Raw genomic sequence first — 144,179 nt, forward strand, 5'->3', positions numbered from 1 at the left:
ATCTTCAATCTCTTCGAAAAAAAGTAATTTATTCGAAGGAAAATTTTCAAAACCCGAGGTATTTAGACACAAAATATTTAACATCCCAAATGAAATATTATGGGATTTTAAATAATATAGAAAGGATGAACAAAGCAACTCACATCACGTAGTACTCAAACTGTGCGAAGAATCTATCATACAATGTCTGTATAAAAAGTATCGGTAATGACTTTTTCCTGACGTGCGCGTGAAGTGCTGAATTCAAATCTTCGGTTAAGGGTTCGCATGATCACATATCGTACATTGGCATTGTGGAGATGACAGTGCATATAATTATTAATGAAACTTTGGTGACCCGAAAGATGTACGCTAAACTCGTCCCGAAGACATAAAGCACCTGCTCCAAAGTAACTGACAACCTGATAAAAAACGTCATCGCAACGATTACCCAACCCCCTTACAATGCTGAATAGGCGCCAGCAAACTATTTCCTATTCTCTATAAAAGTGAAATCCTCCCTCAAACGACACCACTATTGGACATTAAGTGCCGTCAAAGAAACTTACATGCGTACCCTTAAGGACCTTCCGGAATCCGTCTGCCATAGAGCCTTCGAGTCACGGAAAAGCCTCTGGAAAAACGGTGTCGCCGCTCTTAAGGGATGTACTTTGAAGAATTTTGAGGCATTGTAGCAATATCTGAAATAAATCTATTTTTACGAAACTTTCAACTCTTACAAAATGTTTCAGTACGTTAAAGTGTTAAAACGTTTTCAACATTTAACGTTAACATGGTCCCACCCCAAGAAATATTGGCATGTATTAATATATTTTTGATTTGCCAATTTTTAAAGCTTAGGAAAATTGAAAAAAAATATTGAGAGAATAATAAACCATTTGGCAGTCCCATGACCGTCAATGTTTAAAATAATATGAAAATATGAATGAGCAACAAAACACTCCCTTTTGATAAATGCTATAGTGTCTCCATTTTATCATCTCTCCCACCCTCTGACCCCTATTCAAACTCGGAACAATAGAGCAGGTATTTATCTGACTCATTGATTCCTGGAATGAACCAGGTATTAATATTAGACATATATTACCCATAAAGTTGCATTAAGCATTGCAGATCTCCGTGACAATTACGTTTCCTGGATAGCTCAAGTGGGTGAGAGCATCCGCCCGGCAAGTGTAAAGATCCGGATTTCAAGTCCCGGCCTAGGAAATATTTTTACACTTGTGATTTGCCTGATTCCGCCTTCCCCACCTCCAATGTGTTCGTCCTTTATAGTTGTTCCTATCCCTTTCCTAATATCTATTTCTATGTGAATGAGTATTTGTTTGTCGTTTGGCGGGATTTTGTGTTTGAATGTGTATATCTTTGTGTGTGTATATATATATATATATGTATATATGTGTGTATATGTTTATATATATATATATATATATATATATATATATATATATATATATATATATATATATATATATAAACATATACATATATATATACTTTTTTAACATAAGTTTTCTAAACGATGCAAACCTCTGTTGAAGTGGGATATTTCAACAGGCTGTTTGCAATCACTGAAATAAGAATTCATCCAGTCATGGGCCACATCAGTTATTATATATTTACCCAGCTTTCCAAGGAGATTATCGTAGTCAAAAATGTCAAGAGGTTTGGTTAGATCCAAGAATACCTTCATTGCCAAATTGTTGTCGTTATCTACTATATGTAGGGTTTTTGTTAAATAATTATTAACCCCTCAGCACAGTTCTCAGTACGTGATATGGCGCTGTCAGCAAGCCGTATCCGAGGATCAACGTACGCCATACTCGTCGCTTTGCTCCCTCGGTTTTGAATTTTTTTCTGCATTTTAGGTAATGATTCTTCCAAATCGCTCTGTTTCGGCTGCATGAAAAGGCACTCCAAAAGGAAGATTAATCCATCAAGTCCGTCGTTATGAGATATGCGAGTTCTTTGCATTTACCCTTTGACCTCACCTTCTGTTCGTCTTCATTGCTTGATATGAACTCCCTTGCTAATTTCTCTGGAACCATTCGTGTATCATTCTTTCTTTTTGTTTCCTCATGACATTTGCAAGGGCAAAAGTCCTCACCACCTGCTATAGCCTCAGGTGTTAGATTTCTTTCTTGAGAAAGAGACGTAAAAAAGCTTGGTATATAACCCCCGTAATGGATTCCAAGAGGGATAAGCTTTTTTTGAGTGAAGATTAAGTAGAACGTGTAGAGAGTCCGAATTGAAGAGAATAAAGTAGAATGCCTGGACGGAGAAAGGGAAGTGAGTATTGGGCGTTATAGTGCAAGTTCAAGTGATGAAGTGTTGGTCGTTGAATAGATACGGCCGACCGGGAAGAAGTCCAGGCCTCTAAGATGATGTCCGGTGTGCTCTGCACGAGGTGAAAAGAGGGATACAGGGTACTAGTGCCCCGATTGCAATGCAAGCCTATATTGAGATGATTGTTTCAAATTTTATCAACAAAACTGAACTTTTAGAATGGAGGTTCGAAACTTAAAGGCAAACAAAGAAGTGAAAATAAGAAACATAACCTGCATACATTTTTACTAAATAGAATAAGCAATTTAACTTAAGGTAATTTTTTTTTAAATTTTAGGATAAATATTTAAAAAGATAAATTATTTTCAACAATGTTTCAACAGGGAGAGATTTTAGAAAAATCAAATACCGCGACTGGGGCCCAAGCATTTAAATACCTATACTGGCTTCAGGGGTTAAGTGAGGTAGATTCAAATTGTTTTACTGAACCCTTATAGATTTGGAAGAATAATAGAACTAATATTTAAAAACCAAAGCAATCGTTTATGAATAATTTTTTCAAAGATCTTTGAAAATCCGGTAAGCAAGGTAATAGGTCCATAATTATTGACCACTTTTATATCTCCCTTTTTGGGAATGGTCTTGATCCTTCTAATTTTTAATTTATCAGCAAAAATATCTTCTCTAAGGGATAAGTTACATAAATAAACCATTACATTAACAATAGATGGATGAGATGCTTTATTGACCTTGTCTGGAATTCAATGAAATCCTGCTGACAGATTATTACCAAGAGACAGACCAATTTCTATTAAAATCCTTGCTTGTCACTGGATATAATTGTAATTGGCTTAATAGTGGTGGACCTACTTCATTTGTCTCAAAGGATTTGGGGTCTTTGTTTGCACCAACAGTTAACTGGCAGCTATATTTTCTGGAGCATTCACAAAGTAGTTATCTACAATATTGCTGCCATTTAAGGGAGTTTCCTCCAGGATGCCATTATGGGTAGTAGCAATACTAGCTTGAACTGACAGTTTCTTTCCATTTCATATTCTATAGATAATGGACGATTTGGTTTTTATGACATTGCTGGAAGTGGATGTATCAGTATCATGTTATTTTGATTTGCCTTCTTTTCCGATTTTTTAAAATTAAATTTAAGTCAAATAATTAAAAAATATTTTTAAATTCCTCACCTCCATTCTTTAAAAATTAGCTGAACAATTCCCTCTTTTTTCTACTCAATTCAATTGTTAGAATCTGTCCAATGCATTTTACTTTTTGGAAGCCTAGAGGCTTTGCATTACTTTAACGAGACATTTATCTCAAAATAATGTATGAATTTATTTACAAAGGCATTTAATTTATCATTATAATTTGAGGCTAAATAACGTTCCTTCGACAACTCATTATCTAACTGTAGGCAAAATAATTTGATAGAGTCATTTTGAAAGTATCTCTTACAGACACATTAAACTGACTTCCTTGTGATAATCAAAAGCAGTAGCTATTATAACTGCTTTGTGGTTAGAGAACCCTGGGTTTAAGATCCTTGTGGTAAAAATATCATCAGAAATATTTGTAAATAGTCAGTCAAGGAAGCTTGCATTACGATTACCACTCCTAACTGTGGATGAAAAATTTTAATTATTTTCCAGAATATTTAATTGTTTGCATCAAGAAAATTTATGCTGAAATCACCACAGACGATCATATTAGAGTGGTTACACAATAATAAATCTAACATCAAAATAAGTTTGTCCAAGAAGCTATTAAAATCACGATTTGGAGATCTGCAGAGGTATACAATAGTTCACCAGTGGTTAACCATTCCAACGGCACAATATTCAAAGTGCTTATCAATGCTTTGTACACTCACTACATTAATTACCTTGACATTGATACCATCCCAGATAAAAATGCCTCCGCCACCATTTTTGTAAATAGATTTGCAGGAGGCTGCAGAAAACCTAGCTATATTCACACAATCTAGCTCACTTTCTTTCATCCAATGTTCAACAAAATAGAACACACTAACATTTTTGTGCACTTCACTAATTAATATTTCAGTATCAAAGAGTTTATTTCTTAAACTTTGCACACAATGATAGCATAAGGTTAAAGAGCCAACACTGGAACATTTAAGTCTCAAACTGCTTCGCTGCTAACCTTGAAGAGGTTTCTGATTATATGATGAAATCAGGTTCAAGTTCAATCCAGGTGAGGTAACAGTCTGATCACATTTAAAACCTTGTGGAATTATGTGATTCACATTGGCAGTGGAGTGTCCGTCTGTGTCTCGTCAGGATTCATAGTTTGGGCTTTAATCCAGATAAGAGGAATATTCATAGAAACTGGGATGTTTGTCATTAATCAAGTCTAGAAGTTTGTGACTAAACCAATCTTTCCCCTTTACATTTAAATGGAGCCCATGGGTGATATGGAGATTTCGATCAACATTACCAGCTCTTACCACTGTTAAATTTCTTGTGCAAATGCCACAACTCATCAAGTTTGCCATTACCAATTTTAATCTCCATATGCACAACTGAAGAAATGAGTTGGTTAACATGCCTTGAAATGGTAGGAATGACTACATTAGCATGCTCAAGTTTCAGTAAGATCATGGTCAGGGTTTGCAATATATTTCTGGAGTCATTTGGATATACATCATTAGTACCACCAAGAATTACAATGAAATCATTTTTATTAATTAACAAGTGGCAATTTTTCACAAAATAAAATAATTTATAAATGAGACCGGTTTCAGTGTAACCACATCATCGTCAGGTCAAGTGGACCTGACGATGAATTAAAGGTCGTCTTGATGACCTTTAACTAATTATGATATTCCACCATATCACGCCTGAAACATATTTTTTTATAAAATCATTTTTAGTTAAAGTCTAATCCATGCAGCTTTTCACAACTTCCCGCAGTGAAGCATACAGATTCACGATACCACGGATGGTTAGTTTATCCCTGTTCCATTTCTCTTATGCAAAAGGCCTCTGCCATGGCAGTCAGAGTGAAGTGATTTTGTATTCCCTGGGGGCATGAATGACGATTTTGTATTTATCCGGTGCACTCTATAAGGATTGCACTCCACAGATGACCAGGGAGTGTTAGGAAGAGATATACTCATCCAAAACACCAGTCAAGAACTTCAAAGAGTGCAAGTTATCACAGGGGATGAATCATTGACTGCACTGAAAGAAGATCACTTACTTTCGAGTTCACCAGACCTGCATGAAGTTCTATTTCTTTTGCACATAATTGGTTATCATGAAAGAGAACTTTGAGTGAGTACAACATCCGTCGGATGGGACGTCAAGCTGTGGACCCCTTGGCACCTTTTGTAAAGAGCAGGCTAATGGCAACACCGGGTTTCTCTCCACCCTTCATCCTTTCCTGTCCATCCCTAATGGTGCAAATGACCTCAGCTGTTGGTTGCCTACCCTAAATACTACTACTTCTCATGAAAGAGAGCTTCATTTGATAATTTTACTGTTGAAATTTCTTCTCTGAGAGAAGAAACTAATGCGCAGAGTTGATTTCATGACTTAAAATTAATTACACTACTTTTAGTTTCAACAAAACACCTGGCACGGCATACCTAGGATAGGTCACGTACATTTTATTTGTTAACCCCAGTGCAACCATAATGAGACAATTTATCACAGAAGTTACATTTGACCCCATTCACAATTCCTTTGTTACTCTTAATGCATTTAGAATTAGATATAATAGTGTTTTGGGTAAAGCAACAGAGTAAACTTTTAGGGTCCATATTAAATGAGTTTGTAATTTTCCACAGACTTTATTTCCCATACAATATATTTCACCGACTTGTGGCATCATCAAGTGCAAGTTACTCACACAGCTGTTGAATATATAGTCATCAGACAGAGGAGAGGGGGAAGTTGAAGGTTGGGGGAGGAGGCTGGTTTTCTGGGACTTGAAAGTCGGTGGTCATGACTTTTTTGGTTAACGGAAGAAGAAGTGATCTTTCAATATCAGCGTTTCCTGACATAGTATATTCACCACATAGTCCTTCAATGTATTATTACTGTCTCTCTTAAGTCTTTCCTGGTTACATTTATAATTTTCCTGATGTATCTAAAATACGGTGCATGGCTTTCCCATTCTTACTTCCTGATAATTCTATCATTTTCTTTTAAGGCACACCAATGTCGCTCTACCCTTGTAAACTTTCCCCATCCTTGCACTGAGTCTTCCACCATGTTTCTTTTGCCATACAGTTTCCCTGCCTCAGCTTGTTATTTATCTCTTTGATATTTCCTCTACCTAACTCCGTCTTTACATTGTTCCATTTCCTTCTCCCATCTATCGTCCAAATCATCTGGTCTGAAATCCATTTATTCCTTATCGTTGTCCAATATAACTCTTTCTATAGTTTCATTTAAGACTTTCAACATTTTTTTTTAAGGTTCCCATTTTTCTTATTGTGTACCCATATCCGTGCCCTTGCTCATAATTTTCTTTATTTCCTTCTGGTCCTTCTTTCTTTTCATCCCAGTAAACGCTTCTGTATCAATTTTCTTCATCTTAATTTCCTATTCATCATTTTGCATCTGATGGTACACTTCAACAGTTATAAATTATTTTATAAATTTGCATCTGTTCTTGAGAAACTGTGTGGACTAATCACACTGTTCCTACAGGGCCGCACCCAAAAGTGGTAGGACTGATTTTTTTACAAGAATTTTATTGACGATATACTTACATCGACTTAATTATCTTCAAAGTATGCTCCTTGAGCTGCTACACACTTAGCTCCCATTCCCCGTACGCCCGCTGAAAATTTTCTTTGGGGATGCCGTTGATGACCCTCGTCGAAGCCTCTTGAACGGCCTTTATCGAGTCAAAACGTCGTCCCTTGAGCTGTCTTTTCATCAGGGAGAAGAAGAAGAAGTCTGGTGGTGCCAGATCGGGAGAATAGGGCGGGTGCGTCAACGTGGCAACGCCGTATTTGGCCAGGAGCTGTCGGTCGACACTCAGAATTTTCGGCACCATCTTGGCGCACACCTTACGCATGGCCAAATCCTGTGAAATAATGCGTAGGACGTTGGATGCAGACGGACCCAACTGGTCTGCAATTTCTACACTGGTTAAGGGTCGGTCTGTGTTCAGCAGTGCCCTCACTCTGTCCACATTCGTGTCGGTCCTTGCCGTCGACGGCCGTCCGGAGCGATGGTCGTCTTCAACGAGCTCCCTACCCTCTTTAAACAACTTGTGCCACTCGAATACTGTGGAACGGCTTAAGGCAGTGTCCCCATAAGCCTGCTTGATCATATCGAGGGTCTCAGTTGCCGTCTTCCCGAGTTTCGCACAAAACTTCACGGAATAACGTTGCTCTAAATTCAGATTCATTATGTTTTTCGACGCGGAGAAAAAACTTGCTTCACTAATAACGGTGTCCTCACTCAACGACAGCCCGCAGGCGACTGAGGTTGGTGTTGGTCTGTTGCTAAGAGCCCCCTCCACCTTACCCTGCCAGGCAGACCCCCCTCCACCGCTCCGTTCGCGCCAGAGAAAAACAGTCCCACCACTTTTGGGTGCGACCCTGTAATTCTAAGCCTAACTGTGATACAGTCTCCCTGGATCCCCTGCATTTTTCCATGATTCCACACTTCCTATATCAAAAACCATGATTCCTTTGTACAAAATTCAGAGTTCCATAATTACAACAGAAGATCATACTAACTTATCCATTTAAATGTCCATAGAACATCGCAAAGCTTCAACAGAATCAAACACTGAGGATTCAAACTCTGCAACAAATTGCCCTCCGCAATCAAATACCTGGAGCACAGAAAACTGTTCTGAAACTGAAATTCAAACTGTATGTAAAATATATCCCAGAAAAAACTTATTTTATCTTATGAGTAAATATATGGAATTGTAATAACTTTTAATTACTTTGCGCATTGTATTTCATACAGGTATATACTTTAATAGTGCTATTTTCTGTAATGTACCTTTTTTTTGTTTTCCGTTGATAACTCTATGCAAATGTATTTTGCCTATTGATGAATAAAGCTGCTGCCACTACTATGCTTTTTGTGGTGTTTGAACCAAGTATTTGTGATGATTAAACCCTGTCTCCTGCAGAACTGTGGCTTCCTCCCTTCAGTCTTTCCCTATCTCTAAGCCGCAGTCCACCTCTTCACTCCTTTCTCTACCTTCACCAAATATCGCATTAAAATCCCCATCACTAGAATAAGTTTCCTTCAGGGGGAACCTGACTTTATTTTCTCACCCTGCCTTATCTTATTTACCTCCAATTGCTTTTCAGAAATCAGACCTGAGCAATGAACAAGTTTGTTGGCTCAGCTTTAACTTTTACTGCATAATTATATTCGATCATTCAGCTACTTCATGTTAGCTCTGCTTCTCCATATCTTTTTTTCCAAATAATTACCAATCCTTGCTAACTCTCTTTCCCTCTGCTGGATATCACTCTACATCTAGCACTCCAGTAATACCCACTATCTTTCCATCCAACCTCACACAGTCCTAAAATATTTATATATTTTCTCTCCATCTCCTGCTCTGCCTTTTCTAATATCCCACATTCAGCATCATCTTAATATCCCAACTCTCTTTCCAAACTGATTTATTCCTCATATATCTCTTCTGTTCTGCCATTTTTAATATCCCTTAGTAAGGATATCGTGAGATGGCTGTCTTGGAAGCCTTGCCTTTTCCACTGCTAGCAAAATACAGCCCACAAACACAGCCCACTGGGCTGAGTCCTGTATTTGTAAGGACTCATACTAAGATCTATTATTGTTTAACGGTATAATTAATTGAGGCAGTTTTCCATTACTTTCTTCAATTGTGTTTTTAAATAATACAATCACCCAAATGGCCTCTATACAGGGGTCAGATACATATGCAGCCGCCTCACTGGGGGACAGACTCTGTGTGGATGAACTCTGGACTCTCTTTCGTCTGGATCTTACCGTTTGGCCAGTCTGCTATGGATGGCCCTACCAGGAGCAATTATCATTGGTCCCAAAAGTGCAGCTCCAGGGATCATCACAACAAAGATGCCCTTCCACCATGTCAGGGTCGTAGTCCATGGGAAGGGGGCTTCATAAAGTCATTGTTAGTAGCATACCTTACCTTTTCATAAACAATGCCCACAGGAAACGATTGGTATATTTGGGGGAGGAGAGGTCAACCAGAACCAGGGCCTATTATTTCCCATAGTCATGAATGATTCTCACACCCATAAAATGTCTCAGGTATTGAACTGACTTCTGCAATTGGACTGCAACTTCTTCCAGGAAGCGGAATCGCTTAGAGGGGCCGGGTGGGATGGGGTGAGTGGAAATGAAAACGAACGCTTAAATACAAATTTAAAGAATTTATTCATCATCTCAATAAATTATATATAACACAGTGAAGAACTATACAGAATTTTTCATCATGGGAGAATCATAAAACAAACAACGATAAAACATAGCATCGAACGGAGAGAACCGAAATACAAGGAAAATGCACATAAAATCCCCATTTTGCGTGTTGTCATCTGGGGACGGAAAGAGAGACAAAAATGAAAAAGGTATGAAAGTTGGGCATTGGTCACGGCGGAGGAGGAAACAAGGCGGGGGGTGAGGGGGCAGGGAGGGTGGAGGGAGTCGGAACGGGGGCCGACCGTCGCCAATGCCGAACAAAAATACAAGTCTACTGAAAGAGGAGGTCATTCCTCCGAGCGAGCCGCTCTCCGCTACACGCGCTGTCACGTGTGTGTGTGTGTGTGTACGTGTATTCAAGACGGAGGAGCGGATGATGGAGGGGAGGGGGCGCACGGCCGCCTTCGGGGGACACCGCCCCCCCACCCAAATAGGAGTGGGGGGGCGCGGCAATGAGGTCAGGCGTGTCAGGTCGTTATCTAGAGAGTGCGCGTCCGATTGCGTGTGTTCCCGTGAGTGCGTGCGTGCGTCCCGTGGGCCTCCATTCGCCGCCCTCGGTCCCAGGGGGGGGGGGTGTTGGGGGGGGGGACACACCAGTGCGTGTGTCGTGTCTCTCCTCCTCGGGTCGCCCCAAAGAGGGAGAAAGACGGGGGGTCGGTCCCCTTCCGTTCGGGGCGAGGGCCCTTTGGTGGACGCGTAAATCCTCCACGACGCCCACAGATTTGGGAAAATCCACTAGTGCCATTTCTAATCATCGATCCCATTATTTCACAAGAAATATAAAGATATGTATATTTTAATGTATATATTTATGTATCCATGTATATATATAATATATCACTGTTTTTGACACATACGTTAGCCTGTTGCTCCACCGATCGGCGGAGTTATTTACTCTCAATTTCACATTTTTCAAACCTCAGGGAAAAGTCTTGATTTTAGGTCCCAATCACGTTTCATTCGAAAGAGCCCTTTCGGGGAGTCCCTTCCCATCTCGAGCGCTATAGAGCCACGTATCTCGCACAAATACATCCGTCTCGAAATTGGAACCGCGCGATGCGTGAGGGTCGGACCCTTCGCACACCCCCAGGGTGCGCCCCCTGTGGTGCTCGCCTCTCCGAACCCACCCCCCGCTGTGCATGGTGGGCCACGTGCGTGTGTGTTTGTATAAGATCGTTCGTTGTTCTTTCAGGGGGAAGATTACCACAACACGTGCGCTGGGCAGGAAGGGGTTCGGAGGGACGACACGAGGGTCCCGCCCGCCACCTGGTGTCGGGAAGTGCCCCGTCGCCGCGGGGCGGGAACCCTAAGCTCTCTGTGGGTCATTGTCACTCAAGAGACAAGCTCAGATACGTAGCATCATAGTAAGCGCTCTTAGCATTGCCATGGGACTGTTAGTAGCAAGGACATGTATGCATGCCAGACAAACACCCATATATATGTGTATATATATAAATATATATATGCACAACACACATACATATATATATATATATATATATATATATATATATATATATATACATATATACATGTGTATGTATATATATATGTATATATATATATATATATATATATATATATATATATATATATATATATATATATATATATATATATATATATATATATGTATGTATATGTGTGTGTATGTGTCTGTTTATATGTCAAGCATTCATTTGGTTTTTAAAGAGACCATACTTTTTTCGAGTGTGATATGAGCGTATTCCCTTGAAATTTACATATTTTGTAAATATGCAAATTACTTTCAATTAGTAACAAAGAGCAAATATATACATTGGCATTATAGTGATACTAAAAAAGAGATTTGATATGTATACATATATTATATATATATAATATATTTCATTTTTTCGTCACATGATATATAAGAATAGCACATTTGGGAAATATAAACATGATATTGACATTAATACAAGGTATTAGCAGCACACAGAGTGATTTCTCTATGTGACCAAGGACTGAGTGGCCACTGGACTCGTGAAATGCAATGTAGAAATTGTTTCGGCTCCCGCGTGCGTTACATGTGGGGCACGAGGGAATGGCTCGTGACGTGAATCTTTCAAATGCAATTCTCTTGCGTCGCTGAAACGACGGGACGCGGCAGGCCTCATGGAAATACGCCGCCGGCCATCGAAGGCGTCAGGGCCGAGGGCCTGTCTCTTCCTCGGACCCCGTCTGGGACTCCTCTTTCGGTCACCTTCAATTTGGTCAACATCTTCCTCGGCCACCAGTATGTTTCACCTCAACGAGTGTATAATAAATGGAGCTCGCATGGCTTCAGCGCATTCTCGGTCTAATACCATATTGATATGTTTACACAGTGATATGTTTACAAAGTGATATGTTTACACAATGATATGTTTACAAAGTGATATGTTTACTCAGTGATATGTTTACCCAGTGATATGTTCACTCGGTGATATGTGTACGCAATTACACGCCGGGGTTTCATACCGCCATTCAGCCGACCCAGGCACGTTTCGTTTCCCGTGGCGAATGAGGCGCGTGGGTCGCCAAGAGCAGCTCGCCAATCCCCTCTCTCCAAATCTCGCCCCTAGGAAAACAACCTTCGCCCACCCCAGAGAAGAAAGCAATGCCTCGAATCATGTCCTCACACGGGGGCAAATTAGTTTATTTCTATTCATCCTTATTAATTAATTTCAACCAATGTTTCCCATAATATTACCTCTTAAGCGTAATGCGTTGTACAAAGGTACTCACAGGCGCGCTTTCACATTACTTCAAATGAATTAACCATTAATATTTTTAAAAGGAACTTGGAGAAGGGAAAGTTCGTCGACCATGCATCCAGGGGTGCGTCAATTGACAGAGCAAGGTGTGGCCTCGATTCATGTGTGTGCATTATAGCATTATATATATATATATATATATATATATATATATATATATATATATATATATATATACATATTCACAAACGCCTGCTTAGCTTCCGCAAGGACGATTCCAGATAAGCTCAGTTTTTTTGAATAAAATTCTTCTTCATCCCCCTCTACAGGGCGGAGGTTGAATAGCCTCCAGGAGTCCCCATTGGTTGCATCTTACAAAATACGTCCATTGACGTAAAAAGTGTTTGATCTTTGGAAGGCCACGAGGTGAGGGTTAGGTGCAAGACATTCAGTAATTTTATATTGCTTTTGAAAATTATTGTGACGACTTCCGCATTGTATGTACCTGAAGCCATGATATCATGGCCGAATATTTGTTGTGCTTCTAATGAAAACCCAATGGTGGCAGCTTGAGCTACAGGGGGGATATAGGCGCCATGGGCCGTGGATTGGACCGAATCGTCGGCCTCCGACTTCCGTCGAAACTCGGGCGCGGAAGCATCCGGGCACTCGGGGCCGATGCTGGTGGGGAAGGCAAGGGCATATTCACGAGAGTGGTAAGGAGCAAGTGGCATCGAAAATGACACGCAACGACGGTCCACGGGCATTGCCTCCGAGAGCGCGGACGGGGGAGGGGGGAAGGCATTAGTCCCCGGTTTTAGGAACGCTCTCCGCGCGTGGCAACCCTCCCCTCCCAAAGCTCCCATCGAGGCCCCATCGAACACCACGCCCTGCTCTCAACACCACTCAACAAACGCCACCGATGACCCGACCTATCAAAAAACACAAAAGATGAGTGGTAAGCCTTTTGACGTGAATGCCAAATGAGGGAAAATGTGTATACATGTGTGTGTATATATATATATATATATATATATATATATATATATATATATATATATATATATATATATGCTTGTATATATGCAGACGTAACACGGAAGTGCCGAATAGTACATTACACAGTAACAAACAATATAGAAACACAAAAAAAGGAACACTCACACGTTATTTCTTGATAATTTCGACGGAATTCTCAAGAAATAACGTGTGATTTTTACTTTTTTTGTGTTTCTATATTCTTTGTTACTGTATAATGTACTATATGTATATATACAAATATATATACATACCGACTCCGTGTCGAAATAAATAGAACCCTGACGACGGATGGCAACCCGAGTCGTCCGAGCGGTCACTCGGCGAGGGATAGGGAGGGAAGGGATCGCGAGGAGCAGTCCCCCACACTGAAGATGCCCTCACCGAATATCCTTGCGATTCGAACGATACTCGCGACCATGGACAGCATATAGATCTAATTATTGATATGTTTATTTCACGTGCCAAATGGAAATAAATGAATAATCACCTTAAACGCTATTTCAATGCACATTGTAGAGATTGCCGCACTGATATGTAATTAAGTGCGCCCAGCCAAAAAGCTCAAAGAATTTAAAGTTTGAGTATGCCCTATATATATATATATATATAATCACATGATTAATACATACATATACACACACGCAGTCAAGACGCATTAGAGTATAGGTGATACTCTACTTCATAAGAAAATAACAGCCGAGAGAGGAGATAGGTAGAAAGAAAGAAAGAAAGAAAGAAGTGAAGGAAGGAGGAGGAGGAGGAGAGAGGCATGGGGGGGAGAGGGGGGAGAGAGTCCTTTCGTCTCATTCTCACCGGCAGCGTTGCCTTCGAAGACGCGCCGTGGACCTAACACCAAGCATTCCGTAAATCATCACTCACACAATCAAAAACCCTCATTCACACGTGTTGCCATTAAATACAAATCCACCAAGGGCAACGGAAGGCCGTAACTGGCGGCGCAGAGAGATGGGGGCGGCGGCGGACGGAGCCCCCTCTACTAACCCCACCTCCTGCTCTCCTCTGGGCCAACCACTCCTCCTCGCCTCTCGATCATGCCGACTTGTGGTCAGCGGGGACGGCGATTTAGTGTGTCTGTGCGCTTGTGCGCCTGCGCGCGCGCGTGTGTCATTGTGTGTGTGTGTGTGTGTGTGTGTCCGTGCGTGTGTTCGTTGTGTGAGTGTGATGTCGCCAGCGGGAGCAGCGGCGTCAGAGGTCTCGGTGAAGGGGGGCGAAAGGGTTGGGGTTTGGGGTTGGGAGGTGGTTGGGTTTCACTGTCGCTTAATCGAGGAACCCCGTGTTGACCAGTTTCTCGAGGAAGAATTTGACGTCGCCCAGCTCGGAGTCCTTGATGCCCAGGGACTTGAGCATGCCCAGGTCGCCGTTCTCCACGGCCATGAACACGCTGCGCAGGTGCTCCAGGTCGGATCGCATCAAGTGCAGCGCCGCTCCAAAGTCCTCGATCGTCTGAGACTCTGTGTGTGAGAGAGAGGAGGGGTGGGGGTGAGTCAGTGAGCGCGGGGACAGGGAGGGGCGCGACACCCTGTGGAACGCGGACCTCGCACAAGCGGCGACGCGAAACGAGGATGTCGCCACTCCTTGAAATACCCCGCACCGAACATAATTAGAGCTAGACAAAAACATGAGCAACAAAATGTTGACATTGTAAGCGAAATACATTACGTCAAATCGGTTGCCATGAGGTTCATCTACATAATACCCCGCAAGCCGCCGCAAGGGTGTGTGGCGGGGGTTGTTAGGTCACCACCCGTATTTTACCGAGAGAAATAAATTTAGAATGTAACTAATCAGAATGACTCGAGGAGGATATCAACTTTTTATCTTGGAAAAAAGGCAAAGACGAAAGGAAGGAAGGAGAAAGAGACGAGAGATAACTGGAAGAATCACGAGTATACTGCAGAGAAAGAGGGCTTGTGGGAAGGCTGAATGTGAATCAGACAGCACTAGTAGAGGCGGGAGAGCCTGAATGGGCATTGATATTGCAGAACAGGGTTGCCGGTGATGTAATTACGTTTTGAACGTGAAGACTTGGGCTCGCGGACGACCGCGGATGAACGCATGGTTGGCAATGCTATGCAATTGCAGAGTGCATTTCAGGAGGAATGTGCGGAAATGAACCAAAAGAAAAGGGAGCGTGATCATTAGGCATCGTGATGGTCGAGACATCCTTTGCACATTTTGCAAGAAACTTTGCTTTTCCAAAGATATTTTTTTTATTTTTTACTTATTTTTAAAAGTATTTTTTATTGTTACTAAAAAACTTCGATGTGAAAAACTAAACTGTCTTCTTTCATCATGAAGGATTCCCACCACGTTACGCCTGAAACTGTGTTATTTTTAATAAGACTGAACATTATGATTAAGTGCTGTACTATTGCTTTAATTTGCAATAGACATTTAAGATTTAAGAATTAAATATTCTAATTCTATACTACAAAGCATATTAAATGTAAAACACACAATGATATAAATATATCGTCAGCTGGTGGGGCATAGGTTAATTGGCCCTCAGGTTAATAAAAGCGCTTTGCTGACCGAGGTTACTCACATTATGCTTCATCGTACAGTCCACCAAATAGCTTATAACTACTCCAAATGGGGTGAAAAACAGATTAGCGAGTACAAGCCTGCGGAGGATCGCCCGCTATATGCCCTAACGGAGGTTTGCAAGATCTCGCGCACACCGGGTAGTACAAAAAGTATCGCGAATTTTTAATTTTCGCGGGTTAAGAGTATTTGATTTTCGATTTTTTTGTGGCGTTATGTTGGTACTTATGTCTCTCACTTATGCCGAAAGGTTCGGCCATTTTGAATACTCAGTAAATGGTTGACAGCTGTTTTGCTTGGACGTGTTTTGGCTCGTCTTCGATTTTTTCCTGTTCCAAAAAATGGATCAAAGAATTTGTATCAAATTTTGCGTGAAAATCGAAATTAAGTGCGCGGACGCATTCCAAATGTTCACTGTGGGATATGGAGAAGCTACCTTGGATCGAAGTAACGTTTATCGGTGGTACAAAATGTTCCCAGAGGGCCGAGAAGATGTGAACGATGAAGAGCGTGCCGGACACCCAAGCACGTCAAAAACATACGAAAACATTGATGACGTGAAGAAAATAGTATTGGCCAATCGTCGAGTCACCGTGCGAAGCATTCCGCCTCAAATGCCCGGATTTGTGGAAGAACAAAAATTGGCTTTTACACCATGACAACGCCCCTGCTCACACATCGTTACTTGTGCGCGAATTTTTGGCCAAAAACAATACACTAATAATGCGGAAGCCACCGTATTCCCCAGATCTAGCCCCCAGTGACGTTTACTTGTTCCCGAAACTGAAGAGGCCCATGAAAGGACGACGCGACGCTATGATTGACGAGATAAAGACTGCATCGAAGGAGGAGCTGAACAAGATCAGAAAAATGATTTTTTGACGTGCTTCGAGGATTGGAAAAAACGTTGCCACAAGTGTATAATATCTAATGGGGATTACTTTTACGGGGACAAAGTAGATATTCATGGATATATAAATAATTTTTGAAAAAACACAAAAGTCGTGATACTCTTTGAACAGATCTCGTATCTTGCCAAGCAAAAGTAAAATTAGCGGAGAATTTTACGTCGAAAAACATTGATACACGTAACTAGAATAATTTATTCTGTGACTTGGAAATAGTTCAATACCGATACTCACCATGATACGGTAGTATCTATTATGTTAACCCTAAATTTTACTGCATCATGGAAGTCAAAATTTTAACTGATATCAATATCAGGTGAAATTAAATTAATCAAATTTTACAAAATCATATCGTTCGCTGAAACATATTCTTTTTAATTCCAGTATCAAAGCCATTCCTCCGATATTTCAGGAGTAGATAAAAATTGTACTGTATTTCAATATTTTAAGCAGATCTAGAATGTTTTCAATGAAATTTTGTCCCGGGGGTTTTGAATAATGTTTCCTGTTGGCGCAGCCATTGTGAAAAACTTGAGACTGACGATGACTAAGGAGAAAATTCCCAAGCATACGGCATTGACAGAAACGTCGAAACTTTTGGTATTCTAATTTGAGTTTAATATTCACATTATATTTTTATCATAATATTGGAGAGGAATCATAAAATAGACGTATTTTCGAGGCGAAAGGTAATTCCACATTTTAGGGAATTATATATATGAATTTGGTAGTCTTGATAGACACCAGAATTTGACGCGTAGTTTCCACAGCCGTCTGTTTTCTTAAACTTTCAAAGTTTCATAATTAATCACCAAAAAGCCAACATCAATTACGCACGCAACCGGAGAGTCAGAGAATCAATAGCATTGAGAAAGATGGGAATCCCAGAACAAGTTTCGCAAGCGGTGTCGAGGGCCGGCGCCGGGGAAGACAAGCCACCCGTCGAGCGGGAGTGCCCTCGCGGGTGGTCCGCCCCTCAGGATGAGGGGAGGGGCCGGCGTGCTGAAGCTGAAGATGCTGAAGACGCCGATCGTTCAGTACGCCCTTCGACCTCAAAAAGTGACGAAAATCTTGCATTATTGAAAGCTTTGTTGGACGGGGATCGCAGATTAAGTGATGGCACGGTTTCTTATTCACTCGGCATCCCTAAAAATGATGTACATCGACTTGTGAGCGAAAACATGGGCAAGAGAGAGGTGTGCGAGGGAAGTTGGTGCCGCGAGTGCTCTCGGACGAAAAAAGGAAATACGCAAGCGGATCTTCCAAGAGCTTCTTCACCCTGCCCCAGTTACTCTGCAGCCATGACATTGCCCCACCCGACTTCTTCCTCTTTCCCCGCCTCAAATCTGTGCTGAAGGCACTTAACCAAGGCTCGATATATGCGTTACAAGAGGCTGTGACAAGGGAGCTTAGCAGCATTCTGGGCTCCACCTTCCAGAAGGCGTACGAGGCGTGGAAAACCCGCTGGCACAGCGCTGTGTGTGGACGCACGAGGGTGGTATACTTGGAAGAATTTTGAGTGAATATATCCATTCTGGCAATATATGTTTTTTAATGCTCTCATTCCCAACGCCTTTGAGAAAGACCCCGTATTCTGTGGGATCTCTCAGTGAATCATGTTTTACATCTGTAAATAATCATTTTCGGACTGACACCATAACGATAGTCCACACATCTCTTTGGCCGTTAGAAATAAGGAGTCACGCAACAGGCATATTGATAGGGACAGTTGCCTTAACCTATGAGAGGCAGTCAAATGAAAGCCAAACACTTGGACACGCAGTGTTCACCGTGCGTAGCAGACATGCGGCGATGAATTTCTTGTCATCCCAACACCCTCAGCCACCAGAAAACGAACCACACCTCTCTGCTCTGCTTTGCTTGCCTCCATTTCTACAGCTGAAAGAACACAATAGACACCTGTCCGCGCACCAATGAGAGTATAGCAACCCAACAACAACTTCGAGCGACTGTGAGTTCTCGCTATGTAGTTCTCCTACCGCAGTGATGGCAGCATCGATACGTTAAAAGCTAGCTTATAGCATTTAGCGGATTGTGCGATATGGCAGGCGTTTGGTTTCTATTTGACTAACATTGCAGGAATGGGGAAAAATATTTTCTCTCATGACGACAACGAATTCTCCGCATCAAAAAATGCACATCTGGGAGCTTCGTTTAGGAAGAAGCTTTTAAAAATGTTCAGAGAATTGTCTTCGTGGCATTTTTTACCAGTCATCTTTAGCAGTCGGTCAATAGCCTTGTATTATTTAATATAACTACATCAACATCAGGTCCGATGATGATGTAGTTACATTGAAATAGACCTGACGATGATATAGTTACATTGAAACCGGTCGCATCAAATTTTATTTTGTGGAAAATTGCCAATTTTTAATTAATTATGATATTCCACGATATCACGCCTGAAACGTCTCTTTTAAATGGTGATGTGCCCTAGGAAAGAGGAAGGACCTCGGTGGAAGTCGGCCGTGCGTGCATTTGGATCCTGCGTACAAACGGCAGGTCCTGATCTGATCAGAGTGAGGCTGCTGACGAGGAAGTCCCTTCGCGGGTCGCCCTGCTTGAAGTTGGCTCTCCTCAGCTCTCCATCGGGGAGGCCCGAACGATCGAACGGACAGCCGTCGCTTCCAACGAAATGCGTCCCCCGCACTCCTTCCCGCACCCATCCTGACCCACTGCCACAAAATACGTTTCGACGGCCTCTTTGACTGTCTCCATCTTCCCCCGCCCCCATGGCGACCGCACTCGCATCTGGCTGATGAAGGCGCTCCAAAGCCGCGAGTCGAATTGCGCCCACTGCCCTGCCATTCCAGCCGCCCGGCCCCGACGGAAAAGGGACCGGGTCGGGCTCCAAAGGCGTCCTCTGTACTTCGGATGGCCCGTCCCATCCACGTCAATGTTCTCCAACGTCTGAGAGGTCTATGTTTTTATGATGGCCGCGTCTGTTGCAGGCTTGCACGGGGAGACCTTGAAAAGACAAGACGAACGGTTGAGCGCTGCAGAAGAGTGTAATAAACTGCCAAGATGGAAGAAAGTGCATTCAGCCCGCATTCTAAGAAGTGCAAACGGCAGTTAAGTTGATCGATTCAGAAGAGATGAAGAGGGTCATTCGAACAATTATACGGAAAATATATCAGAGTAGGGAGATTGTAGTAAATAGAAAGATAATATGAAGTCGATGAAGATAGCTTCGGTCCTTGATGGTGAGATGAAAGAGGAAACACAAGTAATGCAATCGATCAAGACTATGGGGGTATATGACATCCTCAAGTAATTACAGAAGGTTTTCCCAAAAATATGGAAGGACAAACTCGTGCGGCACGAATAAAGGGAGAAAGTTGCCATTTAAATGAGAATGGCAGGACATTCGTCCGGAAAGTGAGAGGTTCAAGGGCTCGAGTCCCGGTGGTGTCAAATTTTTCAATGGACAGTTACTTTTCCTTTGTCTTCGTGCATAATTTGTGCATACTCTGTGTGCTTTCCTGGCCTGTTTTCTTTTACCGAACACTGAAAATTCTTTAAATCGCCCAGTGCAACTCTGTATGATTACCATATGCCATCTTGCACATTCCTCGTTGCCCTCATGTGTGAATCCATTTTTGAGAGCGTGTCCAATGGTAGGAGTGAGCTGATTCATCGTCCACTTCTCCTCCTCCCTCCGAACGATACCACGAAAGAGTGTGGATGCCACGAAAGAGTGTCGATGCCACGAAAGAGCGTCGATGCCACGAAAGAGTGACGATGCCACTCAGGCGAGTGCCGGCCACTAACATAGGCGATACCAATTCAACCGGAGCATGCCCACGCACAATCACGCACGCACGTTAGCTCAGTTGGCAAAGTGTTTGGCTAGTAGGAGGTCGCGGGTTTGAATCCAGGAGACGTCACAATGCTCCCTTGGAAACTTATACTGTTGCGAGACTTTCACTGCGGGAAATGGAGGTACACAGCGAAGAGATCACTTCCACGGGAGCCACAATGTCATGCATTGCATAGCGACTGCGAAGTCTGTCTCTCCAAAGTGAAACGGATGGAGGGAGTGCGGAGATAAGGGCTTGCAGGTGGAGATCAATATAAGCATAAATGCATCCAGTGGGTGGGTGGGTGGATTGATATTGCATGCGGTTTTCCGGCGGCACGGCTTGTTTGAGCAGTTTATTTTGGGAAGCAAGTGGAATCGGGGAGTTCCCCGAGGTTATCGTGAGCAACAATGGCGTCAGCGGATTTAGTCCTCTTAGGTCCTTAGGCTGTAAAGATACTTTCGATTGGATCCAAGAATTGGGAAAGGGGTTGATGCAATGAAGGAGCTATTTCATCCGGCGGAGGACTTCCGCGACCTAGACATCGCCTGGAACGAAAAGTATATGCAACGGTTTTTCCCGGAAATGTGTGCGTGAAGTGGTGAATTCAGAGCGTCGTCGGCGGTCAAATGTGCGCATGGTCGCAGATTGGCGTTGATAAGACAATGACAGTGCACATACCGTTGAATCACTGAAAATTTGGTGATGCGAAAGATCTGCGCTAAACTCGTCCTCCCGAAGGTCTTTGGACAGAAGATCAAAGGAGCAGGGTCGAGTGTCTGCTTGTAATCTTTAACGACATCGCAACGATTTCCCAACCCCCTTACAGTCCCGACTTGGCACCATCAGACTAATTCCTATTCCATAGAAAAGTAAATTTTACCATCCAGCAAAGGACGCCATTATGGGACTCTCTAAGTGCCGTCAAAGAAGCTTGCACACGTATCATTGAGGACCTTCCGGAATCCACCCACCAGGGAGCATTCGATTCGGGGAAAAGCCGCTCTCGCAAGAGTGCGACGACGCTCTCAAGAGATGCATTTTGAACTATTTGAGGCGTTGTAGCAATATCAAACGAAATTAATCTATTTACCCCAAACTTTTCCCGATACTATTTATACACTAAATGTACAGTGCACATCGGAGAAATGGTGATTCTAAACCCAGATCTTAAGCTTTTGCATATCCGCTACTTCTAGAGTGGAGAGACAATGACGAGGGATAAGCGGAGAGAAGATGTCACCCCATGGTGCCTCCCTCCACCCCCCGGAGCCACCAGGGGAGGTGCGCAAACGCGAGACGAGGAGAGCCTTACCAGAGAGGGCGATGGCCACCTTCTCGACGCCGCCGAGAGGCGCCAGCGCGTCCCTCGCCTTGCTGCCGAACAGCTTCTCCAGGTAGTTGGGGCCGTGGGAGGCGAGCAGGGACTGCAGGAAACTCGCCGTCTCTTCGACTGGGGGGCGCTTCGCTATAGGGAAGAGAGAGAGAGAAAGAGATAGATAGATAGGTAGGCTAGGGGGTGATAAGAAAAGTCGTGACTCCACCACCGTGCACACATCAAGGCCATAGTGCAAAATACAAGCAGAAGGCACTATAAAAGGGCACTTGATGCCAATGGACGGGCGGTGAAAAATAAAATTTCCCCTGGAGTTGGTGCTGGCATTCTTTTGTTCCAACTCGGGGAGATTGTTCCGGGACGTCATCACAGGTCACTGCACTCCCCCCCCCTCCCACCCCTTGGAAAGTTCCGGGTAGGGCGGTGGGGGGGGGGGAAGGAACGGACGCAAAGCGATTTTGCAGTCTCCAGTGTGACGTCATTCCGGATCCACCCGGAGAGGTTTCTCGCTGTGAAGAAAACCTTGATGATGGAAAAATCGATGCTTTTGAACATTGCACGCTTACAGCCAAAGTTACATTCCTATTTTGAATATGTTTTGAAAAGGATGTCAAATTAGTGTAAATAGGAAAACGCAGTTGGAATGAGCTGAGAGGTGATGTAATATGTTTTCACCGCGCCCTATCGCGCCCTCTTCATGTAAAGTGCTACATTTTACAGGGTAAAATTTCTGAGCCGTACCTGTTAAGATTATTTAAATTCCAAAAATTCGATTTAATCCCATGATGGGTCGAATTTAAATAGCTAATTTTTCACTAGTTCCCCAAATTTACCAAAGTTTTTCAGGAATTTTCAACTTTGTCGAGAGATAACGATGTCTACTCTTACACATTCATATTTTCCCTGGCAACAAAGAAGGCGAAGTGGCCTGCAAGGTCTATTGACGCTCAATGGCTACGAAAGAAAAACATATGCATTTTTAATATTTCATGGATTCAAATTAAGTAGCGATATCATATGAACATCTTCCGTTCCACTGTCTCATTAATGATTACCGCTATTACACATGGTGCGTATATCGTTTGAATTAATTCATCACCAAAAACTAAAGACAGTGCCTCGTCACAGTCGCCACCCCTCTCTCTCTTCACTGCTATTACCTTCGGGTCAGCATACGCATGAGGTCTGGGACACGTCCTCTTGGTTTCTTCCCTGCAACTTTTCCTTTGAATGTGTTCATAAGGAATTGGTTATACCTTAGTAAATGTCCGATTGTTCTCTAGAGTTAGCCCTTCTCTTTCACTTCTATTAAATAGTTTTCATTACTTTTTCTTCAGCTTGTTTTTATTAGTTACCCTTTCCAAGTTCTAATTTCCATTGCCTCAAGCTTTTTTCTTTCCCATTAAGAATATGTTATGAAAAGCATATCAAATTATTGTGTCCATGTGTTCAATATAACATTATACACCAATTGAACGTTTTGATGAACTTTTCTCTGGTTTCTATGGTTAATGACCAGTAAATTCTTCTTGTTTTGCCAAGGCTATTCTTCTCTTAATCTCAGTCTCACGTGCACACATGTTGTCGTCAGCAAACATTTTCGACCTGATCCAAGATAGTGTTGTCTATTTTGTGTCAGTTTTGACAGTTTCTTTTTTTTCTTTTCTATCACCATCATCTTGACCTTCTTCTTGTTTATTTGCAATTTAATACTTCTAGGCCTCTGGATAGTATTTTGAGAATCTTATTCACGTCCTTTTCAGAGTCTGCAATTATTGCAGTATATCATCAGCGAAGTGGATACTGTTGATTCTTCTTTCCTTCACTTTAGTAAATTTGGTCCTTTTTTCATTTCTTTAATTGCTTCCTCGGCGAATAAATTAAATAGAGGACAACCTTCTCTCGCGCCTCTTTTTATTTTTGCTACTTCTCTGCATCCATTTATATCAATTTCGGTTTTCCGTGTCTTGAAAAAATTAACTTATATCTTTCCAATCAATTTCGATTTTCGTCAGTATTTGGAATCAAAGTCTCCGATCACCTTTGTTGAATGCCTTTTATAAATCTATCAAGGTCACATATGCCTTTCAAATAATCTTCCGATTAGCCGAACACAATCTTCATCGGTCGGAAACCCACGGGAGGGGGCTTCTGGGACGAACCCTGATCCACCACGAGGGGTCTCGACTCGGCCTTGGGCCCCTCCACTTCGTCCCACGACTCCGCGATCATAATCTGCTCTATGTTTTCCGGAAAAGCAATTTCAACATATTTGAGTCACAAACATACCGCACAATTGGGCACACTCCTTAGCTGTTTTAATATGCAGATGAAAAGTTCTTCTGGAAAAGAGGAAATGTATCACATTCACTTTTATTCAAAGTATTCTTAAAGGTAATTTTTGGGCGGTTTATAACGACTATTTATTTGTACGTATTGCGCGAACGTCCTCTTCCTTTGGTCCATTATATTTCTCCCTCCGTTTCTTCGTGGCGCCTTCTCTCCCGTGTGCTGCTGCCCACATCTCTTGTCTCGTCTCCGCTTCCCCTCTTGTCCGACGTGCTCCCTTTTACCTCGACCTTCTGCAAATGCACCGCTGCCTCACAATACTTCCCCTATTCTTTTTCTCAGCCTTTTTCTGATCCCCCCGACCATTTCCTCTCCTGCTCCGCCCCATTTAAATCCCAGCCATTCGTCATCCTCTCTTCCCAACTTATTATTGCTAGAATATTAAAGGAATTAGCTGAAGACATTGCCCAATTTTTACATATTGTTTTTCTAATCGATAGAAGAAGGCTCAGTGCCTCGCGACTGGAAGCTAGCCAATATTTTTTTTTATTTAATTTATTTTTTTATTTTTTTTTATTTTTTTTTTTTTTTTTATTTTTTTTTTTTTTTTTTTTTTATTATTTATATTTTTTTATTTTATTTTTTTTCTTTTTTTTTTTATTTTTTTTTTTTTTATTTTTATTATTTTTTTTTATTTTTTTTTTTTTTTTTTTTTTTTTTTTTTTTTTTTTTTTTTTTTTTTTCTTTTTTTTTTTATTTTTTTATTATAATTTTTTTATTTTTTTTTTTATTTTTTTTTTTTTTTTTTGCCTTCGAGGATTAAGGATTAACACTTAATATAGAAATATGCGCAGTTTTGAAATTTTGGAACAAAGGAAGCGAGGAACAGGATATAAACTTTCCGTGTTGTAGGATGGCTTTCGTGCTGCATCCTGGGGTGCAGTTTTTTGTTTGTTTGCGGTATATGTGTTTGCATGAGTATTGGATGAAGGGATTTTTGCATGAGTGTGTGCGCTGCTGTGGGTGTTATTTTCCGTGTTGTTTTTTTTACAGTTTACAGTATCCTACTTTAACGTTAGGTTTTAGCTAACGAAACAATTTAGCTTTCGTACTTATCGAGAATGTCAGAACTTCTCTTTTCTAGTGTTTTATTACCATGTCAAACCCCTCGCATTGAATCTGTGGAGCACTCTATAATAACCGCCATCCCTTGGTTAAGTGACTTGCTTGATCATCTGCAAATCTAACTGACCCAAAATCCCAAAATATGACTTTCCGTGCTACCTTTATCAACTTGAAATATTTTCTCAGCATGACCGTTGAAAAGCACCGGTGATAGTGGACACCCTTAGCCCTCTCATCCGCCAATCGTCTCCCTATGCTACCCGTGCCACCCGAGTTCTGGGAAAGTTTCGAATGAGAAGCCTCTTCCTCATTTCTACTTGTACAATCCACAATGTCTCCGCTAACTTTGACCTCACCTCACGGTCGAGCGCCTGCTCGCAATCCAAAAGGCAAGCAAAGACGACTGGCTGATACCATTCGATACTCCTTTCTACATCACTCCTGTTCCTCTCATCTCTCTAAACCATGACTGAACTTAGCCTCGGTAGCTGATTGCACCATTTTGTAACTTTTGAGATTCTCAGGACTACATGCGCTAAATGTGAAATTATATTTAATAAATAAATAAATAAATAAATATATATATATATATATATATATATATATATATATATAAATGTGGGTCGCGGTAGTCCAGTGGGTAGAGCGTTGGACTGCTGACCGGAGGGTCCCGGGTTGGATTCCCGGGCAAGGCACTCTGGGCACCTGCAGCTCCACCCAACCTTAAGTGATTTTTCGGGTACCAGGTCTTCCTGGGAAACCATAACCGACACAGGGAAAGGAACTGACCCCCCTACCCTGATGTGTAAATTTTCACACGCCGTATAGGGCTTAGTTCTGGGTGATCTCTACCATCACCTACTAAACCGACTTGATTACTGTGTTATTATATATATAAATATAAATATATATATATAAATATATATATATAAATATATATATATATTTATATATATTTTACATATGTTATATATATATATATATATATATATATATATATACTACCTTGATCAAAAATTTCCCGGAATTTATTCAGAAAATTAAAAATACAAGTTTATTCATCTAAATCTATATTGTCCCCTTCAAAGTAATCCCCATCGACTGCAACACACTTATGCCAGCGCTTGATCCAATCCTCGAAACATTTTTTATATTCGGTTTTCGGTATGTCCATCAGTGCTTCCTGCGATTTTTCCATTACTTCCTCTCGGCTGCTAAAACGCGTTCCCCGTAATGGTTTTTTAACTCGATTGAACAGAAAGAAGTCACAGGGAGCCAAATCAGGTGAATTCGGTGGCTGTTGGATGGTATTTGTTGCATTTTTCGTCAAAAAATTACGAATAATGATAGCACTGTGCGACGGTGCGTTATCATGGTGCAAAATCCACGAGTTTTCTGCCCACATTTCTGGTCTCTTTCGGCGAATTGCTTCACGCAAACGTCTCATAACGCCCAAATAATACTCTTTGTTTACTGTCTGGCCTTCTGGCAAAAATTCATGATGCACTACACCGTTGTAATCCATGAAAACCGTCAGCATTGCCTTCTTTTTTGACTGAAAACGACGTGGTTTTTTTGGTCTCGGCTCATTTGGTGAACGCCATTCACTTGCCTGATGTCTGGATTGCGTGTCGTACTCATAAACCCACGTCTCGTCTCCAGTAATTATCCTTTTGATGAATGTGGGATCGGATTCAGCCTCGCAAATCATGTCTTTTGCGACGTCAACACGGTCTCTTTTTTGCATGAAATTGAGGTCTTTTGGCACCAACTTTGCTGCTACACGACGGAAACCCAAATCATTAACCACAATGTCTTGGGCGGATCCATAGGCAATGTTCAAGTCCTCCGCTATTTCTCTGATGGTTAATTTGCGGTTATTGACCAACATTTCTTTTACTTTATCAATTTTTTCACCGACTTTCGATGTCGATGGTCTGCCACTGCGTTCATCATCTTCGATTGACTCACGACCACTTCTGAACCGCTCGTGCCACTGGTAAACGACCGTTTTTTTTAGAGAATCGTTGCCGAAACACTTTTCCAACATTTCCAACGTCCGTGCGCCACTAAATCCGTTTTTTACGCAAAATTTAATACAAGTTCGTTGTTGCAAATTTAAATCCATTTCTGAAATTGTAAAAAATCGCCAACACACACAGAGATAGATGTACTCTTGGCTACGTAACTTTTGAAAATGTCAAGTTATGACACTAAGATTTAAAGGGAATATCAAAAACAGATGTACCAATTTAACAAAAAAAACAGAACTCAAATCGGAACGATGGGAGCGCTACACGGTGGTTATTCCGGGAACTTTTTGATCAAGGTAGTATATATATATCCCTCCCCGGACTAAAACCTTGACGTGGTGGAAGGGCTTGTGCGTTCCGATGACCCCTAGAGCTGTGCTGGCGGGAGTAATAATAATTGCTCCTGGTAGGGTCACCCATGCCAGATAGGTCGAAGGCTAGGAGCCAGACGAAAGGTAGTCCACGCAGCGTCTGTTCCTCAGTGAGGCGGCTGCAATGGCGTCTGACCCCAGTGGGGCGGCCAGTAAGTGATGGTGTCACGTTAAAAACACTATTGAGGAAGGCAACGGGAAACCACCTCAATTATCATTCCCAAGATTAACATGATGGACAAAATAGAGATTTTGAGTCCTGGCAACTACGGCGCTCGGCCCAATCGGCCGTGTGTCGTGCCAGGCAGCGGGGGAGGCAAGGCTTCCGCGGTCGTCATCCCACGAAACCCTTGCAAGGGAAAAACAGCAGCAGCAGGACAGAAGACGCAGGAGAAGAAGACAACATTAGTTAGAATAGGAACGTGGAATGTAAGGACGTGGAAATTGGAGAATGTTAAGCGAGAGATGGAAAGGGGAAAAATAGATAGTTTAGGTCTATGCGAGGTGAGATGGAAGGATAGCGGGGATTACTGGAGTGATAATTATAGAATAATGTACAACGGCGGGGACGAGAGCCAACGAGGGGTTGCCATAGTATTAAATGAAGAGGTAGGAAGAAGCGTAGTCAACATAGAGCAGCTAACAGATAGATTATTACTAGTAGAGATAAAAGCAGAGCCGACGAACCTTGATATTAATCAGGTATACATGCCACCGAGGAACCATGAGGAAGAAGAGGTCGATAGTATATACGATCAGTTAGAGGACATAATCGCGTGTGTTCCTTCAGAGAAATATCTGATAGTGATGGGGGATTGGAATGCGACGGTAGGCGAAGGAAGAGATGGTGACGAGGTCGGGGACTACGGTTTAGGCACGAGGAATGACCGCGGGGAGAAAGCAGTAGAGTTCTGCAGGAGACAGGGGTTAGTCATCACCAACACTTGGTTTAGACACCACAAAAGACGCAGATATACATGGAAAATGCCAGGTGACTCAGAAAGGTATCAGCTAGATTATGTTCTGGTTAGACACAGGTTTAGGAACAGTGTGATAAATTCGCACAGCTTCCCGGGAGCGGATGAGGACTCTGACCACAATTTAGTTGTTATGAAATGTAGCGTCCGTTTCAAAAATTTAAGGCAGGGGCGGCGAGTTAGAAAATGAAATGTTGAAGCATTAAATGGTTTGAAAAGGAAGGAATACAAACAGGCGATAGAGGAAATCATGAAGGATGGTAAAGAGATAACTACTATCGAAGAAAAATGGGAAAGTATCAAGAAAGGGTTGTCTAAAGCCGCAAAAGACACTATTGGAACCGTTAACGCTAAAAGGACTAACGCTAAAAGGCATGGATCACGGATGAGATGATTACAAAGATGGATGAGAGGAGAAAATGGAAGAATGACCACACGGAGTTAGGCAAAATTAAGTACAAAGCGTTAAACAATAATTTGATGCGGGCAACAAATAAAGCAAAAGAAGCATTGTGGAAACGCCCTGGGAGGATATGGAAAGTTTGCAGAGGAAGGGTGAAATTGGTGCGCTGACTAGAAACGTTGAATCTTTATCGGGAAGTAAGAAAGGAAAATCTATGCTAACAGTTAGAGATAAGGTGGGTAATAGTTGACGCAGGAAAGATCCAAGAGAGATGGAAGGAATATATAGAAGAACTCTATAGTAAAAAGCTTAGACCAACAAAGTTAGACATAGAAAAGGAACATGACGTAGAGGAAGATAGCTTAGGTCCAGGCATACTAGACAATGAGATAGAAAGGGCATTAAGGGAGATGAAACTAAATAAGGCCGTGGGGGTGGATAATATTCCCGCGGAACTTTTAAAAGGCTTAGGAAAATGTGGGAGGAAGAGGCCATATGGGCTCATCCGTAGTATTTATGAGGAAGGGATCTGGCCGGAAGACTTTGGGAGATCAGTTTTAGTTCCTATTCCGGAAAAGGTAAAGGCTACATCATGTGAGGACTACAGGACGATAAGTTTGATATCCCACGCAGCTAAAGTTGTTCTCAGGATCATAAACAAAAGGATAGGGAGTAGGGCAAATGATTACTTGGGGATGATCAGTTTGGGTTTAGGAAAGGGAGAGGTACGCGTGATGCCATTGCAGTAATGAATTTATTAATCGAGAGGAATATAGAACACAACCAGGAGGTCTTTGCCTGTTTCGTAGATTTCGAAAAAGCGTTTGATAGAGTGAATTGGGAAAAACTAATGAGTATATTACAGAAAATAGGAATAGATTGGAGGGAAAGGAGGCTAATCCGCAACCTGAACATGTCTCAGACTGCTCAGGTGCGGGTGGTGAACGGGGAGTCCGGTTGGGTAGTGTTAGGAAGAGGTGTAAAGCAGGGTTGCCCATCATCACCGTCGCTGTTCAACCTGTATGCAGAGGAAATGATTAAAGAGGTATGGGAAGAACTTGAGGTAGGAATGAAGGTGGGTGGGGAATTTGTAAAATCAGTTAGGTTTGCTGATTACCAAGCTTTAGTTTGTCAGTCAGCCAAGGGGTTGCAAGCATTGCTTAGTGAATTGGAAATTCAGTGCGACAGGTATGGGATGAGAATCAATATTAATAATGCAAAGGTTATGCGATTTTCTAGAAGGAAAAAGGCTAAGCTAAACATTAAAATAGGAGGGCAAAAACTAGAGCAGGTAGAACAGTTTACGTACCTCGGAAGTGTTTTGGACCAACACGGTCGAAGTAGTAGGGGAGTAAGGAGAAGAATTGCGCTAACCAGGGTGTGAAATGTGGGTGTAAAGAAGAATGGAGAAGGTGAAATGGGCAGAGAAGAAAACAAATGAGTAAGTACTTGGAATGGTGGGTGAAGAGAGGGATTTGTTGGGAAAAATCATATGGAGGCAGGAAAAATGGACGAGGGGCGTATGACCGGCAGTGGGATGTTGAAGGCTGTAATAGAGGGGAGAATGTTGGGCAAGGGAAGGAACATGATAGGGATTTTGGACGGGATGAAGGGAGGAAGAAAGTACTCAGAGATGAAGAGGGACCTGATATAGAGTAGGATGCTGGATTTGTTTTGCTAGGAGTCACAAAATATTTATTTATTTATTAGCTGTGTCCATCAAAAAACCTACCTTAATCAGTAGATTACCTTAATATATATTATGTAAGTGTATGTATATATATACATATATATATATATATATATATATATATATATATATATATATGTATATATATACAGTATATGTATATATATATATATATATATATATATATGTATATATATATATATAACCATAATCACAGTAATCACCCCGAAGGTTGGTTTAGTAGGTGATGGTAGAGTTCACCCAGTACTAAGCTCTATACGGTATGTGACATTCACACATCAGGGTAGGGTGGCCAGTTCCTTTCGCTGTGCCGGTTATGGTTTCCCAGAAAGACCTGGTACCTGAAAAATCACATAGCTTGGGTGGAGCTGCGGGTGCCCAGAGTGCCTAGCCCGGGAATCGAACCCGGGGCCCTCCGGTCAGCAGTCCAACGCTCTACCCCCAGGACTACCGCGACCTATATATACTATATATATATATATATATATATATATATATATATATATATATATATATATATATATATATATATATCACACTTTACTCATTCCCTCTGCACACGAAACATAATAAATTTCGGGATGGGGAACATTACTAACCTAAGGAAATCATTTCCTATTAATTTATAAGTTCAAAAAGTCTCTTCCTTCATTTTTTCATAAATTATTTCGTAATTCTGAAGGAATATTATCTCTAGGTCTTGTTGGGTCGTCTTCATATCCTTTTTTCATATCTTTATCCATTTATATTGAACAAAGACTATCCTCACCTAAGGCACTCGTCATTTCTATTTCTATGTTTGCTGGCATAATGCGTGTATTTCACCATAAAGCTTTTTACGTACTCTTTCCATCCTCCCTACTTCTATTCCGAGTCCAATAATTACTGACCTGACTTACGTGTTGTAGTAGACATAGCCTTTACCTTGAGACATGCTGTCGATTCTTTCACTTTATAACCAACCGTTTCTAGTTTTCCTTGTTCCTGAAATGTCTCCATGCCCTCTCACTGATCTTTCCAGTACATTTACTCGGCCCATTTGTTTTCTTCACTATGTTTATTAAGCTCCCGGTAAATTATTTTCCACATTTCCATGTCTACGTTCTTCCATTTTCTTCTTTCATTCATACTCGTATCTCCCGTAATTCGTGTTTGTTTAATCCTCTAGATCTTACCTTACCATTCCCATCGTGAACTTTGCTGCATTTTTCTATCTCTTCGTATCCCAATATTCTTGAGTACTTTTCCCGTCTTTGCTGGCATTAAACTTACAAAATTCCACCAGTCCTGTCAATCCTAATGAATAACTGATCGTAGCACTTTTCCATTTGATATTATTATTATTATTTATTTTATTTTTTATTTATTATTTTTGATTCACGCTATCATCATCACCACCTGATGGTGATGTTATCAGTTATTCATTATGCTCGACTTCCACCTCATCACCCCTGAAGCTACTCAATTTTTTCTGCCAATCCTAACCCTTTTCGAAATTTGAATTGCATTAAATGACAGTTAAATTATGACCTTAATCCGCACCCGAGAATATGTGAGATGACGCTGCTCTTTAATCTGCGACACATAACATTTTCACTCCACGCCTCACTAATCAAAACCCTCCCCTTAATGAAAGCCCGCCCGAGATATACATCTGTTTCGCTGGGGCATTTATATGTGTGTCTACGCCAGTTATGATGTTTTGCCCAGGTGTGAAAGAGTTTTCAACGAGCACTTAATCCTATTGAATCAGATTACTTGTAATCTCTGCGAACATCCTAAGCAGGAATATGCCACCCCCGTTCCATCCCGCCACAAGTGCATATACCCGCCAGTCTTATTCTCGTCCCTATGGCTGAGCGAGAAATACGGAACGAAGACGAGACATTTCTTCAACAGTCCCTGCCGATGTCTGTGGATTGAAGTTTTTGACTAGCTTCGATTGGAAAACCGGCAGGAATCATTGTCAAGCTCAGTGCTCCACAGTAATCGACCTGACGTCTGTAAACCTCTCAACTCGGAATGTGCCGAACTAAATCCGAGGACATATCCGAACACGGCAACTCTTGCGTGGCGTCGCAAATACGTCGGACAGACAAGCGACGGCCGCGCCGAGCAGTGGCGTGGCGGCCATTGTGGTGCTCACCGGCGGTGCACAGCCTCGAGTCTTCGTCATAGCCGTCTGGGCAGTCGGGAGCTCCGTCGCACAGGTACTGGATGCTGATGCAGATGCCGTCCCCAGGGCACTTGAAGGGCTCGTAGGGGTGACAGGAGAGACCGCCGGCGCCACCCACCCCGAGACCGTAGTCCCCTGCGAGAGAGAAGGGGAGAAGTTAGGAGTGTCTGCTCGCCACGAAGAAAGGTCGTGCAGCCCCGACGCGCGTGCATCGCGGGCCGCAGCAAATGATAAAATGGAAACACATGTGATGGGATTTAAGACAAGAAAACTAATCCGCTCAACGATGGAAACACACGAAGAAAACAGGCTCGCATTAGAGAATGGTCGGTGGCTCTGACCGCCGTCAGGACGAGAGGCATTGGTCCTCCCACTGCTCCTCAAGGGGTAAGGCAAATGACTCAAATCGTCATGATCATAATCTCAAAAATATCTTTTACCAATAGATGAATGAATTACTAACACTATTGGAATTTTTTTTTCATTTTAATCCATTTTTAGGCATGGAATAGACTTTCGCATACCCCAGAGTGAAATAAGTCCGAGCGTTTCACTTTTAATTCGCACCAAGTCTTGGAAAACATACATGTGTACAATCTCATAAAGTTAAATGCAAGTCTCAATGGGAATGAGAAAGCAACATTTTGAGAGAGTTAAAGCATATTCAATCTTAAGCCAACGCATCGTTTTGATGGTGTGACATGAAGGAGTTTTCGAGACAGCTGATCATCTACTCCTCATTGTCTATTCCCTTCATTTTAACCCGCTTACCAACTTCAAGCGCCAATATCCTCGTATGAATTTATGTATATGGTTTAAAAAAGATAGTTGATATGACAGAGAAGACAATGGATCGGCGTGAAACTACCCCTAGTCATAGCACATTCAATCAAATTTTTAATCTACAAACTAAAGGTGGCACCGTCATTGGCACACGCATGTCACCACCTCACGCCAACCTGTATGTACAGGGTCGCACCCAAAAGTGGTAGGACTGATTTTCTCTGGCGCGAACGGAGCGGTGGAGGGGGGTCTGCCTGGCAGGGTAAGGTGGAGGGGGCTCTTAGCAACAGACCAACACCAACCTCAGTCGCCTGCGGGCTGTCGTTGAGTGAGGACACCGTTATTAGTGAAGCAAGTTTTTTCTCCGCGTCGAAAAACATAATGAATCTGAATTTAGAGAAACGTTATTCCGTGAAGTTTTGTGCGAAACTCGGGAAGACGGCAACTGAGACCCTCGATATGATCAAGCAGGCTTATGGGGACACTGCCTTAAGCCGTTCCACAGTATTCGAGTGGCACAAGTTGTTTAAAGAGGGTAGGGAGCTCGTTGAAGACGACCATCGCTCCGGACGGCCGTCGACGGCAAGAACCGACACGAATGTGGACAGAGTGAGGACACTGCTGAACACAGACCGACGCTTAACCAGTGAAGAAATTGCAGACCAGTTGGGTCTGTCTGCATCCAACGTCCAACGCATTATTTCACAGGATTTGGCCATGCGCAAGGTGTGCGCCAAGATGGTGCCGAAAATTCTGAGTGTCGACCGACAGCTCCTGGCCAAATACGGTGTTGCCACGTTGACGCACCCGCCCTATTCTCCCGATCTGGCACCACCAGACTTCTTCTGCTTCTCCCTGATGAAAAGACAGCTCAAGGGACGACGTTTTGACTCGATAAAGGCCGTTCAAGAGGCTTCAACGAGGGTCATCAACGGCATCCCCAAAGAAAATTTCCAGCGGGCCAACGGGGAATGGGAGCAACGTTATACTAAGTGTGTAGCAGCTCAAGGAGCATACTTTGAAGATTATTAAGTCGATGTAAGTATATCTTCAATAAAATTCTTGTAAAAAAATCAGTCCTACCACTTTTGGATGCGACCCTGTATGTACACTTGGGCCACAACTTACCGCAGCACCAAACCCTCCAAACTCTCGATACGTCTCCTACTCCTCGATCTCCTTCAATCGTAGTTCTGACTCCACTATCACCTTCTTTGTTGTTCAACTTCCCCAACAAAGCAACCAAAACCACATTGAACCAACCAGCAATGCCTCCACTTCAACCGCACAGGCACCCGTTAGGCACCAAACTGGCGCGTTACAGGTGGCAGATGTGGCCTTTGAAATGCCTTTCCCCAAAAACACTAATCCACAAAATATTCGCATCACACTCCAAGACACAAAGCAAAAGAAAATTTCAATCTAAGTATCCCGGGGCAAACACAATCCATCAGATTAGAGAAGAGCCATGTTGCTTTCTGGGTAACCACGTGTCCGCCGCTACGAAATGCCCCTTCGTCTGCTTCAAACGACCCCAAACCCCGGGTGACATCCTGAAAGCCCCGAGCTGCCCTCACGCCATTAAACACCATCCCCGCGAGCATCCCCTCGCCGCTCCTCCAACCGCCCGCGCAGAAAGTGCTGCCCTCTTCACCGCATCACGCCTTACTTCCAAACTCAAACAGCCTCAAATCAAAGCTAGATATATCTTCCATTCAATCCTTCTCCCTCCCCAATCTGAGCTCCCGCACAGTGCTGAGAAGGATCCAAGCGTGCTTTGACCACAAAGAGGACTAACTTTCCTCAGGGATTTAATTAACGGCTCGCTTATCGGCTTCAAGAAGTTAATTCCTTCATCATCTCATCCATTTGCCCCCCCTTTCCCCCGAAAGGTCCTCCAACCAGCAACCACAGCCAGCAAGAAGAAGAAGAAAAGACCGATATTCCCTCAAGAAATAGCCCCTCATCCCGCCCTTCCACCACCCACACAATCAGAAGACCTGCGCCAACTAAATGAAGAGCCCTGTTCCCGGCTCTCCGGTCCTCCAAGACAAACACTACCCCCTCCTTCCCCTGATACCTTCCTCTCCACCCCCGTCTCCCCATGTCCCTCACCCCACGCCAAATTTATTTCGCCATCGTCACTATTCCAACCCGAAGATATGCAATCTTTAATTAAACACCTTCCGATGACCTCACTATTGCCAACCCTAATTCATATAGCCCTCTCCTCCCCTCCTCTCCACCTTTGATAGAACCATTCTTCCGGAGAAATAAGATAGAGGACAACACTCTTTTCTATGTATTGGTGGTTAATGGGTGTCACCAGACTCCTGCACGTTCAAATATGTCACCCAACGATACCCACGTCACTTCCGCCGAAACTAATCCCGTGCATTTCGCACGGCGCTGGCGGGATAGAATGGGCCCGCGGCCGAGGGATAACTGCCGGCCACGCCCAAGGGGTCGGGGCATCGCTTTTCCGTGGTGCTGGAGAGCTAAGTCACCTCACCCTTCTTTCCCTACGCCAATGCCCATTTCTCATGGACTGCGGCGAGAGCCCATTCCTTGGAAATTCATCCCTAGGTTGCTCAAAAGACCTGATTCCCTGATTGGCCGAACAATCGGTACCTCTGATTGGCACTCCCCGTTTCAGCACGATATAAATGACAAAAGGTTTGCATAAAAAGTATCACACTCGTCCCGAAGGTCTTGACGGACGAGGAGTCGTGCGCCTGTTTCCGAAGACCTTCCGCAACGTCATTGCGACGATTCCCCAACCCCCTTACAATCCCGACTTGGCCTTCGTAGACTATTATTTCCTATTCCCTATAAAAGTGAAATCCTCCTTCAAAGGAGACTACCACCAAGGAACCCTAAGTGCCGCCATAGAATATTGCACACGTACCCTTAAGAGTGCCCTTTACTCGGCGTTTGCATTAACTTTAGAATTCGTGGGTACCAGAACAGGCAATATCCCCTAGAAGCATTCGCCTGCGGTTTAATTTCGTTTGGAGAGGATCCCACGTCCAAGGACCTACATGTCAAACACACTTCTGTATCATTGCCAGATGAAAGATCAACGGAGCGGTATTTCAAAAGGGGATTTTCCGCCATATTTATATTCCAATCACAACCCAGAAGATTCTAACTCTTCGTTTTCAACTCACAAAATAGCCAGTGCGAAAACAGACTATGCCACCGTTCTGAGGGTAAATAGAAACTTAACATTTCCACCAAAATGATCTACCTCGCACTGCAATTCCCTATTAAATAAAACTAAAGATAAAGTTGAGCCACTGGAAAATAGTGGGATATATGAAATGGTTTGCAGGAAGAGTTGGAGATCCGGAGAACAATGAAGAAACATCCTTTACTCAATGACATTCTGTTTGAGAACGTATCACCTCTCCTGGAAGCCTCCCTAGCAATAACAGAAAAACAGAACCTCTAATCCCTTCCCCCTAACTCCCATTGACGCCTAACCCGTACCTTTATCCCCATTAGCCATTGACTCAACCCATACCGACCAACGAAATTTTTCCCTTTCTTAACCCGCCTTCCAATCCCCCCCCCCCGCTCACCAACGCTTTTCCTGGTTTTTCCTACCCTCTCCCACATTCCTTCGTACCTACTCCCGTACTCCCCTCCCCGCCCCCTCTTCCCACAACCCCCCCATCCTTTCTGGAATAGGGTATATATACATTGATTGTGTCTTTAAACTTTCTACCTGAGGATGACGCCGTAGCGTCGAAACTAGTCGTACCTGAAATAAAGTGGTGGATTGGAACAAAGTTTTTCTTTTTCATTTATTTTAATATTTTACGACTATGGTTCCGATGATGCGCAACATCGAAAGCATGGTCGTAAAATATTAAAATCATTTTGGTGGAAATGTTAAGTTTCTTTGTACCCTCATAATGAAGGAATTCAACAAAGTTAAACCTGAAACTGCTATGTCTATACCACCGTGTCTGTGCTCTGCCGAGGAATTCTAGCCTTTCCCCGGAATCGTTAATTCTCGCCGTCGATCTCTAAAGGTGAAAGGTCAAGGCCGAGGCCCTGATGGCCCGAGGGAAGGTCCTCGCCGCCGATTCCGCGCACCAGGAGAGGAAAAGAAAAATAGGTGGCGCCAGCAGAACAGTTGTAGGAACATATACTGTTTATTTTCATTTGAAAAAATTTACTGAATGGCCTTCAAAGCCCAAGGAAGAGAAAGCGAGGGGGAAGGAGGAGAGATCCTCCCCTCCACCTTTGTCTTCTCCCTCCCCTCCCCCCCTCCTTCGGTTCCCAGCCACCTGACCAGTGGCTCCTCCATTGCGCCGGCCGCTCAAATACATGGAAACACGCGGCGGCGGATGTGCCCAATAGCGGGGATTCAAACCCTCTGTCCCGCCACAAGCCGAAATATTACTCGACTACCGTGCGAATGCCCTTTTTTCCTCTATGTAAATATTCTTACCCTGTTGTTTTATGCTCGAGGTCCATCCAGAAAGTAACTTGCGTTTTTTTAAAATAAAATATGAACCTAGTGACAAGACAGATAGTTTTATTATATACATTTGAAAGGCAATTTCTTAATTATTCTCCTACATAGTCGCCATTCATGTTGAGGCATTTATCATAACGATACACAAGCTTTTCGATTCCGCCTCTGAATAAATCTGCCGCCTTACATTTCAACCGCTTGTACACACACCGGCATGCTAATCTCCGTCACTGTCAAAGCGCTTTGTTGGAAGTCACGTCTTCATCGCTAGCAAGAGGTGTTAATGCCTCATCCCTAGTTACGATACAATCTAAGAGTGCGTTACCACTTTTGTTATAGGCTTCGAGGAAAGTCAGCGGGGCAGCAAAGACGCTGCTTTTTGTGGTCTTCCTTCAAGAATTTCGGCGCTAATCCGGCACAAAACTTGCGATAGCCAAGTTTCCCCGCCATAACTTCAAGCAGTAGACTTTGTGGAACACGGGGAAAATGAAGCGAGAAATCCGTAATCGTGAATCGGCGATTTTCACGAATTTTATTCGTTGATTTCCACTATGAGTTCATTTGTCCCTGGAAGTATAGGCCGATCACTGCGGTGTCCTCTCGTCATGTGAAAATTGGTGCTGTGGCCATTTTTTCAATTGAATGCACCACTGCCTCACTCCACCTTTACTCCTTATTTCATCTCCGTTAGCAGTTCACAAAGTTGTACATGAATTTCAATTGTCTTGTGCTAGTTTTTGGCCAGTGATAACACTTAATCACATATCGAACTTCACAGCCTGCGGGATTTTCTATTGCAGCGCATATTTTACCAGTTCATAATATGAGCAAAGTAGAATAACCACAGTTTTCTAAACACTTAAACAGAAGGATGCGTACTAAGTGTAGGGACGTTTAGAAACCAAGATGGTGGCTCTAGTCATTCCCACCGTCATGCTAGGCCGAAACGTAAGTTACTTTCTTTGACAGCCCTCGCACATAGCGCTGTCAGATGGATTCACGAAGTTAATGCTTACCTCATGGGTGAGGTCAGGTGTGTCAGCTCTGGTTACGTGAATGATGCTAAGCATTTTTCGTCGCATGAATTCATTCGAAAGTCCTTCGATAGGGAGCTTTAGCATCGCGTGCATCCAATCAAGCTAATGACTTAACTGTCATGAAACCGCTTAATTATTTTGGGAGATATTCGAAAAATTAAGTTGAACTATTTAAAGGAAATCAATTCAATGTGTCTTTCTAAATTTCTACTATACTTTGGGTACTAAAGAAACATTTTAAAATGACGTTGATTGATGTGTCTAAAACGTTTCCTGTTACTCCAAAGCGGTCATCAAAGAACTGATTGTGGGAAGCTAGGTGCTCAGGAATGGGGATCACATGAGAGATTTTGCGGATCAAGGCTGATGTTGATATGGATGAAGTGGGCGTTGGGAGGTTGGCCCATGAGGGTGGAAGGATGGTGTAGGATTTGGCAATCTATGGAGAGGACCACGGAGGATGCTCCGTCATTTCTTGACACGCCCCTCAAACTTATTCACTCCCAAGGGCCACCCTTCTGCTTCCTTCCCCTCCTCCGCATTCCATACTCTTCCACCCCCTCCCCCCACTCCCTCCCAATCAATTTATTGCTACCTTTACACGCTGCAATATGAACTCTGTAATTGGTGTCAACCCTTCTTTGAAAGGACAGGAGCAGGCTCACTTACAGGTACTTCGGCGACGGATATTTCGTTCCATCGACTCTAAATAATCGCGATTTGTCATAAGCAAACTTCACCCACTGTTCACGAAATAAAAATGATTACGTGGAATGTCCTTCTAAATTCGCTCTTGGGTAACGATACGTTATAATTAGATCCATCAAAAATATTTCACCAAATTAAATGTAAATAATATTTTATGACCACATCGTTTCCTACGCTACGTCACAAAACTGAATCTGATACCAGGTGGGGAAGTAAATTCTAGGGCAGCATCTAGACCTGAGCAATTTCTTCATTAAGTTTGTTTTACTAATGAAGTTTTTTTTGCATTAAGCACTTGCCGCTGTGATTCGGGGATTTTAATAGCATGGTTCTGCGTCATTAATACTTATGCCTTTTATGCACATGCATATACTTTATCATCCCCAACGTTGTATAAGTGACTTTCCAACTAGGCGAACTGTATCCACTGATTGAGCTAAAATCCGTTTCCAGGAGGAAAGGGAACGTTGATTATTAGGATTCCCCGAAATAATAATAAATTGCGGGAATTATGTGGACCAGCTAACAAAAAATTAAGATTTATTAGAAGAGTACTGGATAAATTTGATTAAAAGGCCAAAGAGAAATGTTTTATGTCGTTGGTAAGGTCTCATTTAGAATATGCTGCTAGTACTATATGGGATCCTCACGAAGTTGGATTGATTGACGAATTGGATCGCAGCGGGCAGCGTAGATAGGAGCTAGAATTGTAAAACGTTGTAATGATAAACTTAGAGGCGTATCAAAAATATTAGAGCAGCTAGGTTGGGAATCACTCACGGAGCGAAGGTTAAATATTACAGATGAAATCTGTAGCATAAATTGAAAGGACGTCTCTTAAGCGATGATATTGAGTATTCATTATTACCTCCATCGTGCTACGGTAGGAGAGATAATGCCAATAAAATTAGATATATTAAGTGTGGAACAGATAAATTTAAGGTGTAATTTTGATGAAAAGGGATCATAATAGCATTTTCCGACCTCAGTAGGGGTTATATTCGGGTCCAAATTAATCTAGTGTGTAATCATCCCCTGCCAAAAAAATTCTCAATCTCCACATCCAAAGACACTTCAAAGGCCAAGTGCGCCACGAGACACTCTGACACATAGTCCGGAGGGCGCGACCCATCGATCGAGCGAAGGCGAGCACCTCCAGGGCAAGCGGAGAAGATTCGTCGGGGAGAGATCGATCCATCAATTGGGAAGGAGGGTGTGGGCGAGTCGCGGCTCAAAGGTGGGTTTCCCGCGCCCCGGAGGATCGGCGGTTCCATCAAAGAAAAGCGAGGCAATCGCATACAAGGGTCATCGGAAACACCATCACGGAGGCGGATGTTGCTGACATGACCTCGTCACACTTCGCCTAGGGAGTTTCCGTTGAAATAGCTCGGCCGATATGAACGGAAGAGATTCCCGGCTGACTATCGCAGGGGACGTCACCCCAAGCGGGGAGTGTTTGCTCTGCGTGTTTGTTGGTTTCGTTGATTAGGAAAAGTCGTTTAATAGAGTGAATTGGATAAAATTAACAAAATGCTTCGCAGGAAATAGGGGGTAGGTTGGAGGGATAGGAGACTCATCCGCATCCTGTACATATCTCAGACTGCGCAGGTACGAGTGGGGGGTGGAAGGGGCATGGAAAGAACTGGGGGTAGGAATGAAGGTCTGGGGGGGGGGGGGGTAATTCATAACTTCAGTGAAATCGGCGAATAAGCAAGTTTTAATTTTCCAGTCAGCCAAGGGGTTGTAAGCATTTCTGAGTTAATTGGAAATTCACTGCGATGGACATGCGATGAGAATCAACATTAATAAAACAAAGGTTATGCGGTCTTCTAGGAAGAGAAAGGCTAAGCTTGATATTGAAAAAGGAGGGCAAAAACGGAACTGGTGGAACGGCTTACGTATCTCGGAAGGATTTCGGCGTTTGCGGAGTGCTTGCTCGAAGACTTCTTAGAAGTCTCAGAAGATAGGGTTTATTATTTTTCTCAATTACCACGACTTGAGAATGTCGTGGATACATAATCCATGTTATTTTCCATAATATCTCTCTTTCTGCACCAATTTTATATATTTGTGAATAAACTTAGGCTCTCTCATGTGCAAGGTGGTACAATTACTTTACTAGTTATTACTCGCCACATGTCAGTGACATTGGAGCGCAAAATGCCAAGATATATTTCACCTATTTTTGAAGATATATCTAGGAGTTCATGCAAAGTATATTTAGAATGCACCCAAGGCTGTGAAATCAATAATTGGGATGTCTCCTCAAGGCGGAAATCTTTTGTGCGCACCAAAGACGCGGGGGATGGAGTGGCGCTCACAATTACAGACACCAATGGTGCACACTTTCCGGTTTGTGGGACGCGGTGGTGAGCCTCATCAGCCAATACGATCTTAGCCGGTCCACTCGGAACTGAGAGCAAGTCCGGTGCTCCACGGTCGCAAGTGGAAGAGCACATGGCGACATCCGTAGAATATGCTGCTTTAGTGTGTTATGGGATCCCCGCGAAGTTGCTTTGATTGGCGAGTTGGATCGCATGCAGCGTAGAGGAGTTAGATTTGTAAATCGTTGTTATGATACACTTAGTAGCGCATCAAAAATAATAAAGCACCTAGGCTGAGAATCACTCAATGGGACGAAGGTTAAATTACAGATTTGAATCTCTTGGATAAATTAGAAGGGCGCCTCTTTAGCAATGATGATAAAAATGTATAATTTACCCCATCGTACTAAAGGTAGGAGAGATCATGCCAATTAAATTAGGGAGATTAAGTGTAGAACATATAGATTTAAGGTGTTACTTTTCCCACGAACGATGAGGGATCAGATTTAAATTTTCCGGCCGCAGTAGGAATCATATTAAGGTCAAAATAAGTCTGATGTGTATTCACCCCCTGCCACCCACCCTAGCGGTGACTTACATGGTACCAAAAAAATACGATATAAATACAAAATACGGTTGTTTTCCTTGTATTTTCTGGGTGCTTCCCTTCCTTTTGTGTGGTTGTAAATGCGACCGACGGAATAATGGCATGCGTGAAAAGGGAATGTGTCCCACATAAAACCTTGTTAAGCCCTAGGTGGAGACTGACGAGAATTTGAGATTAGAAGAGCGTGCGCAAGTGCAGGTTGGTTCTTCCTTTGTCACATTTCATTTTCTTATTCTCACTTCTTAAGCGGATAAAATAATACTTTGTAATTCCACAGATTTATTTCACAAACACACGACCCGGGTTTCGACGTACAACGTCATCTTCAGGTCGACCTGAAGATGACGTTGTACGTCGAAACCCGGGTCGTGTGTTTGTGAAATAAATCTGTGGAATTACAAAGTATTATTTTATCCGCTTAAGAATGAACCGATTCCATAAAATAACGCCTGAAACCATCGATTTTATTCTCACTTATAAAACACGAATGGCGGAGAGGGATTTCCCCTCACTCACCCAGGGTGGCTGCACGATTGCTGCTCACGAGGGTCACTCCGCGCCACAGCGTGACTCTTTAATTCCATAACATCATCACCACGTCCCTTCTCCATTCATTCCTATGATATTATCGGGTCTATGACTTCGAGGCTCCTATCTATCGATTGCCTATCCGTCCATTTAAATCTCCCGCCTGAACCCACACTAGTCGAAGTTATTAACAAACGATGTGGCCAAATGCAAAGCATTCTGGTAGTAGATAATGGTTGGGAGGCTATGGGCGCTCTTTAGGGATGAGCGAGTAATTCGGTGGCGGTAGGATACTCAGGGATTAAAGAAGGCCCCGGCGTCGGATTTAGCCTACTCTAAATGAAAGACGCCGAGGGGTTCGCAGCTTGACGTCCGATCGGACGGACGGTCCTTGAGGTGCTCCCCAAATAGCACCCCAATTGGGGTGCCTCTATCATCCTGACATCTTTGGGATTCAAATATGGTCTCATAAGGTGGATAACCAGCAATAGGCCACCGCACCACCCCAACCCCTACTAGCGAATAATAGGGTAATTTCTATCAATTGGAGTAATGGGTGAGAGCCAAAGTATTGATATATAACTAAAATCGTTTGACACAACGTTTGTTTTACTAGTCCACGCTTACCTTAAAAAAGAAATACAATATAGAATTCCTATAAAAAATTGGATAATTCTTTCAAGTTATAAATACATACATATTGCCAAAGAGACATCCTTCCAATTTATGCCAGAGATTCAATCTGCAATATTTAACCTTCACTCCTTGAGTGATTCCCAGCCTATCTCCTCTCATAATTTTGATACGCTCTAAGTTAAACATAACGACGTTTTGCAAATTTGTCTCCTCTACGCTGCACGCGATCCAATTCGGCAATCAATCCAACTTCGTGAGGATCCAATTTATTCTAAAGCAGCATTTTTAAATGAGGCCTAACCAGCGAAAGATAACATTTCTCTTTTAGATAACTTTTCTTCACATTTATCCAATACTCTTCCAATATAGCATAATCTCTTTGCTATTCATTCCACATATTCCCCATATGCCTGCATTTTGTTGCCTACATTTTTACCCAAGAGAGATAGCGAATCAAAGTAACGCCTAGGCATTTAATTGAGTCTACGCCTTCCATTTTGGTGTTCCCAACGCAGCAGGCAAGGAAGGAATTGCTCTTTTTTTTCCAAATATTCTACACTATGTACTTTTGAAAATTAAATTCTAATTGCCAAGTGTCGCGCCAACGTTGGATAGCATTTAGGTCATCTGCCAAAGCTATTTTATTCTCTGGATCCTTCAAATGTTCCCGTGAACTATTGCACCGCTGGCAAATAAACGTATCTTACTACTAATCACGAAGTTAACGTCGTTCACGTGAAGGTATAAAAGAAGTTCGATAACACTTCCCTGATAAACCGGGAGTTTATCATACTGTTCTTAAATCTGTGCCTAATCATAATTTAGTCTAACTGATAACTTGCTGTATCCCCGGACATTTTTCACGAATACCTAAGACCACCTACTGTGGTGCTTAAGCCGATATGATTAACCCCTGTCTCCTACAGAATTTAATTGCTTTTCCCCGCGGTCTTCTACCTAAATCTTAGTCCGATAGACCAGAGCTCATTCTCAAAATATAGTATTGTTCACCATTACCATGTAATCTTAAATTGAGGTGGTTTCCCGTAGCCTTTCTCAATAGCTTTTTAAACGTGACGTCCTCGCGCAAATGGCCGCCCCACTGATATCAGACCCATTTTCTCTCAACGGGCAAGGAACGCTGAGCGGACTACCCTTTCGTCTGGCTCCTAACCTTCGACCTATCTGGCATGCGTGACCCTACCGGGAGCAATTATTATTACTCCCGCCAACACAGCTCTAGGGGTCATCGGAACGCACAAGCCCTTCCACCACGTAAATGTTTTACTTTGACCTTAGCGGCGGTGTTGTGCTTCGGGAGGTATTATTTAGTTTAACCCCTATACTCTTATCTCTAAGAAGGTGAGTGTTTCTTAACAGAAGCAGTTATTTATCAAATTGAATGTGAAGAAACATTATATATAATGTGAGGGCTACATATGCGAATTTAGTCACAGAATTACGTGTTTATCAATATCTGCCTATTCCTAGAATATCTCTCACCAAGCGCTCACTGTTATTTCGCCTCTCCTCCCTTCTAAATTCACTCCCTCACACTATCGACCCCTTTAACCTATCATGCAAAAACTTCACCACCCAAGCTTTATCCCACCTTTCAGTAAATTAAAATTTTCCCCTGTCCATGCTTGGTTCTCGTTGTTATTGTTATACTGTTATTGTCTTTTGTCCTCTTTTATGTTTGTTATATTTTTCACTGTAAATTGGCGCCACTGCTGTATGTGAACAATGTTTTAAAATAAAATAAAAAATAAAATAAAAAATGAATGATATTGGGCACTAAATACCATTGAAACGACGGTATTCTCGCTGGGGCCGTAATCGCCCATTAAACTTGAGTTCATAGCATGGCAAGTGACACCAATGAACATGAGATTCGACTATTTAGTTAAATTCACTTCAAATATTTCAAACAATTGCGTCTCTTTTTCTCCACGTCTGACGCGTATTCATGCTTCCGAGGGGAGGGGAGTCCCGCGGGGGGGGCAGGAAAGAGATAGGGGGAGGGGGGGCGCCTTCGACTATCGATCCCCACCTCCTTCTCCTCCTTCGACTCCCTTCGCCCCCCTCCCCCTGGAGGCGCCCGATTGACACTTGTGGCTCGGCCCCCGGGGACAGGCGACGACACCCCTCGGCCCTCTTCCTCCCTTGGCCGAGGGCCGCGATGCATTCTGCGGTCAAGAGCGGAGGGATTTGATTTTATTTCAGAAGGCCACCTTCGCTTGAATGGAGAAGTTATCCGCTCTCTGAGGTGCCTATCGACCGCATTTCGAATGGCGACGGATTTAAAGCAGACAATGGGAGTTACTCGGGAGTTTCCGTGCCGATCGGTTCGATGCTAAAGATTCGGGTTGTCTGCGCCATGGAAAGGTCACCTACGCATATTCGTGGGCTTCTTAGCGGTTCGGTTTATTCGGTGGCGGAGCGATTATTCGGTTGCCGAGGACGATCGCGATGAGGCAGTCGATGAGGATAACCGAAAACGTTTTGTTTTGTTCGTATAACATACATTGGCAGTGGCCAACGGACGCGATCTCAGTCCACATGTGAAACAGAGACGAGAGGTAAACATTGACGAGACGCGAACAGCAAATGCTTTCAGAAAAGAAGTTTCAGTCAACGAAAATAACTGGGTTTATGTTGATTTAGAAGGTGATTCACCTCTCAATAACGAACGGTGAGTGTGCCTACCTTCGAAGAGGTGGGTAGCGCAGAAGAGGGGTCCCTTCGGATGTTTTCGTGATTTTGAATGCATTTTTTCTCTTTCGTTGTCTTTACTTACGCCATGTAGAAATTTCTGCCGGTAGCTCAATTACCCAGAGGTCACTCTGGCTTTGGGGTCGATAGAGTCGGAATCGCAGAGTTCTTAGTGCATCCAGAATATAGTTCCGTAGAGAGCAGAATTTATATGAATGGAGTATTCAGATTTTTTCAACATGCAGATTCATCTTTATTTATATCTCTGAAATATTTTCTCTGCAGTTTTTTTATATAAAATATTAATTGTGATCAAAATTATATTTCAGAGAAATCGATGTATTTTCGGGCAAGGGGTGTGGAAGTGCATCTGCTTGAAGGAGTTCTCGTGCACCGTTCAAAGGAGCAGGGGAGGGGAGGCATTGATTTGGGAATCGATCGAGAAAAATCCAAGTATCTATCCAAAGTAGAAGACAAGGTTCGTAAGAGTAAAATTCTGGGGCAAATGAAAAACTCAATAATAAACAGGTAGGCAGGCAACGAGTTTTTCCTGACATGGATGCTGTTCAGCTTATGTAGAGACTGATATTTTATTTAAGATATTTTAGTACCCTGCAAGCCACCATTAGGGTGTTTGGTTAGGATATGAATACACTCTAGACTAATGTTGGCCCGAATGTGATCCTACCGCGGTCGGACAATATCCCTTATAGTTCGTGGAAAAAATGACATCTTAAATCTATCTGTTTTAAATTTAATCTCTTAAATTTCATTGACATGATCTCTCCTACCGTAGTACGATGGGAGTAATGATGCATTTTCAACATCACTGCTAAAGAGGCATCCTTATTTATGAAAGAACTTTAAATCTGTAATTTGACCTTCGCTTCGTGAGTGATTCCCAGCCTAGCTCCTCTAATATTTTGGATACGCTACTAAGTTTATCATAACAACATTTTACAATTCTAGCTCCTATCTACGCTGCCCGCTGCGATCCAATTCGTCAATCAATCCCGCATCGTATTCTAAATGAGGCGAATTGCTTCGCTCAAGAGGATCCTCCCTGAATGCAACAGATGTGCAAATTATAGTTCAGAATCTATGGCATTATTCCGACGGGAAGGAAAATAGATTTAATGAAAACTTCCTATGTGTTGATAGCTTCCTCAGGCGCCACCGGGATTGGATACGTGGCAGGGGCGAAAGAGGCCAACGCATCTCAGTGGAGATGGGCAAGGGATCGTTGATTCGCGTCCAAACAATCTCGAAGAGGGAATAAAGCCAGTTCCTCCACTTAGGACTGTCATTTATGATGAAGCAAGCCTCGGGCATCATCCGAAAAATATCTAAAGTCGTCGAAAAAGAGGTGTAGAACATGTCGAGGACACCTAAGAGGCAAGCACACCAGTCATGACTGCCGCCTCAGCAAGTGCTTTCTGCCGTCCCCCTTAAGTGCAAAGTGCACAGAAACTCACCCCATTGAATCGCGCCCATTGAATGAACGGGGAGTACCAAAGGAGGGGTCTGAATCCCTCACCATCTCACCTCACGCATACACGCAAGGTTCTTAGTGAAGAAGAAGCTCCTCTCAGGTTATATCGGGTTTTCAATTAATCCCTTCCTCCACTATTTACTCTCACGCAACTAGAGGAAATTTCGGAAAAGGTAGCGTCCGGTAGCTTAAATGGCTAAAACACTCGGCCGGACATCGAGGGATCAGGGTTCGAATCACGGTCAAGGCGAATGTCTGTTACGCATGGAAACTGTTGAATTGTAATGCTGACGTGCATACTAACAGTATTAACTAGGGGATGAAAAATCGTAATAAAATTAAGGGAAAGAGAGAAAAAAACTTGCAACCCTTCTTAGCCTTCAGGCTTTGGTTAACCTATTGAGATCCCTAGTACGTGATATCGCGGAGAGAAAACTTTGAATGATAAAACGTAGATAACTAAAAAGTGGAAAATAGCAAGTGTTTATCTCTGTTTCTGTTATTATGGACCGATTTCATCACATCCAACCTGAGTTCCTATTGTACGTACGTCAAAAATAAGAACTAAAATAGAACATTCTTAAGTCGGAGTAAAGAATCGAGTATTCAATAATACGCACTTGAACCAGTGGAAGGGTTTTCCATTTAGGCAGCAAGATCAACATCGATGGGAGAAGGAAGAGGGATATGACAAGAAGGGAGAGAATAGAACTAGCGGAGAAGGATTTTTCTGTAAATTATGGCTAATATTGGTAACTTATTATATTTATATAGCTGATTTACCGGTTTAAGTAAGTTATCCATAGACACAACTACAAAATAAATATCTTATCTCTCCTAACAAAACAAAACCCAACATCCTATTCTACAACAACACCCTCTTCATCTTTGTGCACTTCCTTCCGCCTCCCATACCATATAAAATACCTGTCATCTATTCCTACCCTCTCTTCGTTTGTCAAACATTCTTCCCTCTGTCACAGACTTTAACATCCTACTGCCAATCAATACGCCCCTCATCCATTTTTCCTGCCTCCTTTGGATTGCTCCCAAAAATTCCCCCTCCTCGCCCACCATACCTACCTCATTTGTTTTCCTTTCAGTTCACTTTACCCTCTCCATTCTTCTCCACACCCTGGTTAGTGCAATTCTTCTCCTTACGTCCCTACTACTTTGACCGTGTTGGTCCCAAAAACTTCCGGGATACGCAAACTGTTCTACCTACTCTATTTTTGGCCCTCCTATTTAAACATTTAACTCAGCCTTTTTCTTTCTGGAAGATCGCATAACCTTTGTTTTATTAATATTAATTCTCATCCCATATCTGTCGCACTGAATTTCCAATTCACTCAGCAATGCTTGCAACCCCTCTATTGGCTGACTGATAAATTTAAGTATGGAAGTATGGTCATCAGCAACCTAACTGATTTTACGAATTACGGAAATACGGAAACCCCCACCGACTTTCATTCCTACCTCCAATTGTTCCCATGCCTCTTTAATCATTTCCTCCACATATACGTTGAACAATAACGGTGATAATGGGAAACCCTGCCTTAAACCCATTCTTAACACTGCCAACACCTGGCGAATATGGTACATGAGGTAGCAATTCAAACTTAAATTCATGAATTTTGGTGATTGCAATAACGGATTTGTGAGCCGGTGCATTGGCTTGATGAAACGACACTTTCTTCTTAGGCAAATGCGGCCGATTTTGCTTGATTTTTTCGCTCAAACGTTGCAATGAGTTCGCAGAATACTCGCCGTTGATATTTTTCCTTTTTCAAGATAGTCAATGAAAATCATCCCACGCGCATCCCAAACAGCCGACGCCAAGACCTTGCCTGCAGATGAAACGGTCTTCGCCTTCTTTGGAGCCGGTTCTCCCATTTGAATCCATTGTTTTGATTGTTCTTTTGTCTCGGGTTTGAAGTAATGGACCCATGTTTCATTCATGGTTATGAAACGGCGCAAAAATTCTGCTTTGTTGCTGCGAAACTTTGCTATACACTCAATTAAAACATCTTCACGACATTGGTTTTGCTTGAGTGTGAGCAAACACGGCACCCACTTTGCACACAGCTGAAAGCACACATGTCCAAGTTTTCAGTTAATATGCAATGTACCGCACTTTTTGAAATGCCTACCATGTCTGCTAGCTCGCACACTTTCAGTCGACGATCGTCCAGTATTACTTAGTGGATTTTCTTCACCGTTTCGGGAATCGTCACCTCATTTGGTCGACCAATCTATGCTCGTCTTGACAGCTCCTACGACCTCGTTTGAACTATGCTACCCAATATTTTACTGTTGTAAACGAAGGAGCAGACTCACTCAGAGTAGAATCCAGTTCAGCTTTTAATTTGGGTGGGCTGAGGCCTTTCAAATAAAAGTATTGTATCACATAGCAATGACCAATTTTCTCCATTTTCACAAATTCACTGAAAACGTTTACTATTGAGGGCCGCCAAACAAATACTAAACAATGCCGGGTCTTCAAACTTGAACATATGCTTTATAGATTGCATACTTTCTAATCCAGTGATATTTTGTAAACGACTACCTCCATCTCTAGGTCAGGCCGGATACTTATGGGACCACCCTCATCGTACTCAGCTCTTTTCCCTCATTCAAGATTTTCTCTGCAGCCTACCGATATTTCTTCTTTTTCAATCCAGTTAATGCTTCAATATTCCATTTCCTAACCCACCGCACCTGATTTATCTTTTAGAGACTGACGCTACATTTCATAACAACTACATTGTTGTCAGAGTCCGCATCCGCTCCCATGAAGCTATGCGAATTGGTCTCAATGTTCCTAAACCAGTGCCTAACCAGCACATAATCTAACTAATACCTTTCTGAGACACCTGGCATTTTCCATGTATAGCTACGCCTTTTGTGGTGTCTCAACGAAGTGTTGGTGGTGACTAACCCCTGTCTTCAACAGAACTCAACTACTTTCTCCCCGCGGTCACTCCTCGTGCCTAAACCGTAGTCCCCGACCTCATCATCTTCTCTTCCTTCGCTTACCGTCGCATTCCAATCCCCCATCACTATCAAATATTTCCCTGCATGAACACACGCGATTGCCCTCTAACTGATCGTATAGCCAATCGACCTCTTCTTCCTTATGGTTGCTCGGTGGCATGTATACTTGAATAATAACCAAATTGGTCGGTTCTGCTTTTATCTCTACTAGTAATATTCTATCCGTTACCTGTTCTATGTTGACTACGCTTCTTCCTACCTCTTCATTTAATACTATTGCATCCATCCATCCATCCCCTCGTTAGCTCTCGTCCCCGCCGCTGTATATTATTCTATAATTATCATTCCAGTAATCCCCGCTATCCTTCCATCTCACCTCTCATAGACCTAAAATATCTGATACATTCGATTCATTCAGGCTTACTTTGTGGAAATGCTTTATCACTGAACTATAAAAACCACAATAATGTATATCTTCACCAATTTTTTTACAATTTATGAAAGGACGACACCGATGTGTTTAAACTATTCGTTCCTAATGAAAATTTGGTGCAAAGATAGATTTTTTTACGTCAGCACTGAAATATATGAAATTCCTCTATCCATTTACCTCTTTTTATGTTCTCTAAAATTCCTGCCCATATAATTGTCCTAGCAATCCAAGTTCCTGTTCTAGCTCATTCGGTATACTTCTTCGTCTTATGTGCTGCTTCCGATGCTGCTGGTTTTGCTTTGCCAGGATTTCGTGAGATGACGACTGTGGTAGCCTTGCCTCTCCCGCTTCCGGGAGCAACACACGACCGATTGGGCCGAGTCCCGGAGTTTTCGGGACTAATTCTCTCTATACTGCTCATCATGAAAATCATGAGATTAAAATGTAGGTGCTTTCTTGTTGCCTTTCTCAATAATGTTTCTAAACTGACAGCATCGCTGAATGGCCGCCCATTGAGGTTAGGCACCTTTGCAGCCGCCTTACAGATGAACAGATGCGGCGTATCTACATCATAACATCTTTATAGGTCACTAATCCTTATCTTCCCTAAATTTCTTTGCTGCTGCAACTCTGCACTGTATGCCAGTTGCTCTATCCCAACACGGGACGCCTCCAGCCTATTTCCAGGACTCTCCCCTCGTGGGGGCGACATCCCACCGAGGGGATGTTCTAGGGCGCCCAGCCTTCGGTCAACCCCCCATTCCAGCTAGCTACCCCGCAGCTTCACCCGGCCTCGACGAGTTATAAGGATAGAAGAATATTTCGGTGATATCCCTACCCCAATTGGGTACTACGTGGAGAATATTTCAAGTGGAGCACGCCGTCCGTCAAATGGGACGTTACATTGCGTGTGACGCCTTGGTGCCTTCTTTTGTTTCTAAGAGTAGCCCCGGGGCCCTCTCCGTCTTTCGTCATTAGCCAAACTCCTCACCTCCACCAAATTCCCTTCCAACTAACATTGATGCAAATGACCTCGGTTGACGGTCGCCCTGATGACTACTGCCAAAAGTAAACACACGCGGATGACATGAGGGCATTTTTCGCCTCACGCCGTCGCCGTGGCGTGTGTGTGAGGGCACCGGAGGGGCTGGGGGGGAGGGAGAGGGGGACTCGACGTCTCGAGGTCAATGCGCGCGGGGCGCAATTGCGGGAGGAGGCCCAACTGGGTCGCCGCCGGTCGAAACGAGTTCCCGCGGCCACCCGCCCGTCATTGGAAGGGCACTTGCCGGTCGCTTCAGGCGAAGGAGCGAATGAATGGACTTGGATCCCCAAACGTCGTATTTCACGCCGAGAGTGATTTGGGAAAATCACCCTTGGCCTGATATTCCACTCCCCTCTGAAATTAGCCACGGGCAGTCAAGACGATGACTCTCAATCGCTCCACTACGGCCTGTGGCAGGGGTTGTCAGCTCACAAGCCATCGCAGCTATTGGCAAAATTATTAGCGCTGTGTATCTTTTACTTAACGGGATTTTGAATTGTCTTCCGTGGAGTTTCTTGGCACCGTGGCCACGAGCCGAGCGAGGAGAAGGATTCCTTCTCTACTTCTCGCTTGACGTCCCTCTGTGAATTTCTCTCCATTGACCTCGCTTCACGATGCGAAATCCCGGGCTGATATCACCTCCCCTCTATCTCTGCGTGAAATTCGAATGTTTTTCGTTCGCGAGGTTACTCAAGTCGTCCGCAAAACCTTCGCACTCCCTGACGCACAACCGCCACCTACCCTTCGCCGCTGCATCCTCCGCACCCTCCAAAGGAAGCGAGCCCTTCTTCGGGCCAGAGATTCTCCAAGTATTCAAGGTGAGATCTACCCAACGCGAAATATCACCCCCTTGACCTTTCCAATCGAATACCCTTTCTATTCTTTGGATGAACCCGATAAGTATCCTTTAATGCAGCTCCGCAGATGTTCCTGATGTGCTCTCCCCAAGTTGGGTCTATGTGCGAGTCCTAGGGATTTTAATTGGTTTGCTCTTCTAAAATGACTACCTGAACGAACCTTTGGATATAAAAGCTTGCGGATTCAGTTCCATCGGAAATAAATCACCGCGCAACTTTAAACTCAAATTGATATATCTCACATTGATTTGAATCAGGTATTGCATCACCGGCGGCCAATGAAAAGAGAAACATGTTCATTTCGCCCGCGCTTGCTTCTGATGCTGGAAAATTCTTTCCAAAACGATGACCCCTCACTTTGAGGAACAGAGGCTAAGTATGAACTAAGGGGAGGATGGATGACACACTCCATATCGATTTTGACGGGATATTCAGCAAACGTGCAGCATCCAATCAGTTGTTAGAAGTTTTTGCGGGTTTTTTTTGACCTTATGCGAATGTTATGGCGTTGACGAACATTCAGTGCATTCCTATAGCATTCTCCGTGAACTGATGCGTGCACTAGTACGAAATTCTGATACATCTCGATATCGACAATAAATAACATGACGTTAACTTTCCAAGCACAGCTCACCATTTCGATTTTTTTGTGATGTCGTGCATTTGTTGATTGATCTCTGGATGAAAATAATGTGGCCACATTTTATAGCCATGGATAACCTTGGACAGAGTTCTTCACATTTCTTCAAGATTAACTTCAGCTTCGACCAAACCTTCACGCGAAACGTGTTCGGGCGGTTACGAGACCAAGAACAACAACTATCAAACTCGTGTGTTTGTGACATGAAGTCGATGATATAAGGAGTCAGTTGGGAGTAAATGGGATGACAACGGGAAGTAGCTTAAAAATGTAATCAACCATTATTAAGCAGATCTAGTGATTAAGGGTAGTGAGAAAAAAATCATTAAGCGGGAAACCATAATCCTAGCAGGGAGGATCAGAAGACAATATATTCATTCATAAATATAATATATAGTCATTCTAAGTTATGTAACTCGCAAAAATGCAATTACATATAAAATCAACTAATATTTTCAAAAATTATTTATTTTGGTACCCTGCAACCCACCGCTAGGGTGTGTAATAGGGGATGAATACACTCGGGACTGGTTTTTACCCAAGGATTCTTACCCCTACCGCGGTAAGACAAAGTTAATCTGTCGTTAGTGTTCTCGTTCGTGGAAAAAATGACATCTTAAATCTATATCTGCTCCCCACTGATCTCTATAATTGTATTGGCCTGATGTCTCCTACCGTAGTACGATGGGGATAAAAATATATTTTCAACATAAATCCTAAAAAGACATACTTTCAATTTACGCAAGAGATTTAATCTGTAATTTAATATTCGCTCTTTGAGTGATTCCCAGCCTAGCTCCTCTTAAGATTTTGGATACGCTACTAAGTTTAATATAGTGACTTTTTTCAAATCTAGCTCCTCTACGCAGCACACAATGTATGTGTATATATACAATAAATTGGACAGCAACAAACAATATAGAAACACATAAATAGATCAGTCACATGTTATTTCTTGATCATTTCGACGGAATTCTGCTCCGTCTTCATCGGAAGATATAGAAGTAATCATATATATATATATATATATATATATATATACACACACACCACCCGAATGCCCACAATGTTATCTAAAATACCCAACCACATGCACCTCCGAATGTAATAGATATCTACGCAGCATTTAATCTGGTTCTCGCTTGAAACAACATTGCTTTTAATTTTTTTACCATTATGGTTCCTAATTCAGAACGAGTATTTCTCAGCCTACCATCTCCTTTAGTCTTATATTTTTGGACTGACCGGTCCAAAGAGAGTGGGGCCATAATAATCTGGCCCTTCGTGTCACAGCCGAACTCGTGTGTTCCGTACTTCATTAGAAGTCTTAAAGCGTCGCTTGTGCCCATCGCGTCTCCGGCGGCTCGCCACACGAGACTAGCAACAGGCGAGAGAAGAGGCGACGACGCACGAAGCGAGGGAATCCTGCATCGCCTCGGCCGCCAACGATGCGTGGGACGTCACCGGGAAGGGGGGGGCGGGGGTTCGCGGAACGGGTCATGGCAGTGCAGCGACGTCAAGACGCGGAACCCCCGGTGCCCGCGGAGGCGCACACCTTGACCGGGGGCGGGGGTGACGGGGTTGGCGAGAGGAGGAGAGGCGGGAGAGCGGCGGGGGGCGAAACTGCGCAACAGCTGAATTCTGGGCGCCGTGCCACGTATGGAAGAGGAAGAGGGGGGGTCTACTTGGGGATTGACTCCACGGATGGCCAATTGAAATAATGGCCTCTCGACGCGCCCCCCGTGGCGGTGCGGTCGTTTTCGGAGACTCGATCGATCGATCCTGCGGGGGGGGGAGGGAGAGGGTTGCCCTCCTTCGCACGGTGCACGGCAGGTGTTCGTGTGTGTGTGTGTGTTTGCGCGCAGGAGAGGGAGGGAGGTGGCACACCAAGGCGCCCACGCACCCCGGAAAGGGGCCTGATCACGTGACGACGCCCCCCTGCACGTGAGGCCCGCCCACCCGTAACGCCGGCCACTTAAGAGGGACCTCCATTAGGTCAGTGCGTGCGACGTGCACTCTCCACGCACGCACGCCCGTTTCCAGTCTGGCACATCGCGACCTCTGCCGCCGTGTCTTCCACGAATTCTCTCTTGAACGCAAAAGGCTTACTTTATGATGAAACGGGGTGTTTGCATTTACGAATGAGTCCACGTTCACGATTTCGAAGCACGCATTATGCGTGCGCAGTGCGGAAAATAGACTAGAAATGCACGCTGGAACACTGTTGGCTGGATGGCCAAAGATAGAGAACGAAATTACACGAAGTGGCAAAGATAGGATTCACGGATGGCATATGAAACATCTTGTATGTCACGTATAAAAAAATGACTTATTAAATTGATAGAAGCATAAAAATGTAATCACCTAACACAATAGGAAAACTATTCAAAATTTGACTCACGTTCGACACTTGCTATTTTTGTTTTAAATCTGATATCTCTTCTCAGCCACCATCGTGAAGTGATGTTGAAAATGAATCATTTCCCCCATCGTACAATGGCAGGAGAGATCATGCCAATAAAATTAGATGATCAAGTGTGGAAGAGATGTAGATTTAAGATGTAAGGTTTTTCACGAACGATAAGGGATCGCAATAACACTGTCCGGCCGCTGTAGGGGTAAATATATCCCCACCCCTTGCCCGAAATTACATCGATTTTTAGGGGCAAAAATATTCGACGCAGTTCAAAGCCACGGCCATCGCCGAGGGCATCCTCTGCTGTGTCGCCCGAGTTGCGATAGCTTTAAAAACGGGCGTTCACGCGCTGGGCTGCTCCTCGCTGTCCCTCGAGCCCGGCTCCTTCCTCCCTTCGGCCGAACGCGCCTCTCGAACCTGAAATCGGAAACTCGCGGGGCGCACCCTCCGCTTTGCCCTCTCCCGCCAACCCACGCGCCCGAGTCCTGTAATTTTGTCCAGGCGTGGGTTTTCCGATGACCATCCGTCCAGGAAATCGATGACTTCAAATACTTTCATTCGATTATCAGGGATCCCACGATATCCTTCTCACTTTATGAAGTATTTGCTCCTATGAATGTCATTTATGATTCTTTTCTTCGACAAAGATCCTCACCCAAAAAATAAATATCTCCTTGCTCCTCCATTTTGACGATTTTTTCTGTATACGGAGTGAACCAGGGAGACAATAACTTTGTTTACATGCTTGAATTCTATCCACCCTACTATAAAGGCCCCTTGCAATGAGGAAAATATTACGACTTCAATATTTAATACCTAGCCATAAATCGACGCACCAAAGAATACATCTACATGTACATCTACTTAATACCCTGCAAGCCGCCGCAAGGGCGTGTGGCGGGGGTGGGAATTCAACATTTAATCTATCCCTAGTCTTCGGAGTGAAAGGAAATTCGCTAGCGTGCTTTCACTAGCTCTTTCACTATTGTTATATGCATTAAAATTTGCAAAACGTTATTCACACTAAACACTCTCATTGATCGATAGCTAGTATACGAGATACACTCACAATACGGTAAATTAGGGGTCGTTAAATTTAAGAAAATTATCAACGAGTAAATATTTAACTTAAAGCGGGTTTTAATCGAGCGCTTATTTAACAATTTGGCAAGTTCAATGGAATAAGGATGGCTGCTTGCTTTGGGTCTTTGCCGCGATGCACGCTTGTGGCGGTGAATGCGTGGCTCTGAGAGTACGCATCTCTGCGTTGGTGGCTATCGTGTCTGAGCCTCGATCGAAAGTTAGGCGGAGGGAAGGTTACTCTTCCAGAGACGGACGTAGCTCTGGGTGGAAACCCGCCGCACCAATGGGACTGCATCGGTTCGCCCGAATGAATGTAATAAGCGGGAGGGCGGTCGAAAAGATGCCCGGGCCCCCGGTCTTTCCGGATGTAATGAAGACGCCGATTCGTAAACGGGAAGATTGGAAGGTTTTGTCTCGCCGTGACGATGGGAAGTTAACGCTGCGGCGAGGGATGGGAGATGCGAAGGAAAACCCATCCCCGTCTCCAACAGTTGCCAGCTGAGAATAGCCCGGTAGTACCTCCGCCCTTGTGAGAGCACCACACAGAAGGAAACGTCGTAGTGGGAAGGGGAGAAGTTTCTTCATACGAATTAGATATAATCAGCCGGAGAGAGTTTTATAAAGAAGTACATAATTAGAAACAGTTCCCGTTAAATATTCAAGCAAGATTAACGTCGAGGAAACGATTTCTCTGTTAGTGCGAGTTTCACATAGTTACCTGCCGAAGTTTAGAAAATAAAGTCTATTAATATCTATCATCACCCTATCCAAAGCACAGACGCAGAAATGATTACAGGAACTGAAAGTTGGTTATCCACTCAAACTGTTAATAGTGATATTATTTTTTTAAATTTAGTTCGGTGAACTAAACGTTCATTGAAATTAAGAACCCGTGGATCAATAGAAACTAGATAACTACAAAGTAGGCGCTCAGAAAGTGTATGGGGGGTTCAAGTTAAAGACTTCGACGCAAAATAATCTACAAATACTTATTTTACAGGTCACGAGATGGAAGTATTAATTCAATTATTTTGAGAAAAATACTGTTCAAAATCTTATCCTCCCATATCGAGGATGATCGGTCAATTTCAATGTCCATGTATTGACTGGGACCCATAGTTCTGAAACAAGAGGTGAAGACCAAGATACTTGCGAGTCACTAATACATTCATTTTCGTTGAACTCCATACGTCTATTTGTCACTTCATCAACTAGAAGAAAGGGGATTTGCGTAAGGTTATCAAACGCTATATCAAGATGAAATCTACACGGAAAGATATCCCCGGCGAAAGGCAAAAAATGTTTCAAAAGAGTTATGTGAATCCAAAAGGAAAAGATGGGATAAAAATGAAACGAGAATACAAAATAATTTTGGCCGTATGCTTGAGAGGCTTAGGGAAATAACACCTAATTCGCTTACAAATGAAATAAGGTTAAAGGGTAACTAGAGGTTTGAAAAATGCCAACTTACTTAATTCTTTCTTTCAAAGAATTTTCATCAAATTTTTGCCGAATAGCTTACCAAAATATTTATGTCGACCGGAAACTGTGATAAAAAATTTGACACAGTGGGATAGAACGTTTGTCGGAAAACGTGAACACAAAGCAAATCCTTTTCGACCGATCAAATACCAGCTCTCATATTCAAGGAATAGACATCGCAAATTGCGCAGTATCTAGAGGTCGTTATTAAGAAGTCACAAGGTGCCAGATTTTGGGAAAAAAGCTAATGAAAAACGTGCATTCCAAAGCGGAGACAGGGAAGAACGGAGGGAATACAGACCTATCTCCCAGAATTTCATGACCTAGCCATATCATGCAAGGTCATGGTACATGTAGTTGCTAGTTCAATAGTGAGACACCTTGATAGTCAGGAGTTATTGACGGTTTCGGTTAGGTTAAACGGTTTCCGAAAGGTTAAATCCTGCGAGCCACATCATGCGTTCTTTGTTCGTGATATCCTTACTTAGGGAGAGAGCAATGTTCCAGTGGACGCGGTTTTCCTGGATTTCAAGAAAGCCATTGACAAAGTACCTCAAAGTAATTTCAATGCAACAATTTCAGAGTGTAAAAATCATTCACCTTGACTGGGATTCGAACCCAGATCCTTCAACATCTGGTCGAGTGCTTTAGCCAGTTAAGCTATTGAGGCGTCCTCTTAAAATCTGAAATTTTGGGGCTTTTAAAGGAACAAGATGTTGAGACGAAATACCGTACATACAATGTCACAGGCATTCGTAGTCCGGCGCGACGCGCCACAGTCCACGAGGTTAAAGCCAACTTTTAAACACTTATGGTGTTTATACCTTGACAAATTCCAAAGAAACTGCGGGAGATGCCGCAACAGTAACTTTTAACGGAGTCAATGCCTGTGACATTGTATTTCGTCACAACACTTTGTCCTTTAAAAAAGCCCCAAAATTTCAGGGTTTAAGAGGACGCCTCGATAGCTTAACTGGCTAAAGCACTCGACCGGATATTGAGGGATCTGGGTTCGAATCCCAGTCAAGGCGAATGATTTTTACACTCAGAAATTGTTGCATTGAAATGGACATTAGCGAATGACTCCGTTAAAAGTTACTGTTGCGGCATCTCCCGCAGTTTCTTTGGAATACCTCAAAGTACGCTACTCAAACATCTAGAAGCATATGGCATAGATAAAAATATCCTGAGTTGGATTAAATGGTCGCGTACAAAGAGTAGTCATAAATGGAGTTACCTCAAATACAGTAGGGGTTACTTCAGGTGTTCCCCAGGGAAGTATTATTGGACCTCTCTTATATCTGCTTTACGCTAACGACCTTGACTCCGTAGTTACAAGTAAGATACGTCTATTTGCTGACAATGCCGTTGGTAACAGTTATACCCGTAATAATAAGAATGAAAACAGGCCACAAACTGCCGTTTTAAGGCCCTCAAGGGATGTCCGAGAGTGCGTGGAGGAAGAGACTCGCGCTGGATGGCCGTCGACGTCAAGAACCGACGACGACGACAAGGAACGTATGATGAGTGAAGTGCTGAATTCAGACCGTCGGTTGTTAAGTGTGCGCATGATCGCAGATTATATTGGCATTGATAAGGTCACAGCGGTTACCATTGTCGCTAAAAATTTGGCGATGGGGAAGATCGACGCTAAACTCGTCCGTGAGGTCATGATGGACGACCAAGAGCGTCTGTCGGGTCGAGTGACTGTTTGCGAAGACCTTCTCCAACGGCATCGCGACGATTACCCAACCCCAGTCCCGCATTGGCACTATCAGATTATTTCTTAATCCCCGACGTTAAATCCTCCCTCAAAGGACACCTCCATTATGGGATCCTAAGTGCCGGGGATCGAGATGGTGCGGGGGCTAATGTACTGGCTTCCCACCCAGAGGGCGCGGGTTCAATTCCCGGCGGTGTTGAATATTGTTCAGAGGTATCTCGATCCCTACTTGAGGTGCCATGTGGAGGGCACTTTGAGTGAGTACGCCGTCCGTCGGATGGGACGTTAAGCTGCGGACCCCTTGGCGCCTTTCGTAAAGAGTAGGCTAATGCCGACGCCGGGTTTCTCTCACCCTTTATCCTTTCCTGTCCATCCCCTATGGCGCAAATGACCTTAGCTGTCGGTCGCCTCCCCTCAAAACTACTACTACTCCTAAGTGCCGCCAAAGAAGTTTCCACGCGTACCTTTACGGACCTTCCGCCTGCCAGGGAGCCTTCTAGTCGTAAAAAAGCCTTCGGCAAAAGTGCGTTAAGGCTCGAGTGATATACTTTGAAGAATTCCGAGGCATTGTAGCAATAACTGAAATAAATCTCTTTTTCCGAAACCTTTCCCAAAACTTTTAATACAAACCTTGTAATTTTACAAGGTCGTAATATCTCTCCACCCATATGATGAAAGCAGCTCGGTGGGGGCCAAGCTCGCCGGATGGCTAAAAGGTCGTGGGTTCGAAAGTACCGCAGACGACGTTTCGCGGATATCGCATTTAATATGCACGAATTGAGGTGCAAGCTGAGATTCGGGACACTTTCGAAGTTCAATGAAAACCGCAAGCGCAAGCAATTTCAAAAGGATACTAACAGTTATACGATTGCATATACGTATTCAATCCAATAGTTAATCCTAAATACTAAATAATTTATCATCTACTAACTTTCAATAATTTCAAAGAGTAAAAATCATTTGGCTTGACTGGGAACCCAGATCCGGCCTCGATGTCCGGCCGAGTGCTTTAGCCAATGAAGCTACCAAGGCGTCCTCTTAAACTCCGAAATTTTGGGGGCTTTGAAGAAACAAGATGTTGTGACAAAATACCGTGTAATGAATACCACAGGCATTCGTAGTCGTGCGCGTTTTGCCAAAATCAACGAGGCATAAGCCTACTTTAAAAGCTAAAATAATTTATGCATGCGGATTTTACAGACCGCCGGACAACAAAGATAATTAAATGCTAGAATTATATCAGTAAATTAAAAGGTTTCTCGTCCCAACACAATAATTGCGACGTTGTAATTGGTGGAGATTTTAATGTTCCATCCATTGATTGGGGCACAAATAGTTTCAAAACGGGGGTTAAATACGAAGTCACCTGCGAGTCACTATTGAATTCTTTTATGTTGAATTTCTCGCATGACCTTATCGCTTCACCAAATAAGGGCGATAATATTCTTGATTTATTAGCAACGAATATTTCCAAAAATAAGTCTGAACTATAGAAACTACTGAAGGTATTAGTGACCACAGGGCAGTAAATGCTAAGTTTTCGCTTCATGGGGTCGGAATTAAAGCCTAAAAGGAAAATTTACTAGTTTAAAAAAGGGAACTACAATAATTTTAAGTGCGTGCTACAGAGTCAATATGCAAGTTTTAAGAAATATAGTAAAAACCAAAATACTGAGTATTATTGGCATCACTTCCTTGAAACCACGCGCTCATAACTCCTCTACAGGTTCACTCTCACTAAATGCATACGTATAAAAGATCACACGGAACATAGATGGTACAACGCGGTAGTAAGAAAATCGTTAAAACATCAAATGCTATGTCACTCCAAGCCAAAAAATATACAAATCATATCTCTAGCGATAAAAGATTGAGATCACTAATGATTACAAGATATCTCGGGCGAATGCCAAGAAGGAATTTCGGAAAGCGTTAAGCAAGTTTCGAAGGGAAAGATTAGCGGAATATTTAAAAGAGAATCCGAAAGCATTTTGAACGCACGGCAAGGTGGTTAAGGGAAATATGTCTACACTTAACTTGCTTAAAAACGACAAAGGTGAAAGAGAAAACAGCAGTTTGGGAAAGGGCAACTTACTAAATTCCTTCTTTCAAAGCGTCTTCTCCAATATCTCATCCAATGCCTACGATAGCTTAACAAATCGTGCCGGCGGCCAACCGATGCCCAAAGTTGAAATCTCATGAAATGGAAAGAACATTTGCTGAAAAATATTAAGCCTAATGAATCCTCAGAGCTCGATGAAATCCAGCTCGTATATTTAAGGATATTCGAGCGGGTATTTCATTAAAAGCTTCGGAAACTACGTCCTATCTAGAATTCATATGTAAGAAGTCGCTAGAAGATCACAAGGCTACCAGAGGATGGATAACGGCTAACATAACACCAATATTTAAAAACGGAGACAGGGAGGAACCGACTATTACAGACCTATTTCCCTCACATCCATTTCGTGCAAGGCTATGCAACATATAGGTGCTGGTTCCAACATGATAAACAACGATAATCAGGAGTTGTCAAAGAAAAATCAACACGGTTTCTAAAAAGGTAAATCCTGCGAGGCACAACTTGCGCCTTATATATATATGTATATATATATATATATATATATATATATATATATATATATATATATATATATATATATATATATCCCTCCCCATACTACAGCCTTGACGTGGTGGAAGGGCTTGTGCGTTCCGATGACCCCTAGAGCTGTGCTGGCGGGAGTAAAAATAATTGCTCCTGGTAGGGTCACCCATGCCAGATAGGTCGAAGGCTAGGAGCCAGACGAAAGGTAGTCCACACAGCGTCTGTTCCTCAGTGAGGCGGCTGCAATGGCGTCTGACCCCAGTGGGGCGGCCAGTAAGTGATGGTGTCACGTTAAAAACACTATTGAGGAAGGCAACGGGAAACCACCTCAATTATCATTCCCAAGATCAACATGATGGACAAAATAGAGATTTTGAGTCCTGGCAACTACGGCGCTCGGCCCAAACGGCCGTGTGTCGTGCCCGGCAGCGGGGGAGGCAAGGCTTCCGCGGTCGTAATCCCACGAAACCCTTGCAAGGGAAAACCAGCAGCAGCAGGACAGAAGACGCAGGAGAAGAAGACCAAATTAGTTAGAATAGGAACTTGGAATGTTAGGACAATGATGAGGGTAGTGAAATTGGAGAATGTTAAGCGAGAGATGGAAAGGGGAAATATAGATATTTTAGGTTTATGCGAGGTGAGATGGAAGGATAGCGGGGATTACTGGAGTGATAACTATAGAATAATATACAGCGGCGGGGACTAGAGCCAACGAGGGGTTGCCATATATTAAATAAATAGGTAGGAAGAAGCGTAGTCGACATAGAGCTGGTAACGGATATATTATTACTAATAGAGATAAAAGCAGAACCAAAGAGATAATATCCAAGACGAACTTGGATATTATTCAGGTATACATGCCACCGAGCAACCATAAGGAAGAAGAGGTCGATAGGATATACGATCAGTTAGAGGACATAATCGCGTGTGTTCCTGCAGGGAAACATTTGATAGTGATGGGGGATTGGAATGCGACGGTAGGCGAAGGAAGAGATGGTGACGAGGTCGGGGACTACGGTTTAGGCACGAGGAATGACCGCGGGGAGAAAGCAGTAGAGTTCTGCAGGAGACAGGGGTTAGTCATCACCAACACATGGTTTAGACACCGCAAGAGACGCAGGTATACATGGAAAATGTCAGGTGACTCAGAAAGGTATCAGCTAGATTATGTTCTGGTTAGACACAGGTTTAGGACCAGTGTGATAAATTCGCACTGCTTCCCGGGAGCGGATGAGGACTCTGACCACAATTTAGTTGTTATGAAATGTAGCGTCCGTTTCAAAAATTTAAGGCAGGGGCGGCGAGTTAGAAAATGAAATGTTGAAGCATTAAATGGTTTGAAAAGGAAGGAATACAAACAGGCGGTAGAGGAAATCATGGAGGATGGTAAAGAGCTAAGTACTATCGAAGAAAAATGGGAAAGTATCAAGAAAGGGTTGTCTAAAGCCGCAAAAGACACTATTGGAACCGTTAACGCTAAAAGGACTAAGAAACCATGGATCACGGATGAGATGATTACAAATATGGATGAGCGGTGAAAATGGAAGAATCTGAACACAGAGTTAGGCAAAATGAAGTACAAAGAGTTAAACAACAAATTGAGGCAGGCAACAAATAAAGCAAAAGAAGCATGGTGGAAGACGCAGAGCGAGGATATGGAAAGTCTGCAGAGGAAGGGTGAAATCGGTGCGCTGTACAGCAAAGTTAAATCTTTATCGGAAAGTAAGAAAGGGGAATCAACAGTAGCAGTTAGAGATAAGACGGATAAGGTAATAGTTGACGCAGGAAAGATGCAAGAGAGATGGAAGGAGTATATAGAAGAACTGTATAGTAAAGACCTTCGACCAACAAAGTTAGACATCGAAAAATAATATGACATAGAGGAAGACAGCTTAGGTCCAGGCATACTAGACAATGAGATAAAAAGGGCATTAAGGGAGATTAAACTAAATAAGGCCGTGGGGATGGATAACATTCCCGCGGAACTATTGAAATGTTTAGGAAAATGTGGGAGGAAGAGGCTACATGGGTTGATTCGTCGTATTTATGAGGAAGTAATCTGGCCGGAAAACTTTGTGAGATCAGTTTTAGTTCCTATTCCGGAAAAGGTAAAGGCTACATCATGTGAGGACTACAGGACGATAAGTTTGATATCCCACGCAGCTAAAGTTGTTCTCAGGATCATAAACAAAAGGAAAGAGAGTAGGGCAAATGATTACTTAGGGGATGATCAGTTTGGGTGCAGGAAGGGGAGAGGTACGCGTGATGCCATTGCAGTAATGAATTTATTAATCGAGAGGAATATAGAACACAACCAGGAGGTCTTTGCCTGTTTCGTAGATTTCGAAAAAGCGTTTGATAGAGTGAATTGGGAAAAACTAATGAGTATATTACAGAAAATAGGAATAGATTGGAGGGAAAGGAGGCTAATCCGCAACCTGAACATGTCTCAGACTGCTCAGGTGCGGGTGGTGAACGGGGAGTCCGGTTGGGTAGTGTTAGGAAGAGGTGTAAAGCAGGGTTGCCCATCATCACCGTCGCTGTTCAACCTTTATGCAGAGGAAATGATTAAAGAGGTATGGGAAGAACTTGAGGTAGGAATGAAGGTGGGTGGGGAATTCGTAAAATCAGTTAGGTTTGCTGATTACCAAGCTTTAGTTTGTCAGTCAGCCAAGGGGTTGCAAGCATTGCTTAGTGAATTGGAAATTCAGTGCGACAGGTATGGGATGAAAATCAATATTAATAAAACAAAGGTTATGCGATTCTCTAGAAAGAAAAAGGCTAAGCTTAACATTAAAATAGGAGGTAAAAAACTAGAGCAGATAAAACAGTTTACGTATCTCGGTAGTGTTTTGGACCAGCACGGTAAAGGTAGTAGGGACGTAAGGAGAAGAATTGCGCTAGGCAAAGAAGCTTTCACATGGAGGAGGGAGTTGATGACAGGGACGTTGAGTAAGGATATTAAGAAAAGACTCGTAAAAACTTTGATATGGAGCGTAGCTATGTACGGCGCGGAAGCGTGGTCATTGACGCAGCAGGATAGACGTAGACTGGAGGCTTTTGAAATGTGGGTCTGGGAAGAATGGAGAAGGTGAAATGGACAGAGAAGAGAACAAATGAGGAAGTACTTGGTATGGTGGGCGAAGATAGGGGTTTGTTGGGAGAAATCCTATTGAGGCAGGAAAAGTGGATGAAGAAGGTATTAACCGGCAGTGGGATGTTGAAGACTATGATAGAGGGGAGAATGTTGGGCAAACGAGGAAAGGGAAGGAATAGGATAGGGTTGTTGGACGGGATGAAGGGAGGAAGAAAGTACTCAGAGATGAAGAGGGACCTGATGTACAGTAGGATGCTGGATTTTGAGTGTTGTTAGGAGTCACAAAATATCTATTTGGCAGCGTTGTCCATCCAAAAACCTACTTAACCGGTAGATTACCTAATAATAATAATAATAATAATTATAATTATATATATATATATATATATATATATATATATATATTTGCGCTGTAGGGTATCGCCTTCGGTAACGGCGCTATACCCGTTGTTGACACTTTTCCTTACTTAATCTCCGCGAACGATAAGGAATCAGAATAAATTTGTGTCCGAGTGCGCTAGTGGGTGACATATTCGCGTCAAAAGTAGTTTGTTTTGTATTCACCACCTGACTCCCACCAAAGCGGTGGAGTACAAAAAAATACAAAGCAAAACTTTAATGCACTGCAATTGAGAATTGGCATGAGTGTCGCCGTCTACCCTCCCCTCCCCGCTCTCTCTCTCTCTGCGATGGAAGAGGAGGCAGGCCTTTTGCTCATATGAAAGGTCGGAAATCCATTTTAAGCACTCATTTACTCAAAAAAGGGCAATAATATTTGCTGCGAAGACGTGCCCACATGCGGAGGAGTCCGCTCCTCCGCTTGAATATTCGCGGCGAAATGAAGGTGACCAAGGACGTCAACGGTTAATGCAACATAATTGGTTTATTCGCAATGGATGCTCTCGAGGGGTTGGCTGGTCTTGACGGAGAAAAATTGGGCCAGAAGAAGGGGGGCAAGCCAACCTTGGACGACCTACCCTCGAACTTGTCCAAATTAGGACCTCAAATTCCTGCCGCTATTGCCGGGCACGCCGGCGGATGATCGTGAGCGTCAGTCAGCCAAGGGATTGCAAGCATTTGTTCGTGAGCATTAAATTCACTGCAACAGATATGTGAAGAGGATAAATATAAATAAAGCAAAGGGAATATCGTTTTTCATAAAGAGAAGGATTATGTTGAGCGTTAAAAAGGAGGGCATAAAATAGAACAGGTGGAACAATTTATGCATTTCGTAAGTGTTTTCGATCAAAATGATCAAAGTAGTAGGGACGTAAGGAGAACAATTTCCCTAGACATAGAAGCTTTCCCTGGAAGGAAAGAGTTGATGACACGGACGTTGAGTAAGTATATTAAGAAGAGGCTTGTTAAAACTTTGATATAGGTCGTAGTTATTTACAGTACGGGAACATGATCACTGAAGCTGGAGGATAGACGTAGATGGGAGGCTTTTGCAATGTGGGTGTGGAGAAGGTGAAATGGATCGAAGGGAAAAAAATGAGGAAGTGCTATTTCTAGTAATGGTGGAGGAGGAGGAGAGGGGATTGCTGGGAGAATCATCTACATCTACATCAATACCCTGCAAGCCACCAAAAAGGTGTGTGGCAGGGGGTGCAGCACCAGGAGGAAAGGGTAAGGGATGAGGGGGTTAGGGTTTTTCAAATGGATGGGGAAAGATAAGGGGAACCTGCAAAAAAAATGTATAAATATAATCGTATAAATATGCGCAGTCGCTACCTTGTAGGTTAATACTTATTATGTCGAGCCGGCTTCTGGGGGATTTCGATTACAAGCATTCTGGTCTCTTATTGTTCTTGGAAAAAATGACCATTTAAACCTATTTGTCTTGCAGTCAATCTCTCTAATCTTATATTCGTGATCCCTCCGCCTGTAATACGTTGAGGTTCGTATTATGTCCTTGATGTCATCGGAAAAGGACCCATCTTTAAATGTTTTTAGCAAGTTTAATCTATATTGTAAACGCCGCTGTGTAAGGGAATCCCAGCCTAAATTTTCTAGCAAGTAGTTACGCTACTGCGTTGGTCATGACAATTTTTGACAAATCTAGCCCCCCTCCGCTGAACTATACCTAATTCCGAAATCAAATTTATGTCTTGAGGATCCCATACTGGCAGCATACTCTAGGCGGGGCCTGACTAGGGCAAGAAAACATCGTTCCTTTACTTTTTCGTCGCATTTACCTAGCACTCTTTTTACAAATCCCAATTTTTTATTAGCGCGACCGCATATTTCCCGCATGTGCTTTCCCCAGGACAGATCGTGAGTAATTGTTACACCCAAGTATTTAAAGGAATCTACCCTCGCGATTTCTGTTTGTTTCACTTTGTAACTAAATGGGAGGGAATTACTCTTTTACCAAAAGTGTATCACTACGCATTTTTTCAAATTTAATTCCAATTGCCATGTATCGCACCAAGTCTGGATTGCATTTAGGTCGTTTGCTAACGTGACTCTGTCATCGCGACTTCGAATGTCCCCATAAATCACCGCATCGTCAGCAAAAAGACGGAGCCTGCTATTAACCACGGCGCCGAGGTCATTTATGTAAATAAGAAACAAGAGGGGGCCTATGACACTTCCCTGTGGTACACCCGACGTGACCTTAACAGTATCGGATGATACACCGTCCAGGACGACTGTTTGAACACGATTTTTAAAAAATTCTCTAATCCAGCATATAACACTCCCGTGTATTCCTTAAGTCTCCAACTTCGCGAGTAACCTGCAATGAGGGACTTTATCAAAGCTATTTTAAAATCTAGGAATATCGCATCAACTGGAATATTACTTTCATCGGAATGCATTATATCATGAACAAAGAGTGCGAGTTGAGTTTCGCAGGATCTACCTCTACGGAACCCGTGTTGATTATTAATCAATAAATCTTGGCTATCGAGGTACCTCATTATGGAACTAACAATGATGTGCTCAAAAATCTTACAGGAGATGGAGGTGAGTGATATTGGGCTATAATTACTGGGGTCCTCCCGGTCTCCATTTTTAAATATGGGTGTCACAGAAGCTATCTTCCAGCCGCTTGGCACGCTTTCTTCTGCTAATGATTTCTTAAATATTATATTAAGATAAGGAGCAATTTCAGACGACAGTTCTTCATACACGCGAGCCGGTATCTCATCAGGTCCCGGAGATTTGTCATTGATCATAAGGAGAGAGAAAAAAATTGATTCAGAGCATACGTAGAGAATGGCAATGAGAAGTTGAAGACAGTCGCGGAGTCAGTTTGGGGGGGCGGGGAGGTTTAAGAGGAGGCGGCGAGATTGGGGGATGTGGAGGTAGATTGGGTGGAAGATAAGGAAGGGAGGGTAGGGGGATTTGTGTGGTGGGGGTGGGGGCTTAGGGGTTGCGGTAGGGATGAAGGGTAGGTTGCGGGGGATGGGAAGGGGTATGGAGCGGGAGGGGGAGAGCGGTGCGTCACGGGAATCGTCGAAAGAGAATCCCAAGGGAGGGAGGGGACGAAGCTCTCCCGAGAGGAGGGGAATGCTCGGACGGATGAATGAATGCAATCGAGGGCGAATCTCTGGAAAAGGTCCCTCCGTCCAGGATGGACCTGGAGCCGTGTTTTTTTTGAACGGCTACTAGGAATCCAGCGTCCTCCTTCCAGCTGGAGTTTCCATATTCCCGACATATTCTAATCTTTGGGAATCGAGAACAGGAAATCGAATTACCTGAGAATTCTAGAGATTTTTCGAAATAATATTAATTATTTGATTTTCGTTCATCATCTGTAGTAGGGACTGCAACAGTAATAAAAGAAAAATCCGTAGAAAATGTGGAGCAACCGGGTTCCTGACTTTGGAGCAGTTTTTCCTAGATCCCTAGACACTCATGTATGCAATAGGTCGACGCAAATCTTCAGTAGATAAAATTCCGAAAATGGACGTCGACCGAAATTTCATGACTATTACATCTTTTGCCCTGAGCGATAAAGATGGGTCACTATCGGTATCATTTTGGCTGGGTTTCTCAAGCTATAAACAAAGGTAATTAATACAACCTCATAATATACAGTGAGATTTTACATGTATCACAAAATCTTTTAGCATCTCTAATCTCATTTAAATCTTTTATTCATCAACTTTAGCATTACTGGAAAACAAATGAAAATATTATTTGTCTGAAATTTAAAAAAAATACTTCAAATAGAGTTTATTAGCCACTTAAAAATATGAAACTTTAAGAAACATATAGCATTAATTTCCGGGCAGACAAACGTGATCTTTGCTTTGTAACAATTAAACTTGATGTGGAAAAATTATTTTTATTTTCTGTATTCATCGGTCGAATCACTGCATTTAAAATCACTTTCCAAGCTGGGGGTTGGTAAAATGCGTCGCTTCATATAAGCCAATTTGCTTATGTAGAGAAGCAAATACATTTTCTACGTGCATTGGGCTGACATTTGATGTCGAAATTCATATTGCTTTCACACCTCAGATCAGATTTTGATTTAATTTCAGGCCCCTCTGTAAGAAAATCCTTTATTTATTGTCTAGGAACTTCTGCTATAAATGTTCCTTTAAAAAGTCTTTCCAATTAATGACTTCTCTAACCGTACAATTTCATTCTAACTTGACAAGTTAAAAAATATATTCTCTTCCATGTCATATACACAACTAACTTAGCTGGAGTACTTTGCGAGAGAGAGAGAGAAGATCTCTATTCCTACGTTTAATCGATTCAAATTTAATTTCCTTAAAAGGCATTTGGCTCATTAGAGAATTCTATTTTTTAAATTACTAAACGGGAACTTAAAAATTCAATCACTTGTGAGAATATTAGCTTCTCTATTGTATAAAGCTTCAAATGCCAATCTTACAGGTTGTAAACAATCCAAGATACCTCTCAACATTTCTTTTAATAATACTCTTCTTTCCATGAGTGATCGAGTCGAATCGATCGATTCAATTCTCATAGAGCAGTCTTGATCGGATTTATGATCCTTAAAAATCTCTCTTTCATTGTCTTCAGAGTGTTCCAGCGAGTTTTACAGTCCAAAACAACTTCTAGTTCCCTCTTTTCACTCCTGGTTATTTCTTTCTGCAAAAGAGATACGGGTTTACTGGAGAATATTTAAATATTTTCACAATTCCCGATTTCCTGACCATTTTTTCTCGGGATTCGGGATCGGGTAAGCGGAAAAAATTCCCGAGAAAGGCGGGAAGGAAAACCCACCCGGTACCCTACTTCCAGTAAACCATTCTTCAATCTTCGAGTCCGCACGTTCCATCGATCGCCTCCTACACATGTTGCCTCCAAGTGTTCTCCCATAAATGCTCCCATTAATAACGAAATGAATATTATTAATAGTGCTCTCAGACCACATCTTGCCTCAGGGATGGATAAACCCACCAGCGTGATGGAGGTGAAGGGTGGTTTAAGATATTAGAGTTGAGCACCTGAAAATACTGTGCCCTTCTCGACATTAACAGGATAAAATGGGGGGAAGGGAAGGACCAGTTTTTTTATCCCTGTACCAACACATGGCTTCCCAGAAAGATGTGGTGCTCCGGGACAACCAGAGAGTTTAGCGAAGTCGAGGGTGCCCAGGGGCGGCACACGGAATCGAAGCCGTAGGTACGCGGGAGAATCTTTTTTAAGAAATTATCATTAAGAAATAACCGATATATCTGGGAAAAAGTAATTATGCATATAAATTGATTCTTTTATACATAATTTGCGAATTGCAGCTCTAAATGTTGATTTGTTTTATTTGAGGAAGTCGTAGATTGAAGTACTTTTTCTCGCAGTATGGAGGAGATTAAGAGGCTCATAGTGTGATTCATTTCGTACATTCGACAGGTTACACTGTCCGGCCAATCCACGATCGATGAAATGATGGCTGTTTATGAAAATGATAGCCCGTCGTCATTTGTCACAGTTTTGCTGAGTGGGAAAGGGAGGAACTTTCAAACTGGCAGCCACAAGTCCCTCACCGAGGACGATCCAAGAAGTGGAAGACGACTATCACTCACAGTCGATGCTGCCACAGTGAAGAAGGTGGTGAAGAGGATTCTATCCTAATAGTAATTGACCGAAGAGCAACCGTGCAAATGATCATGAATGAGGCTGAACTTAGTTTGGGAGAAACTATTGAAGAAGAACTGCACATGTCAAAGGTGTCAGCACGCTGGGTCCCACGACTACCGACTCCTCCTCAGAAGCAAACAAGGCGCGGCCTGTCAATGGAGGATCATGTGGAGCAAGATGAGGAGGATGTGTTGGGTCGCCTGGTAACAATGGATGAATCTTTGATCAATGAATATGCTCCAGAGACCGATGTGAATAGCAAGGAGTGGAAGCACAGCGACTGCCCCTCCCTCCCCCCAGAAGACTAAGGCGCAGAAGTCTGCAGGGAAGGTAATGGTGTCTGTTTTTTTGGAACTGCCGTGGAGTCATCTTAATAGAATACCTGGAGAGGGGTCAGACCGTCACTGCTGCCTTTAACTGCGCAGTGCTGGACGAATTGCGTGATGCCCTGAAGAAGAAACAGCGCGGTATGATCACCAAACGCATCCGTCTTCTTGCCGACAAACATTTTTGTGAGTTTCTTATGCATCCTTCTACTATTTTCTGATCATTGAGATGACCTATCGCCTTTGATGACTTACCCACGAATAATGACGTACAGGTGCCTGTACTTTATGAATTGATAGAAGTAGCCCCAAGACGGCGAATGGTGCCATTGCAAGTACCGAGCTAACAGATATTTTCTCTCTCGAGGTATTATTTTCGATCAGTATCCGGAAGCTAAATCTCCAACAAAAATACTAGAGGTATCTACAATATAAATACATTACAGTACTTTTCAATATTATTAATTCAGCGCATCAAATCAGTCAAGTGACATTTTTTGTTACCTGCTTTGCATCGGTCGTCGAAATCTTGGATCTACAATTCCTGTAAGCGTAATAAGTTCATTCAAAAAGTACAATCAGTTTCTGTACCTTGCGATTTTTCCAGAAGTCACCTTTTCATTCTTTTAACTTTGCAAATCAAATAAAATTAAAATAAAATAAAGAAATGAAAGTCATGATACACATGCATGTAATTGCTCTCATATTTGAAACTAATAATTGAGGTTATTCTTTATGTTAAGGTTTTCATATAAATAAACGATTAATTTTCTCCTCTGCTTCTAAGCTATATACTCCGATGACTTGAAGCTATTAACTTCAATCATCACACCACCGTCAGTCTTTTATATCAAGTGAGGACGCTTAATGAGACAGCATTCTAAATCAATGAAAACGCCATATGAAGATACTTTCTCCATGCTAATTCTTTGTTTTTTTCATTACCTTCCATTTATTCAGAATGCTATGTATTATTTTTATTGCTAGGTTAGTTTGAAAATGGTCAGTATATGTACAGTAACCTCGTTACAGCAGCCCATTAGGAATATTTCCTCCTTTTGCAAACCACGACCATGAAATCTGAAGGAGATCGGCCGGTTTCTTCTTTCGCGTGCCTCTCTCCAGCTTCCACCCTTTTGTCCATTTCAAGTGCTTCCAGCAGTCCAGTCCTTTTCAGATCCTCCTCCGCCATTTCCGACACATTGACCCCCATGGTCTTTGCCGGACCCCTCTTGGACATTCCTTCCCTACTTCCCCTTTGACCCTATATGATGGTGGAAATTTCAATCTTCCCCCCACACATCCGATTGCAAACTCTAATGTGGGCTTCTTTCAGAGATCATTCAATTTCAGGCAGAGTAATGTCACATCGGCACCAGCTGAAAACCAAGCCTGGCACCTTGCACTCGATCCGGGTGGGAACTGCTTTTCCTGTGGTTCATCTGCTTGCCACCCACTAACATTGCAACCAGGAACATTAATTTCACAGCAAGGTTACTTTTATCCCTGGTGACTAGGCCATTTGATTCTATTGCCAAAAGCTTTAGTGAATACTTTAAGGGTCTTTATAGAGTTTCCTTCACCTTTGCGCTGAAAAATGATTCAGTTATTTCCACACTTTTACAGCAATAGCGCCTGAACTGCGTGCGGCTCGAGGAGTATATCTCTTTTTACGGAAAAATAGATAATGATATAACGACGAATTACCGCCGTGTTTGAACAAATGTCCGTCCTATTTATCAGAGTGTACGCAGGAGCGTGCCTCCTCCCAGATGACCCATGTCTCAGCCCGGGGACCGCGGCGAGAGGGGGAGGGTGAATGGAAGAGGAAACTGGGTTGCCTTCATGGGAAGCTCATTTCAACTCGCAGGAGTTTGAAAGTTTAGTTCCTGCAGACGTCCTTCCACATCTTACTCTGATATTCACAGCAGCAGATGAGATTACACATGGATCGGATTTTTTTATATCTAGCGTTTTGAGAGAATTCGTCACGCATTTGATAAAATCGATGTCTTCCAGTTTAGCATGCATACGAAACGATTTTATCAGTCACACCAGCAAAACTAGTAATTTAAAAATTAAATCCACAGGCGTCATCTCTCTTTCCAAGTACTTAGGGAGAGACTTTTCTCTGAAACCGTTTATTTTCATCTGTATGAAAATAGTAGGCCATTTTGATGGAAGATTAAAGTTTAGTTACGGAAGTCTGAAGCGGGATTTGACCGTCAATCGAAAGGTTTTAGACAAATTAACATCGAGAGCTTGGACCCAGTTCTTTTCGTACACTTCCTTATGTCCACTTTGTAATAAACTACATGATATTCCATTGGCCATTAATTAGAAGCCTGGCCATTTCCCATCGGAGGACCGATGACGAAACTTCTAACGAATGACCTTGCCGAAGGCTGATGCAATTCCCTATTACAGACGAGAGCCGTGGAATGCATAATGAGCCCAATCACATCGTGCTCGCCCATGACGGACGGAAACCAAATTCTCCCCTCCCCTCCCCTCTCATCTCCATTCCCCTTCCCCTCTCCCCCCCCCCTTCGACGTGAACTTGTGCTCCCAGGTAAAAGTCGCCGGTGTAGCCACCCAACTGGTGCTATCACTGGGCTGCAAAAAAGTCCCATTCCTATCTCACTCTTTATTTAATTACCATTCAATGAAATAGGAAAGTTTTTACGGTTTTTTCATATGATTATTTTTTCCTTATTTTCGGATTATCAGGAATTTTCATTGTGTCATTAATTCAGGATTCCATTCAATCAACAAGGAAATTAATAGGTTTCAGCCGAAATGCCACATGGAAATTACTTTTTTATAAAATATGAAACGAGAAGTCCTTACACTATGCCTCGGAAATTTGAAAAATGGGATGGGGGTAACCATCTTTGGCCATGATGAATACCTATTTGAAAAGGAAGCAGGAGCGCCGATAAACCGAGGGAATGGCCAGTCATTTGCAGAGATACCTGTTAGACTACATACATTATGGTCAGACACAGATATAGGAGCGTGCTAATTACATAACAGTTTCCCGTAAGTTAATGTGGATTAGAATCAAATTAAAAGCTAATGAACATAACATCAGATTCATGAGGATAAACAAAGAAGAAGAATGGATTATTAAATGTAGAAGAAGTAAGGGTGAACGAAAAGGAAGGCAGTGGAACTATTCAAGAGTAGGGAGGAAGACGGATAAAACAGAAGGAAGATGGAAACATCTTATAAAGGGATGTCAAAAGTCGCCAAGGAAACTATAGGAGTTGTCATTAGGGGAAATGACAAGGAAACCTCGGAGTGCAGATGAGACGATTAAGAAGATAAAATAAGGGAAGATAGAAACAGAATAGGTTGAATTGAATGAACATATTGACAATGAATTGGACATAATTAGGCAGAATGAAATGAGTTGAATAATATCGTAATAATGCGAGGCAGGGAATGTGTGGGGTGAAGGAGGAGGAGGTGCGGAGGCGGAAGCACCAACAAAACGGAAAATGCGAACTGGAGGAATGGCCAACTTTCCCGCAGCCAGTATATGTCTCTTGGGTGCATGGGGCGGATAGGAAGTTGGGATAGGCAGGGGGGGAGGAAGAGTGAGACAGGGGTGACCCACCATCACCTGCTCTCTTCAATGGATATTTTCCTTCTTTTCAATGGCAAGGAGGTGGGGGAAAAGGGCTGGAATCAGGAGTGAAAGTAGTTGAGGAAATACTAAAATCAGTATCAGTTATAATTGTGGATGATCAAGCATTGGTTTAGCCAGTCAGTCAAGGCAATTGCAATCATAGTCGAGCGTAATATAATATTTGAGTGGCACACATCAATGAATCGTCAAACAAAGCTTACGTGGTTTTCGAGGCAGACTAGGTTAAACGTTCGGATCGGAGAGCGAAAATTAGATCGGGTGGCGCGGTTGCCCCTCTTGGGAGTGTTTCTGGACGGAGGCGGTCGAAGTGAGAGGGACAAGAGGAGAAGGATTGCGTTCGGGAAGGAAGCTTCGGAGAGGTGGAGGGAGTCCGGTGTCACGGAGGGGGGTGCATTAAAGCAGTGCTCATTTGCGACCTTCGGGGGCTGAAACCAATATCGCGAGTGGGGTTCAGGGCACCGGGAGGCCTTTCAGTGGCATCCGGACGGTCCTTCGCTCCGACCGGCCCCCGGACACGTCACCTCGGCACTCGCCCAGTGAATAAGCCCGCGCAAGTGCAGAGGGGGGCGCGCACCCCTTCCGACCGAGGCGGGCCACACCACCCCGGGGGTCGATCGCTGACTGCACACTGATTCCGCTGACATTCGCCGGAGGGCGCTTCTCAAAAATCGTTCGTTCCGGACGGCCGAGAAAATAGTGGCGCATCGCAGGGCGGGGTCGAAGGCATTCAGTCTGTGTTTTTTTTCAATTTGAATAATTAACGTTACAGTTCACTATTCCACTGCCCACTCCTACTACTCTCGAAGGAGGTTGTCACCCCTGCGACAGCCGCCACCTCCGCCGACGGCGAGAGGGGATTCCCGAAGCAATTTCGATCCCTCGCCATCCCACACTCATAATCCCACTGAAAATTTGCTTTATTCGCAAGCATAAAGCCATGTGTGCACCCTGAAATCTCGCGAACGAACTTATATTTAGCAAATGCATTTGCATGCGACGGTTTCTGAACAGGACAAAAGGATTTTCCAAATAAAAGAGTCGGGATTGAAAGTACACGCGCGAGTGTTCACTTCCAAAGCCGCCTTCACTCGAAGGCATTTCGCCGCCTCCATCGAAGTCCCAAGTCCTATTTGGAAATGTACGAAAGCGTTCGTACTTTTTAAGTTCCTCATGCAGTTTACATCTCCGATTAATGGAAAATAATCCGTTACGTTTTCAAGCGAATTTAAAAATAACCAGTCTTCTTTTTTAACGGTTAGACACTAGTTTATAACTAGATTAGGCTTGTGATAGATCTAATGCTTATCATTTGGGTTGGCAATTGTTTGAGAAATAATAATTTGATGTAATTCCGTAATTTGGAGATATTGGTGTAATTCCAGAGTTTTCTGTTTCAGTTATGCTGGCCAATATACTGCATCATCATCCGAGATTAGTTGAACGCATCACTCCGTTCTCGAAGGGCCTCAAGTCCTCGGCAGTCAATTTTCCGAGGTCAGCCATGCGTCCATCATCTCAAAGCACACACGAAGTCACATTGGCCATTTTATGTCCCCTTCCGCGTATCTAGGTGGCACGTAATCTTGAAAAAAATTTTCCTCATTGATATTGGAGCTCTTTCGTAGGTTTCGTACATTGAAAGCCCACTTGCCAATGGTAAACTGTATAAACGCCCATTACACCTCTCTAAATGGGGGATGGAAGACTAGACTGCATCGTTAGGATATTTTAATGTACCCTGAGTGTTCTAGCGTGATAAAAAAAGGTTCCCCAACGGCACGGGTTGCAGAACGCCATCTTGGCTGCCAATTATTTATCTGCCATGAATCTGACTGCAACAACAAATACTATAATGCCATAATCTTAAGCGTTGGCAGTTTTATACATAGAGTTCAGAGACAGAATTACATCGAATGATCTTTAGGATCTCAACGGAGATAGCATATCAATCAACTAAATTGAAAGCTTTTACGCTCCCCACTGTAAATTTCACGCCCCCTAAGGACTTGGCTCTGAAGGCAAATGTCCAATAGGCCATGTGGTATTGGTCGGGGACCGGTGGCGCCACCTCGCCGCGCGGTTCTTCCTCGGTGCGCAGGCACCCTGACCTTCCCCACTCCGCTCCCCCCGACCCTGCGAGTGATCCATTGTGCCCGAGGCGCGCCTGGCTGCTTCCGCCCCCATTCCCTCTTCCTCTCCCCCCCCTCGGCAGCGCTGTGTGCGCGCCCCCTCGATCGACAACACGCCCGGAACAGAAGAGGACACCCATCCTTCACAGCGGCCACGAAGGATCAATTCTCGGCTGCTCAATCGAGTCCCCGCATCGCAACGCTTACATGTTTGTTATCGTTATACCTCCCGGCATGCTCACTGCCTTGTTCCTCACGCCTCTCTGGCTTCGGCTCTCCCCTCTTCATAGCTCGCTCTCTGGTCCGCGTTTCGTTCCTTCGGCCGGAGCGGTGACACGCAGCCGAAGACGATTCGAAGAATTTCCCCCACCGTGTGCACGACGTTCCTCCAATAGAAGGATGCCGATTCAGGTATAGTTTTCTGCTCTTTGGTGTAAGATATAATTAAATCCTGCGGGTTTGATCTTTTGAAAGAGCCTTTTGTGTGGCAGAAGAGGTACGCGCGCAATGGTACCTAAGCGAGATACTCATACTGGGAGCATTTGAAAGGAACAGCAGTCAACAAGAAGGACAATAACTGAAGCCAGTAGATGCGACAAAGAGAGCACACTAGGGAACTGAGACTGAAAAAAGATTACTTTTCCCTCCTATCTTGCGGTCGGATAATGCTATTCTGATCCCTCATCTTTCGCGGGAAAAATGATATTCGTAACTCTATCTCCTTCCGCAGTTAATCTCTCAAATTTCGTTGAAATGATCTCTCCTACCGAAGTATGATGGGGTTAACATTGCAGTTTCAAAATTGATATCTCCAGGATTCGCAGACGCGTCGTAGAGAGTAGAACAGTCGGTAGACGTACTGGCTGCGGGAAAGTTGGCCATTCCTCTAGTTTGTATTTTCCGTCCTGTTGGTGCTTACGCCTTACTTCACCCCTCCGCCTACGCACTTCTTCCTCCTTCACCCCACACATTCCCCCCTCACATTATTGCTATATTATTCAACTCGTTGTATTTTTGTTGGAACCACTCTCCGGAACAGGGAAACACAGCATTAGAGATAGTGTGAAAAATCTAATGTACATATAATAATCCACTGAAATTTAAGCTTGTTCCTCGATTATAGTCTGGCCGGTAGTCATATGTACAATATCATTTTTATCTAAGCCTTTTAGATCAGCGTTGTTTACTTCGGACAGGGAGAACCGTGTTCGCTGCATAGCAACGTGAAAATATTATCAGGAAGTAAGAAGGGAAAAGCCGACCACATTATTAAAGATATGATAGGGATATTTATAAGTGAATCATTCGGGGATCGGGATGGTGTGGTGGCTAACGCAAAGGTTTCCCACCCAGAGGGCCCGGTTTCGAATCCAGGCGGCGGCAGATATTTTGCAGTGGTGTCTCGATCCCTACTTGAGGTGCTTTGTGGAGAGCACTTTGAGTGAGTACACCATCCATCGGATGGGACGTTAAGCGGCGGACCCCTTGGCGCCTTCGTGAAGAGTAGGCTAATGCCGACACCGGGTTTCTCTCCACCCTTCAACCTTTCCTGTCCATCCATAATGGCGCAAATGACCTCAGCTGTCGGCCGCCTCGCCTAAAACTACTACAGTTAATCATGAAATTTTAAAGGCAAAGAGGAAATACATGTAATTCCTAAAGGGTCTAAATGATTAAGGTCAGCAAGTTCAGACATGGGCAGTGTTAGGAAGAGGTGTAAGGCAGGGTCGTCCATTATCACCCTTGCTGTTCAACGTATATGTGGAGGAAATGATTAAAGAGGCATGGGAAAACTGGAGGTAGGAATGAAAGTTGGCGGGGAATTGGTAAAATCAGTTATGTTTTCCGATGAACAAGCAGTCAGCCAAATGTCATTCAGCCAAAGGATTGAAAACTCTGCTCGCCAAGCGCATTGAAAAGTAATTTCGATAGGTAAGAGATGAGAATAAATGTGAAAAGCAAAGTACGTGGTTTTAGTTTCCTCAACTACGTAAATTCTCCATCTACGTGTAACATTTCTGATCTAATGCCTTTACCATACAGTCATTTCGATTAAGTCCTTTTATCTCTCTTGGATATTTTCTGGTTCAACCAGCATTTTTTCGGACTTGTCTTGGATTGTTTGCACCGATTTTTCCTTTTTATTTCCTGACTTTTTTCCACCTTCCTGTATAAGGCACCAATTTCACCCTTCCTTCACTAATCTGCTCTTCCAAAATCTTCCTCAACTATTGACTCGACACCCTTCACTTTATTCTCCTTCCCCAAATCCTCTATGCCTCGATGCACTGAATGGTTGAGGCCTTAACTTTGTAGAATTCCATTTTTAACTTAGGAAAAATAATATTATCTTTGCTTTCTACAAAATAAACTTTATTCGTCTCTCAGCATTTTTTGACTAGTTTCGTTTACACTGTAACATCATCAGGACTAGAGACCACTAGTCCTGATGATGTTACAGTGTAAACGAAGCTAATCAAAAAATGCTGAGAGACGAATAAAGTTTATTTTGTAGAAAGCAAAGATAATATTATTTTTCCTGAGCCTCCATGCCTCTCCTATTTGGGCAAACGCCTCCCAATCCTCTCTAAATAAATTCAAAGCCTGGCTAAAAAAACGGCCCGAAAGAAAGGGAGTACCCACTGGTTCATTCCCAACGTCAACGTTAATAAAAAGAACTTAACTACATTAACTTCGTACAATATTGATGAACTCATTCAAAGATCATAAACAAACTTCAAAAAAACCATCGTACAGTTCTCCAACCAGTTCTCCCCATCACTTTGGCTCCATACCGTTCCCATTGGTCCTGCAAAATACCCTCATCGGTCCATGAGTCACACCAGCTCAGCACCTAGGAAGAGAATACACCCGAAATTATCCCGCGATACAACCCGTCATCATCTCCTTAACCAACCATTTAAACGTTTCACCCAACGCCAAAAAACAACTGACAAGATAAGGCACACCACCTCCGGATCTCCCAATCTTTAATGCACTCTCCGACAACTGCTCCTCTTCCCAATATGTCTCCTTTTTTCAAAATACAACACATATTTCCAACCCCTAACAGCTGCTTTCCCTTTATCAAAGCGATCCTACCCTAATCCTGTATTCCTTTCCTAAAGTTCTCATCAATAAACCAAACTTGATACCACTCTGAAAATAACTACTTCCCTTCTTCATACGTCCTCCTTGCTTCCAGAGGAATTACGTTCCGGAGGAATAGAAATGGATTACACTTCCAATGTCTTGGCTTCCTCTTCAAACTTTCCATATCCTCGCAATGTGTCTTCCAAAATACTTCTTTTGCTCTATTTGTTACCGTCTTAATTAATTATTTGACTCTTTGTACTCCTTTCGGCCTAATTCTGTGTTTATTTTCTTTCATTTTCTTCTCTCATCTATCTTTCTAATCACCTCGCCCTTAATCCGTGGTTTCCTTATCCTTTTCCTATTAAGAGTTTCTACAGTTTCTCCTATAGTTTTCCATATCCCTGTTTTGATACGTCCCCAATTTACACCCATTGTTCCCAACTCCCTATCCTCAATCATGATTTTCTCTACAGCCTGCTGATACTCCTTCCTTGTCAATCCAATGAGTGCTTATAGGTTTCATTTCCTATACCGTCTTCTTCGACTTTTTCCCTCTGAGTGAAAGAGTGACCTAAATGCTTGGGATTAATAATGGAGGTGATTTAAACAAGAGATTCAATCTCTACTGTAACCTTCGCTCCGTGAGTCATACCCAGCCTAGCTGCTCTAATATTTTGGGCACGCTACCAAGTTTATCTTGACACCTTTTTACAAATCTAGAGCTCCTCTACGCTGCACGCGAACTAACACGGCAATCAATCCGACGTCTTGAGGATGCCATACACTTGCAGCATATTCTAAATGAGGCCTAACAAGCGACATACTATATAATATTTCTCTTGATCCCTTTCATCAAATTTATCCAGTACTCTTCTACTAAATCCTAATTTCTCGTTAGCTTTTCCACATATCCACAGTATGTATTGCACCCAGGAGAGGTCGCGAGTGAGGGCAATGCCTAAATATTTAATAAGAGTCCACACATTATGATGAGGAACTTTGTCGATCCTTTTTTAAAATCTAGAATAACCGCGTCCCCTGGAACATTGTCCTCTCCCGAAATAAGAATACCATGAACAAAAAGCGCATGTTGTGCCTCGCAGGATTTACCTTTTCGGAAACCGTGCTGATTTTTAATAAACAACTTATGGTTATCGATGTTTCTCACGATCATTGCACAAAATGGATGAGAGGGAAATAGGAATATGTAATTGCTCGCTTAGTCTTTTTAAGTTAGTCTTTTCCAAACTTCTGGTTACTTTTTTGCTTTTATCATTTTTGAGTGAATTACCAGTTGACTTATTTCCCTGGACCTCTCTGACGTACGACCATTATGCTTTCGGATTCTCTTTCAAATGTTACGCTAATCTTTTCCTTTTGAATTTGCTAAACGCTTTCCGAAATTCCTCCTTGGTGTTCGCCTTAGACATCTTGTAATCATAAGTAATATCAATCTTTTTTTCGCTAGAGATATGATCCTTAATATTTTTCATCTTGGCGTTGTATAGCCTTTGACGTCGTAATGCCCTTCTAACATCCACGTTGTACCATCTAGGTTCCGTGTTATCTTGTATAAATTTACTGGGAATGAACTTCTTGACTGCTGAGCGCGTGATTTCAAGGAAATGGTTCCACGCATACTCAGTATTTTCGTGATTACTATATTTCTGAAAACTTGTAAATTGTTTCTGTAGCACGAAACTTAGACCATTGCGGTCCCCTTCTTTAAACAAGTAAATTTTTCTTTTAGGCTTCTAATTCCGGACCCCATGAAGCGAAAACTTGGCACTTGCTGCCCTGTGGTCACAAATTCCTTTAGTAATTTCTATAGTTAAGACTTTTTCGGGAATATTCGTTGTCAACAAATCAAGAATATTATCACCCCTATTTGGTGAGGTGATAAGTTGATGCACGGAATTCAACGTAAAAGAACTCAATAGGGACTCTTTGGTATCTTTGTCCTTACACCCTGTTTTAAACGTATATGTGATCCAGTCAATAGATGGGACATTGAAATCTCCACCGATTATAACGTCGCGTATGGTTATTGGAAACATTCGATTTCTCAATCTAATTCTGGCATTTAATTATCTTTGTCATTGGGCGGCCTGTAAAATGCGTTTACATAAATTCTTTTGGATTAGGGATTTTTAATTGAGCACCTAACGCTTTCCAAAGCATTGCCAGGGATCCCCTCAGCCCTGCCTGCCTCACCTGCTGACGCAAGAATTTTTAACTGCGATAAAGACAGCCCCCAATTCTATTTGTTCTGTTGTTTCTGCAAACGGAAAAATTCTTTTGGGAAAATTTCAGCGTCGGCATTATCAGGGGATAACCAGTTTTTTGTCTAATTATCTATAATTATATCTGCGCCTGTGTTTTGAATAAGCTGATGATATTTTCCACTTGTTTTTTTTTAACTTTGGCAATTAGCTACCAATAGAGAATACCAATGTTTCTTCGACATAACATTTTTTTAAATTTTTAACGTGGATCGATATCGTATTAATATTGAATTCCTTAAAAAAATTTCCATCCGATGATATGTGATGTGAGTTATATGAACGAATGCCATCAATAACGCTCACTTCAATTAGGGCCCTCACTTTTACTTCACCCTGAAGGAGTCAGCCGTCATGCCCAGCGGACCCGATTTCGCTGGACAAGAGTTAGCATGCATCATGTAGAAATGAAATTTACTTTTCTTTGATGCGCATCAACTACATACATGGCTACCTTTAATACTTTTTCTTACTTGTGAGTTTTCGCCAACTCACGCGGGTCCCATCGTATGAACGAGTATTACAGAATAAGATGAAGCAAGAAGTTACTTGTTAACTTTTTCTAATGCTGCTTGTGGTTAAATATTAGAAATTAATTTGTTGCTTTTGAAAATAAAAACTATACTGTTGATATGTGATGTCTCATTAAACCAAATAAAATGGTACAACTCCTTGACTGCATTGAATACTTGAGTGAATCACAATGCAACGATTTCAGAGGGGCAACCATTCGCCTTGATCGGGATTCGAACATGGTCCCTCGATGTCCGGACGAATACTTCAACCGGTTAAGCAACCAAGCCGTCCTCTGAAACGTTGGGGGCTTTAAAGAAACAAGGTGTTGTGACGATATACCGTACATACAATGTTACAGGCATTCGTAGCCGAGCGCGATGCGCCACAGTGCACGGGGTTAAAGCCAACTAGGGGTACGACTCGTACATCACCTTTTGACAAATTCCTAGAAACTACGGGAGATGCCATGACAGTAACCTTAACGGAGATATCCGCCCTATGAGCATTACAACGCATTAACTTCAGAGTGTAAATATCATTCGCCTAGACCGGGATACGAATCGAGGGATCCGAGTTCGAATCCCGGTCAAGGCAAATAAATTTTGCGCTCTGAAATCGTTGCATTGTAATCCGAATAAAGCGGATGACTCCATTAAAAGTGACGGTTGCGGCAACTCTCGGAGTTTCTTCGAACTTAAGTGAATATTTAATTTTTAAAACCAGAGTGTTTTGAGCATCGAGGAATCTCCCAACTGGAATGCCTCGAAAACCGTTCTGAATTTTGGATTAAAAATTGATCTTTCAAGGTTTATAAGCATAAAAAAAGGGTGACGTGGTTTCACGGTTTGGCACGGTAAGCTTGTCCCATTCGAGGCTGAATCTCCAGCGTCCGCCATAAAATGCACAACTCCCGATAATCGCAGACCTCGTGATTCAAACCTCGTCCTCACGGAGGAGGCCTAGAAGCGCCCTCGACTGGACTGGCGCACAACAGAGGCATTGCAACCGCCACCGTGATGGTTATCGACCGATGGATCGGCAGCCAGATCGGGACATCGATTGCGAGCGGGGGCCAGGGGAGGGGGGTAGGCCGTGAGGTCAGGCGACCGTCTTCCAAGTCCCCGTTTAACCTGTTGGAAGGAACAACCCCCCCCCCCCCGACTAAGGGGAGCAACAGTTGAGAGAGGGGTCCCAGCCCACAGGTGGGGGGCGGCGACTTCGCCCGTGTGAAACTGCCCCGCTTGTCGCAATCCAGCAGCCGTCGGCTCCGGAAAGGGCTCTCACCGTGGGGGGAAGGGAGGGGGGGGCGAGACCACCCGATGCGTCTTCAGATGACCACCACGCGCCACTCCGTCCCCCGGAAACGACCTCGGCGGTTAGGGGCCGCGCGTGCCCGGACGGCGGGCCGCAAAGAGTCGTGACGGGGGGTATGATCGATCGCGTTTGCTCGGAGGAACGCGACCGATAACCGCTTCTTAGACGAGATGTGACCCTGCGCGGGGGCCGCACTCCAGAGGGGGTGGGCCGCCCACACCATTCCGTCGCTCGCTGCGCCATTTTGGGGGCTCGCGGGGGAGCGGGACGAGGGGCAAGGGGGGTGGAAGGAGGTCGGGCATGCACTCACCGTTCCGCTTGGTGTTGACGTGGCCGTAGAGGCGCGACAGGTCGATGGCGAGAGCGGGCCGCGGTAGTGCGGCCGCAAGGGCCACGACGGCCAGGATGAGCGGCACCAGGGGGGGGCGCCTGGGGTAAGGACGGCCGGGCGCCATCGCGCGTGCCTCTGACCTCTGCGCTGCTGCTTCCGTCTCCCGCCTCTCCCTCTCTCACTCACTCGGTCAGCGGCGTCCGCCCTCCTTCGTGCTGGTGCGACGTCGTCCGGTGGCGGGCCGCGTCTCCGTGTGTGTGTGAGCACGCGGGGGATGTTGGATCAGAATGCGTGCTTGCGTGTGTGTGTGTGAGAGAGAGAGAGAGGGGGGGCGGTTGGGGGGCGTGCTTGCGTGAGAGGGGGCGGCTCTCTCGGCGGTGGTTCCGTCCGTCTGTGTCTGCCTCTGTCCTCGGCGCCGCGTCGAGTCGCCTTGGGCCGCGAGAAGGCAGCGCCTCGACCGCCGCGCTGTCGGCCACGCCCGCCCGCACCCCCGCGTGCGCATGCGCCCCCGAGCGTGTGGGTGGGCCCCCCCCCCCCACACACTCGCGGGTCGATTCGGGGAGCGGCGGCTGGGATGCGGTCGCGATCCAAACGCCGAACGCACGCACGCACGGAGCGATCACTTCTACTCCTTGCTTAGCCGTTCGATTCGGCCCGAGGGCCGCTTGGCGGGCCGCTACTCATCGTGCATCGACGTTGGTGGACCCTTCTAAGAACACCCCTCCCGATGCTCTTCATTCGAAATTCCCGAAAGCCCCTTGACGCTTCCTCGGAGTGTGGGCGGCGACCCCTTACCTCGGGGTCGAATTCTGCGTGGGGGGGAGGGCTTACTGCGGAGGTGGGTGGGATATCGGAACGCTGCACCGTTCGCGATGGCACCCACGTCTTAACTCACGTCGCTGGGGGGAGGGGGCGTTCATTCTCGGACTCGCTGTACCTCGGCCCACCGCCCTTCCGCTGCTTATGGTGTGCAAGAAGCTCTCGCGGTGGGAAATCTAACTTGGAGGCTAGCTCACATTTAATTGCATAGTATATATAACCTGCCATAAATGAATCGCGTGATTTATCCGGGTTTTGCAGGTTTACCATGAGAGACCAGATGACGCATTCGAAGAGAGGTGTTTGCGAAAATTAAAAAATTCAAGGCATAACTCAATTTATTTTCATTAATTAATTTACCACAATACCATTACAGTTGAGAAAAATAAGCAATTGAATGAGGATCACCACCACAGTCTGCGCCAACGTCAAATCCTACCTGAGACTAGCTCAATTGAACAAAGTCTGAAAATATATGTCCTTTATCGCATTGGATTCAATGTGACTGATTCACATATGCGCCGCAAAGAATGAATCCTCCTTCATCACGTTTCGCGGAATCCGCATTTTGCTTATTTGAGTGGCATGCGTTTCATTAACATTGCACGATTTCTGCACATACACCTTTCGTAAAGAGTAGGCTAATGCAGACGCCGGGTTTCTCTCCACCCTTCATCCTTTCTTGTCCATCCCCTATGGCGCAAATGACCTCAGCTGTCGGTCGCCTCCCCTAAATACTACCACTACGAATTTGACAGGTTTCCGTCTTGAGCATAATCCATGGACCATAATCCGTGGGCGAGGTTTCACTATACGTGTATGGATCTTGTAATTTTCCGAGACTGTTTACACGTGTCGATCGAAAGTGCGCGGCTCCATTGTGCCCGCATTGACACGGCCGGCCGGCCCACGCACCCCGCGTGCCCCTCCTGCCCCCAGCGCCGTCCTCGGTGGCCTCCCTCAAAAACGCTGCCTCGGGACAAATCCGACGATCACTTGCCTGTTTCGACATTTCCTTCGCCTGTCATAAAATGACCTGTAGATTGCATGCCTGCTGCCTTCCGCCCCAAAAGTTTCCAATTACTGCCACAACATCGAACGCTGTCCTCTCACCGATAAAAGAGAGTACTTTCTACAAAACATTGACATAAGCAAATATTTATTATAATTTCCGGGGAACCTCTAATAATCAATGATTAATTTCCTCCTGGAAACGGATTTTCGCCCAATCGATAGACACGATTCGCCTCGTTGGAAAGTGACTTATGCAACGTCACGGATAATATACCTGTGTGCGCATACAAGGCTAAAGTATTAATGGCACGGATCCACGATAATAAATCCCCGAATCATAGGGGCAAGTGCCCAGTGCCTAATGCAAAAAATACGGCAGTGAAACGGACTCGAGCACAGTTTTTCCTTACTTTAGGGCAAATTTAGAAGAGTTTACGATAAACCACTACGACATCATATGCTGTGGATGAGAGCCAAGAAGGATTTTCGGAAAGCGTTAGGCAAAAGCAGCTTTTTCAAGTAACCTTAATGCTACACAACGCTGGTGCGAAGCTTGGCAGTTAGATTTAAAGTTGAAAAAGTATGTAGGGGTGAATTTTGGAGAGCAATTACCTCCCGAACACCTACTGTATCGAGAACACCGAAATGGAATGTGTGGACTCGATTAAATAATTCGACGTCACCCTCACTCGCGACTTCTCCTGAGTGTGGATGAGCTAATGAAAAATTAGGATTTGGTAGAAGAGTACTGGATAAATTTGATGAAAGGGACCAAGAGAAATATTATATGTCGCTTGTTAGGCCTCATTTAGAATATGCTGCAAATATATGGCATCCTCAAGAAGTCGGATTGATTGCCGTGTTGGTTCGCGTGCAGCGTAGAGGAGCTCTAGATTTGTAAAACGTTGTTATGATAAACTGAGTAACGTATCCAAAATGTTAGAGCAGCTTGGCTTAGAATCACTCATGGAGTGAAGGTTAAATTATAGATTAAATCTCTTGCGTAAATTGGAAGGACGTATCTTTAGCAGTGACGTTGAAAATGTATTATCACCCCATCGTACTACGGTATGAGAGATCATGTCAATAAAATTGGAGAAATTTAGTGTAGAGCAGATTAATTTAAGATGCCATTTTTTCCGCGAACGATAAGGGATAAGAATAGCACTGTCCGACCGCGGAAGGATCATATTCGGGTCGAAATTGGTCTGGTGTGTATTCACCCCCACCTTAACGGTGGCTTGTAGGGCACTAAAATCAAAAAATAAATATAAAAGGTGGGTATAACAAATTACAGTTATTTACAGTCGGTGGAACAAAACTCCCGTCGCCGAAGCAAGTAAACCTGGGCTTGTCCTTTCAAAAGAAGGATTGACACCAATTACCGAGTCCACATCACGGCGTGTAAAGGCCATAAAAAGTTTATTAACTGCTGTATTAAATTGAGATTATACTGTTGACAGGCATGTGAGTTTGCGTTGATATTATTTAAACCGCAATGGATAATTGGTCATACTGAAGGCGGATAGTAACGCCTCTTTTTCTTTAATTCTTTGTCCCTCCGACATGACGCCTTATATATTTTGTTGCCGTCATTATCATAGTGAGCCATCTGCCCTGGTTTACGCTTGACTTGTCTCTGATAAATCAGACGCTTAACTAGTCCTTTTCTCAGTCCAATATTCATTATGCTTCGGAGCACTTTTCTTTTCCTGCTGAATGCTTCCTTGGCCATCGCCATCTTTCTTTTCATTTCCTCATCACTCCAGATTTTTGCTACCTCCGTACCAAGATATCTGTACCTCTCCACTTGCTCCAGCCTCTCTCCTTCCATTTCAATATTTATTTCATCATCTCCAACAACATTCATTATTTTAGTCTTGTACCTGTATATTATGAAGGCATACTTGCGATTTGATATTGGGAAGGGAGTGGGAGTCCCCCGCTCTCTTTATGTGGAAGACATGGTCAGGACGTGCTGATAAAAGAAACAGGAGTGTCGGTTGGCGGAAGAAGGATTGTGTGCTTCGGATTTGCTGATGACATGATACTTATGGCCGATGAAGCAAAACAACTAAATGGGATATTGCTACACATTACTGGCATGAAGGAGGAGCTCTTGTACCCATTCCTCCACGATTTTGTTCAGTCTTCTATTCAGTACTCCTGACAACACCTTCGCTGCTTGGCTGATAACTCTCATCGCACGATGCTCCTCGCATTTCCTTGTTCCCTTGTCTTTGGTTATGGTATCATCCCTGCTCTCACGAAATCCACTGTTCACTACAGTAAATTCTGTCGCAGAGGGGTGTCAATTCCACCAACCCCTCTTTTCACAGGCATTTTAGTGGCTCTACAGGTATTCCATACATACTCTGTGAATTCCTGTATTCCAACTCTTTTATCGATGCCACAACTTCAATCAGCAAGATGTCCTCTCCAATGCAGTCTTTATTCTCCTCGTATTCCACCCTTCACATTTATATGTTCAGGTTTGTCATTTAACTTGTACAGATCTCCCTTGTATGTTACTCCTACCATCTTTCCATTGCTTCCTTTCCTTCCTTAATTACGAGGGTCATCCGGAAAGTAGTACCCGTTCGTGCCGCATGAAGTGCTGACGACGCGAGTAGCCGCTGGACGAGGTCAGATAGCTTCAGTGGCTTGTCTGCCTTCTCTGAGCCAAGTTGCGTGACGCTAGCATTGCCTGTGTTGTTTCTGTGATTGTTTACAATGTTTAAGAAAATTGAGAACGCCGCCAGTTGTGAAGTGAGGGCAGTGATTAAATTCCTCAATGCAAGAAACGTTCGCCCATGTGATATTCATCGCCAATTAAAGGAGGTGTATGGAGACAATGTAATGGACGAGTCGTCTGTTCGGCGGTGGTGTCGCAACTTCAACATGGGGAGGGGGAACACACACGACGATGAGCGTTCGGGGAGACCGTCTGTCATTACAGACCAACTGGTGAGCTCAGTTGACGAATTCGTGAGGAACGATCGGCGCGTCACAATTGATGACATCTGTGAGAATTTTCCCAATGTTTCTCGAACAATTGTTCATGAAATTGTTAAACACCATCTGCATTATGCAAAAATTTGTGCAAGATGGGTCCCTCGCGTATCTCAATGAGCTGGCGGCGAAGGACTATGCAGCAGGAATACAGAAACTTGTCACACGTTATGACAAATGCCTTAATTTGCTTGGAGATTATGTTGAGAAGTAGTTTAAAGTATCCTCTTTCAAATAAAATTTTTTATGTTTGTTAATATTTACTTTTGTGTCTTTATTTCACGAACGGGTACTACTTTCCGGATGACCCTCGTATATTTCCCTCTGTGCTCTCTCTATCTCCATACCTGCTGGCTCTGCTCCCGATGTTCTACTGCCATCCAATACCCTACTCTCACCTCAATTATTCTATTCATTCTCTTCATCTCCTCATACATCTTCGCACCGATGTCCTACTTATCCATTGTAGTACGATAGGGGTTAATAATACATTTCCAACATCACTACTTAACAGAAATCCTTCCAATTCATGCAAGAGATTCAATCTGTAATTTAACATTCGCTCGGTGAGTGATTCCCAGCCTAGCTGCTATATAATTTTGGATTTGCTACTAATTTTATGATACAGCGTTTTACAAATCTAGCTCCTCTATGCTGCAAACAATCCAACTTTATAAATATCCCATACACTAGAAGCATTTTCCACACGAGGCCTAACCAGCGAAAGAGAACATTGACCCTTACCTTTTTATCACGTTTACCCATTACTGTATTTACTATAAAAACATCCTAATTTATTGCTAGCTTGTCCACATATTCCCCGAATATGTTTAACCCAGGATAGTTCAAGAGAGGGCTTATTTCGGTATATTTGATTGAGTTATCGCCAAATCATAAATAATTTTGTATGTGTTAGTCGCAAAATGTCAAGTATGCCTGTATGTCGTGCCGGTGATTTAACTACTTGATCTGACGAGAATTTGACCAATATGTATTCATGAGTTTCATGCAACAATTTCAGCGTGTAAAAATAATTCGCCTTGTCTCTCGCAGTTTCTTTGAAAAATGTATTCATGAGGTTTTCAAATGAATCGCAATTTTACTACTCTGTACATGTCTCGATTAATTGTAGGCGGAATGAAGTCGCCAGCGACTGCATGTTTGCTGTTGCTATGCTTGATAAATAATCTAATAATTTGGTCTTTGAGGTTTGAGAGAACATTTATGTTGGAGTCAGCTGGTCTGTAGAATGAACATATTAATAAGCTCCACTTATTGATTGAATTCAGTAACATTACCCCGAGCACTTTCCATACCTAAAAGGGTTGTATAAAAGGTATCGCCAACAATTTTTTCCTGATGCGTGCGTGAAGTCCTGAATTCAGACCTTAGGTTAAGAGAGCACATGATTGGAGATCGTATTGGCATTTATAAGATGGCGGTGCATACAATTATCACTGAAAATTTATGCAAAGCGAAATATCTGCGCTGAACTCGTCCCGAAGGTCTTTGGGCGGACGACCAAGGGCAGAGTCGATTGTATCTGCTTGCGAAGACCTGCAACGTCGTCGCGACGATTCCCCTACCACCTTACAGTAACGACTTGGTACAAGCAGACTATTTCATATTCCCTATAAAAGTGAAATCCTCCTCCCTCAAAGGACACCACCATGGAACCCTAAGTGCCGTCAAAGAAGCTTAACCTTAAGTCCCTTCCGCCTACCAGGGAGCTTTTGAGTCGTGGAAAAGCCGCTGGCAAAAGTATATGGAGACGCTCTCAAGGAATACTCTTCGAGAGACTCGCGAACGATCAAAGGACACGCCTCGCAAGTCAGTAGAGTCGAACTCCCCGGGAAAAAATTCCCAATCAACCATTTGATATTTCCAATTGGCTCCAAATCCTGTTGCCACCACACTTTACCCGCGGGCTGTAGAACGAATGATTAAATTTACTCGCAGTTTTAAATGCGCTCAAAACCCGCTTCACCTCCGAATTCTGGTTCTCGAAATAACACAGAATCTTTTGAGATCCGCCGCGGTTCGTGGCGTCGTTAGTCCCTACACCTGCTAAAAGACGCGACTTGCTGCGAACCATGTCCCGTGTAGCCTCAGTGACCCCTTGCGGCAACTGAGGAATCCCTCCCCCCCTGGTTTACACAACATCTCCCTCCCGTAGGACCCGACGTTGTTTTCGAGACGTTTTACGCCAGACATTCGAAATGCCTTGCCTTACCTAATTTACAGTACATTTGTAGTTTCCGGTGGCAATAATAAACTGCCGACAATTAATTCGGACAGTTGCACGGAAATATGAAAAATTGTGATTCTTGTCACGTCCTATTTTTACGACCGAGTTTCGATGTATTACATCATCATCACCACCTGATGGTGATCTAATACATCAAAGCCGGTTATAAAATCAAAATTTTATCAAGTGGAAAAGTGCTACGATCAGTTATTCATTATGGTCGACTTCCATAACATCTCGCCTGAAGCTACTCAATTTATTCTGAACAAATTGGCCAAATCTTTTAGAGTGAGTAATTAAATCGGCGAGATGGGGTAATAGAATGCTACTCCATCTTCCATGATTATAAAGGTGGACAAAGCTGAGGGAATTTGCATTACAAGGTTCTGTTAGTAGAATGGGAAGCTAATTTTGTGAAACATACTATAAGGGAAAAGCGTGCGATAGAGCAATTGACTCACTTTAATAGACTTCGGGGTTAGGTTAATACTGAATCCGTATAATTACCCGAATAGGTTGGAAACAAGGCGCTAATACGAAGCACACCCAGGAAAAGTTGTACCCATCAGCGCCCTCTGAATCTCATCCAATTCCTCAGTCAACGTCAGTTCCAACGATTAAGACCACAAGTCGGGGTCGTGTAAAGATGTTGGCTACAAATAAATATCAGAAAACGTTCAGCATTGAATGTTTAGAATAAAAGAGGAGACATCCAAGATGTAAACTAAAAAATAAATTTGATTGGGATAAGAATTTCAGAACAGGTAAAATACTTGGATGTTACCCAGACATCAAACTTTTCATGGAGTACACTCATTATAAGAACACGTGATTCGACCACCGGGACAAAACAAGAGACAGAAGTACAACCACAATCAGATTCAAACATCAACTCTCGGACGACTCGGGATAATAACAAAGTCATACGCAAACTACCGAAATAATTGAATAAACTTAAATGCTAACATTTAATGAAATAGTCAAACCCAACAATTATTTCATAATGTACACACGCATATATGTGCATGGGTGTGTTTGTATGTGAGCCGACATACGAGTGTTACTTAAGCGAATTCAAATGTATTCAAGTATACAAGTTTTTTTTATTTCGTATTTATTTAGTACCCTGCATGTCGCCTTGCGGTTAGGGTGTGTGGCAGGGGGTGAGTGCACACCATATTAATTTTGACGTTACGCGGTCGGACAATGTTATTCTGATCCCTTATCGTCCGCTGAAAAAATAAAATCTTAAATCCATCTCTTCTACACCGTTTATCTCTCTAATTTTATGGACATGATCTCTCCTACCGTAGTTAGATAGGGGTAATAATACGTTTTCAACATCACTGCCAAAGACACATCCTTCTGATTCATGTAAGAAATTTAATCTGTTATTTAACCTCCGCTGCGTGGCTACATTAATTCAAGGGAATGTATTGGCCAATAATTCTACATGCATAACTGTTCCCAGAACACCCCCGCCACACGTCTTTGGGTCAGTTTGTGGGGTTTTATATGACTGCACGTGCGAAACAGTCCATGAAAAAGCATAAAGACCGAGTGAGTGGGGGCCGGAATCATGCCCGAGCACTCGCGGTCAGACTGGGAGTCTTTTTATCGCACCAGCATTTTGCTATTTAAATTCAATTGGCATTATCATACCACAATTTTAAAAATAACAGTTTCAGACTTAACTTTGTGGAATTCCTTCATGATGAGGGTAGATAAAGAAACTTTGCACTTCCACATAAAGATTGAATACTTCACACGAGCATGGTGTCGATGCTGCCCATCATCATCGGGTGATGGAGATACGCAGCAGCGGAACCCATGGTGATGTGAAGTATTAAATCTTTACGTGAAGGTGCAAAGTTTCTTTTTCTACCATCAGCACAATTTTATGTGTGAAATTTTTAAAGTTGTGAGAATGTGTTAGCCCATTGGATAGAGTGCTGGACTTCTGAACGGAGAGTCGGGGTTCAAATCAGAGCGATGTCTCTTGAATACCCTTGCTTCAGCCAACTATGTGATAGTTCTCTGGAACCAGACCTGCCCTGGAAACCACAGGGAACAATAAAGTGTACTCAGGATTAGATTTTTCATATCCATCACTGATTTTTGAGGGCGACGGTATTCCCTATCTATTCCTCGCATTGCTGCCTTCCATTCATTCACTCTATTCCCTAAATTATACGAGAAAAATTTAGTTAAGACTTCATTTTTCCTGGTTTTCATGCTCTCTCTGCTAATAGTGTTGGCCTCTCTTCCGTGACTCCGACACCATGGAATATAAGTTTTCATTGCTTAGACGATAGAAATATTTTTCAGAGGCCAGTCTGCTACGTACAGTACGAGACAACAACTCTTCGCGTTGTCTGTTTACTGTCCGGTGCAAATGTACCTTCTGCCACACACCTTGCTTGCAGGGTATCACGTAGATGCCCAATACAATTTGTGCCGCAACTTGGTTGTGCGAATGCGTTTTCCGCGTCAAAATGAAATGGTGCCTCAAGGTCAGGCGAGGTGCCGTCGACGAATCGACCCCAGGGGCGCGGGAGGGGGGTTTCCGACCGGAGAACCCCCTTCCCCCCCCCCCAGGCGTGCCCTCCGTTGGCGGGCGCGTGGGCGGGTGGCCGGCGGATGACGTGGGAACTCGGGCCGACGTCACTACCCCTCCCGCTCCACCCACCCACAGTCACGTGACCCGGGGGCGCTCCCCGTCGGGGGTGTCGCATCCACTGCAAGGGGGGGCGGCCGTCCAGGGGTCCCAGGTCCAATGTCCCCCGTTGGCGCTCCGACCCCGGGGGAGGACAATGGAAGTGCATTCGTGGAGAGAGGCGACCTCCGTCTGCCCCTCTGGGAAGGGCGGGGGTCGCCGCCTCCGTTCCGAGAGTCCCCCCCCCGGGGTCCCTCTTGGCCGAGAGTCGCAAATGGCTGGATTTCAGTTTGGCCATCGCGTCACATCAACGGAACTGAAAACCCTCTCCTATGACGCCATATTGTAGAGTAATACGTCGGGCTCTACAATATTAAACCTAATATTGTAGAGCACGTCAGAAAAGTAATCAGTGAAAGTAAAAATATTTATTTAAATAATTAGTCAATCCAGTGCGCTTCTTGAATAATCCTCAAAAGATCGTTTCTCTTACACAAAAAATGAAAAACATTCTTATCCAACACTTTCAATCCATCCCCGTCTCCAACAGCCATCAAGTGCTATCGGAAGATAGCTCAGCGATATCTGCAGCCCCTAGCACCACCCATGTGAGACTATCACCCAGAAGGGACCATCGGAGTGGGAAGGGGGGATTCTAGTGATAGGCAGCAGTAAAGTCAGACGCGTGATGGTCCTATTGCGGGAGAGGGCAGACAATTGAGGGTGTGAGCCAGTGACTGAAGGCATGGTGCATTGCTAGTGGCGGTGTTCCCCGGGTGACGAAGGCGGTTGGAGCGGCGGCTGCGGGTCGTGGCTCATGTTGGCGTCAACGATGCCGTCGACCGTGGGTGGATCTGAAGAGATTCTGAATACCATCAGGAAATTGAACCCTGAAGTGGAGCGGGTGGGCGGTGTCGAGGGGGTTGATGTGACGCTCTCGATCTGCAGCCCTGTCCCCTTGAGGGTTGCTCGTGGACCCCTGGTTTGGAGCCGAGTTGGAAGGCATCAATCAAGGTGTTGCGTCGATTCTGCAGGGATATCGAGGTCTCCGTAGTCGACCTTCAGCCGGCAATCCAATCATGATCGACCCAATGAACCACACAATATTGGATCATTACAGCGCATTTTTCGTTTAAAATGTAGGTAAAATAATGGGCCCCTGAATTCATTTAGTTAAGCTATTGATGAAGTGAACTTTATTGCCAGAGATGCATATGTGTACGAGGGCGATTCGAAAAGTAAGGTCTCCTATTTTGCTTTCATGAAAAATCAAATTTATTCTCAACTTTGCATGCATCGTAGGAAAGACTGAGCATTTAACTATTTTTCTACATAGTCGCCTTGACGATCAATCACTCTTGACATCCTTGTAAGCAGCTTTTTAATAACGGCATCGTACCTTTCTCCCGCCGCGTCACGAAGCCAACCGACGACTGCTTCTTGCACCTCCTCGTCTGGCTTAAATTTCTGTCCTCCAAGGTGTTTTTGAGAGTGGAAAATAAGTGGTAGTGGCTGGGGGCGACGTCCGGGCTGTAAGGAGGGTGGTCGATGATATCCCAGCCGAATTCATTGAGTATGGTGGTCGTTTGATGCGACACATGTGGACGAGCATTGTCATGATACAAAAACACTCCTTTGGTGAGACACCTTGTTGTAACCGAGGAGCCCCGACACATAATTCTGTACGGAGAAGTAGCCACTCTCTTCATTAAGGTCTTTCTTTATCTCATGAAGGGTGATCCTAGAAAAATAGCTAAATGCTCAATCTTTCCAACGATGTTCGCAAAGTTGAGAATAAATTTGATTTTTCATGAAAAAAATAGGAGACTTTACTTTTCGAATCGCCCTCGCACAATAATTCATTTAATATGAATCGAATAGTACCGGATGAAATTTTGATAATTGATTCGATAATAATCAGAAAATGATCCCCGATAAATATTCAAGCAACCGTAATGCCAAGGAAACATCATCTGTATTAGAAGTTAACTGCCGAAGTCTGAAAAATAAAGTCGGAGAATACCATCAACTTATTCAAAGCAAAGGTGCAGATAAAATTATTGGAACTAAAAGCTAAATACCTACTGCAATCGCCGGCATTGAAGTTTTCTCAAAATCATTTTCCGTTTATAGAAATGACAGCAGGGCTGAGGTAATTGCAGGGAACCCTTTGGAAAGAGTTTGTTGTTCACTCTTACAGGTAAGTCCTGAACCCAAAAAATCTATGCATGCACATTTTACAGGCCGCTGGAAGACAGAGATAAATCAATACTAAAACTAGACCAGAGAATCAGAGGTTTCTCATCCAAAAACAACGATCATGACATATCATCGGCGGAGATTTCAATGGCCCATATATTAATTGGAGTACACATGGTTTTAAAACGGAGGGTAATGACAAAGATACCTTCGAGTCGTTATTACATTCATTCACTTTGAACATCATATATCAACTTGTCACCTCACCTGCTAGGGGCGATAATATTCTTGATTAGTCAACAACGAAAACGTTTTCAGTATAGAAACTATTAAAGGAATTGGTGACCTCAGAGTAGTAAATGCTAAGTTTTGCCTACATAGGGTAAAAAATAAGAAGCCTGAACGAAAAATTTAATCATTGAAAGAAAGGGACTTCAATTGCTCAAAATGAGGGCTACAGAGTCAATATGTAAATATTAAGGAGGATAGTATAAACACCGAAACTCTGAGGATACGGAGATTTACTTCCTTGACATCAAGCCCTCGGCAGTAAATAGGTTCATTCCGAGTACATTTGTAAAAGATAACACAAAACCTAGATGATAAAACGCGTAAGTTAAGAAATCGTTAAAACGTCTAAGGATATGTCACTCCCAGATGTAAAATATAAGGAATGATATTTCTAGCAATAAAAGAATGAGATCACTTATGATTACAAGAAAACTAAGGCGAATGCCAAGAATAGATTTCGGGAGGCGTGAAGCGATTTCAAAAGAAAGAGATTATCAGAAATTTAAAAAAAAAATCCAAAAGCATTTTAATCAGTATACCAGAAAGTGACGAAAGTCGTCCAAAATTAGTTGTCGTGCCAGAAAAAATTGATGCTGTGCTAGAACTAGTAAAGAAAGAGTAGGAAAAGGTGACTTATCGTGAGATTGAGGCATCCTTGGGGATTAGCTTGACGAGCCTCAATAAGATATTAAATGGACATTTAGCTGTGAAAAAAAATTGTCCGCGTAGGATCCCGCACAACTTGACAAAAGCTCAAAAAGATGCTCGCGTCAATCGGCGCTAAGACATGCTCAAGAAATACAATCGCCGTGCATCAAACATCTACACGGTGCATAACATCTACACAGGTGACGAATCTTGGATCAATGCGTACGTGGCCGAAAAGGTACAGCAATCTACTGCATGGGTATTGCAAGACGAGCCAAATCCGACCTAAGTGATTCGTGCACGAAGCACACACATCGAAGCAAATGATCGCCTGTTTCTTTGGAATAACTAGATATGTGGCAACCGTATCACCGTGAGAGCAACGTAGAACCATTAATTCTGAATGGTACATGAGCATTTGTTTGAAATACGGAAAACGAAGCGGCAATGGAGGATCATTCTTCCTCATGACAATGCAAGCTCTCACAGATCGGCTGAAAGAACTACCTATTTCACTGTTCAAAGCGTCGAATTGATGGGTCATCCTCCATGCAGCCCTGATTTAGCACCAAATGACTTCTTTTTCTTCCCGTTTATCAAGAAAAAATTGCGTGGCCAGCGTTTTTCAGCGCCTGGAGAAGCCGTTGATGCATTCAAAAACCATGTTTTAGAGGTAACTCAATCGGATTGGAAAAAGTGACACGAAAATTGATTCGAGCGCATGTATTGATTATCATGGAGAATACTTCGAAAAATAATAAAGCCATTTTCAAATATAAATAACTGTATTTTTATTATTATGCTGAAAATATAAAAAGCAACCCTCTCATAGTAGCCTTTTTAGGGAAGGCCGACAGTTGAGGTAATTTGCGCCAATAGGGAGGGACAGGAAAGTATAAAGTATGGAGAGAAACTCGGCGTCTGCATTAGCCCACTCTAATAACGAAAGGCGCCAAGGAGTCCACAGCTTAACGCCATCCGACGGACGGCGGACTCACTCAAAGTGCCCTCCACAAAGCACCTCACCTCAAGTAGGGTGATACGATATTGTAGGGTGTCATCGAGATACCATTGAAAAATATTGGACGCCGCCGGGACGCTCGAGAGCGAAGGTGGGAAAAGGGCTCGCATTGGCGAGGACAACGGCGGAGCTTCGATCCGAGGAGGAAGGGGTTGGTGGCTGCCCACTAGAGAGGCAGGGTATCGGGTGATAAGTCGAATACCCACCGTTACAAGGAGAGAGCGCAGGATAGCCAAGAAGGGGTCGAGGGGCTGCTGCCACCCTTGGTTCGGTCTATCCGCCTATAAGCGACGGCACCCCCAAGATTGGAGGGTCGCGTCTCGGAGTGTCGGCTGGGATAGCAGCTCGCGGAAGCAAATCCGGTGCCCATCCCCGACAGGTACCGGGCGTTATCGGATGATGGCACTGCGGTATTTGCAGCCCATTTCTCCGTCCTTCTGGGAGCTCCAGCGTGGACGTATGCGGTGGCTGCGGATGGCGTTTCTGCTCGGACAGGGGAGCTTCCTTTGTTGACCTCAGGCCAAATCATGTCGGTCTCCTCTGAACAAATTTGGCGCCCATTAAATTGGTTATATATTTACAGACGGCACCCTAAAAGATAACATTCTAAATAATATCCTTCGTATCACCTATCCTAACGACACACACACACACACACGCATGCCTTGTCATGGCCCTGTCAGATCCATTAGAAAGGCGAATGGTATTATAGTTACGGAAAAATAGATAACCCAGCAACTGCCGCACGCTACAATCAAAAATATCCCCCGGGCCAGAGAAAATTCTCCAAGAGTATTGAAAGAGCTCGCGCCCTCCTTAGAATAAATGTACGGCTGATTACCGAACCATTAAATGTTTCTGGAACCCCCTACCTGAAATACATAAAATCTACAACCCCTCAGAGCTGTGAACCATAACCTGCGACATGGTTCAACAACCAAACTCCATTTTAAAAAGAAACCTTGAATCCGTAAAATAAAATAAAAGCATTTAAAGGTTCAAGCCGATACATTATCGCTTCCTTCCAGAGCGATATCTTCGCTCCCCTTAGTCGACGTAAAAATTACAAATAACTACGTGAACAGCAGATGAACTTACGGAGAATTGCGGTCCGTGCAGAGATTTTCAATGAAATCAATTCCTTGCCGAAAGTAACTCGCTAAGGTCAACATTTTATTTCGTACTACCATTAACGTTATCTGCCGACGGATGGATTCCCTCTCGGCTCTACAGTCTCTCTGCTCAAAGAGCAAGGTGTTTCCAGGAATGATGTGGAAAGAAAACCATAAAGAAAAACCCTTTGGTAATGTTTAATTGAATAAATCTGTTTTCCGGTTCAGATATTTAGACGATATTTTATGCCACCGTCACTAGCAATTAGAAATGTTCCCCTTCAACCAACATAAAAATGTTCAATTCACTGAGAAAAGAAAAGATAAAGGTGACATTCATTTTCTGACACTTCTCATTTATTTAGGAAAATAATTAGAGCCTCGGATATCTATAGAAGGTTGACAGCCACGCGCCGAGCCATCTCGTCATAGCCTCACCTCATGCCACCCCTTACAAATTATCGGCCTTTCCTTTTTGGAAAGCACGCTACGTCTCCGATAAAGCTTCCCAAAAAGAATAGAATATGATAACACACACGACCGCCGAACGTGGTTGCATAAAAGAGCGAAGAAGAAAGCCATTTTGGATGTAACGTCTATGCGACCATTTCATGTTATGAACCAATGCAAGAAGTACACATTAATTACCTTTTGGGGAAAGGCTAATGAAAACTTTACTCAGAAATGAATTCAAAGAAGCGTTTTATAGTCCAGCCACTCCAAATAATTATGCAATACTTATTCGACTACGTTTCAAATGGCTGTAGAGAAAACCATGGATGAGGGTAAAGAGCTGAGTACTATCCAGGAAAAATGGAAATATATCAAAAAAGGGATATCGAAAACTTTAAAATAAACTATAGGAGCTGTTAATAGTTTTAATAGTAATAATAACAGGACAAGGAAACCACGGATCACGGGCGAGGTGATTAGAAAGATAGATGAGAGAAGGAAGTGAAAGAATGTTAATGCTGAGTTAGGTAGAAGGAAGTACAAAGAGTTCAATAATAAATTACGAGTAAGGTGTGTAACAAATAGAGGAGAAGAAGCGTGGTGAAAGACGCAGGGCAATGATATGGAAAGTTTACAGAGGAAGGGAGAAATTGGTGCGCTATACAAGAAGGTTAAGACAATATCGGTAAGTAAGTAGGGAAAGTCTGTGTTAACAGTCAGATATAAGTCTGGTAAAATAATATTTGAAACAGAAGAGATCCAAGAGATATGGAAGGAATTTATAGGAAAACTGGACGGTAAAGAACTTAGACATAGAAAGAGAATATGACGTAGATTATGATGGCTAAGGTCCAGACATACTTAACGATGAGATAAAAACGACATCAAGGGAAATGAAACCAAAAAAGTCCATGGTGGTGGACAAAATTTCTGTGAAACTACTTAAAAGGTACACGAGAATGTGGAAGGAAGAGTTTTTATGGTCTGATTTGCACCATTTATAAAAACGACATTTGTCCGGAAGACATAGTCAGATCAGTGTTAGTTCCTATTCCGAAAAAGGTAAAGGCTACATTATGTAAAGGCTACAAAACAATAAGTTTGACTTCGCACATAGATAAAGTGGTTCTCAGGATAATCAACTATAGGATAGAGAGCAGGGCAAATAATGACTAAGGGGATGATCATTTTGGGTTCCGGAAGGGGAGAGGAATATGCGATGCCATTGCGGTAATGAGATCACTAATCGAGAGGAATAGAGAATACAATCAGGACGTGTTTGCCTGTTTCGCAGATTTCGAAAAGGCGTTTTATAGGGTGAATTAGGAAAATCTAATTAATATTTTACAGAAAATAGGAGTAGATTGTATGGATAGGAGTGTAATCTGCAACTTGCACATGTCTTAAACTGCTCAGCTGCGAGTGGGGAAAGAAGAGAAGTGTGGGGAAGAGGAGTAAGGCAGGATTGTCCATTTTCACCGGTGCTGTTCCATGTATAGAGATCATTTGGCAGGCAAGGAAGGGGCAGGAATAGGATAGGGATGAAACCGCCTCACAGCCCGAGCCGGTGGTTCCCAAATATTTGGTTGGATTAAGGACTTTTTGGATGGTCGGATACAAAGAGCAGTCATAGATGGATTCAATTCAAATGCAGGAGAAGTTACTTCGGGCATTCCCCAGGGAAGTGTTACCGGACCTCTTTCATTCCTACTTTACGTAACCGACAATCACTTCGTATTCACTAGTAAGAAATGTTTAATAGCCGACGACACAGTGGTTTACTGTGATATCGGTAATCCTGAGGAAACAGCAGCTTTATCCTCATATGCTGCTAGTATATGAGATCGTCACGAAGTTGGATATATTTCCGAATTGAATCGCGAGCAGCGTAGAGGAGCTACATTAAAACGTTCCTATGATGAACTTAAAAGTGCATACAAAGTATAAATTAAGGGTGAGCTAGGATGGGAATAACTCACCGAGCGAAGATTAAATCACACAATAAATCTCTTGCATAAATTGGAAGGATGTCTCTTTAGCAGTGAGGTTGAAAATGTATTATTACCCCCATCGTACTACGGTAGGAGAGATCATGTCAATAAAATTAGAGGTCAAGTGTAGAACAGATAGATTTAAAGTATCATTTTTTTAATTTATTCAGTTTAAGGGATCAGAAAAATATTTTCCGACCACGGTAGGGTCATATTCGGGTCAAAAGTTAGTCTGGTGTGTATTCACCCCCTGCCACGCACCTTAGTGGTGGCTTGCAAGGTCCTAAAATATATCTAAATCTTTTTCTATCTAATCCTTGGACTAGGGGTGGTATGGCAGGCGGCATACGATGGCGCGACGGAGGCCGGAAGGAGAAGAGGCACCCCCCCAGGGCCTCTCTCATGCCAATACACAAACTGCCGAAGAACCATTGACTGCACATGATCGACAGGTTCGTACATTTGTTCGCTTCGAAGGGCGTCGCAAGCACATAAACTGGAAACATACAAATTAATGTTTCCAATTGTAAGTGCTTCGGGCAAATACTGTCCACCGCAATCCCTCCCAAGGAAGACTGAGGGGTCCCCAGCCAGTCCCGAGGTCGAGTGGGATTCGCATCCGGCCGGAATGCCCCGCCGCACTAGATTTAGTCCCAAATCGGCAACAACTCCACCAACATCTAAGTGAAAAAAATAAACTAGGCGTAGTAGTTCTGATACATCTGCTCAAACAACATGCAAGATCTTGATATTTCTTCTGATTTTCTATCTCCTTCACAACCATGTTAAAATCAGCCGATGCTGAAATCTGGATCATGACCACGGAACGTGAGAAATCGTGTTAGGGCAGGTTATAAGGCGCCAATCTCTTCGGATTAGACAGGCCTTCCTTGCTCGGAATGAAACTCAAGCCACCCGCAGTCCGCCAAGGTGGTTCAGGCCCTCTACCACCAGTAAGAAGGGATTCCACAGAGTGCCTGATGGTGGAAGTGAACGTCCTGAAGTGAGCAGAGGATTTCTTCTCGCCAGAGACAAACATCGCTTTCCGTGACCGAGACGGGTGCGTTCACGTCATTTGGGTGGTGGTGCTCTTTTAAGCGTGACCCGGCTCCCGGACCGCACGTCACGCCAGAAGGCGCCTCCTTGCACCCCTCCGGTCAACTCCTCTTTCCTTCCTCCCCTCCAAAGGGTGGCGCGGGGCGCGGAGGGACTCGGGTTCGCCGTGCACACGCACGGCGAACCCGCGGACGACGAGGGTGGCGCGGCCCCCCTCCGCGCGCGCGTTTCGGGGCCGGCGGATAATCAATACGAAGCCTCGCCCCCGCACCGCGTCGTGGAAGGCGCCACGTGTCCGCGAGCAATGCGACGTTTCGCACGGCGCCCCGGGGGCCAACTACTCCCCTTCCCCGAGAGGAAGCAGAGGCGATCCCTGCGACCCAACCACAACGAGAGACGGAAAACGAACAAACAACCTTTTAATGCGTGTGCGCATCTGAATGGATAGAATTAGACTAACGCGGGAAGAAGCGTGGTTTGTGAAGTCCGTAGTTGTCCCCGAAGGCTTCTAATAGGATATGCGCAGGTTTCTCTAGGTATGACTCTCCCGCACCCTCTCTACCTAGGAATCTATCTCCACGATAAATGCATTTGTTCGGGCGCACGAATATATATATATATATATATAGACAAGACACACAGAGGAAAGGATAGTAGTAAAGGAATCATACAACATTATAAAGGATAAGAACAGTGCGTTTCGTGGCTCGCATAGCCAGGGCCAATGTGGATCGTCTCTTCTTCTGGCTATGCATGCCACGAAACGCACTGTTCTTATCCTTTATGATGTTGTATGATTCCTTTACTACTATCCTCTCCTCTGTGTGTCTTGTCTATTTCTCCTTTAGTGGGTGAAACAGCTCCATAACGCCATCTCTTGGCCAAAGAATCGGGCACTTGGTTGCATAAAACATAGCAGATCTCAGCTGAGATTGTTTCCTGGATAGCTCAAGTGGTAAGGGCCTCCGCCCGGCAACTGGAAGATCCGGAGTTCAAATCCCGGTCTGGGAAATATTTTTGCATTCGTGATCTGCTTGATTTAAAATTGATTCCGCCTTCCTCACCTCTCCTGTGTTCGTCCTTTATGCGTGTTCCTATCCCTTTTCCTTATATCTGTTTCTATGTAAATGAGTATTTTTTCGCCGTTTGGCGGGAATTGGTGTTTGCATGTGTATATACAGGGTCGCACCCAAAAGTGGTAGGACTGATTTTCTCTGGTGCGAACGGAGCGGTGGAGGGGGGCCTGCCTGGCAGGGTAAGGAGGAGAGGGCTCTTAGCAACAGACCAACACCAACCTCAGTCTCCTGCGGGCTGTCGTTGAGTGAGGACACCGTTATTAGTGAAGCAAGTTTTTTCTCCGCGTCGAAAAACATAATGAATCTGAATTTAGAGAAACGTTATTCCGTGAAGTTTTGTGCGAAACTCGGGAAGACGGCAACTGAGACCCTCGATATGATCAAGCAGACTTATGGGGACACTGCCTTAAGCCGTTCCACAGTATTCGAGTGGCACAAGTTGTTTAAAGAGGGTAGGGAGCTCGTTGAAGACGACCATCGCTCCGGACGGCCGTCGACGGCAAGAACCGACACGAATGTGGACAGAGTGAGGACACTGCTGAGCACAGACCGACCCTTAACCAGTGAAGAAATTGCAGACCAGTTGGGTCCGTCTGCATCCAACGTCCTACGCATTATTTCACAGGATTTGGCCATGCGTAAGGTGTGCGCCAAGATGGTGCCGAAAATTCTGAGTGTCGACCGACAGCTCCTGGCCAAATACGGCGTTGCCACGTTGCCGCACCCGCCCTATTCTCCCGATCTGGCACCACCGGACTTCTTCTTCTTCCCCCTGATGAAAAGACAGCTCAAGGGACGACGTTTTGACTCGATAAAGGCCGTTCAAGAAGCTTCGATGAGGGTCATCAACGGCATCCCCAAAGAAAATTTCCAGCGGGCGTACGGGGAATGGGAGCAACGTTATACTAAGTGTGTAGCAGCTCAAGGAGCATACTTTGAAGATTATTAAGTCGATGTAGGTATATCGTCAATAAAATTCTTGTAAAAAAATCAGTCCTACCACTTTTGGGTGCAACCCCGTATATATATATTATTATTATTAGGTAATCTACCGGTTAAGGTAGGTTTTTGGATGGACGTATTACTAATTAAATAATTTGTGGCCCCTAGCAAAACACAACATCCTACTCTACATCAGGTCCCTCTTCAGCTATGAGTACTTTCTTCCTCCCTTCGTCCCATCCAACATCCCTATCCTGTTCCTTCCCTTTCCTCATTTGCCTAACATTCTCCCCTCAATTACAGTCCTAAAAATCCCACTGCCGCTCAATACCCCCTTCAGCCACTTTTCCTGCCTCCATAGGATTTCTCCCAACAAACCCCTCTCTTCGCCCACCATACCAAGTACTTCCTCGTTTGTTTTCTTCTCTGTCCGTTTCACCTTCTCCATTCTTCTCCAAACCCACATTTCAAAAGCCTCCAGTCTACGTCTATCCTCCTGCTTCAATGACCACGTTTCCGCGCCGCACATAGCTACGCTCCATATCAAAGTTTTTACGAGTCTTTTCTTAACATCCTTACTAAAAGTCCCCGTCATCAACTCCCTCCTCCTTGTGGAAGCCTCTTTGCCTAGCGCAATTCTTCTCCTTACGTCCCTACTACTTTGACCGTGTAGGTCCAAAACACTACCGAGATACGTAAACTGTTCTACCTGCTCTAGTTTTTGCCCTCCTATTTTAATGTTAAGCTTGGCCTTTTTCTTTCTAGAAAATCGCATAACCTTTGTTTTATTAATATTGATTCTCATTCCATACCTGTCGCACTGAATTTCCAATTCACTAAGCAATGCTTGCAGCCCCTTGGCTGACTGACAAACTTAAGCTTGGTCATCAGCAAACCTAACTGATTTTACGAATTCCCCGCCCACCTTCATTCCTACCTCCAGTTCTTCCCATGCCTCTTTGATCATTTCCTCAATACAGGTTGAACAGCAACGGTGATAATGGGCAACCCTGCCTTACACCCCTTCCTAACACTGCCCATCCGGACTACCCGTTTCCCACCCGCACCTGAGCAGTCTGAGACATGTACAAGTTGCGGATTAGCCTCCTTTCCCTCCAATCTATTCCTATTTTCTGCAAAATACTCATTAGTTTTTCCCAGTTCACTCTATTTAAAGCTTTTTCGAAATCTACGAAACAGGCAAAGACCTCCTGTTTATGATCCTGAGAACAACTTTAGCTGCGTGGGATATCAAACTTATCGTCCTGTAGTCCTCACATGATGTAGCCTTTACCTTTTTCGGAATAGGAACTAAAACTGATCTCACAAAGTCTTCCGGCCAGATTCCTTCCTCATAAATACTACGCATCAGCCCATATAGCCTCTCCCTCCCACATTTTCCTAAGCCTTTTAAAAGTTCCGCGGGAATGTTATCAACCCCCACGGCCTTATTTAGTTTCATCTCCCTTAATGCCCTTTCTATATCATTGTCTAGTATGCCTGGACCTAAGCTGTCTTCCTCTACGTCATATTCTTTTTCAATGTCTAACTTTGTTGGTCTAAGTTCTTTACTCAACAGTTCTTCTTATACTCCTTCCATCTCTTGCATCTTTTCTGCGTCAACTATTACCTTACCCGCCTTATCTCTAACGTTTAGCTTAGCTCTTCCTTTCTTACTTCCCGATAACGATTTAACTTTGCTGTACAGCGCCCTTCCTCTGCAAACTTTCCATATCCTCGCACTGCGTCTTCCCCCATGCTTCTTTTGCTTTATTCGTTGCCCGCCTCAATTTATTGTTCATTTCTTTGTACTTCATTTTGCCTAAGTCTGTATTTATATTCTTCCATTTTCGCCGCTCATCCATCTTTGTAATCATCTCTTCCGTGATCCATGGTTTCCTAGTCCTTTTAGCGTTAACGCTTCCAATAGTGTCTTTTGCGGCTTTAGACAACCTTTTCTTGAAACTTACCCATTTTTATTCGATAGTACTTAGCTCTTTACCATCCTCCATGATTTCCTCTACCGCCTGTTTGTATTCCTTCCTTTTCAAACCATTTAATGCTTCTACATTTCATTTTCTAACTCGCCGCCCCTGCCTTATCTTTTTGAAACGGACGCTACATTTCATAACAAGTAAATTGTGGTCAGAGTCCTCATCCGCTCCCGGGAAGCAGTGCGAATTTATCACACTGGTCCTAAACCTGTGTCTAACCAGAACATAATCTAGCTGATACCTTTCTGAGTCACCTGACATTTTCCATGTACACCTGCGTCTCTTGTGGTGTCTAAACCAAGTGTTGGAGATGACTAACCCCTGTCTCCTGCAGAACTCTACTGCTTTCTCCCCGCGGTCATTCCTCGTGCCTAAACCGTAGTCTCCGACCTCGTCACCATCTCTTCCTTCGCCTACCGTCGCATTCCAATCCCCCATCACTATCAAATAATGTTTCCCTGCAGGAACACACGCGATTACGTCCTCTAACTGGTCGTATATCCTATCGACCTCTTCTTCCTTAAGGTTGCTCGGTGGCATGTATACCTGAATAATATCCAAGTTCGTCGGTTCTGCTTTTATCTCTATTAGTAATAATATATCCGTTACCAGCTCTATGTCGACTACGCTTCTTCCTACCTCTTTATTTAATACTATGGCAACCCCTCGTTGGCTCTAGTCCCCGCCGCTGTATATTATTCTATAATTATCACTCCAGTTATCCCCGCTATCCTTCCATCTCACCTCGCATAGACCTAAAATATCTATTTTTCCCCTTTCCATCTCTCGCTTAACATTCTCCAATTTCCCTGCCCTCATCATTGTCCTAACATTCCAAGTTCCTATTCTAACTAATTTGGTCTTCTTCTCCTACGTCTTCTGTCCTGCTGCTGCTGGTTTTCCCTTGCAAGGGTTTCGTGGGATGACGACCGCGGAAGCCTTGCCTCCCCCGCTGCCTGGCACGACACACGGCCGATTGGGCCGAGCGCCGTAGTTGCCAGGACTCAAAATCTCTATTTTGTCCATCATGTTAATCTTGGGAATGATAATTGAGGTGGTTTCCCGTTGCCTTCCTCAATAGTGTTTTTAACGTGACACCATCACTTATTGGCCGCCCCACTGGGGTCAGACGCCATTGCAGCCGCCACTGAGAAACAGACGCTGCGTGGACTACCTTTCGTCTGGCTCCTAACCTTCGAACTATCTGGCATGGGTGACCCTACCAGGAGCAATTATTACTCCCGCCAGCACAGCTCTAGGGGTCATCGGAACGCACAAGCCCTTCCACCACGTCAAGGTTGTAGTCCGGGTAGGGACTACATATATATTTGTATATATATATATATATATATATATATATATATATATATATATATATATATATATATATATATATATATATATATATATATATATATATATATATATATAATTGGCAATTCCCTCCTCTACTTGCACATCTAGCAATATAGTGTACCTTCTGAAGTGCCAACTTTGCCCTGCCTATTATATTGGGCAGACCACCACACCCCTCAATATCAGAATCAACAACCACCGAGCCTCATGCAAAAACTCTTCCTTAATTGATATGCTCCCTATCCCCAAACACGCCTCCGAACACAACACTCCCTTTGATAAAAGCTATAGTGTATCCATCATAGCATCCCTCCCACCCTCTGATCCTCCTCTGAAACTGAAAACATTAGAGCAATCCTTCATCTGACTCTTGGAGTCCTGGAACTGGCCAGGAATCAATATTAGGCACTAATTACCCTGCTCTAATTATATTTTCATCCCCCTTCCACCCCCATCACCTTCTACATTTTCCCCACCCTTCTAACACTGCCCCTCCAAACCCGTCCCTTCGGAATTCTCTCCCCACCTTCCCCTTCCATCTATCGCTCCAGCCCTCGTATTCCCTTCAGTTCTGTCCCTCTCTTCCTTGATAAAGGTGGCAACGACCACCGAAAATTCGAAAAATAGTGAGTCTCTTTTTTGTGTGTTTCTGTGTTTTTGTCTGTGTCCACTAGTGCTAAGTGTTATACATTTTATATATATATATATATATATATATATATATACAAACACAAATATGTATGGGCGGGCTGTTTCCAACACCAGCCCCGCATAACGATTTTCCTCATTTAAGAAACACTAACACACAGCCTATCATCACATCTCTCGCCCCTGTCGTTACAGAACTTGACCACCCCCTCCAACTATTTACTACATTCAATAAAAATTCCTCCTCACACAAATATGCCGCTGGCTACCATAAATGTAACTTCTCTTTGCACATCCAAAACCCCTAAAGATGGACTGGAATTTTGAAGACATTTCCCCCTCTGTCAGCATCACAAAACCCCTCCACTAATGTCCTCGTCCGTCCAGAACAAGTGCTAACCGAAAACACTTTCATAGTCGACAACAATTTCTATTTCGAAGGCCCCCCGCGGGTGCACACTCGTCCCATCCATGCGCCAACTCTTTCATGTTCTTCCTGGAAACTGATCTCCCACGTGCCGGACTCACTCAAACTTCTCCTCCTCCAAACCCTCTACTTAGATGGCACCTTCCTCAACTCACTCGATGGCTGGCGTCGCCACCCTTGGGCCGGGAAGTGGGGTGCCGCGTAAATGAATTTGTAAAAGTAATTCATTTATGAATCGTCTATCCTGCATGAGTGCATATCTACCCGGTATTAAGTGACCACGTTGCATGTTAGCCTACCCTTTTTAATGGAATTCCTTTATTTGTGTCCCTCTTTTAGTCGGTGGAGTGGTTAATATCAGTATTGCAATTGTCATGAGTGCAACAGATGTTGCATGAACGATGCCCGGGTAGTAGTATTTAGGGGTGGCGACCGACAGATGAGGTCATTTGCGCCGTTAGGGATGTTCAGGGAAATAAGGGTGGAGAGATACCTGGCGTCGGCATTAGCCTTCTCTTGTTGAAAGGCGCCAAGGGGTTCGCGGCATAACGTCCCATACGACGGACGGCGTACTCACCAAAAGTGTCCTCCACAAAGCACCTCAAGTGGGGAAGGAGATGATACTGAAAAATATCTGCCACCACCGGCATTCGAAACCAGACCCTCTGGGTGGGAAGCCAGTACAATAGCCACCGCACCATCTCGATCCCCAAAGATGCCCGGGCACTGCCTTCCACGTGCTCTTGAATAGGATCATGGTATGCCATGTCTTCATGGATTTATTGGGTTAGATGAAGTAGGGCTGGAGACCTTAACACTCCCAGCCACAAAAACTTGCAACAACTTGCATGGATAGTATGTACGTTTTATATTCTTTTATATTGAACTTCATGCATCAGCTGGCCACCTCACAATATATATATTCATGAATATATTTAAAAGTACATACACATATTCATACTTCTATGCATACATGCATATAAACACACAAACAAACATGGATCTCCTCCAAAAAAAATATTTGAGCTCTCTTCTGTGTTCGTCCTTTCGTATATTTCATTTGGTGGTACCTACTACAAACTAAAGAATGGACCAGCAATGGGGTCACCTCTTTCCCCACTCCTTGCAGAATAGAGAACAAGATCCTAAGAGATAATAATTTAACACTAATATTTTATACTGGTTTAGATACGTGGATGATATTTTATACTGTTGGAAAGGCAGCGATAGACAGATATCTTCTTACAATTTATCAACTCCATCAACTCCAACTTTTACCATGGAATCAGGAGTGGACAATAAAATCAATTTCCTTGATCTAACAATTGAAATTAAAGACCACATGCATAATTTTTCAATATTCAGGAAACCCACTTATACAGATCAAGTGATACCCTAAGACTCCTGCCACCCCACCACCCACATTCAATTCCATGATCCACAGATTAATCAGTATCCCCTTGTCCAAATCCAACTTCGAACGAGAGTTCAATACAATCAAGCACATAGCCTTTAAGAACAGCTTCCATTTCAACATAATAGAACTCTTACGGAAGAAAAAACAGAAGAAAAAGGTCTTGAAACTAAACATCTCCCTTTCTGTCACTACTGCTTTGGAATGGAAGTGGTGCAAACTTCCATTCCATAACTCTGTGACACACAAAATCACTAAAAAGTTTCCCAAAGACCAATTCCACATTTCATTTTATACCCCCACTACTCTGGAGTAGTAGTTTTGAGGGGAGGCGACCGACAGCTAAGGTCATTTGCGCCATAGGGGATGGATAGGAAAGGATGAAGGGTGGAGAGAAACCCGGCGTCAGCATTAGCCTACTCTTTACGAAAGGCGCCAAGGGGTCCACAGTTTAACGTCCCATCCGACGGACGGCGTACTCACTCAAAGTGCCCTCCACAAAGCACCTCAAGTAGGGATCGAGATACCTCTGAAAAATATTCAACACCGCCGGGATTTGAACCCGCGCCCTCAGGGTGGGAAGCCAGTACGTTAGCCCCCGCACCATCTCGATCCCCCCCCACTACTCTGTCCAAAGCCTTATGCTCAAACAAAGACCCTATAGAATGCAATAAAAAAAGTGGTATTTATGAAATTCAGAGTGAGTGTGGAGCTATTTAAATTGTTCAGACAGGCATAAGTTTTACGATGTGTATTAAGGTACACAGGAAGGTCTACATTATAGGTCATACTAATTCTTTATTTGCCAAACATTTACTTGATTCCAACCATTTCTGTGACTGACTTCGAAGTGCTTCGCAACCTGGATAAAGGAAAGAAGCTAGATGCCATGGAACAACTAGAAACCACAGGTCGCAAGGACTTGGACCTTATTAATGAAGTCCAATTTTTATATTCACCCTCCCCCATCCACTCCATCTCCTTCCCAAGACGCTCATGGGATATATGATCCCTCGTCCCTACTCGTAGGAATCCTCCCCCTCCCCTGTGCATACGGAGACCATGCTTTCCCAACCTAGGCGGGAAGCCTTGATGCTGCCCCCCACCCTCCTTCACGGACCAGGAGGGAAGGTTCTACATTGCGGTACCATCCCCCTTCATCAGCAATTTAAAAGTGTGAAATAACCCTCCTCAACCCTTGCTTGGGCTTGCACCTTGGAACCACAACAGATAAGTGATTACAACCCTTTTACCAGTTGACCCTTTGTGCACTGTGCTCCTTAGTGCATTGATACCATGCGGCCAGTCAACGACCCTGGGGGAAAACCCCTGACTTCACCAGTTTCCTCAATGGCCCTAGGAGTTTGATGCCGCTCTGTGGGATACACCCTCAACGGAAATTCCCCCTCCATCCAGTTACGACATTCTCTCCAGACTTTGCACCACGTTTACTTTGTCTTCCCCACTCACATGCATAGATACCCATGCTGCATTCCACCTTTCCTCCCTCTTTCCCCATCTTTTCCACTACCCTCCACTTACTTGCTTTTCAGCATATATACTGGACTTGGAGTGATGACTGTCACCTGACGATGATGTAGTTACATTGAAACCGGTCACATTAATAAATTTTATTTCGTGGAAGATTGCCAATTCTTAATTTTTAATTAAGAACGCCAAATGGTCTGAAGGGACAACAAGCACATTGAGTCAAGCAAGAAAGACAGCAATAAGAGATGGGGATGATGCAGAGCAAGGAGAAGGCATGGAGTGGGGAGGAAAAACGTCAGCAGATGCCTGCCCTCTGCCACCTCCCCTCCCCAACTCCAGAAGCACACAAACTTCAATTAAGTTATAGTTGAAATGGTTGCTTTTTGTCACCCCACAAAAATTCCAGATTTTTCTTACTTACAAGGATTGTATGCAAAATATCCAACATGAATTTTCCAGACGTGTGCATGAAGTGCTAAATTCAGACTGTCGGTTATGTGAGTGCAAGATCGAAGATCATATTGGCGATGCAAAAGATCGGCGCTAATCTTGTCCTGAAGGTCTTGACGAACAACCATAAGCACAGTTGAGTGTCTCTGCTTATGAAGACATTCTGCTATGGCATCGTGACAATTCCCCAACCTGCTTAGAGTCCCAACTTGGCACCAGCAGACTATTTCCTATTCCCAAAAATGAAATACTCCCTCAAATACACCATCACCTTGGGACTCTTAAGTGCCATCAAAGGGAGCTTGCGTGGACACTCTCAAGGACCTTCCAGAATCTGCTTACCAGGGATCCTTTGAGTTGTGGAAAAGCCACAAGGGCAAGAAATATTCTTTGAAGAATTTTGAGGCATTGTAGCAATTTCTGAAATAAATCTATTTTTCCAAAACTTTTCTCAATACCTGACATACAAACCTTGCATTCCCCAATACTTTTTTTTAAATTTCCTAGCATATTGCTAACCTATATGTAATTTTTAAGAATTTATATTTTTATTTTGTTCATACATGATATTTCTTAACTTCAACAATTTACAGGAAATGCACAGCCATTTTAATGTCCTAATTATTTCCATAATTCCACACTTATCTTAATTTGCTCCTACTCCAAGTGGTCAATATGCTCAGAGGCAGGAAGGAAAATCTCATTGCAGTCGCATATACTGACAAAATTGCTTGCATAGTAAGGATACAGGCAAAAGAAATCAAAAAAATGAGATAGATAATGTAACAAAAGGGTGGAGACAGGTTCAGATGGATATAGAACTACAAAATGCATTTTGTCTCAGCAGCATTAGGAACAAGCACTCTGAAGTTTTGTTCAAGGATGGGTGCAGACAAAGTTCAAAGGACCAATTTGTGTTCAGTAATGTCTAGAGACACCCGTGATTGGAGATACCACCACATAAGATAGATTCAAAATAAGAGAACGATAACTTTCATTGAAAATAAACTTTTAGAGAAGTTCTGAAACCAGATCCCAAAATTTATTGACTTAGCATAAAATTAGATTAATCACACTACAGACCTTTGGAGCATTTGGAGACAAAGCACTTTCAACATGATATCATAAAATATGAACAAATTCAATGTCAACACCATAAATTTCGTGGCAATGCCACCCACCACTACAATAAAATGTAAAACAAAACAATCAGAAGTATAAAAAGGATCACAGATTGTTAAATGTAGCCTGCCTCTGCTCATGGCGTAATTTTTGTCTTGAATGAAAGCATTAAATAATAATAGCAACACCTTATGTAATTCAGATTCACTGAATATGACAGTTGAAACCAAATGTGAGTAGAGAAACCACATGTACCTTTTGCCGCAGCACCGCTTTGTGCCAGATGGGCTGTATTTTTATTTTTACTATTAAGCATGTGTCAAGCATTGGCCATTCACCATTTCCTCAAGTTCATGAAATGCTTGGATTGCTAACTTTGCCAGCAAATATAATTGCCTTTGTAGTCTTCTCAATGACAATGAAGAGGAATGGATGGTTGGCATTGAAAACAGTGGGCATGCTGAAGTTGTTAATGGTAGCCACTGAAAGAAATAAGAAAGACATTAAAAGACTCCAATTGCATCCGAAAAGGCTAAGCCTTGACATTAAACTTATGTTATGGATTATTTGCCATTCCACTTTTACTCTCATAACCGACACAAAAAACATCAACAAAAAAACAGCATTTTGGTGCATGGCAGAATTGTCATTCAATTCCAGGATCCTAACTTGACTTTCTCCTGGTGGACATCTTTTCTTCCCACCATTTGCATTTCTTTTAACAAACTCACCATTGCTGAACTAAAAAATATAGACATCACAGAGGATACATTATCATGAGTTTAAAAGGAAATGTTTGGCAGAGAAAAAATACTAAGCAAAAACATAAAAGGTCATTTAAAAACGACAAAAATCAAGTTCAATGAGAAATTCTAGTGCGTGTGGTAAAAACCAAACATGATATTGACTCAAGCGATAATTGTAGTGATTCCAGAAATAAAGACTCATATTGCAATGAGTGATTGGGGAATCCAATGAAAGCATACATACTCAAATGCAGTAAGGTGTATTGGCCCCTACGACATACTACCAGTTCACTACATTCTTAAAAGACGATGTACAGCTGAGCTGAGCAAATGTCGGCAGAAAAGAAGATGCAGAGACAAACACCACAATGAGAATAAGGACTTGTAATGTTACGATTATGCTGAGGACAGGGACGTTGGACATGTTAGGACTGTGCAAGTGAGGTGGAAAGACAGCAGGGACTATTGGCGCAATAGTTACTAAGTTTTATACAGTAGATGTTATACTGGCTACATGGCATAGCCAGAGTAATTCATAGGAAACTGGGGAGAACTAGGAGAATGACAGAATACTATCGGTAGAAATAAGAGCAGATCCGGTCAATCTAGTGGTAATCCTAATGTGTACGTCAACAAGCAGTCACAAGGAAGAGGAAGTAGACAGTGTATGTGATCAATTAGGCAAAAAGATTGCAAGTGTACCTAGAAACAAATGCTTGTAGGTGAAAGGTGAGAAGGGTGGAATGTGGTGGTAGGCAAAAGGAGATACGATAGCAAGGTAGGAGAGTATGGTTTAGCAGAAAGGATGACTGAGGAGAGAAATATCTTACATATCTATTGTCTTAAATACCTATAGTATTTATTTATTTTAAAACATTATTCACATTCAGCAGCAGTGCAAATTTAAAGTGAAAAATATAAGGCAATCCACAGCTAAGGTCATTTGTGCCATGAGGGATGGATGGGAAAGGAGGAAGGGTGGAGAGAAACCCGGCGTTGGCATTAGCCTACTCTTGTTGAAAGGCGCCAAGGGGTCCCCACAGTTTACCGTCCCAATCGATGGACGTCATACTCACTCAAAGTGCTCTCCACAAAGCACCTCACGTAAGGATTGGTATACTGCTGAAAAATATTTGTTGTCCCCGGGACAAGACTGTAGATTCCAAAACATCACGTCGACCACTTTGACACCTGCTTCACTTCCTAAACCACTCCCCAAAAGCTGCGCTGGTGAATTTGCATTTTGCAAATTTTAAACCTCAATATGATGGTACAGTGTACAAGTAGTTGTATCTATTTCAAACTAATAATTCTAGAGTTAAATGTAACTTTACGAGCATCTTTTAAAATGTATACAACATTAACTAATCTTTGGTTTCCAGTTGTTTAGATGGATATGTGTGCAAATACACCTTTTGAAAAGGCCAACATGTACATTCGAGCATGAGAACATCAAGCATTGAGAAGCCGAAAGAAGATCTCTCACCTGTGACAGCACTTGCCACCGTGCCCTCCTCGGCAACCTTGATCTCAGCCTGATGCAGCACTTTGGAGACGTACAGCCGCGAGTGAGACAGCTTCCTCAAGTCACTGCGGGCAACATTAAAGATATCCTCCAGCCCAAGCTGGAAGGGTAAGAAGTCATTACTAACTCATCATGTATGATATTAAAAGTGACACTCTTCATAAAAATCCTCCATGATGCACAAAGCAGAGGGCCTGCGGTTTCTCTCAGTGCACCAGAGATACATATATTATTAACATGAGTACCAGTGGAATTTAATGAATGGCTGAAATGAACTGTTCTTCAGATACTCCGGGAATTATCAGCAGAGCACTTACAGCAAGGACAGTGTCATCACACACGAGTGATTTCCAAAGTAAAATGAGGAACATTATTTGGAAATAAATATGTTGAGTGAAAAATATGCCTCCAATGTGCTCCACCAATACTCTTTGAAACTGAATTCATAAATGTAATTGAGGATTCATTTGAAAAAGGTCAATGATGCTTATATGTTTTGTAACTGAAAATCAAATTTAATAAATATTTCTAAAGAAAAAAAATAAAACTGAATCTGTATCTTATTCATACTGAGAGACAGCTCATTAATATTCAATGGAACTGAGACGTTAAGATGGCACAATTGCCAAAAAGTCTAAATAAAGCTTCAATTGGGCAATAAAAAATGTCTTTGTCATATAATAATAGCAAATTTTACATTAAATATTAATTTAAAATTAGATAGAAGAAGAGGCTAGACATTACAAAGTACTGCATTTGAATAACAGAAATTGAAATGATTCAAATTCAATTTCAAACCTAACACATTACCTTAATGCTTCTTTGTAACTTTCATCCACCATCCATTGGCTGTGGTGTAATTTGTCAATTATTTTCCTGTCACTCTGTCCCTTAATTCAGGACAGGGGCAATCATTTCAACAATTCTTTGAACACCAATCCTTATGTTTTGCATGGAAAGCCACTTGAAAAAGAATCACATTACTTCTTCATAATGTTTCTTCCCTCATTCAGAGCATCATTTCCCACCTCTTGAATTGCCTCCAAAGCATCCTTGTGCACCCACCTCACAATAAGAGAGACAGGAGACTGCATCCAGAGCAGCTCTTATTCCCCAAGGCTTTAGGCCTCATAAGCTCCTCCCTTTGAGACCCCAACGTCCCCTATGTCCTTTTATGCCCCACTCATGTTAAACAGAGCATGTAAATACTCTGCACCTCTCACAATTGAAATGCTTTCCTTGGGCCCTGAGCAAGGGCTCTTTTCAAGGATACGTGCAGATGTTATCATGCAATGCATGATTACACAGATGCAGTCTGCAAGTGACAATTGTGCCTTTCTTAAAATATATTGAGTGCATCTGCAGGGGTAAATGAGTTTCCAAATATAATTTTTACTCAGCACCTACAAGGCTACACTGGAAGTGGTCATTGCATGCAGAGCAAGGACTTGGCTGTGATGAGTTGCTCTAAGCACTTATTGTGAATGTCTTTGACAGCAGTTTAAATAGGGGGAGTGAAAAAGTGGGGAGTTCAAAATGGCGATTTAACTGCAAAAACCAATTCCTTATGAATAAAAACCTAGCTTAAGGCCTGGTACAAATAGAAAAACCAACATTACAGGAATTAACATGTTGATGATGCCAAATACCTCACCATTGGTCGATGACATTGAAACATCACTAATAAAATATAGTGCTGGAAAATATATTAAGCTTTCAATGGACTTCGTACTATTAAAAAAGTGAAATGTTGATAAATGGCACCTGAACATAATAAATGAAACTGTGGCTCCTGAGAAATTTTGATTGAAGCTAATAACAGGCTAGTTTTGTGCAACCATGGGCCACAAATATTTCATGCTAAATGAACAAGGCTTAAAGAAATACCATTAACAAAATAAAAATAACAGTAAGAATGAAAAGCAAATGCACTGAAAGGGAAAAAATAGGGATGAAATGGCTGAAATTGCACACACGTACAATGAATTATGAATTTTGGAATGGATTATGCTCATGCGAGGCTTCATTGCATGGTCACAGCAATAAGAATAAATGATTAGATTCACAAATGATTGCAATTTCCGCAAAAGTCAAAGAAATGGCTGTCTTATGTAAACGTAACAAGTCCCTAGAACTCTATGCCGACTTTCTTTTTTTGCTAAAACATATATGAATGCACTATAAAAGAAGCCAACAAATCTTCTAATGGCAGGTGGTTAATGAAAGCTTCCAATAAGGCTAAAGAAACATGACACATTATCAAAGAAACAGGCAGAACGCCACGTAGAAATTTCCTTTGTTCCCTTGATGAAGGTGGCAATCTTTTGCTGACTTCAGTTTAAAAAAATATATGCTCTTAAATATATTTTTAATGCAGATGAGGCATATTTAATTAATAAAGAATAAAACCTTTGACTTCAGAAGGAGAGAACCTTGCCCCAAAGACAAACAAAGCAAACCTCACTTCAGCGCTTCATTATTAGGAGCTAATGCAGATGGCAGTAAGAGACTTAAGCCCTTTTCTATGCAAAAATTCATAATTCTTTTAAAAACATTAAGAAATCTACACGGCCTACACAATAGCATGGATGACATGGGCTAAACCAATGTCATGTCACTTTTTAGGAATTATGTGGAATAGTTACTTCCTAAAAATTTTATCCTTATTAAGCATAAATTTTAATAATCAAGGTTAAGTGATTTTTGTAGAAATCAATGGCATCATTTCCAGGACTCAAAATAAGAAATGGAGGATTAGAAATTTTTAAATCAACGAATCACTAATCGTTACTGCTTCTTTCTTGAATCAATCAGCATGAAGTTTTTCCAATCTCGCTTTCTTCGATGCTCTGGGATTGCAGAAGAAGTCACTCTTCAAGGAGGCCAACTGTGACCTCTCCACCATGCTCTTGCTTTAAGGCCAAGTCTCTTCCGCATTGGCATTCTACCCACTGGATGGATGCCAGGCTTTTGAAGCCTTGATTTATTAGGCAGCTCAGCCAATCTTTAGAAGTAAATTACATTCCGAATTGGCATCAGAGGCCAGGAAATTTTGAGAAACATTGAGGCTGTTCCTTGACCTACGGCTAAGTGCTATCCCACCACTTCCCATCTATACGTACATTAAAAATGTTTTTTTTATCCAGACCATTATTGATATTATTACTAAACCCCTTTTCATAGAAAACTCTACCGCTTTCTCCTCACAATCATTCATTGCTCCTAAGCCACATTCTACCAACTCCACCGCCTACTTCTATCCTCTCCCAATATTATTTATGGGAAAGTTTTGGACCTAATTCTCTTTATATGATCATCAACATGAATAAACAAAATCAGGAACTTGGCTTGCAATTTCTGTCGTCTGTTTTGGATGGTACGTGACGTACATAACTTTTGTTCTCTGAGAAACCAAACTATCCAACTTGGTGCAACATGGTGCAGCGCATATTTGGCTGATAACATTTTTCATTTCAAACACATGATATTTAAGATGAACCCAGGGACATACTCCTTTCAGTCTTTTTATAAATTCACTCTCAGTCTAACAGCAGTGTAGACACATGTTTAAAAAATATCATACCTGCAATGTAGCTATTCATTATGTGATGCAGTAATGATTTACTTGTGAAACTGTAAATTGCTGCTGGTTTCTAGCTTATTAATATGTAATTCCTTTATGGTTTGATCTGCACATTTCCACCAGAATAGATTTTAAAGATTTCGAAGTAGTTTCAGTTACTTTTTTGGATGATACTTGTATTTGCTTTGGTACATTTTGTCAAAATATCTGTTCAGTATGTTCTCATCAAACTAATATGAAATAGAGCCAAGCATTAGAAGACTGTATTTATGTGAAATAGCCACGAGGAATTTGTGAATTGGTATTTTATAGTGGAAGGGATCCTAACTCGGGATTTGAGATGTCAACATCAACTGAAATTTTTTAAAATCTTGATGCAATGCAATGCCTCAAAAAGACCCAAAAAAAGTTAATTTTATAGTTTTGGTACTTTTAACATGCTTTTTGGGGATTTGGAGTCACGAGTAACTTTCTGTGTTTAACCCTTTCGCTCTCATGCCATTTTTGGTTTTCAAGCTCAGAAAGCTCACACCGTATTCCTGCTAATTTTAAGCCTTTTTTCAAATAATTTCTGTCAGTTTGTTTTAATGACAAGTATATTGAAATTTTAAAAATAATGGAAAACATATTTTAGTTTCTATTTAAAAATTTACTGGATGTGTAAATATAAAAAGTAATTTTTTAAAAAAATTTCATGAAACAAAATTTTTGTTACAAATGACGTAACTATTACAAATATCAAAAATTGGATCATATATGGTCAATTGCTACACATTTAACTCTATCACATTCAAATTTGACACTAATATTCCTATTTGTACACGAGATATAATGCAAAATATGAGAAAGTACTTTTCCCACCATCAGCATAGGTGTTTTACCAAACACTCCCCATGCAAGCCTTTATTACATCTAATGCAGACAGTTCTGGATCTTTTTCTATAATTTTTAGAGCTGCAGACACAACAATTACCTCCTTTTTTATAGCTTATTAGTCCTACTTTTGATGATCTATCCTTCAATGAAACCTACTCTTTTCCCAAATTCTCAATGATAATGATTACAAATTCTATCCTTGACTGAGGTTTCCCAGGTCCTTCGTTATTTTCTTCATATAGAATATAACTATTCAAAAGCAGAGAAAGATGATAGTGGGCATAACGATTTGTTTCTGTAACAAAAAGAGCAAATAGGGATTCCATAAAGAACAGGTGAAAATATGCAATAGAAGAAGGCACGTTTATTGGACCAACCATTCCCTGGAGGAGATGAAGGATGGGATGGGGTTGTTAGGGTTCTTCAATGACTTTCCATCCATCGTCCACTGAGTCAGATTCATTCCTGCCGTCTGTTATTTCTGGCACAAATTAACATTCACTTTTAGATTCAATTTCATTTTCCGATGAAAAGCTCAATACACTCTGGTCCAATGTACAGACCAAATAATTCGTAATTTCTTTGCTAGTCTTCATAACTTCTTGTGAAGAGCCTGCCATTATGAGTACCAGAAATTACCCAATCAAGGTATCACAGTTTTGGCACAAAAAAAAGTTTCCGAAGCAATTAAAAAGAAATTACAGATAAAACAATCGGGTATTTGCCACAAAAAATCCACACGTGTCCTCCCGGTAACGCCTGTGCTGCTGGCTGAGAGAAAATTGTCTTGAGTGCAAAGGAAAATGCTTGTGACAATGAAGTAGCAGGTATCAAAAGGTTGTGTGACAAAGCAAAATTATCATACCTGACAAAATTGCAACATGTAGTAAAACCAGACAATGATGCTCGAGAGTCTGCTGACGAAGCTGAGCCGCAAGCCTTACCATCGATAGCGTGAGGCAACACAAAGGAAAATTGCGGCTAGCATTTCGTCTCACATGAAGTATCCAGCTATGAATTACAACAAAGCGGTAGAAGGGCACAGAAGGCAGTTCATACAAAACGACATAAAAGGAATGAAAGAGAGAACAGCATTTAGATAGTGGAACCTACAGATGTGAGGAGAACTCCAAATTTTCAATGACTACTCACAGCTGCATCCAGTTGATCGGGAAAGATACTTACAATTACTTTTGTTAGTGTAAAATACATTATTTATAAAAACCACTCCCATTTTGAAAGAATCAACAAACAAATCTATGATTATCAGTTTAACATATATTAATACTTAAGGTGCATTAAATAACAATTTTTAAACAAGTTTAAAACTAGAGCCCATACATCAGCACCTCGAGCTTTTTAAGGCAAATATGAGAAGCTGATATATTGGCAACTTGAGCATCTAGGGTTAAATTTAATGCTCAAGGTCTATTACTGATAACCTCCTTTGCATTATTACTTAATTAACCAATAAACAGTTTTCAAAGCTAACCTTTTGGTTAACGAATAGGGGGTAAATGAAATCAAGTTTTTGATTAACTTTGCCCATCACAGACTCCGATCATACAAGCAGACGTGTGAGTGTGGACCCATGAGAGAGAGAGAAGAGCCTCCTCTAGAGGAGCACCAGCCGAGCCAACACCAACCTTCTCCAAGTGCTCTTTCAACTGCACCCGGGTGTTGATGGTGAACCTTGGCAGGAAGACGTCGATGACATCACCTTCCTCCACATCCACACTGCTCTGCGATTCCAGCATTTGCAGAAGTGTGTCAAGCGTCGTGTTGCGCAACCTTGCAAACACTTCAGCAAGGGAAGTCCCCTTCTTTGGCAGGGCCACCAGCATTGAAAGTTCACCACCCTAAAAACAAAGGGTACATTGAAAAACTCTTCTCATCATCCAAGAACAACAGATATACAATTATTTTCTGGAGGGAACTCAAGAGTCATCACTAAAATGTAGGATCTGGAGGGGAATTCCTAGGAGGGCAACAACACTCAACATGACATGTCCTCAAATCATACATAGTTTCACTTTACACCACAGAGCAAATGAAGTGTATAAATATGATTAAGGGTACCAAAATTATATTAATGCCAATTATGACATACTTAGAAGTTGAAAAATTTGGTGACAGTTGAACTCTACAAGTTATCATGTTAACTATCCTCAAAATAACCTTGGTAACTACAAGATATCACCATACATGTTTTGGCATCATTAGGTGTAAATCATGCTAGTATTTTGGAGTAAAATCGAAGTTACATAAAAACATTTTTGGTTCATTTCAACTTCATGTGGTCCTTGAGGTTTATTTTCATTTCATCTTTACTCCTACTCCCATTCACCTATCTTATTACACATCATTAAATTGACAAAAAGGTGATTACTTTCGGGGGATACCAATTATTCTCCTCCCCATGGACTACGACCTTTACGTGCTGGAAGGGCTTGTGCATTCTGATGATCCCTAAAGCTGTGCTGGCTGGAGTAGTGATAATTGCTCCTGGTAGGGTCAGCCATGCTGGATAGGTTGAAGGCTAGGAGCCAGACAAAATGTAGTCCACGCAATTTCTGTTCCTTTGAAAGGTGGCTGCAAAAGCATTTGACTCCACTGGGGCTGACGTTGAGTGACGGTGTCGCGTTAAAAACACTATTGGGGAAGGTGACGGGTAACCACCTCAATTATTATTCCCAAAAATGTAAGGATGAACACTGTCGCTTCTGTCAACTATAGGATTCTGCCTACCAAGCATAGTGTCGTACCGTGAAAGTGGAAGAGAGGCAAGGCCTCTGCAGTCATCTTCATAAGAAATCCTTGCACATCCAAATGAATGTCGGCAGAAAAGAAGAGAGACAAACACCACAATGAGAATAAGGACTTGTAATGTTACGATTATGCTGAGGACAGGGACGTTGGAAAGCATCAAGCCAGAGATATTGACACAAAATATAGACATGTTAGGACTGTGCAAGTGAGATGGAAAGACAGCGGGGACTATTAGCACGATAGTTACTAAGTTTTATACAGTAGATGTTATACTGGCTACATGGCATAGCCAGAGTAATTCATAGGAAACTGGGGAGAACTAGGAGAATGACAGAATACTATCGGTAGAAATAAGAGCAGATCCGGTCAATCTAGTGGTAATCCTAATGTGTACGTCAACAAGCAGTCACAAGGAAGAGGAAGTAGACAGTGTATGTGATCAATTAGGCAAAAAGATTGCAAGTGTACCTAGAAACAAATGCTTGTAGGTGAAAGGTGAGAAGGGTGGAATGTGGTGGTAGGCAAAAGGAGATACGATAGCAAGGTAGGAGAGTATGGTTTAGCAGAAAGGATGACTGAGGAGAGAAATATCTTTAGTCTTGCACAAGAAATAACTCAATCACAACTAGTAACTGGTTTAAACGTTATGGCAGACGTAGGTGTACTTGTAAAGTGCCAGGAGTTAGTGAGAGATACTAGTTACGCATAGATTTAGGAATGGTGATCAACTCAAACAAATTCCCAGGAGTAGATGTGGATTCAGGTCACATTTTAGTGCTCATTAAGGGTAATGCTGACTTTAAGGAAATGAAAAAGGGAATGAGTGTAACGAATGAAACGTAGAGCACTTGTTAGTTAGGGGACACGGGAAGGAGCCCCAGGAAGCAATTGATATAATGCTGAGCAAGGACAATGGAATGGGTGCAGTAGAAGAGATATCTCATTACACTTAATTAGGTGAATACAAAGCCTTAAGTATAAAAACATTTCATTTGAATTTGACAACTTCCTATCAGAATAAAACACATCACAGTATGTCCAGCAATCAGCTCAGTTACTCTTGGGAAACTTCTATCAACCATGATAATATGTTATTAGTTTTTTTATCATTGAAATTGTCCTATTTATCTGATCTACTTACATAAATTAAGTGAATGGATCAGGTTTTAAATTAATGTTTCTAAGTTATCTTCAGAAATTTGTGCTAGTTTTCTTTTCTAAATTTTACCTATGTTGCCTCAATACTTGATCAACTCTGTTCTCAGATATGGTTCAATTATACCATCAGCAGAAGAAACATATCTCTGTATGCCGACGTAAATCTTACTCATCAAGCTGAAATATTTAAAGTATATTATAGTAGACGTTTTCAATGAGACAACAAGACATTGTTAATGGCTATTGAATTGTTCCAGATTTCATTGAAGGTAGATTCCATGTACCAATGAAGTTGAACAAGTTTAACTGCTGCTGACAAATAAATAAAGCTGTGAGAGCATTTGTTTTCATTCTCATGATCATCATGTAAGAATTTAATTATTGACGATTTCATGATATAATGAATTAAAATAATGCTTAGGATAATACTGATGTCAAGTGAATATAATTCCTCAATGATTTTATGCACACTAGATAATTGTTTATTCAAAATTTAAAATGTAGGTAGTGATGCCACTTTCCATAAATGAATTCTATCCAACCCGTAGTGTGCTAAAAAATTATGAAGACTCATTAGATGACATGTCATGATTAAATAATTAATGCAATGAAAATTAACAATTAAATTGAAAAAATTAATTATTTTTAAACCACTCTTGGAAAAGAATTATGAAGGTGATCTGAAAATTTCTCGGCCTGGTGATGAAAATGACAGTGTATGCTTTCAAAAAAGTTTAATTTTTTAACATAATCACCCAATGGAGTAATTCATTTCATCCAGCGATATTCCAGCACTGTTAACTCGTCTCTATACCGTCCTTCCAGAAGTACTCAACTACAACCACAACTACTTCTTGATTGGACAAAAAACATTGACCACAGATGATAATGTTGAGTTTTTTGAAGAGGTGGAAGGAGGTCTGAGGGAGCTGAATCCATGAAAAGGGTGGATGTCCACAGTGCAGTTCATAGTTGTGCAAATCCCTCAATTTTCACATCGCCAAAACACTTTTGAGGCCAGGGGCACTGTCCCGATGGATAACAGTTTTTTACCTTTGCAGGTCAATTCTGCTTTCAGGAATTTTTACGTCCAGTTTCATTAGAAGTTAAGAATAGTATTCCCCAGTCATTGTTCAACCTGTTTCAAGATAGCCAACCGACAAATTCCTTTTATATCCCAAGAAATTGACACCATGACCTTTCCTGCTGAGGACACCACCTCCGCCTTCTTCAGAGCTGAAAAGTGCCCTCTGTCCGCTGTGAAGGATTGATTGTTAGTTCAAATCTGGTGAGTAATGGTGAATCTGCATTTCATTCATTGCCACATATCCATGCAGAAAATCACTCTAGTTTTTCTTAAAGTATGCGAAGCACTGCTTGGAAAATGTCACCTGAATGCTGATCCACAGTGAGCACGGCGGTACCCATGACGGCACGCTAAACATTGCCATGAGCAATTCCTTATTCAAAATGCGACCTGTGTGCTCTCATGATATCTCCTACACGCTATCAGTAATTTCACAAAACTTTGCGCACCAATCTTTCAAAATCATACTGTGGACTTTTTCCATGATTTCCGGTGTATGGCTGCACTTTTTGGACGTCCTTCACGTGGATGATCTTCTCGGAGGCTCTCACGGCCAAGCTTAAACTCAGCCACCCATCTCTTCACAGTGGAAATTAACGGAGAAGAGTCCCCATATATACACCTACAATCCTCAAATGAATTTAGAATTTGACGTTAAACCTTCTTTCACAAAGAATTTCATCACAGCAAGATACTCAATTTTTTCCCTTTCTCAAAGCACACCCACCGCTACTGATTCAAATGACTGCCTACAGCAAACCGCTAAAATGGAATGTCTAGCAATTTCACATGGTGTCTCCTCACACTTGTGCCAACATAAGAGAAAAAAGTCATGCAAGCAGTGATGCCTTCCATGGGCAGGACCAAGAACTTTTCAGAACACCCTTGTACTGTAATATACATTTTTGAATATAAACTTTCTATATTCCATTGCGACAATTTTTAGGAAGAAGAGAGAAATGTTTTGTAAAAGGTACTTATTTTACTTTGCTTGCTTTTTGGGGTTGCTTTTGAGTCAGTCCCCAACTTCCACAATATTCCTGCATGACTCCACCAAACATTTCACCCATAAAATTTATTATAGCATCCAGGTTTTCCCAGACCTCCAAGACTGCAAGTGATTTTTCAGCAGGCTCTTCTTCAGATTCAGAAAACACATTTTCTCACTGACAACACAACATGAGCTATTTATTCTTCAGTTTATGTCTGTAGACCCAAATCACCATCCTCCAGTTCTCAATATTTTTAATAGTCAAGAATATTTCCCCGCAAAAATTCCTGGTGATCTTTTTCTTCATATCAGTGCCCCCACGATTTCCTTCACCACTTGATCCCTGATGAGCACAGCACCAAAGGATGCTTTCTCCCAGCTTCCATCTTCTGGCAGCACCTGAAGTGTTCTCTGAGGCTTCCAGTTGACGTCCTGGGCATTGACATCAAACTTGAGAAGGAATTCCTTCATTTTTCCCTTCTCCTTATTCAGTTGAGACACAAGTCTGTTTAGCTTTAGCAAACTCATGGACGAAACTAGCGACAGGGAACGCAGCTTCCAACTTCTCAAAGACCCTCACCTTGTCCACAATGTTCAAAGTTGTGCATTTTCTTATTGCGCCACACTTTTTTGATGCTGGCTTTGCTGCACCTTCTTACCGCCAGAAGAAATTGAAATAATTAGGCACGTGCTCCTGAAGTTACAAAGCCATATGGAAAGAACTGGCCATGCATCGTAACCAAATAAGCCACAGCAGCACAAAGTGCAGCATTTTGTTGAGCAAGTTAAATATTCATGGGGTACTGGTAATTCATAATTTACAATACTACTGGAAGAATTAGGAATAACTTAAACATGGTTTTCATTCATGAGAACCTGCAAGCAAAATGTATTTTTCCGCAGAGTAAATCAGTATAGCCATCACATGATCCCATAAAAAACCACCTGCACTGTATGGCTTAACTCAGTTTGGATTAGCGATGGTTTATATTACCTGAAAAGTCATAATAGCTAATATGCAAAAACACCTGTACTAAATGGCCGGATTTTATTTGATTTCAGAGCATCTGGATTGGCATGGGTTTATTGTACAGCAGTTTTGCTGCATATCATAAAGCAATACTTGACCTATTTTCTTGTTACTCATTCTTAGCTTTCTCTCAGGCGAGGGATTGTCACATTTATTTCAAACTTCTTTAACTTGAAAGTCCTTTCCAGATCCCAGAAAGTTTGGTCACATGTGAAGAGCACTCAGTTGCAAGCTTAAACAAAACCAGAGGGTGATGGACAGCAAGCAATTCAGCATGACTTCCATACGGATGGATCAGGTGCTACCAGAACCAGGGTGGGGTGAACATGGAGGAAACAATATCAAATATATAGAAAATCTTGGTATGCTCCAAGAATAATGAAGGAGACTGTGAGAATAGTTACAAGCCCAGATGTTTACAAATAGAGGGGTTACGATAAACTTACACCCACACGGGAAAATTATTTGAAAAACCAATAATAAAGGCATACTTTCAACCAATTGCAGCACAACTACAAAATGCTACATGCATATAGTGGCAAATATTCTGCAGCAACAGAACTGGTCTGAAGATTCTACCTGGTGCAGTGGTGAAATCATCATCTCCCGAGGACAACCAGTGGGCATGATAGCAACAAACGTTCATAGGTTCCCTGCAAAGAAACTTAAGTGAGAGACCTACTCCCCCAACCCACCTACCTCATAAGGCAGTTCAAGAATCTGGGCCTTTAACGCATCAATCACTGCAAATTTAAAAGGCCCAGACTGATACATCATTGGGACACTGGCCACAACCATCTCCTCAACTGCATCGTGCTGTCTCAAGCCACTCTTTCCGGAAGGCGGTAGCCTCTCTCTCCTGTAATCCGCATAGAATGGCCGGTTCACCGTGAATGTGGAATTAAAAGGCAGAGCCCAAGCACCTTGGAAGAAAACTGCATTGCCCATTATAATCTCGGCATCGACTATGTCACCTGGAAACAAATAAATGATACCCTCATCACCATACCAACCTTTACTTCCATGGAGAGAAATTGGAGCATTAACTAAGTGACACATTAATCCATGACCTCCAGCAGTGCTCCCCTCACTGACTGAAGCAACACAAAAAACATGAAAGGAGAAGATCATAATAATTGGCCTCAGGTTAGGATTCCGCATGGGTCATGAGGAAAATAAATATGACAGAGATGTACCATACGTGACAATTCATGGCAAAGGTATGCATATGCAACCTGGTATCAATGAAAATACTTCATGACATTTTTACTGCTACCAACGTAAAATGAAGATTAATACATAACATTGACTTCTTAAATTTCTTTTGCATATAATGTGATACAGGAAGTGTATAAGGCGTAAGAACTCAGATTGGTGCAGTGAATTACACACTGGTTTCAACCCCAAGGGCCCAGGTTTGAATTCCAGAGGTAGCAAGATTTTTTCAGCAACTTCTTGGAGCTATGTGGAGAGCTCTTCACATCAAATGCTCTGCAGAACTTAGCTTTCACTGAACCGTAACTGAATATCACTTATTGAAAATGATCCAGAGGTAGGGTGTATAAGAATGTCCACATTTTGCAGATACAATCACTGTGCAGCATATATTTAAAGTTAAGTACAGCGTAACCCTGTACAATAAACATAATGCATTGCAGAATCTTTCTTGTAAAGCAAAACAATTTTTCCCATCAAAATGAATGTAAAATATTAATAAGTGTTCCAATCCAAATCAAATAATTATGCATAAGGTTATTCAAAGCAAATTATGTATACATTGTTCGGGAATGTGAATCATCTTCATCTTTTCTGTTATTGCAGAATGAACCAAATTAGAATGCACACTCGATTTGTAGAAAACCAAAAAGAATCAAAATTTTTAGTTGACTATTTATGATACATTCTGTTTTCTTTTTTACTAGAAAGCTGTCAAGAGACATTTGCTTTCGCCGAAGCTTCAAAATTTGTGAAAATGCAACTCAGCGTTATCATAAAATAAATTGGTAGTGTGCATAGCCACTGATTTACTAGGGTGATGCTTCTCAATGTATGATGCAACAGTTTCCCATGACCTTCACATCACTTTTAGCCTGCATTACTGAACTTCACACCTTTAAAAGGCTCATCAAGTGGCTTGATTTTCATTTTGCCTCTTGCATTTAAACTAACTGGCATCATGAGATGGCATTTCATTGGCTTGTGGCCAGGCAGTTTACTCTCCTCCGCTGTTACATAGGTTCACTTCAGCATTTTTTGAGGAGACACCCATCTCATCACAATTAATAAAACTTTTGCAGCAGGTGTGCCAAAAGGAATGGATGGGAAAGGAGGAAGGGTGGAGAGAAACCTAGCATCAGCATTAGCATATTCTTAACAAAAGGTACCAAGGGGTCACACAGATTAACGTCCCATCCAACAGAGAGCGTACTTCACTCAAAGTACTCTCCACAAAGGACCTCAAGCAAGGATCAGAATACCACTGAAAAAATTGAACCCAGGCCCTCTGGATGGCAAGTGAGTACACTAGCCACCGCACCATCCTGATTCCCACCTGTACACAGTTCTTCCTTACACAATGCCTTACATCTCAATTAGAATTCCTCTTCAGTAATTATATCACTTCCCCTATTTTCTTCATCAGAATATTTTCTTAAAGGCTCTTATTCATTTTTAATTTCCTTCAGGTTTGGGAGTAAGCTTTTAGAACATTATGCACAGAAATTATCAAAAATGCCAAACTTCTAATTTCTAGTAAAACTCTGACACAGAGTACACTCTGTGACTGAGAACCCTAAAAATGAGAACACAGACTCCCTGACCTTGATAGCAGTAGGTAGTTTTCAATTTCTGGTATTCTACTCTGTTGCTTTTCAAGCAAATCTAGGTCTCATTTTCAATCTCAAAAAATGTAACCTGATATATATTGCTCCAGCTAATGATACATTAGTGGCTTTCTAAGATGTGAATGCAGACTCTATGATGCCCATTTGGCATATTATAAGGAATTCTCACATCACCATACATACATAGAGGAGATTAACTCCGTGTCTCAAAATAAATTCAAATATCGATTTGGTGGAGGGATCCAGGGATGGGGGGATTGGTCCAGGAAGGTGAGTTGGGACAAGCTATTTTTGGACGTCTGCGTAAGTTTTGAAGTGCTGCTCAGCGAGCACGAGGCCCATGGACGAAAACGGGCGGTAGTCCGAAGGAGCCAGATCTGGTGAATAAGCGGCATGGGGTTGCACCTCCCACTTGAATGTTTCCAAATAGTTATGCACCATTCTTGATCTGTGGCATGGCGCGTTGTCACTGTGTAATCATTGGTGTAGTAGTTGATGCTTTCCAGAATTTGCATGCTTCCAGTCTTTCCCCTGCTTTATAGATGGGCAGTAGCATTCATTTGTACATACTTGAAATTTTCCAAACAAATAATAATTCTTCCTATCTAACATGGGACAAAACAAATTCAACATTATCTTGTCAAACAGCAAATCAGGCTCTACGCAAACTTTAAAATATCTCAATCATCATTGCAGAACAAGTACGCTTAAAACACTAAAACATCACCTATGAGTCATTTTATAGCCTAACAACAACTTCCACTATCATAAAATAAATAAAACAACTTCTTTAATAAAGAAAGGGTCGTTTGCAAAGCTTTTTGTGCATCAAAAATAGTATGCATGGTTTCTGTGATATTACTCTGTTCTCTATCAAGAAAAAAAGCAAAACTAGTTCAAATAGCCTTAATAAATCAGCAAACCTACTGGCAGATATCACATTCCGAATGCGGTCATGTGTTGCAGAAGAAACCCAGGAGTTGATAGTCTCGGCAGCTGCCGGTGGATTGTGTAACTGCACGCCCCTCACTGTTGCTCCATAATGAGTCTCCGCTAGGTACTCAAAGTCAGGCAAGAGAGGTCGGTTGGCATCCGAGAAAATGGCATTGGCACATTCAAGAGTGGTGCTGCTCCTGTTGGCATGCTGTCAAAAAAACAAAACATCAAATGTCAACTGAATTCCTACTTGCACGCAATCAAAGATATCAAGTTAACTAATGAATGGTAGGACGAACAAATCACTCCTAAATAACTTATAGCTTTACATACTATATATATTTATATAAGAACCAACGAAAGGGATGATCCACTCTTATTTGCAGACGATACCAGTATCATACTCACTGCCTCTACAGCCCAAAGTTTAAAAAACAATGCTAAACAAACCGTTCAACATCTGAACTCATGATGTAGCAGGAATCAGCTGAATTTAAATGAGGAAAAGTCCCAACTACTTTACTTTGCAAATAAAAACAAAAAAATGGCCACTTTTGCAATTGAATCAAGTGGAAAACTAATTCCCCAAGCGCCCCATGCAAAATTCCTAGGAATAGTTCTAGATGGGCGGTTGTCCTGGTGGGAGCATATATGTCACCTGGGCAAAAAACTGAATACAATTTGCTTCCTTATTAGAAGCATCAGGTTTACCGTAACAATGGATGTCCTCATGTCAATATACGAGGGTCATCCGGAAAGTAGTACCCGTTCGTGCCGCATGAAGTGCTGACGACGCGAGTAGCCGCTGGACGAGGTCAGATAGCTTCAGTGGCTTGTCTGCCTTCTCTGAGCCAAGTTGCGTGACGCTAGCATTGCCTGTGTTGTTTCTGTGATTGTTTACAATGTTTAAGAAAATTGAGAACGCCGCCAGTTGTGAAGTGAGGGCAGTGATTAAATTCCTCAATGCAAGAAACGTTCGCCCATGTGATATTCATCGCCAATTAAAGGAGGTGTATGGAGACAATGTAATGGACGAGTCGTCTGTTCGGCGGTGGTGTCGCAACTTCAACATGGGGAGGGGGAACACACACGACGATGAGCGTTCGGGGAGACCGTCTGTCATTACAGACCAACTGGTGAGCTCAGTTGACGAATTCGTGAGGAACGATCGGCGCGTCACAATTGATGACATCTGTGAGCATTTTCCCAATGTTTCTCGAACAATTGTTCATGAAATTGTTAAACACCATCTGCATTATGCAAAAATTTGTGCAAGATGGGTCCCTCGCGTATCTCAATGAGCTGGCGGCGAAGGACTATGCAGCAGGAATACAGAAACTTGTCACACGTTATGACAAATGCCTTAATTTGCTTGGAGATTATGTTGAGAAGTAGTTTAAAGTATCCTCTTTCAAATAAAATTTTTTATGTTTGTTAATATTTACTTTTGTGTCTTTATTTCATGAACGGGTACTACTTTCCGGATGACCCTCGTATTATGCAAATATCTACTCCTGTATAGTATATAGTATCCTTTTCTGGGGTTCTTCTCCGCTTGCAGACACAATATTTAAATATTGAAATGTAATGAAATAATTGACTTTGTAATTCCACACACTTTATTTAAAAACACACGACCCAGGTTTCGACGTTGAACGTCATCATCAGACCTGATGATGACGTTCAACGTCGAAACCTGGGTCGTGTGTTTTTAAATAAAGTGTGTGGAATTACAAAGTCAATTATTTCATTACATTTCAATATGTTATGCAAATTCCACAAAGTTACGCCTGAGACAACAAACAATATTTAAAATTCAAAAGCGAGCCGTACGGCTAATTGTCATAGCAGAGCATAATGCTCCTTGTCGTCCATTATTCCATAAATTGAACATTCTACCTTTGCCATGTATTTATATCTATGTATTACTGGTGTACACCTTTGTAAACCTTTCAATGTATGACACAAATTGTGGTATTCACCACTATGGGACCAGGTCTAAAAATGATCTGCACCGAACTTACGTAAGAACTAGAACCACCACACTAGGCCCTAAATCTATGGGTCTCCTTATGTTTAATATGCTAAATGAGGACCTGAAAAAGATCCAGCACAAACATTTGTCTATTTAAAAGGAAATTGAGAGCTTTTCTTCAAAGGAATTTGTTCTATTCTATTAGGAATTTCATGGAACATGAAACTTAGAATAGGTATATGTATTACATTGTGTATTATTGTATATATTGACGTGTCCTATACTATGTGTACAATTTTTTGTATGATGCAGTCTCTGGACAAATAAAAATTATTATTATTATTATTATCATACTATTTATATGATTCAGTCAATTCTATGATCAGAAACACTCAATCAAGGGGTTGATGGGATATTCAATGCTACCATTCTTCAATTTTTAAACCTGCACCTCTGGTTGTCATTTTCAAGGTTTCAAAATTTGTAAGAAAAAGTTATTACTAGTTCCCAATTTAAAAATTCTCACATATAACAAATTTTCTGCATATATATTGAAAAGTGATAGAAGGAACTTTTAGAAGGAGAAATCTAGCCATGATGGCTGCCGCTTGAGGCAAGGCCCAAACCCGGCTCAATAGCCACCACAGTCAATTCCATTATATCCAGTGCGACAAAACATACTTAGCCATGATAAACCAGGCTTATGTATAGGCAAAGATGGTTTTCATTGCTCATCCTGGTGATCTATTTTCTCATTTTTGCATATGTCTAAAAATAATTTGGTGATAATAAATTAATATATTGACCTATTTCTGACTTTTACTGGTAATGTAAGTTGCAAAAAATATATGGACCGCATGTTGACAGAAGAGGTACAAAGAGTAAGGACAGGGGATGTATGTGATTTCAGATACTCCTCGAGATGGGAACACAAAAAGCATAGCCTAAAAGACAATGAGCACCACTAACAACTAAAGAGGCTATTCACTAAAGTATTACAGATTAAGGAAGGCCGATGGATCAGAGAGACAATAAGCGACCTTGTAATTGAAATTTGATTTTTCCTGTGAACAATAGAGGGTCAGAAAAGGTGTCAAAGAAGTCACCCAGGAAAAAACTTGGACTGGCATAGAGTATGCACATATAAATGAGGAATTGGGAAAAAATAATGAATATATCGCAGAAAATAGGAATAGATTGGAGGGAAAGGGGGCTAATCTGCAACCAGTAGACAGCTCAGGCAGACAGACAGACAGCTCAGGTACGAGTTGGGAATGGGGAGTCCGGATGGGCAGTGTTAGGAAGATGTGTAAGGCAGGGTTGTCCATTATCACCCGTGTTGTTCAACGTTTATATTGGAGGAAATGATTAAAGAGGCATGGGAAGAACTGGAGGTAGGAATGAAAGTCGGCAGGGAATCCATTAAAAGTCAAGTTTGCGGATGATAAAGCTTTAGTTCGTCAGTCAGCCAATGGGTTGCAAGCATTGCTGAGTGAATTGGAAATTTGGTACAATAGATGCGGGATGAGAATAAAAATGAATAAAACAAAAGTTATGTGCTTTTCCAGAAAGAGAAAGGCTAAGTTTAACATTAAAATAGGAGGGCAAAAACTAGAGCAGATAGAACAGTTCTCAGTATTCAGTATTTTCATCCATTAAAATAAACTTCAGCCACATATCGGAACATGACTTTCACAATGGCTGCTGCAGTCGTTTCAAGTCTACAGTGACTGTTGGTAATGAGTGTAAGTTGGAGATTAGTTTTAGAAATAGCATATTAGATGCAAGGGCTAAAATTCCAGATCTAATTAATTGGCCATGATTTCACATTTCTATTTCTATGCAAGATCACTAACAGATAAATGCATTTTACTGTGGTATTGCACATGCCACCAAAATTGGAATTCGAGCCGTGCCTCATGTCCAAGCAATGCAGCCTTCTTTTGTTTCCAGCACTTACGAGAATTGCCTTCCAAATGGATCTATATCCCCGCCGCACAATGCCCGCATCACTTGGAAGATTGAGAGTGGCTTTCAGCTGGGACTCGGTGTTCCCCGAGGCACCCTCAGCGATAACCGCCAAAAGGGACCACACTCCAAGCGGTGAAACCACCAAATTTTGGTTGTACCGGCCATCTTCATTCTCTTCATGGACTATTTCCTGAATGAAAGGAAGATATGATTTAGAATTGACCAGACTTGGTATGTTTTGGAAGTTGAACAAAACCATCCATTTTATCTCTTTTTCATCTTAAAATTAAAAAGCCTTTGGCTTTGTAAGATGATTGTACAGTGGACCATTGCTTAACCAGAACCTTGCATAATGAATAATTTGCATCACATGCAAAAACATTGTGCCCGAAAATGACTTCCTTAACGAGTAACTTTCCTCAAAATGAGTGACGAGGAGAGGGGAATTACCAGATTCACTGCTAGCCTGCATATTGGGTCCCAAAAAAATAATCAAAATTTTTCTAATCTTTGTTTAGACACTATTCGAGATTTTTTGCGAAGTTTAATATGACTTTTTGCATAGTTTTAAAAATATCCCCGAAGAAAAAGCCACAAGAGAATGAAAATAACAGTTAATAGGAAAAGTCAAATCATTAAAAAACAAGAACAAGATGTGAGCATGGCTGATCTAGTGCAAACATACAATCAGTCAACATCAACAATTTGCATTTTCTTCAAGAACAAGGACAAGAATAACGAGATAGAGGCTTCAAATGGAGTGACAAGAGTATCTATGCATGCAACGGTTCTGTACTCTCAATGATGTGAAAGGCTGCTCCTCATAAGGATGCATATGGATGTATAATATTTAATAATGATCTACCCATGGGTTAAATGGAAGAAGGGACCATTTAGTCTCAATTTCACCCAAATAAAAACCTCTATCTATCTACCTTTAAATTTAAAGGTTAACAGCAATAAATGTACCATACATGCTGATAATGTGAGCATCATGGATTCCTGTAATTCTTTGAATAACTTACTTGATTCTGGTTAACTTTGGATAAAATCAATGTATGTTTGAACGATGTAACAGTATTGGCATAGTCCTCAACAATGATAAAACACAAATGGTTTTGTTTTCTCCAAGGCAGTGCGTAGCTAATAATTTTGACTTTCAAAGTAAGATGTATAACATCATAGCGGAAGAAAATAAAAAATTTCAAGGGTTACATGTCGACCAACATCTACAGTGGGATGAACATATCTCCCAGGCATGTAAGAAAATTAATTCAGTTTATTACCAGATATTAGTTTCAAAAGACAGGGTAAGTTTATTTGTCCTAAAAATGTTATGATAAGGCTTGTTTTACTCTGTAACTTCTTATGGAATTGTAACTTTAGAAACATTATTCTCATTTAACAAGTATTTTCAATTCAGAAAAAATAGTAAGACTCATAAGCAATAAACCTTTTTGTGCACATTGCAGACCTCTTTTTGAATATTTTGCAATATTAACAGTACCTTGTTTATATATCGACGTATGCTAAGAAAAAAGTTGACTTTACAATGAATAATAGTTATCACTGTGAAATATACCAGAATATGTAAAGAAATGCATGTTCAAACCTGTCTATGGTAGCTAAAGGACCAGCATCAATGTGCACAAAAATGTTTAACAACCCGCCTAACCATTTTAAAAATGAGACAAGAATGTCACTGTTCAAGAAGAATCTATATGCAATTCTGGTTCACGAGTGTCATTATAGCATAAATGAATATTTATGTAAAACTTAAATGTATATTAGTTTCTCGTCAGATCTTCATATTTTTATTTATAATTGGAAATAATGTGATTTGTATCCCATTTACACGCTCTATACATCTGTCATGTATTCTCAATACTGTACACTGTGTCTGCTGGACAAATAAATTATTTCATTAATTAATCAACAAAACTGAAATTGAACCACTTGGCTTTTCCACATAGAAACCAAGTGGTTTAATTTCAATTTCAATAGGAAGATTTTCCACCAAGTGACGCCAGAAACTGTTTTATTTATTTTATGTAATTAATAAAAGAAATTGCAATATAAACTTATAAACGAGAACATAATTTGTGTGAAGGCAAAAATTATTTTTGCCGACCTCATTAAGAAGATGCCAGGAGCATCACGGCTGAAGAAGCATTTAGGGGAAGGTGTACTTGGTTTGATAAGTTTAAGAGAATAACCAGCATCCACGGCATTGTGCATGATGAAGCTGCAAGCTCCGAGTCAAAGGCAGCAAAAAACCTCATTGTTCTGACCTGCCACATGATGGTAAGATCAAACGAATTCTGACTGTGGCTTCAGGTGATAGTGCCAGAGGCTTCTAAAAAGATATCAGCGTTGGATGATGCTTGTTGGATTAATTTGATTTCTAAAGAAGAAAAATCGCATACAGTGAAATCAGGCTTTGCTAAGGCCAGGTTTATTTAACTGCAGGAATCAGCCTGGTAAGATAAAAATGTCAATACTCCTATTTGAAATGTTATTTTAAAAAATGCACATATTAAACTGAAACTTATCCTTCCAGAATTATTACAAGATCTTAACGAGCCACAGGAGTTGATAAAAAGTAATGCAGGCATTAAGCACTTTGAAACTTTGAACAACTACATTTCTGGTTGCAATGAATGTGAAATAGTGGTAGGAAATGCAGAAGGTTAATTGGATGGATTGAAGTCATAAGATGTAGATTTAACAAAGAAAGGCGACAGAATCAAGAATTTATGAATTTATAATTCATTTAAAAGATTTTACCAATGGTAGTCTTCGCAAAATAAATTCAGAGCGTTGTAACATTTTGAATAATTTAATTGGAAATGCTCAAAATTGTATATTAAGAGAAAAGAAGAAATAGACAAAAAAAGCTGAATATGCACATTTATTGTGAATAAATGTTGATATTAATTGTTCATTATCAGCAAATCTGCTAGTGTAATTTTGGAGGGGTTTTACAAGATATATCCAGAAAAGTGTTGTGTTTCCCTCAGGTTCCCCTTTGCACTTGTTTCAAGGTATACAGGGTTTCAAGGTATACCTGTATATTTAATTATTTAGTGGCAAGGAAGGCACTACAAAGAATAACTGGAGCACATTACATCCTGTGGGTGATTTTGACGAGCGTGTAAAACTGTAATGAGAGTTTTCATTTGTACGCACAAAACTACTTGTATTAATACATTTCAGAGCAAATTTATTGCATTGAAAACCCATCATAAAGGGGTCCCACTGTATTTTGCGAAACGTGTTCACATTAATGCTGTATCCATCACAATTAGGTATTCTGTTCACCCTGCTTTTTGCTTTATAGACCTTATTGATTGGATCTGTAAATCAATGCATTGCATCCTTTCCAAGGTGCCTCTGATAATATACAAGGTTTTTATGAACATTATAAACGAGTGGGTGAAGTGCTGAAGACAGACCATCTGTTAAATGTGCGAATGATCCCAGATTGTGATGGTATTGATAAGATGACACTGCACACCATTATCACTGAAAATTTGGAAATGCAAAAGATCTGCACCAAACTCGTCCCACAGGTCTTGACGGACGACCAAGAGCAGGATCAAGTGTTTGCTTGCGAATACTTTCTGCAAAGACTTTGGAACAATTCCCCAACACCCTTTAGTCCCTACTTGGCACCAGCGGACTATTTACAATTCCCTATTATAGTGAAATCCTCCCTCTAAGAACACCACCATGGGACCCCGTACCCTTAAGGACCTTTCAAAATCCACCAACCAGGGAGCCCTTGAGTTGTGGAAAAGACACTGGCAAGTGTGTTGACCCTCAAGGGGACTTCAAAGAGTTTTGAGGTATTGTAGCAATATCTATTGAAATAAATCTATTTTTCCAAAATCTTTCCGCATACTTTTTATACAAACCACAGGCTAGTGATTTTTGCATCTTCAACATCATCAGTAGCTGTCTCTACCTCCCATCTCTTTATCCTTTGTCTCCTACTACCACTAACTCACATTCTATTTCATCTTCCATGCACTAACAGCCCCCATGATCACTGTCACAGTGAAGTAACTCTTCTATGAATATACTTCATCTTAACCTCCTCCTTATTCACCACATTAGACATATTTCCCTTCTAATATATTAATTTTTCAAGGTTTTTTGCTGTAATTTTTACTGCCCATTTTCCCTGATGCAATCCAACAGGGACTGCTACAATTAAAGGCACAAATATTTCAGCATATTTCCCCATAGCAGAGACATTCATGGATAAATAGTTGATTAATACAAAAAAGTTTTCAATGTCTGCTGACTCACTCAAATTATAATCCCACTCACATTACTTTTTTCAGCATCTATGATATGTAGCACTGTTATGCATAGTGAAGAAACATGGTCACTGAAGCAGGAGGATGGGCAGAGATTGGAGGATTTTAAAAACGTGGGTGTGTAGAAGGATGGAGAAGGTGAAACGGGCAGAAAAGAAAATGAATGAGGAAGTGCTGGGTATGGTGGAAGAAGAGAGGGGATTGCTGGGAAAAATCCTAACAAGACAAACAATGGATGCAAAGCATTTTGATTGGCTATGTGATGTTGAAGACTGTGAAAGAGGGAGAACGTTAGGCAAACTAGGAAGGGGCAGGAATAGGATAGTAATGTTGAATGGAATGAAGGGAGGAGGAAGTAATCAGAATTGAAGAGGGGCTCGTTGTAATTTTTGGTTATGTTTTGTTAATAGAGACAAGGCAATTCTCGCTGTACCATTTGGCAGCTTGTATCCATGCAAAAACCTAACTTAACTGGTAGATAACCAAAAGTAATAATCTGTATGTGCACGGATATGAACCTCTGAACAATACCTATCATTTTAATTCAATGATGTTTCCACACTGCACATAACCACAATCTCTATAAAATATTTCGAATTTTTCCTTAACATTCTTACACCAGTTTCCTGTCCTCAGTTCCCCCCTTGATAACACTTCTTTTTAAGGAATCCATTTGAAGGCCTCTCTTATACTTTCAGTATATCAATGATCTTCCACTTCTTCTTAAGGAATTTGTAGGGATTACCCCTCATATATGCAGATGATACAAATACTATTTTGCCCGATTAACCTTGTACTGACCTAATCAAGGATAGTAATCATGATGTGAATAATAAAAATAAATGGTGTCCTGATAATCTTAGAGATTAAAGGTGAATTAAACTAAATGATTCAGTCCTCATTTTATAATTGTCTAAATGAAAGCTGTCTCATAGGAATTGATAGTGCATCTATTAAACAGGTACCAATGTGTAAGTTCCCTGGAGTATATTATTTCTTTCAATACGTTTTGGAAACAATAGGTATCCGATTTACAAGAAAAACTGAACTCAACCTGTTTATTGTTTAAACAGCTAATATACACAACAGGTTTTGAAATCTTCCTCAAACTTCATCATTGTGAAGTCTATTCTAAAGTGTTATGTAGCATTATTTTTAGGGGGCCATCCCATACCTTAATTAAGATATTTAAAGCACAGAAAATAAAAGTCGAATTATGGTCATTCAATTGTACCTCACCCTCCAACCAATATTTCATTCATTAAAAATTCTGCTCCTTCTTTGTGTGTATTGTTATCTCTTTCATAATACACAAAAGCCAATTTAAGTCTATCTTCTTCTCATTCAAACCATCATTCTCACCTTACTAGAACCAAAAATTACTTACGCTGCAAGCCAGTCAGGACAGTTAAAATGTAACTACGACCTCATGAGAAAGGCATGAAGTTGTATAATAGACTTCCTACTGAAGTTCTACATGGTCGGAGTATTTATTATTTTAGGGCCATATTGAAAGATATATTTATTGAAAAAATGTATCATTCTTTCGATGAATTCATGGGCGACATGTCCATTAATTGCGCTTTGTGAATTATTAGAACATGAATGTGTACCATATCAAACGACTATTACTTCGTACAAATTTTATGCATTTCATTTATTTTTTTGACGTGATTTATGTCATCCAATTGTTATGCACAATGATTTACGGGGCAAAAGGAAATATATTACTATTCTTTTTATAAAGCAATTTTTCTTCTGATGCCAATACTTTTCTCAGATGCCCACCCTACTTTCAACGTTTCAGTCCAAAACACTTCCAAGATATATAAACAGCCTCATTTTCGCTGGTTTATGATAATCTGTTTTAAAGTTTAACATAGCGTCCCTATTTCTCAAAAACCAACAACTTTATTTTGTGTACGTTACTTTGGACCTCAAATCTAACTCTCAAAACTAATTTTTAATACGCTCAGGAATGACGGTAAACCCATAGCTGACTGCTCGTAGATAATATATCGGACAGCATTACACTTCTTCCCCGCGCTGGTATTATTCGAAAGATAAATTATCTTAACAATATCAAACGAGGTGCCAATGATACTGACAGATAGTGGCCACAAATGATTACGAACAACTATAATACATAAACTAAGCTTTGTTACTTAGAAAATGAAATTTTTCAAATTTTTTTAGTACGTCCACTATGGCATGCTATATCTCTAAAAGATTTCAATAGCATGATGGCACGATTAAATCAGGAAAATCATTTAAATTTACCCTGTTTTGTAGCAAAGGAAATTACTCAGTA

At 42.3% G+C, this 144,179-nt stretch overlaps 2 protein-coding genes across 2 annotated transcripts in view; both read right to left on the reverse strand.

The window, feature by feature from the left end:
- Positions 1-13,677: 13,677 nt before the first annotated feature.
- LOC139687244 (IDLSRF-like peptide) lies at positions 13,678-87,042 on the reverse strand. Its single transcript, XM_071584377.1, has 4 exons — positions 86,593-87,042; positions 33,175-33,339; positions 22,099-22,251; positions 13,678-14,961 (listed from the first exon to the last, which is right to left on the reverse strand). The coding sequence occupies exons 1-4, from the start codon at positions 86,735-86,737 to the stop codon at positions 14,768-14,770; spliced, it is 657 nt and encodes a 218-aa protein (XP_071440478.1). The 5' UTR covers positions 86,738-87,042; the 3' UTR covers positions 13,678-14,767.
- A 28,683-nt stretch (positions 87,043-115,725) lies between these two features.
- LOC139687245 (serpin B6-like) overlaps positions 115,726-144,179 on the reverse strand; it is a 28,933-nt gene continuing 479 nt past the window's right edge. Inside the window, exons 3-8 of the mRNA XM_071584378.1 lie at positions 137,533-137,733; positions 133,589-133,805; positions 130,518-130,792; positions 124,430-124,642; positions 118,286-118,424; positions 115,726-116,535 (exon numbers count right to left, since the gene is read on the reverse strand). Of these exons, the coding sequence (XP_071440479.1) occupies positions 116,405-116,535; positions 118,286-118,424; positions 124,430-124,642; positions 130,518-130,792; positions 133,589-133,805; positions 137,533-137,733 (1,176 nt within the window). The 3' untranslated portion in view covers positions 115,726-116,404. The remainder of the gene's footprint in view (positions 116,536-118,285; positions 118,425-124,429; positions 124,643-130,517; positions 130,793-133,588; positions 133,806-137,532; positions 137,734-144,179) is intronic.

Source organism: Hetaerina americana, unplaced genomic scaffold (assembly GCF_022747635.1).
Source record: "Hetaerina americana unplaced genomic scaffold, ioHetAmer1.1.p SCAF_18, whole genome shotgun sequence".
Taxonomy (NCBI): domain Eukaryota; kingdom Metazoa; phylum Arthropoda; class Insecta; order Odonata; family Calopterygidae; genus Hetaerina; species Hetaerina americana.

What these genes read in the sequence shown, in the direction of transcription:
- LOC139687244 (XM_071584377.1), bottom strand. Translation starts at nt 86,737, where the DNA reads ATGGCGCCCGGCCGTCCTTACCCCAGGCGCCCCCCCCTGGTGCCGCTC. An exon ending in CGTCAACACCAAGCGGAACG is followed by an intron (nt 33,340 to 86,592) that starts GTGAGTGCATGC and finishes TCTCTCTCGCAG; the next exon opens with GGGACTACGGTCTCGGGGTG. An exon ending in GGTGGCCATCGCCCTCTCTG is followed by an intron (nt 14,962 to 22,098) that starts GTAAGGCTCTCC and finishes TCTCACACACAG; the next exon opens with AGTCTCAGACGATCGAGGAC.